Here is a 140,841-nt window from a genome sequence, read left to right as displayed (position 1 = left end):
AGCATCGAACACTTATGAGAACAAAAACTTTACTGGGCTCATGACACCTTGGACAGTGATGGGACAGCACTTAAATACTCCAGTACAACATTAAGTCAGAACTGTCAGACAACCTACTGTCAAGCAGACGTTCTATTCTGACAGGAAGTCTCGTTTACGTTTGTTAGCTTGCGTTTATGCTACCTGGCTAAATTAGCTGAGCTAACTGCGGCCAAAATCATTGGCCAGCTCGGTAAACTCGTTAGCATGCTAGCGAGCCAGTTAGCTACAGCAGCAACTCAAAAAAACATTTCTCCCATATGATAAAACAGTACGCTAACAAGCTACCATACCACGAACATATATGTGACGCCCAATAAGCCAAAAACAATCAAGCGGCAAACAGCGGCAATTTGGCAAGTTTCACGGAGTGACATAAAAAAACAAACAACTTACTTGCTTGGAGTTTGGGGCGCAGTGTTGACTAGCTGTCAGCAGAGAACTGTTGGCAGGCGCGCCACCGACACATCCTCCATCCGCAACCACAGCCTACGTTCACGTAAAGCAGGTAGTGACGTCATCTCTGTCAAATTTCTACATATCTCTTTAAACTTGGTTTTGACAGCCTTGCAAAAATATTTGTTGAGCTGTTATAGCAGGTATGGAAAATATATAGCAGCTTGCAGAAGTCGATATAGGTATAAGTGTATAAGAATGTCTGTATGTATGTAGGTTAGATACTGAAGCCTTTGATTTTGAAGAACCTTGGCTAGACTGTGAGGGAGTTTAACAGAAAATACACTGTTTAGCAGGCAATTATTTTGTGTCATGGGAGTATAAGAACCATTAGGCCTGTTTATATTATATGATCTGTGCAGTGAATTAAAAGTTTCTCACTTGGAAAACCCTACCTAAGGATTAGAGGTGTTCAGAATACTGTAATGTGTCATTTTGATGAATGAGATTTCAACAGAGAAAATATAATAAGTTCATTTTATTTTTTGCTTTGCTGTTTCAATCAATCCATCTTTTAAAATCACTCACTGTTTAAACTAGAAAGACATTACAGGAAAATATTTCTCTATAGCTGGCAAGCAATGTTTTGTTTTAATATGTGTATTACTTCAGAATTTGTAATAAAATCATTAGCAAAAAGATTTGTAATCAACAAAACAAATAAATAAATACAAGTATTTCAAGTGCATCACAAGTTTAAATAACTACCAAGGTGTAGTGCTCAGACATGACATTTTGACACACTTCAACAACAAAGAGATAAGTAAGTTCACACTGTCAATCCTTTCTCAGTTCCTCTGAGGTCCACTGTGAAATATATATTGTGGCTGGATATTGTCAGCCAATTAAGTTGACAAAGACATACATAGAAATCATTCAATGCATTTCATAGTAAATACACATCCACAGTTTTGCAATAACCTCTGCAAATATAAACACAGTTAATATATATCATTCCTGTATCAGCATTAACTCTCTCCACTTGAAAAGTATCAAATCCAAATCGAGGTGCAAGAACAAACAGGCCACTCTTGGGAAGTGAAATATCTCCCAAAATATGCTGCTGATATGACTCTCCACTTCAAAACCACACAGGCCAGTCAGACCTAGAAATGAGACTGCTCGATCTGTACAATTGCAATGATCTCTGTAAAGCTTTGTGTATGTACGATGTGCATTACTAACTCACATGGAGAAAACAAAATGCCAGACAGACAGCTGTATTGTTTTGGTTTCTCACTCTTTACCAATTCTTGTCATGAGTCAAACATCAAACTTGCATAGAGAAAGCTCTGAAAATATTATTTGAAAGTTACACTCTTACTTTTTGAAGACTAACATATAAATATTGATTGTTCCAGTTCTTTTCAATGATACTGTATGTAAAAAGATGTTTTCAATTTACCTTGTTTTACACACACGGACATTTATCTATTTAGTGGCTGTTTGAAATGAAGGATAAAAAATAAAAAACTAGTGGGTACAGGTGACACCATTTACACAGATAGCCCTCAAAACAGTTCGAATAGGAAGCCCACACCCGCCTGCCCTGTGAGGAAATGCCTAGTGTAGGCCGATAAGGCATTCCTCCTTGGGGCCGACTGCCCTCATCCAGCCAAAGTGGATGTAACCAGCGTAGGCTGACACTTCTCCTGCAGTACCCCCAAAAGTTTATCAACAACAACAACAATTGGTACAATTGGATTATGAAATGAAACACACAGAGAACAGCTTATTTGAGCTTATTTTGTTATAACTAGTAGCATTTGGATCCAGTGACAAAGAGTGTAGGTAGCACAGTGGCCACAGGCTTCTCATATACGTTCATCCCTCCAGTCGCTTGAGTCCCTGTCCTCTGTTTTCCCTGAGAGGTCAGGTTGGGGTCAGCAGAGGGATGAACGTGGACCAATCACAGGGCATGGTGAAACACTCCAGGACTGGACCACGGAATCAGACGTCGGTGCTGATCGCACGCCTGTTGGTGTAGAAGTCCGGCGCATTGCGAGAGCTCAGCGGGGCGCAATGCATCTTGGGTAGCGGCAGCGACAGCGAGGGGTTTTCAAAGTGGGTGGGCATGTAGGTGATGCGCTCCCCGCCGTTGCGTGTCTCCCCCGTGGAGCGGACGTAGAAGGGCGAGCCGTAGGGGGAGCAGGAGGGGCAGTAGCTGCTCGAGGGCACTGGTTCCGGGGACAGAGACAAAGGGGTGGCGGCACTACCATCCAGCCCGGGAGCGTTGCACTCATTGCAAGCGTGTTGTGATGGAGTGACTGAGGCAGCTTCGCCCTCGGACTCATTCTTTTTACAGCAGTAATACTACGAGGGAGGAAGAGGATGTAGCATGTAGAGGACAGAGAGGAGACGAAGCAGAAAACCAAATGAGATAAGATTAGTAGTCAGCTGAGGTGAGGAGGTGACAAGACGAAAAGGGATGATGTGGGGTTTGGGGGAAGCAGAATGATGTCAGATGAGGGGAAGAAGTTGGTGGGGTGTTTTTAATAACATGGCAAAAGACATGAACTTAATGGGTCAGTAATTAAAAGTCACATACAATTTACGTACATTTTCTTACAGTGATCTATCAGTGAAGCTTTTAATCAAGCTCAGCACTACATAGCTCTTTAAACTGGTCTGCCTTTTGTTGAACTGGCAACCAGCAGTACAACAAGCATGGAGGCACACCAGACTCCTACAAGGTTGGTCAGCATGCAAGCAACAGACAAGAAAGCATTCCTCACCTGGAGACGACAGTAACAGAGCACTGCAATGATAAACAAGAGTATCACCGTTGCGAGAATTCCTCCAGTTATGACAACAGTTCCAGCTGTCATCCGACCAGATCTCCATCAACCTTCGAAGACAAATAGAGTCATTATTAGAGTACATTGTTTAGATTATTACATAGTCCACACTGCATGGGTGTTTAAACATTTGGGGTGTCTGCACTGTAGGGTAGGTTAATTCGAAGTTAGAAGGAGCACTGTTTTCTCCACTGATTAATCCATGAAAAGACCTGAACTGGTTTATCTGTGAAAATACAGAGGGGCAGATGAACTAACACGTCAGCGCACGCCGGCATAATTTCTTTGCAACGTGCACCTAAAACATGGCATAACAAACCGCACATGGCTAAAACTGCTTTCTGCCTGCTACAGGAGCACAGAATGACAACTTTCACTCTTCTGATTTATATGCATTCGTGGGAGGGTCGTGGGAAAAGTGGGAGATTTGGGCAAAATGATGGGAGGAGGCCCTTACTGCTTTTTCGCTAACCGCCAATGGTATACGAAGGCTATATATCTGGTAGATGTAGATACATGGATGCGCCTTTACATTGGTGGTATAGGGTTGCGCATCCGCGAGTACCTGCTATAGTTAGAGTGACGCAAAATTCGTCATCAGCGGGTGTATGCGATGCTCGGTGGACGTCCGTGTACAATCCAATTTTTTGTGTCCGCGCGTCCACTACGTTACAAGGGCACCAACTGCACATGCTAAAACTGCCCGAAAAAACTACGCGTCCGTGGTGTGCGTCCGCAAGCGAGGGTAATCAGGGCGTGCAACATATCAGGACTGAAAGTCCACACTTCAGTTCACCATCCTCTGAAAAGGGACAAGGACAAACCTCAACAGGGTGCCAGTTATTCTGACAAAAAATTACGCTGTTAGAAAAGAGGGCATGCTTCTCTCATAAAATACATTCAGCCCATTAACAGATTGGAAGCCATATGGTACAGAATATAAAATTGCATACAATTAAATTAAATCGCTTCGTGTTTCAGGTGGAGCCTATACAAGCGATCCAGAGCGACACGTAGTATCCACAAGATGGTGCTATACATCAAAAGATTAATGTGAAGACAAACCCACACTAGAATTCTTGCCATAAAAACGTGTGGCAGAATACTGGTAGATTCGATTATCCCTTGACGGTTCAGTCAAATTTTTTGTTGTAAAAAAATGTCTAGTCCTAAAATAACATACATACAGGATAATAGTTGATGATTGTTCCTGTGTCATCTGTGCATGTTGAAAACTAGAGGTGTGTTATGCATTTCTTCACAGTTGGCAAGAACAAGTAAAAAAAATACATATAAAACACTTTGTGAAAAAAAATCTTCAAGTGTAACAGGGAAGCATAACATAGACACACACACAGTCTAGTAACAAAGCTCCCCCTGCTCATACAGACAGACATTTTGAGCAAACCCATAAGAAGGAATTGAGTTTGACCAGCAAAATAAATTTGATTAGCTAACCAGCCAAATGAAATGTAATCATGCTCCTGCAGGTGGATGAACTGCTGCAGGGTTTTGTGTGTATGTGTGTGTGTGTGTGTGTGTGTGTGTGTGTGTGTGTGTGTGCGTGTGTGTGTGTGTGTGTACATAATCCAGAGTACTTAATTTTTCTCATGCTGGGAAACCATTAAATCCAAATTCACATATGTCTATTCCCTATGTAAGGAGAGACCTAATTCAACTTTCAATAATTTGTTCAATTAAAAAAAAGCTTCACAAACAAGTCATGAAATACAAATACATGACATAGTGAATAACACCAGCCATTGTTCAAAACGCAGTCATAAAAAAACAAATACACTAGAAGCATTCTTCTATATATTAATGTACGTTTTCGAGATGAGTGAACAACACATGTGTGCTATATGAGTGCATAATGGATGCACCGTGTATGACTGCATCATGGTAAAAACACGGCAGCTGTAGAGAATGTCAACATATGGATACGCTGCACTGTGTGATAGCTGATGTCCCTGTGCTATTGTCGTGGCTTGGTACATCCATATAATGCGCTCTGGAAGAACTCATGGCCCCTCTGAGAGCTCTCTCACTCACACTATCTGAACAGCATGCTGGATTGGCCTCTCCATTGCCAGGACTAGATTACAGCCACAATACAGAACAGCATGCAGTTCAGTTCCAACCGTTTTGCTTTTTCTACTAAATCACAGATAAGAGACTGAACACTATAACCCAGCGTGCCTATGCAAACTGTAGATTAACTAAATGAGCTGCCCATGCTCTCTGTTACTTTTACAAATACATTATTAAGATGAATTTGTAAAAGGATACTGGCCAAGATCTGTGGGGAGCTGCAGGGAGAATAGATGTGCTGTTTCATTTGAGGGTTAATAATATTAGACTGAACGCCCATCTTCCTCTCTCGGACTGTGCGCCAGGCAGCAGGACAGACTGCCCTGAACTCATCTGAGAGATAATGCTGAGTGAATCAAAAGTGGGGCAAAGGTCACTGCCAACCCCCCAAAGATAGGGATGAATTTTTAAAAATACACAGAGAGTGGCTTTTTGGATGGTGCCCCTCTTTCGACTGAAAGCTTGCTGATGACTAAATCTCAAAAGCGCATATGTTTGTGTGTGTGTGTGTGTGTGTGAATACATGCATGTGCATGTTTGTGTGTTTGTGAAAGAGTGAGTACATCCATGTGCGTGTGTGTGTTTATGTGTTTGTGTTTATCATTATTCATAAATCATTATAAATAAAGTATCAAACTAGATTGCATTGAATCAATCAAAATATCCTTTCATGGATATTTTAGGCATTCTAATAAATGCCAGGAATTTCCAATATGTAATGGCTGGTTTATGTACTAATTAAACTATCCTGTAGAGGACCCTAACGGGAATGTAAAGAAATAAAGCAAACTTGTTCATCTGACGGTCTGTAGGTTACTAATGGTGCTCTAAACACACTCCCTCGGCCATGTGTGTTTCTGTAGCAGATATCACACACTCCCTCAGACATGTGTGTTGCTGTAGCAGATGTCACACACTCCCTTGGCCATGTGTGTTGCTGTAGCAGATATCACACACTCCCTGGGACATGTGTGTTGCTGTAGCAGATGTCACACACTCCCGCGGACATGTGTGTTGCTGTAGCAGGTGTCACACACTCCCTCGGACATGTGTGTTGCTGTAGCAGGTGTCACACACTCCCTCAGGCATGTGTGTTTCTGTAGCAGGTATCACACAGGTTACAAATGTGTCAAATTAACCCATGTCATTTAAACCATTTCTGCATCCATGAATGAAGTGGTTTGTGGTTGCTTGTGAGAGGACGTGGCCTGTGTGCACACACACGTGCTTTTGTGTTCTGTGTGACAGTCCCCACTTCATCATCTCTGCCACTTAATCTATTAGAGCTATGAGTCGGCAGATCGATAGGCTGGGTGGATCACGAGCAGATGTTTCCTCAGCCCTAACCTAGTCACAGCATTTTGGCTCTGTGTGCCCCTGTCTCAGTTTCCCCTGTCCTTTCCTCATCTCTGCTCCTCTCCAAGCCTTTACTCATCTCTGTTCCTCTCCAAGCCTTTACTCATCTCTGTTCCTCTCCAAGCCTTTACTCATCTCTGTTCCTCTCCAAGCCTTTACTCATCTCTGCTCCTCTCCAAGCCTTTACTCATCTCTGCTCCTCTCCAAGCCTTTACTCATCTCTGCTCCTCTCCAAGCCTTTACTCATCTCTGTTCCTCTCCAAGCCTTTACTCGTCTCTGTTCCTCGCCAAGCCTTTACTCATCTCTGTTCCTCTCCAAGCCTTTACTCATCTCTGTTCCTCTCCAAGCCTTTACTCATCTCTGTTCCTCTCCAAGCCTTTACTCATCTCTGTTCCTCTCCAAGCCTTTACTCATCTCTGTTCCTCTCCAAGCCTTTACTCATCTCTGTTCCTCTCCAAGCCTTTACTCATCTCTGTTCCTCTCCAAGCCTTTACTCATCTCTGTTCCTCTCCAAGCCTTTACTCATCTCTGTTCCTCTCCAAGCCTTTACTCATCTCTGTTCCTCTCCAAGCCTTTACTCATCTCTGCTCCTCTCCAAGCGTCATCTCCCTCTGTGTTGCCAGTGTACATGCTTTATCTATCTTATTCAAGTCTCCTCTGCACCCAGCTCACTCTCTCTCTGTTTGCATGGAATCCTTCTTCTTGGATCTTTCATGCCCAGTTTGCACTTCCACTGCAGCCCTTACGTGAAGAACGCGAGAGGGTCCTCGCAGTGTTCAATGGCGGTGATAAAACCACTGAAATGAAGCAACAGCAAACGGAGACGAAGAGGGACCACCACGTTGTTTGTGAACGAGAAATTCAAACGATCAAAAGGACACCCAAGGTTTCCATTGACACAGAGGGCCCTCGTTTCATTGATGGTCAACGTGGCTGGCAACATGCAATGTCTGCGGTGCATGACCTAAAGCTAATTTAATAACTTCAAAATCATTTTGCTAATTTCCTAATATGAGCAAGATTCCAAACGCAAACATGTGTGTGTCAGCGTGGGAGTTGAATACATGAGTTTCTTCAAAGCAACACCTTTTCCCTTGAAATTTTTGATGATTTCATTTCAGGCAGACCCTCAACACAAAACACCTGCTCCCTCAGGCTTTGTATTGAGTGTAGGTGGAACCATAATTATTCATTCAAATGATCCAGAACCACATTTTGAAAGCTTTGAAAGCTTTCATTGGTCTGTGTATGGCGCTTTAAACAAGGAAGCCCACCTTAATATCAAAATCTAAATTCAATCAAATATTAACTAGTTATTATAGCATAACTGATTTTTTTAAGTCATGCAATATTTGAACATCCCACATCACACATTTTACTGTTCAGACTCTGTGTCCATCAGGGTCTGTCAGAGTTTTATACTTTAAAGGGACATGATGTTCTAAACTGGGTTAATAGCCTGGCATATATGGAGATCTGCGGTGCCAAAGCCTCATGTATCTGAGTCTGGCCTGGTGAGCTGCAGCCAGTGGCTGAGGAGGAGCAGTGGAGCCACCTCTCCTGTATGCAGTTATAGATGACATCGCACAGGAAACACCACAGCACTCATCACCTAAACAGTACACGCACCAGCCCCTGGGGAGAAGGGCATCTGTGGGCTGAAATTACAATGTGCTCTGGCAAAGGGTGTCTCTTTCCCTCTCTAGTTTTGTCTTTCTTTCCTTCTTTGCTTCTCTCTCTCTCTCACACTCTCTCTCTCTGTTTTATTCATCCCTCTGTCCTTCATTTGACTGAGGCTTGATACATCATCTGTCTCCACACATATTAAACGGAACTGCCTGAGCCAGGATTGTTCTAAATTCAACAAACATTTCTATCTTCTAGGCTTGTAATGGCGTTAACTGGTTTAATATTGTGTTGGGCTGGTCATATATTTTCTATAGGGTTAACTGGCCTGTGTTACAGTATCCCCTCTCATCCTGCCGTATGCTTCTCAAAATACATTTGATTTGGTCCCATATTGGCAACGGCTACAAACATACATAAACAGTAAGTGTGGCTGAAATATTTGTGGACTATGACCAAAAGTGAAGGTATAATTTTGAGGGTAGTAAGGTATTATTAACCCTTACTGCTCAGTAAGTACAACTGATTTTAGAAAAACAAATGACCAACAAATCAAGTGATTTCTAGTATGTCAGTGAAAACAGAGGTTTTGTATCAATTCTAGGGTGTGTTGCAGGATCTCACTAGTATTGAATGACCGGAAGGTTTTAGAGGCACTACAGGAAAACTATCCAATCTACTTATTCATGTAATAGCATAACATCCTTCTAACTGCTAACAGCCAACTGCTGTGGATGCAGCTGATTTTAAGAGATGTCTGAAGCCCAACTGATGCAGCTGATCTTAAGAGATGCCTGAAGCACAACTGCTATGGATGCAGCTGATCTTAAGAGATGTCTGAAGCCCAACTGCTGTGGATGCAGCTGATCTTATATTGATGTATGAAGCACACTGCCTCCTAATCTGACAAGACAATGAGAGGCCGTGAGATCCCATTCACAATGGGATTTACAGTCACAGAACTAATGTCATTAGTGTAATGCTCTTATCATGGGTAACAGTTGGTTTTTACATTTGGAAAATGTTTTAAATGTTGTATGCATTCTTTATATGGTGCATAAGTGTTTATATGACAAACTCTATGAAGGAGACAGTTTTATACACCCAAATGAACAAGGTGTCTTCTCTCAGTATTAAATCAGTGCAAGTGCAAGTCATTGAAAACATTAAAGACTTCAAGATTAGGCCAGATAGCATAAGACAGCATACGACAATTGATTTGTAAGATACCTTGGCTTTTACAAATTTGTGTTACAAAAATGCCATCACATTTATTGTGTCAAACTGATAGCAGAGTCAGACATACTGTTAAGATGGTGAAAACGTAAAAATGTCTAACCACACTGGAGGTAAAGTTTGATTTAAGCTTTAAGCTTGATTTGCTAACAGAATATGTATCTGTCTGGCACCAGATCAGGCTATAGTATGTATGCAGCACTCCTGATTTCTAAACCACGGAACCAGCTAGCTACAGACTGCACATGACATGACCGCATTGGTGCCGCCAGTCGGTACGTCATGAGATCAGTTTTCACTTCAGAATATTATAGAACCAATAGTTTTTGTTCTAGAGTGTATTTATGTAATCAGCGATATGAGAAGCAAAGTCCTGGACCTGGCTTCAAGGCTAGCTGGGGTGACTGCTCTCTCCCTCAAGACATGAAGTGAATAGGCTAAAGTTGAGGCTATACTGATGATACAGCAAGGTGCCTCCTGGAAGAATGCTAAGCCCCCCCCCCCCCCCCCCCCCCCCCCCTTCTATATCTATATCTACCACTACTGGGGTGAACGGTTGGACACGTCTTGCTGAGATCAAACTCCTTAACATGGATTTCTTTTTTCATCTGTTGTGCTGCCAAGTCAAGCCTATGAAATGCGCACAGGAGAAACTAGTGAGAGGAAGTATTGGGTCAGTTGTTGCCTTCACACCCCACTCTGCTGACCAAAGACAGAGAAGACTTTTAGCGGGAGTGACAGGCTGTACAGTGAAAAAGGCAATAAAACACCAGCTGGGTCAACCAATCAGATAATGGCTACATCATTTCAACATCTCACACAACGTATGCTGCACCACACACAGTTAGCTCACACCAGGAGAACAGTGTAATGCCTCTATTTCTTCTAAAGGGGAGATATGAAGTGAGGAGAGAGGTCCCAATTATGCTACCTTATATGTGATCCCCATCCCCACAGGACTGATTACGCAGTTTAAAAAGGGCAGCTGGTTGTGTACACCAGACCAGACACTGCTTGGTTAGCTGCAAGATGTTACTGATGTTCTAAAAACATGAACATTTGTTTCGACCTACAGCAAAGAAGAGATATATTATTAGCGGGTGCTCATATGAATTCTAGTACATCTGTTGTCATTTTTCACACGTGTTAACTGGTCAGGAAAAAAAACACCCAAAGAGCTGTAGAGATGTAGAATCCTAATTCCATCCTAAATCCTTAATTACTTAATCCCGACCATTTCATTGTGTTTTTAAAATTACATATTATGGTAAGAAAAACTACTTCAAACTTCAAAATATGTTGCACAACACACAATTACACAGTCACTCTCAATCACACAGACAGAAATCACCGGAAGATGACTAGCTCAGGATTCTTCTCTCATCACAGCCTGAGGCCAATGGCTGCATATGCTGCATTACCAACAACCACACACCCACACACCCACACACCCACACACACACACACACACACACACACACACAGATATTTAGATACTTATTTGTGAAATTTCATAATAAAGCTTAATTTGACGTGCCTAGTGGTATGTTCAGAATTAGACACAAAAGACATATTGAGGGAGCAAATGTCACACAACGTTAGACAATCCTTTGTAGTGCTCTAGTCATCCATTTTGTACTTTTATGCACGGCAAAGAAGGGCCTGTTCCATTCCATCTAACTTTGAAGTATTTTCCTAATTTGTGGTATTTACTGTGATCTTCAGGCCAACGAGAAATGAAAAAACACAAGAGCCCTGCCCTAGTTCCTACAGCCACAGGGTTCGCTCCCAGCTCTGACGCCGTGGAACGGGAGCAAGGTAAAGGATGCTGCACTCAAAAGCCCATGGATCTGACAGGCTTCATCTGTTAGGTAATAGCATTAATCTGCTGATGGAGGAGCGGTCTCTAACTTTGCACTTCAGATCACAGTGAGGTGCCTGCAACTTTTAAACCCTGGCTTTTCAATTATTTAAATGTCATTCCTGCAAACAATATTTTTCCATCACTGGGCAATTTTAGCCAGGTATTCACACTGAGATTTTCTTTCCTACTAGCAGCCCTCTCCCTTCAGAAAGCACTCATCTCCACATGTTCTTCCTGAGGATACATGTCCTGCTGTCTCAGAGCCACACACAGCTCAGAGACATTAGCAAAAGAAAGATAAAAAAAAGAAGAGGAAGACTTTATGTAACCCTCTGGGAGGAAGCAGAACAGAATTCATCCAGGTTATGGACTATGTCTACATCCTGAACCAGGATGATCAAATTTGTACATTCAAAACCCATTTGCTCATTAGTTAAACAGATCAGCCAGTGACTCATGTATGGCGTCCTGCTGTGAAATGAACACACCCAAAGTATAAATAAGTTTACCCCTGTGTATCTACTGTGACGCATTTGGATTGAACTACTCTCTGGAAACATTCGAACATACAAAAAAACATTCTTAGTGTTTTTAAAAGTGAAATGTTTGACACACAACTTAGAGAACGACATCAGCTGGAAGGACTGAAACAGCTAAAGGGCTTTTGGGGGCTGAAATCATTTCTTCACAATTAAACGCTAATATCATCTTGGTTGCCAGGAAAGAGGTCAATGAAGAACATCAAAGGATTCTAAAAATTCTTGACATCAAGAAGACTTTAGATTGTTATCATGTACGGTACATATGCATAGCCATAGGAATATGAGTTGTAGTAACTACATGCTTTTGGGATGCACAGAAACACATGTTCTGCTGCTCAACAGCAGCCCAGTGAAACAGTTCCCTGAAGTGCAGCTGTATGTATTTTTAATACTGTAAGAGATTTCAGAACTGACTCAATATCATTAAAGATCCAAAGGACAGACAGGCTCAGTATTTCCCCAACATCAAAAGTAAGCCACATTCATCATGTCAAGTGAATCCCTTAGGGCACACTTTGCTTTTCTCCTGGGTGGTGGCTTCAAACTCCTGCATTATCTCATAGCAAGTAGCTACAGGAAGACACATGTATTTGTCATGAAGTCTCTTGAATTGTTTCTCTCGCCCTGCAGTCTAATCTTTCTGTTCAGTAGGTCAAACATTTAGCACAGTATGTTTCACTATAAAACCCTGGCACATTACCTTTGCCCAATCGGCCAAAATGCTACAGAGCCCAGTAGCCTACAGATATGAATATAAATACACACACACTCACTCACTCACATACACACACCTGTGACCAACAGCTTAGAGCAAATACAGCATTGAATTACTTAGCACCATTAATCATCACCGAGGGAGAGGGAACACAGTGAAGTAAACAGAATGCAGCATTGCCCATTACCAACCGTTTAAGGACGAAGCAACGGTCACCACAGCAGCATGCAGACCAACGGAGGTTGTGGATTTACAGTTTGAGAATGTGTAGTCTATATCCTACATACGAATCCGAGCTACTGAACAAATATGAATTTATTACGCAAGGCAAACTAAACTATACCAGGAAAACATGTGATAAATACGACGATCTCTTTTTAGACTCTTATTTACAAGCAAATAAACAGGCAACTTGTTTAACACATATTCACCGTGATATCAGAATTAGAAAAGAGATGTGCGATTAGAGGTATAGGCCGTCATTGAGTTCAAAAGCTAGTTCCGTATCATGCATATTCCGATTTTTGTATGATTGTGATTCCAATTCCCAGCATCCCAGCAGTAGGCATCATCATTCACTGTTAAAGACTCTCGTGTCCATTGCAACCTCCTCTGTCAGCAACAAACGGGAAAACAAACCAACAAGGTAATCGGCACATGCTGTTTATAACAATGGAAAACCAAATATCAGCCTATAACGTCAAATACATACCTTTGTCAAATGTCTAGGCTACTTCACGAAACAGGGCAATGTTAGAGCGCACTGAGACCAACGCTGTCAGCTAATTCAAAACGTGTACCGAGATCGCTCCGTTTCGACCGATTGTTTCCACATCACGCATGGAGAAGAAAAAAAACTTACTCGTCAGGACTATCTGAGGGGTGTTACATTTTTAATTTCTTCAACTTAAAATATTCCCTCGCGTCTCCTTCAAGTTCATTGGCTACAAAGATTAATGTCTGCCTTCCACAGAAAGACGAAGAGGGACCACTTGAGCAGATTGCGGCTCCTTACGCATCCATCGGCTCCACCAAGCATCCCCCAGGAGGACCGCAACAGTCTCAATGATGAATAGTATGTTCCGTTAAGGTCATGGTATACACCCACCGAGGCGACCCACACAGCACGCTCCGCAGCTCTTTCATCGCCGAAAGACCAAGACTATTCACCGAAATTACTTTTTTAACGGTAAATCAAAAATATAAAACTACTAGATAGCATGTGCTAATCCATATTTGATGGAACGAAACCACTAGGACTAACCACTCACTAACTGCTGCCCTAATGCAGTGATGACTGAATTAAACACACGGTGTTGACACGGTACGGTGCATGAGAGCCAGACAGATAACGTGAAGTCTATACACTGTAGCTACTCGTCTGGGGAGCCTTTCATAACATGGAAAATAAATTGCAACGCCTTTTCAGCGTATGCCGTTTAAACCAATTAGTCAATAGCTTATGCACGGTCAGAGGGCCTATTGTTAAAACCTGTGGAGGCGTCTGTCCAAAGTCTGCTACAGCGAACTAAGTAAAATCAAGAATTGACTGGCACAGTCAGACCAGATTATGACCTCGGTCTGGTCTACAACTGACTTGTGCGCAGCAACTACAACAAAAAATGTACATCTACTGTTGAAGAGAAGTGCACCGCCCCCAATAATGAAATTACGCAATAGCTACCTTCAGTAGCTACACTTCACAGCTGTAGTGATGGGTGTTGACTGCTGGAGAAACAGTGACACGAGTCTCAGTCCAGATACTCACATCTTAAACCTTTCTTTTCTCTTCAGTGATCCACCTTATTTACTCACTGGGGCCTTTTCTGAAAGAACTCGAACCTGTTAAGGTTTGACCCACTCTTACATACCCGCCTAGCCCATGCTATTCAGGTTTGGACCTCAAAAGCAAAAAATATATCCTTTCGGAAAGCACCAGATGTTTCTCAATGATTCAACTCAGTCATATAGCTGAGTTGGATGATGATGATGACGGATGGACCAGCAGACACATCTCCATTCATAACACATTAGTCTTCTTGAGTCCAGATACAGAATTGTTGTTCATTTATTATAACACAGCACTGTTTTCCCACCTTGGGGAGCTAAGACAACCTGGGATGTGGTGTGGTGAGTCAGTCTCCATGGTAACGACTTTGCATCGTGACAGTGTGGGGCTCTGCTCTGGTCGAAGGCCGGATAATGTGATTTCCTGTGCGGCGGCAGCAGTTTATGTGATCTGTATCTACCCAGCCTGTGTGGCAGAGACCTCTACCAAGGAGTTTACTCCACTCCATCTGATCCCAGTGACAGACAGCCCCATTTAGGTCAAATAAAGAGTTTTTTTTCGAAATGATCACTTTGCGAAGTGGCAGACCTGGTGGAACATTGCTCTCCTCCACCTATACATGCTGACCGTTTTAAATCTAGACAAGAGATATCTCCACTTGACAAGGCAATGAAGGATTACTTCAGGTCAGCCTTTCACTACCAATTGCAACATTACTGGGATTGACAATGCAAGCAAAGGACCAATGGAAATAAACCAAAGAATGCCATTAGATCTACCTAAAACATCAAAAGCTGTAATATAAGTCATGTTTTGTGACAAGAAGTGACCAACATAAAGCTTCTCTTTAGATCCACAACTTGTGAAAAGGTGCGCAAATTACACTATCCTTACACAGAACAAAATAGCAACAAGCTTTCAGAACGTCAGTGTATGTTCCACTACCCCCTTGCATTCAGAACAGAGTCAGTGTATGTTCCACTACCCCCTTGCATTCAGAACAGAGTCAGTGTATGTTCTTCTCCCCCCTTGCTTTCAGAACAGCATCAGTGTATGTTCTCCTTTCTTTCAGAACAGCGTCAGTGTATGTTCTTCTCCCCCCTTGCTTTCAGAACAGCATCAGTGTATGTCCTTCTCCCCCCTTGCTTTCAGAACAGCGTCTGTGTATGTTCCGCCACCCCCTTGCTTTCAGAGCGTCAGTGTATGTCCTTCTCCCCCCTTGCTTTCAGAACAGTGTCAGTGTATGTTCTCCTTGCTTTCAGAACAGCATCAGTGTATGTTCTCCTTGCTTTCAGAACAGCGTCTGTGTATGTTCCACCACCCCCTTGCTTTCAGAACAGTGTCAGTGTATGTTCTCCTTGCTTTCAGAACAGCGTCAGTGTATGTTCCACCACCCCCTTGCTTTCAGATAGGATCTTGGCTGCATAGACATCCGGTCTTAAAACCACGTCAAGCTTTCAGGGTTGGGTCAGATCTCTTTTCTGTGGATTTCTGGCTTCCATCTGGATTTTGCATGTAATGTCACCAATTTATGATGATACAAGGTGATTTTGCTTGCTGCTTACTTCCAAAATGTGAAAAACTTTTCTTCCAATGTCTTGCATGAGAAGAACTAGGGAATAAAGACAAGAATGGAAACCAAAGTATCTTTCTTCCACCCAGTACGATCTCTTTAAGTAATACTGGGAAGGACACAGAGACAAGGGCTTCCAAATACAACTTTGAGCAACTACAATAATTCAGAAACTATTATTGATGATTTTATTTAACGGTGTCTGTTGCAATACAAAGTTGTTGGAAAAACAATCCTGAATTCTGGCCAGTGTGTTGACATACGAATTGATACATAAGAATTGTGTGGCGACCACACATGTAACCCGATATTAGCCAATGAAGCAAATGTCAACATAATAGGAAGAACGAATGCATTATATTCAAGCCTCTTGTATATGTATATACTATGTGGATGGTTAGCACAAAACCTAAAGAAGAAAATGTACATTTTAACCGTCAATACATCTTTTTTTTTATAATAGGTCTACTTTATTGTATTTGCAAACATGTCAATGTATGACTAACTTCAAGAAACCAATATCATTTAATACTTGCCCTACACTTTGCTTCCACATTAGTGCCATGTCACAGTGAGTAATGAACATTCCTTCATGCAGACTTCAGCCAACTGGAGCAAAGTGCTTTATATTTAGTAGCCGGTGTTGAGTTTGGATCAATAGAATGTTCTTTTGTGTCCTTTTCTTTCTGGCATGTTCTGTGCGAACAGCAAGCCTTTGACTATCAATTACAGCACAAGGGTAAGAGCTCCGCTCCAAGATTGTCTGTGAGAAGCGAAAACATAAATGACTTCACTGTCACTCTCATTCATCACGTTAGATGGTCCAGTTCAAGCTTATGTTTGTCTGCTCCATAGAGGAACACTTAAGTCATGCCTACATGTTCTGAACACACATGCAGAAGACGGAGACAGAGCTATACCCTGCCAGCTACAGGAGAGACTACAACTCCAGTTGGGACCTGATTACGACTGGCACATATAATGATCTCAGAGTGCAGCATAATTCTGTTATATGCCCTCTCTGTTTTGGCTTACCAGGTTTCAATGGGAGCCATTTCTAGATGACTAAACATCCTCAAGGGTCAGTGCCTGTGGGCTCGTTAAGGTCTCATTATGGCTCTAATTGGCCTAACAAACCGAGCTAAGGGCAGAGACCCTGTGATGAAGAACATTGTGTTATTGCATACGGCTTATTCTTCATAATTTACTATCTTTCTTCTTCTCTATCTTATAGTCACGTGCGTCTCATAGTTAAGAGATTCAATTAGGTTCCACGTGGAACTCTGTGTTCTGGCTGATAAGGGTAGTGGAAGCTGTCTTCCTAAAGCTCCAGACTCAAGGTCAGAGTGAGACTGTTCTTCTGGTATTTGCCCTTCTCTTTGAGCAGACATTTTGTGGCAGTGGGCTCATACATATACATGTGGGGTTGGGACTAATGATTAACACCCTTCCCATCAGCCTATTAGGATACTTCAACTTCACCTGTTTCCTTGTCTAATTGGGTGAAGTATATGTGAAAGCCTCTTCTCTACCCTTGATGTGCATCATTGTAAAGAATAAAAAGCATGTTCCTGATTGAACATCATTCTCCATTTCCAAGTCTCCATTTGATTGTGGTATTAGAAGAGCACCATCATGGCTCCCCCACAGAGAGGCCTTCAGAAGAGGTGATGATTTTAGAGGGGACACCCAGGGAGTCGAAGATGAAAGAAAAGAAGACAGGGAAATGTAGGAGTGTGTGATCATATGGAAGAGATGTAGGAGTGTGTGTGTGTGTGTGTGTGATCATATGGAAGAGATGGAGGAGTGTGTGTGTGTGTGTGATCATATGGAAGAGATGTAGGAGTGTGTGTGTGTGATCATATGGAAGAGATGGAGGTGTGTGTGTGTGTGTGATCATATGGAAGGGATGGAGGAGTGTGTGTGTGTGTGATCATATGGAAGAGATGTAGGAGTGTAGGAGTGTGTGTGATCATATGGAAGAGATGGAGGAGTGTGTGTGTGTGTGATCATATGGAAGAGATGTAGGAGTGTGTGTGTGTGTGTGATCATATGGAAGAGATGTAGGAGTGTGTGTGTGTGTGTGTGTGTGATCATATGGAAGAGATGGAGGAGTGTGTGTGTGTGTGATCATATGGAAGAGATGTAGGAGTGTGTTGGGTGGTGTGTGTGTGATCATATGGAAGAGATGGAGGAGTGTGTGTGTGTGTGTGTGATCATATGGAAGAGATGTAGGAGTGTGTGTGTGTGATCATATGGAAGAGATGGAGGTGTGTGTGTGTGTGATCATATGGAAGAGATGGAGGAGTGTGTGTGTGTGTGATCATATGGAAGAGATGTAGGAGTGTGTGTGTGATCATATGGAAGAGATGGAGGAGTGTGTGTGTGTGTGTGTGATCATATGGAAGAGATGGAGGAGTGTGTGTGTGTGTGTGATCATATGGAAGAGATGTAGGAGTGTGTGTGTGATCATATGGAAGAGATGGAGGAGTGTGTGTGTGTGTGATCATATGGAAGAGATGTAGGAGTGTGAAAATGTATTAGTCTTGTCTAAGGGTACATAAGGCCATTCTCTGTGTGTGTGTGTGTGTGGGGGGGGGGTGACTAACCAGAGACCAGGTAGCCTATTGACTAGCTCCTCTCGTGCTGATCGATGCCTCCTGAAGGGATCTAACTGACCAGTGAAAAACAGCAAGAGGGTCACAGCAAGGTCAGTTACACGAAGCTGAGAGTAAACAGCTGGGTGAGAATGACCAAGTACTGACTGGAGAGGAAAACCTCATCAAAACATTGGAGTTCTTTTAACAAGATGCAAACATGAGTATGATGATAGATGATGAATCATAAAGTGTATATATACCTGGGTTGATTGCTATGACGGCTTGAGCGTCACTGATAATGCTTTCAAATGTGTCGTGCAAACTGTCACACATATACTGTTATACTGTTAGACACGAATTCATTGTAAAAAAAAAAAACTAAAAAGAATGACCCTACAACGCATGGATGTATTACAGTATTGCACTTAACTATTCAGACACATCTTACTGTACAGACTACTATGCATCACAGTGTACTATAGTTCACTACAATGCAGATGAATATATATTCTCTGAAGAAAGGACAGCACGAGGTGGCAGCAGGGAGTGAGTTAACTCCTGGAATTATGTCTAAGGCTTTAGCTACACTCGGGTTGCAGATGCGCACACGGACACCACGGAGGTTCTTAGTAAACTTTCTAGTCTGCTTAGAGTCCACTTTCTAGGGGGACAGTCTAAAAAGCTCAACATGAAAAGGGTTAACGTGGCTTAATGTTCCAAAACAGCGATCAAAGATGACCATATCATGTCTCTTGGACATGTCTTCTCAAACACTTACAGCTGTCGTCAAAAAAATCTAAACTGAAGTCCATAAAGTGATTTCCTCTCCATTAACGCACATTATAAGGAAAAGGATTGACGTGGCTTAATGCTCCAAAAATCGATGTTTTGCTTTTTTGATAGGAGATGGTGCTTAGGACATGTGAAATGTCAGACAAATCTGGATGCTATTTTGGAACATTAAAAGCCTTTTCAATAACGGGCATCAATGGCATCAAGAGCACATCCACACGGGATTTTGGTTTTCATTTTTTGACAGGTGTCAATTTATGACAAGACATGTCCCAGAGAAATGTAGTCAGCATTGATCACCGTATTAGAACATTAACCTGCGTTAAGCCTTTTCACGAATCTGACCATTTCATTTGTATCTACATGTCTCATCTCATAAAGCAATGGCAACATGCAATTATAAAAGAATGATTTATTAGAAAAGATGTCATTTTTTTCTATTACATTTTCTCCTTTTTTTTTTTTAGGCAACAGTAGTTGAAATCAATGAAAATTGTTTAGAACAAATAAGTCAAAAACATCATTGTATTTGGTCACATAACATAACACACATATATAAAAAAAATCTTGATCCAAATTTTCACACATAAAATATAAAGGAATGTGCCTTTAACTTCAAACTTTACACAATCCTAACACACAAAACCTACAACACTTTACTTGATCTCTTCCAGATCTAGTAGGTTCTGCCAGGTCACCACTTGAGGAGGTGCAGTCCGGCGGCCATTCGAGAGGCGGGTCGCAGCGCCAGCGGAGAGGCGTGGTGCAGGAACAGTTTGTCTGGAGTGATCCGCCCCCCAGAGCTGAGCAATGGGAAGGTGAATCCAGGAGCCATCGGAGAGGAAGGTTCCACACCTGAAACAGCCCAAGACACTTGGTGAGAGGCAACTAGGGGGCAAGGCTTTGGCTTGTTCATTTATTAACCTCCCTGTGGGTTCATCTAAGAAACTTCAAGAATTCTGAAATCATCTGAAATAGGGCTGAACGATTTGGGGAAATAATCTAATTGCGATTCCACCCCCCCCCCCCCCCCCCCAATATTGCGATTGCGATTTAATATGCGATTTTTTTTATTTTATCCTAATTTTTTCCCCAACAAATCGTAATGAATGATTTCAATATGACCAACACAATATTAGATACATTTAGTGTAAAATATTATTTCCCACAATTTAAATTCTTATTTAACTGCTCATTACAGAATCAAGAACAACCAATCGGTGGCTTTGCCACTGTGCATTTAAGTAATTTAAACAAAGTCATTGTAAGAATAAACACAAGGCATGCACTTTTTAAACACTGTGTGTAAAATTTACCATCTTAAGAAAAAAAAAAAATGTAGATCATATCGCGATTCAATCGCAAATGCAATTAATCGTTCAGCCCTAATCTGAAACATATCTGCTGTGCAAAGCTCAGAGCCATGTTTTTCAGTCAGTTTGTCAAGATTCTCTCTCTCTCTCTCTCTCTCTCTCTCTCTCTCTCTCTCTCTGGCAGTCACTCTAAGGGCGTTTGAAATAGTGTCAGACGCTCACTTCACAGGACGACACCCCCCCCCCCCCTTGTCAGACCTATGTGTGTGTGCTCTACCTGTGCTGCAGATTTCCCCCTGCTTCAGATCAAGGGTGCGGATGCTGTAGTGTGGGGGTGGTGTGGGGGTCCGGCGGTGAGCTCTCTGTCCTAGGTGATGACAGCTCCACAGCAGACACAGAGTCAGGCAATGACTCATGCTGAGGGTCAAGAGAGAATGTCAGATCATCGGAAGCACAAAATGTCATCACTTTAGAGAGTCTTTCATGGTTGGAACCGGTAAACAACAACATGCCGTATGCATGTACACTGCCAAACTTCAGTTTCCTTTCTTCTGGAGCTCACCAGTCATGGTAGACATTTTGACACAATAGTACTTCTAAGTCAAAACTATTATGCTGACATGTAAGGACTAACACTATGCATTTAACTTATGTTGCTTGAATATACACCAGTATCTGTGTGTGTGTGTGTGTATCTGTGTGTGTGTGTGTGTGTGTGTTTGTGTGTGTGTGTGTGAGAGTGAGTGAGAGTGAGAAGTACGTGTGTGTGGTCAGAATGAAAGCCAGTAACTTTTTCCTTTTGAAGATTTTCATTAAAATCCAAAACCCCTGGAGGCGATGAAAGAGAAGCTAAATGAGGATCTTCTGCTGGAGAAACGGTGCCATGGTAGACACAAAGCATTTTGAATGCATTTCATTTGCAATCTTCCTCCCTCCCCGAGGTGCAGGGAACACACAAGATTCACTATACGAGATGAGATTTGGATGAGATCAGAACCACATAAAGCACTTACTGTAGTGCAAGATGGAGAACTACAAGGAATGCATTGGACACCGAACACATCAACTAAAATAAAAAGGAAGGACCATGATTGTGCCATGTAAGAACACACAGACACACACACACAGACACACACTCCTGAGGGCTGCAAGAAGCAATCCCCTAGAAGAGCCAGATGCTCATCATTCTAGCATGTCCTCTCTGTGGCTTGGTCTCCCAAGAAGAAGCTGTGCAGCAGCATCACAGAGAACAGGGTCCTATGGACAACATCAGCATGAATCATTTAGCAGTCCGTCCCACTATCGGATGGATTACTCAGAAGGACAAAGAATTGGCCCAGATGAATTCCATTTCCTGGCCACTGTCACCATGTATTATTTATGTTTTAGGTGAGGGGGGGGGGTGGGGTTCATTTGGATGCAACACAAGCGTGTCTAGTGGGGGGCTGGAGCCCGTAGGAGTGAATGATTTAGCCACTCTGAATACCTGATCATGGGGGAGAGGCGAGGAGGGTTAGAGGGGGGGGGGGGGGGGGGCAGGCTGTGAGATCAGGGGCAACTAACTTAATCAACTCATTACAACAACCCAAGAGGAGAAGGCAGCCAACAGCTGAGAGCCTCCGGAAACAGAAAGAAGGAGCCAGGCAGAGTGAGGCGGTGAATGTCTGTGCCGCGTCATGGAAGATGCCATTAAAAACACCACTCTCCTGCTCATCCTGATAATGACTGAGAACATTCATTTTCAGTGCTCAATGAGGCTCATCAGGGATAGGGTTCAGTGTAGTTAAAGAGATGTACGCAGGACAATGGGTTCTCTGTGTGTGTGTGTGTGTGTGTGTATATATAAAACCAAACAAAAATGTCAATTAAACGTGCTCTTAAGGGAAGGCCATAAACTATGAGAAAAGGCAGTGCCCACTGAACCAGATACTGACGAGCTAATGGAAGCATGACCAGGAGAGTGCAGTGATCTTCTGTTTGACCGAGCGCTTGTGAAGCTCTTACCGTTTGAATAACCTCATCTTAAGACATACAGTTGAGTTTCTGTTGAAATAACTACTGGTAAGGTTCTCTACATCACCAGGAGAGTGCAGTGATCTTCTGTTTGACCGAGTGCTTGTGAAGCTCTTACCGTATCCTAAGACATACAGTTGAGTTTCTGTTGAAATAACTACTGGTAAGGTTCTCTACATCACCAGGAGAGTGCATTGATCTTCTGTTTGACCGAGTGCTTGTGAAGCTCTTACCCTTTGAATAACCTCATCTTAAGACATGCAGTTGAGTTTCTGTTGAAATAACTACTGGTAAGGTTCTCTACCTTACGAGTTGCATTTTAGCCTTGCACACGGCTTAAATCGGACCCCTTCATTTTGATTTGGTTTGATTTTGGCCTAAACTTTCATATAGCCCCAAATAGGCTAAAATGACACCATTCAGCCTACTAGCTTATAAACAGCACCTGTGTATTAACTGCAGGGCTGCAGCGGTTTTACTAAATCAATGTATAAACCGCGGTTAATAGTCTGGAAAGGTCTGGTGTTTCAAGGTGTAAAACTCCATGTGAGCTTCTTTTACCTTGGGGATGCGGTCATCGTGAGCCATCACTGGCGAGGGCTTCTCTGCACTCCTGTTTCGGTCAGGGACACATCTACTCCCTGGTCATCAGGTGTATAAAACACACACACACACACACACACACACACACACACACACACACACACACACACACACACACACACACACACACACACACACACACACACCTTTTACCTTGGGGATGCGGTCATCATGTGCCATCACTGGTGAGGGCTTCTCTGCACTCCTGTTCCGGTCAGGGTTCCAGCCTCGGTCCCAGTCACTTGAGATCAAAACGTCTTTACACAGCAGCGCCTCGAAAGGGTTGACCTTGGGTTGGACCTCATCCTGAAACACACCAGAAATGATACACACATGTAAACACGTGCCCACACACACAAACACACAAAACACTGAAATGTACACACATGTAAACACGTGCCCACACACACACAAACACAAAACACTGAAATGTACACACATGTAAACACGTGCCCACACACACAAACACAAAACACTGAAATGTACACACATGTAAACACGTGCCCACACACACAAACACAAAACACTGAAATGTGATCTACAGCTATTTTTGGTTAATACAAAAGACACAACCAGAGCTCAAGTGGGTTAGCACAAAAGGACTGAAAATCATTACCATACCGTGACCTCAGTTTGGCCCTGTTTGCAGTGCCTTGCAAAATCAATGACTTTGCACTGTGAGGGAAAGTGTGAAAGTGTGAATGTGTGAAAAGGCATTTTTGAGCAGCACAATGACCTCAGTGATGTCAGTAGAATGCGTCTCGGGGGTGTCAGTCATCACCGTGGGAACAGCAGGTAGGGCTCTAGCTTCCACCACCGGAATGTCAGGCAGAGGGGCAGATTCCAGGACGGGAACATTAGGCAGAGAGCCAGATTCCAGGATGTTGTCCTTAGTGACAGGATGAATGCACTGAAAAAAAATCACATAATTTTCAAAAACTTGAACTCAAATCGAAATTTCAGATGACCTCTGCATCACAGAAGTGAAACCCAACTAGCACTCACATGTATTCATGCACCATTCCTACACCACATTTATAGAAATGAATATCATTATATATTTATATCATTCTCATTGTGCAGAGGAGGACGTAGAGTGGTTTACATTCGGATGTAAACCACTATATATGTACGTGATCAGGGCAAATCTCTACATAAAAAACTATATGAAATAAATTCCTTTCCTGCGTCAGCAGAATAGGGTTGTTGGGACATGTTTTTCTACAGAACTATAGGTACCAGGAACGCAATTCTATTCCGGACCTGACGGGGGCAGTATATACTCCTACAAGTGTTCTAGTCTGCCGTTAAATGCCAGAGTTGGAACAATGTTTACCAGCGCGGAACACTGACAAAAACAGAAGAAGATGAGATCAGTGGTGTAGCCGGCCTGCCTCGAGTCATGTACACAAGAACCTGACTTTGCATTCAAAGCAGATCATCTGGGATTAATTATACATGCTCAAAAACTTCTCAGGTGAAAGGAAAAAAACACTTCTAACATTTATTCAAAAAATTCTAGGCGAGTGCGTTTCAATTCATGTTAACATTACATTAACAAAGTATCCGAAGTGTTACTCTTGCTATCCTTATCCAGACATACATGTTACCATTATTTTAGTTTGAGAAAGCTGTCATTGTTGTGTAGCAAATATGTAAACACATACAGTATGTTCCATAGCACATTGGTGGCTAACGCTAAAGGCGTAATTGAGCTATACATAATAACTGAAATCTCATCATTTAATTGTATAACTTCTGGTTATGAAGACAAACTAGCTACAGTTTAATCACCTCCTGTTTCTTTGAAACCTTGGTTCTCTGAGGGAAATCAGTGAGGCACAGCTCACATATAGGGAACTAGATGCATACATGGAAGTGGCTGAAACACCTACAAGGCAGGCAAGGATTGGGCAGGTGAGTAACACACACACACACACACACACACACACACACACACATCTACTCCCTGGTCATTAGGTGTATAACACACACTCACACACATCTACTCCCTGGTCATCAGGTGTATAACACACACACACACACACACACATCTACTCCCTGGTCATCAGGTGTATAACACATATCTACTCCCTGGTCATCAGGTGTATAACCCCCCCACACACACACACACACACACATCTACTCCCTGGTCATCAGGTGTATAACACACACACACACACACACACACACACACACACACACACACACACACACACACACACACACACACACACACACACACACATCTACTCCCTGGTCATCAGGTGTATAACACATATCTACTCCCTGGTCATCAGGTGTATAACCCCCCCACACACACACACACACACACACACACACACACACACACACATCTACTCCCTGGTCATCAGGTGTATAACACACACTCACACACATCTACTCCCTGGTCATCAGGTGTATAACACATATCTACTCCCTGGTCATCAGGTGTATAACCCCCCCCCCCCCCCCCCCCCCACACACACACACACACACACACACAGACACACACAGACACACACAGACACAGACACAGACACAGACACAGACACAGACACACACATCTACTCCCTGGTCATCAGGTGTATAACACACTGCCCATTGGTTTTTGAACCTTCCCAGGAGCTGGGAGGCTTGAGCTCCCAGTAAGCAGAAGAATGGTCTGTGTGCATCCAGTGGAAACCCAGTCTCTTTGGCATATTGAGGTTAACACCTGACGATGAGTTACCATTTCGAAGGTTTAATGACTTAAGTACTTGTTGAGGGCTTTTATGTCTTGCATAGGGCACACACACCCCACACACACACACCCCCACACCCTTTTGAGACAGAATGAAGAAGTGTCTGTAAAAGCCAGAGCGCGACTAGTCTGATGGCCTTCTCCTGCAGTATGTTATTTCCTCTCTCAGTACAGAGGCGGACCACCATGTCCTAACATGGGACACAGGCACAGCCCAAAATTGGGGTGGTTTTCTGTTTGTCATCTCTGCTTATAGTTTCCAATACCCAGGGTATAGTTGTACATGAATGCCCCAGGAGAAGCTAAAGCTGTTGGCCTGATTAGTTTGAAGTGTAATGGCAGTCTCTAGTGGCTGTTGGGAGGAAGGGCTGGCCACTGTGTGCGAAGTAACTGATAAGCCACCTGCATGTCAGTCACGGCTGGACCGAAGAAGCCTGTTGGGGAGATGGGCTGATCCAGACAATGCACTCTTGTCCTTGCCAGCCATGTTTAACAGGTTGAGCCACAGGTGCCTCTGTGCAACCACAGCCAAGCCCACTGTGGACCAGGCTGACTGGAGCAACGGGTGGTGAGCATAGCGTAGTCAGGCAGTCAACGGGTGGTGACCATAGCGTAGTCAGGCGGTCAACGGGTGGTGACCATAGCGTAGTCAGGCAGTCAACGGGTGGTGACCATAGCGTAGTCAGGCGGTCAACGGGTGGTGAGCATAGCGTAGTCAGGCAGTGCGGACATGCAAACACGCCTGACATGTTGTCCTCCAGCTCAGCGAGGTAGGCCAGTCACATGGACACTGTGTTGTGCTGTTTGGGCAGAGGACCTATAGGTTTGACTCCCTGGGTAAGAGGGGGGGGGGGGCAGGTCTAATGCCAGTGTTGGCCAACAGCACCAGATAGCTAGCTACGGACTGCTTGACATGGGGGCAGTCACACCAGGCAGGTTAGTTGGCCATTTCCATGTCCTGGAAGATGGAGGCCAAAAATCAGAACCTTAGCTGAGTGTGTGTGGTCTGTTCCAGGTTATAATTACATTCGAGCATGCTATAGTTAGCCAACCCTGCGTTAGCATGTTCAAGACCTAGGCAGTTTAACCACGCCGAGTGACTGTCCCTTCGATTGATTGCATACCCACCGTATGCGTTATGCGTAGAGAGATGCACGTCGCAGACGAAGAAGATAAAGAAAATAACAAAATCACGAGGGCTAGCCACGTCTCTCACCACTGCTACTAGCATGCGTGGCTAAGTTGGCGTTCCGGAGAGGAAGAGAACAACTAACGGAGTTCACCCGAAAACTGCAGGAAAAAAACATGAAATACTGAATAAACATTGCAGGACAAAAGCAGCTCTGAAGTGAGCAGACCAATGGGAACCGAACATGGTTCAGGTTAGCAGTTAGGCAGGTGAGAGTCACTACGGCGCTCTGGAGAGGAGTCTAGGGCTCCGCAATTGGGACAGTTAAGCCGCAGTAATTTGGAGTCCTGTGGTAAGTAAAGTTAAGATAAGCATTTTAGACCTGTGAGCTGTCTCACAAAGTGACCAAAGCAGAACTTCGATGTTCAAAAACGTTAGTCATCTGACTGAATTCTTGTTACATAAGAAACTGCTCTAAATGAAGCTAGTATTGTACTCTGATAATGTCAAAAAGTGATTCAGATAGTTGGTAACCAAGTGAAGTGAAGAACGGTGCACGTATAGATAATGAATGATATGAGGCTCCATAGTGTTGTGGGGCTGATGGTCAGTTGGGTCACCTGCTCTGGGCTGCTTGGGACCAATGTGGTAATTCCATGCGTCTCCTCGAGGGCCGACTCTGGGATCTTCACCGGCTGGAGCTCCCCCTCCCCCAGGTACAAAGACACTGGGTTGGACTGACAAGATGTCTAAAACACAGGGGGGAAAAATCAGAACAGAAAAAAAACTATTTCTAGATATCACATTATACATTGCTTTTGTTAACTTATGCACTATTCAGTTAGACATCTGCTTGATGCTCTGTCAAATTTGACAGAAGGACTTACGTAGCATTCTGTACTGTTTGGGAATGGCCCTTACAACAAGAATTCTCAAACAACTTTGTTGTAGCTGTAGCCTGTGACATATTACCGCTGTAATGTTCGTGGTTACAGCTTTTTGCAGTGTCTGCCATTTTAAAATACATCAGTGTTGGAATTTCATTCTGAATTGTGGTCTATTTGTAGACGGACACTGAAATGTCCACAAATAAGGCCTATTTCACAATGTCACATGAATTTTGATCATTAAGACTTGATATATGAGGTGTCTCTGTAGAGCTACATATATGTTGAGATTTTCCAGTGAAACCTCCACCCATTTGAGGGCACTAACCTCCAAGTACTCAGCTTTAGCCCAGGGTAGCGCGTGTCCCTCCGTCTGGAGGGTGCTGTGGACATAGAAATCCTCCTGGGTGTGCGTGTCACACAGATAGAGCTGCATGAAGGCGCCACGGTAACAGTCTATGGCGGCCACCAGAAGTCGATCACAGCACAGTTTCTGGAAACATCCAATGGCACTTGCTGTCCAGCAGCCCTGTGTTAAAGATCAATACTGTATATGTACATCTATCTATGCACTGGACCAGTCCTTTTCCTGATTTAAAGGTCCTTCTTATAATACTCTTCTTCATGTGTACAGGTGACTGAACACTTTCAAAAATAATGTAAATTTAAAGATTTCATTCTTTTTTAAAAGGGATACTAAGGCATGAGATACATTTACATGTTACTACAAATGGTAATAGTAATCGTGGTAGTAGTTTTGGTATTCCGTAACCTTAGCCAGTTACATTATTTTATAGTCAAATAGTAATTCAGTCATTATATCAGTATCTGGTTAAATATTATACTACATTATTATGGCAGCACTGGAGCAACACTACTGTAGTGACAGCATTCTTTTACAAGCATCTAGTCACATACCCAAGGTCTTTTATCTATCACTATCCATATCATCATATACTATCCATATCAGCTATGGTATTAACAACTTGCAACTTATAGACATTCTTACGTAGTTACTTAGGGGTGTCACGATACCAAAAATTCAGTAGTCGGTACCAATACCAGTAAAATAACACGATTCTCGATGCGAATTTCGATACCACGGTTAAAAAAAAAAAAAAAGGATTTTCCATGTACTTCAACTTGAAACATGAACTTCTTTACTAAAATATTTGATAGCAAAATGTCATAAGACATGCTCTATTGCACATGTTTTGTATATCACAACATAATAAAGTGCAATTTATGGTCATAGTGCAACAACTAGTGTCCCCAGACACATTCCAGACTTCCAGGCAGGTACTGTGCAAAAACAACAACAGTGCAAAACAAAACAGTGGATATAACAGTGCAGCCATTCAGCTAACAAGATGAACATGAGTTTGGGCAAAATTGCATAATTTTTTACACCATTTCACACCCCTAAAGACTACAGCTTCTTAAAGGACGTATTAAATACAAAATAAAATAATATTCAGTGTGGTCGCGGCGAAATTCCAGCTGTTACTCGCAAATCGTCTTTTAGGCTACATTGAGTCTATGGCATCAAAAACAATAAATAAATTGGGTAATCGTGTTTTTTCAAACCAATTGCATATTCAGTTGTAACTATATTAAACTAGGACATTCAGTGAATTTCGCTTTTGACATGATACTTGCAAGATACATGCTCTCTTTCTCTCTCCTTCTAACCAAGGTAGGCTATAGACTAACGTTAAAACTACAGCATAGCTAACCTAAACTACGTACATAACATACAATGGCTTAACACACGTGCCCACCATCTTAAACATCATGTAACGTGTATTTCAGTATGACAGATAAAAAAAAACTGAAAAAGTGCATTCTTTGGATGTTGTTAATATGAATCAAAACTCTTCTTGAATTCTTCAAACAAATCCGGAAGACGGTCTTTCAGGTGCTTTGCTAAATTGGAAGTATTACCTCCTTTGGTCTGGAACACGGTAGCATTGTTTGCAAAGTAGGGTGACCAGACGTCCTCATTTACCCGGACATAAAACAAATTTCGAGACCTAAAAAATGCATCCGGCAGGGATTCCAAAAGTGTCCGGGATTTTGCCTCGTCGGATATTTGTGTTTCTCTGGGTCTTTCACAAACTAGTTACTACGTAGTTTTGGAAAGGGTATCTCCCTTTCATTCCACCTTTTTGCGCGAGCTCTGACTATAGAGAGGACTGTCATTGGTCAACCGCCTTCCCAGTGTTGCCAGATATGATAATTATCCTCCACTGACTGAGCCTTTGATACGATACGCCATTTCCAGTCTGGCAACACTGCGCACCTGGCCGCCTCCACTAGTTGAATCGTTTACAATAGTAAATGACATCTGCATGTGAAAAACAGCTGGTATCGGCGCTCACGGTGCTTACGGTACTTCAAAAAATGGGCATCGTCGGTGTTTTGTTATTTTAGTACCGAAAGGTACCGTAAGTATCGGTTCTCGTGACATCCCTAGTAGTTACAGGCCAAACAATCCTGAAGAATGCCTAATTTCAACAGGAGACAAATATGGGATTCCACATTACCCCAACTGGCTTGACCCCTGAGAGGGATGATGGAATGGCCTGGGCGGGGAGTGTTGCGTAGCAAGCCCTGACATGGGAAACAATCTTTTCACTGTTATTTGCAGTGTAGCACATGAGGACTCTGCCATTCAGTTTCATTCGACATGTTGTAATGCCTCCTACTCTATAATTATACATTTCATAAACACCACCATCATTGTGTTGGGCCTCCCTGAACATTTACTTGAGGTTTAGCATAGACGTATCATTTTAAATCAAAACAGAGTACATCACAATATTTCAATCAAATGAAATGCATCGAGAGCCTTCAGACTATACAGCTAGTGCCACAAAAGCAAGCACATCAATGACTAGTGACCGAGTAAGAGTAAAGAGGTACCCACTTGAGGAAGCAAAGGCGGTCGCTGTCCACGGTGGTAACATCTCCGAAGTCTACGTAGTACACCTCCACCTGCTGGCCGTCCAGCACTTGGAGGATGACCACCCGATAGAACCAGATGTCCCTGGGGGCCACACAGCACACCTGCCCCGGCCGCAGGAAGCCCTGCAGCAGCCTGTAGCGCTGGCTCATCTCTGGGCATGCATAAAAGGTCCTGGAGACAGTAAAACAGGTCAGCTCATCATCTCTCATCACTGGACATGCATTAAATGTCCTGAAGACAGTAATACATGCCAGCTCATCCGTCATCACTGGACATGCATTAAAGGTCCTGAAGACAGTAATACATGCCAGCTCATCTCTCATCACAGGACATGCATTAAAGGTCCTGAAGACAGTAAAACAGGTCAGCTCATCTCTCATCACTGGACATGCATTAAAGGTCCTGAAGACAGTAATACAGGCCAGCTCATCTCTCATCACTGGGCATGCATTAAAGGTCCTGAAGACAGTAATACATGCCAGCTCATCTGTCATCTCTGCTCCTTATGAACCAAGCCAGCTGAGTTTCTTAATGTTTGCTCTTGAAGTAGTATATATAATATATGGCACAAATAAAAAAATGACAAATCGAATGCACTGAGCGGAACCTCATTTGCAGCATCATGTCCTCCAGCATGCGAGACTCCTGGCCCTCGAAGCGCACGTAGAAGTGTCCAGGTGACTCCACGTGCTCCACCAGCACGGGCAGCAGCTCCCTCTCGCCGCGCTGGTTTGGGGCCTTCAGCTTCTGGTTCTGCACCGCATCCAGGGGCACCACAGAGTCCACAGGGACCTGCTCCAAAACCTGTGTACAGACAGGCAAACACACACACACACACACACACATTTACATTTAGCAGACGCTTTTATCCAAAGCGACTTACAAGGATGTATACACATTTTTACATTTACACTGATGGCACACTGCACATCAGGAGCAATTAGGGGTTCAGTGTCTTGCTCAAGGACGCTTCGACAGGGAATCGAACTAGCAACCTTCTGATTACTAAACGACTTCTCTACCTCCTGTACCACTGTCGCGCACACACACACACACACACACACACACACACACACACACACACACACACACACACACACACACACACACACACACACACACACACACACACACACACACACACACACACACACACACACACACACACACACGTACCAAGAGAAGGTACATCTACTTCTGCACAGAAATGTAGGGCACCCAACCAGGTCTACATACAATGTACACAAAACCATACGTACACACAAACATGCCCTGCACACACACAATGGAATTTACAACAAAGTTCGTCAAACACACACAAAGGTTTAACAGCTTCACAGGCAGAGGGTTGCGCACAGATGCAGGTTGCCATACCTGTTGGAGAGTGCTGTTGACCTTCTCCTCAGCGTTGACCTGAGGGTCATCCGTCGTGTCGTCCTCTGTAGTTCTATCCCAGTGGGAGTCCTCGCAGCTGAAGTAGTGGCCCTTTTCAGAGGTGTCTGATGCTTGCATCACCATCAGGGGACCCGAGTAAGGTTTCACGCAGAGGACGTCACTCATGGCCCCCACCAGCTCCGATACGTTCACAAAGCCACTCTCAGCCAGGGGCAGGTCCTCCCCAAACATGTTCTGAGCAGAGGTCACAGGACAACACACTAAATATGAGACAGGACGACTACCTCACCACACTGGAAATTAAACCTGATTGCACACACACACACACATGTGATTTTGATTCCCTGTGCACAACACAGGAAGAATAGTTTCCACTACGGTGTAGACTAATGGGGATCCTTAATAAACATAAACAAACATAAACACAATGTGTTGTCCGTAGTTACTTTCCCTCAGATTTGGCAACAGGGCAGAGAGGTGTATGATCTTAAAAAACTAAAACCATGAAAAGCAAAAGAACTCAAAAGCCCAATTGATTACATTACACTAATAAACTTGCCCCACTGATCACGGTTTTGGTCAAGTGACATCATGAAAAGGAGATATGTCTGATATTACGGAAGTTGATATCCTTGATGTTTACCATCACTACGGTTGCAAGTATTATTGTAACTATTCATTATTCACTAACTTTAACTACCTAATCACAAATAGGGATTTCTGGTGTAATACTGGTCACTCTCATTATTAAATACAGCTGTTGAATCATGCAGATTATCTGGCTGTTAAACACTTCTACTAAAACTATACTCAATTACTCTTCAGAATCTTTGTTACAGTTACCAAGAAGATTTTCCAGAGAAAAAAAAGGAGGATTTTGGATGTACCTATCTAACTTTTGCTTTAAAAAAAAAGAACTAAACCTTTAATAAAGCAGTATCTAGAGTATCTGCCCAATGGCAACGCAGGCAAAGCCTTTCTTTCCTACCTTGTACACTAGGGGGAGCTGATGAAGGGCGATTCCATTGGTGTTTCCAGCCACGATCTGGGGACGCACGACACAGAGAAAGGTCAAAGGGCATTTCTAACTGTAGCTTAAGAGGTTGGTTTTCTTCATACCCTGACTGACCTGCTGGAGTTTGGCCTTTAACTCCGGGCTGACTGTGCCCGCATCCCCAAACTCAATGATCTGCTGCCGGAGTTGCTCCTCAAGCTGCTCGCACACAGAAACATAGCAGAAACAGCTGCTTTTAGTCACAAAAGTCATGGTTTCATTTGAACAATGGTCATTTTGGTTCCAAATGACAGGTACTTTAAATTAAAATGATTTGTGTGATGGATACATTGATAAATAGATTGAGCTCAAGACAAATGAACCTTTAAGATAGACTTCTCAAAGAACTGACGATCCACAGGCGACTCCGCATCCTGCCTGTCAGTGTTGGTAGTTGGCGCTTCTGACAAAGGTGGCTGAATTACATTGTTCTTATTTTCAGTCTGAGGCCGACTTTCCTTTGAAACTGAGGTGGATAGGTCAAAAGAGCCACATCATAAATAACATTGCAACATTTTCTACAACAATTTTACAAACATTTTTATTGTTTAAACCATTAAGCTACAGTATTGAAAGAAATGTGAACATGCTGTCAAAAGTGGCTACTGTCAAACTCAGGATAATCGCACACCAAACCAAGCTCTATAAAATCAACCAAGACATATTGTACCACTCCACTTTCACACCTAAGCTTGGAGACGGCCTGCTCGCTGAACTGGACACATGGTGCTGGGGATCTCCTGCACTGTGACGGGGTGTCACCGGCCTCAGTGGGGTATTAAAGCTCTTCAGTGGGGTAATAAAGCTCTTCAGCTTGAGTAGGGACCCACTCCGGCTCTGTTCAACGGCGATCATATCAGTCGAGGCGGCGAGCATCTCGGCAAGGGAGTAATAGCCACAGCATTCGGGCTGCAGCCGGCGTCCAAAACGGAGTGCGTAGCGCTGCTCTAACTCGGACAACCTCAGTGGACCCTGAGACAGAAGCTGACGGAGCTGGCTTCGCAGATGTGCAGGGAGCGGCGGAGGGCCAGAGACCCGCCTGGGCATGATGACCAAGTTGACCTGTGGGTAGTGTAGTCTGCTTGTGCCAAAGGACCTGACAGGAGGAGTCCGCCGGAGAGGAGGCTTATTAGCCTTGGTGGTTCTCTGCTTGGCCACCAGTTCCTGGATACCTCTCGTGGTTTCATCACAAACAGCTGAACAATAAAAGGCACTTAATTATGACATGTGTAAGTATGTTACAATGACATGAGGCAGTCTTAGAACTATATGAGGGATTTATAAGAGGATATCTATCACATGTTCAGGATTTGACTCAGATTTTAGGGAATAAGTGGAAACATTAAAATGTAGATGAGATCTAATGTTTGAATCTGGTTTTATCTCTTACCTTTTAACATCATACTGCCATCTTTTCCATAGTCCACACAGACAACGTCAGGCATCTCTTTAACCATGTCCAGAACATGTCGGAATCCAAGCACCCTCAGAGGTAGAGGGTGACCGACTAATGCCTGGTAGTCCCGCTTGAGCTGGTCTGGTGCAACGCCAAATTTGGCTGAGACCAACAAGGATCGCACATCCTTCTTCAGGGCCGAGAACAACTGATCCTGATTCACATTCATGACTGGCAAAGGGAAGCAACTTAACTTAATTAAGCCTACATTATGAATTGAGAGCGAGAGTAGCTAGTAGTAAAGCAATGTTAGCGGAAATGTAATTCTATGTGAAAGAGAGGTAACCTCATGACTTACACGACTCCTGTAGTAATATAATTACTATCGTGAACATTAGACACCTACCTTTCTTTCCAAATAGCATGCATTACGGATCGCAGCCACGAAATATTAACTAACTTGCTTGACCCAAGCTCTTTTAAACGCATTGATTTCATTTCAGATTAAAATTACACACATGCTTGTAAAATGTTAGCTAGCTGCCATAGCCAGCTGAACAACTAACATTAGCAAAAAACGAAAATGTCTGCCACTGAGTAACGTTAACTTTAACGTTTAATGCAATAGCGAGCTACTTTGCTAATGTTGTCCTTACCCGTTAGTTTGAATGTATTAAACTTACTTGCATTTTCGATACAAAACACACGGTACTGGAGAGTCTTCTTCTAACAGTATGGCAATATCATTCCATTCAATGGCAAGTACAGGTAAACTCCAAATTTGCAGCAACACTCAGCATGGCAGAGGCCACGTGCCCAGCGTGAAATCATGACTGGTGAGAAGGTCAGTGTAATTGATCAAACCTGTGACGTCCATAAACAGTTTTTATATATACACGTAGGATACGGTATATATATTATAAACATGAAACATTGAATATTTATTAGGACACGTTTTTGAATATAATAGTTTCATTGATTGGACCATTGTATAAAACTGAATGTGACAACATGTTTTTGATGAAAACTTAACATTTTCGGAACGACCGAGGAGTACTTGAACACTCACTGAAGAGTTGCACATTTAAAGGCTATTGGGAATCCGTGAGGTCATGGTGTATTTATTGCGTATTTTATGGCTGGTAAGTTATAGTTTGCACATGTATTACATTTAATTAATTTAAATTGAATTATCTGGGAGTATTTCCTCTCTAAAAAGAAAACCACGAGTCTGCACTTTCCAAGGTGATGCTTGACTCCTCTTTGTAAAAATAACAAAAGCATTGGTCATCGTCACAACATGAGCAGAGCAACCATCTCTCAAGGGAGATGTATTTAAACTGTTTCGCTTATTTGTAAAGTGGGGTGGGGGAAGTTAGTAAAGAGAGTGATTTAAATTATCTTGCATGACACACAGGCTTGATTGAAGAATGTTTTTGAAGTTGTTAAATTACCTGGTGCTTCAATGTCAGTGTGTTAAGGGTTGTATGTTGACCTTAACATATGCCCGCCCAGTCTTTTTTTCTGCCTATTGCAAGCTTCTTCCACTTGTGTAGTTCTTTCAGACCTCAGAAGTCGGTCTGAACAGACTGTTTCTGGTGCTTTGATGAAGATATAGCTACTCTCTGTCACTCTTTGAGCTGACATGCCTACTTCAGTAGACAATGGAGTGGAGAGGAGGGTGAAGCCTGAGCATATCCACCACCACACTTCAAGACCTCTGAAGGTCAAAAAGATGGACCCTTCATCTGCAGCTAAAAAGCATCATCATAAAGTCAGCAGGTCATCCAAGCCACCGCAGCCACCCAGGAGAAAAGACAACGTGAAGGATAGGGAATCACTGACTGAGGAGCAGTCTCGGGCAAGAAAACCGTCAGCTCCAGAGGGAGAAGCTAAGGTGGCAAGTACTGTGGTGAATGTGGACATGGTGAGAGAGAAGGAGGAAGAGGAAGAGGACGAGGAGCAGCACGAGGAGTTATTGGGGCTTCTGGAGAGTGGCTGCCAGGACGAGAGTAAGTGTGCTTTAAGTTCTTCCATTGTTGGTGTTAGTAGGAACTGGAAAAAACACTAAGCCCATACAGAAATGACCGTAACCACTGGTCAGTTTTGCAATGCTAAATCATAGAGCGGTGCAAAAATATCAAATACATTACGCTTGAATCTTCACTAAACTTTAGGAGAGTTGTATAATGCTCAGTTCAAACAAATAGAGCCAATAATATGACTGCCATTTCTACCTACAGGTGTGAAAGCCAGACATATGGGTGTCTGTGAGTCTCTGCTCTTGGGGTTGGCTGTCACAATAATCATCTTTGTTTTCCCTCTCTCCATCTGGTTCTGTTTCAAGGTAAAAAAAATGTACTTCTACATGTCTAAAAACAAAATATAAAATTGCTTATAGATGTGCTAGACCTGAACAGATTTTCTTTTCATTAGATAGTGAGAGAACATGAGAGAGCAATGATCTTTAGACTCGGACATCATCTTCAAAGAAAACCCAGAGGACCAGGTATAGGTCTGGTTTTGATAAGGTTGTACAACAGATGTGGCTTAAGACTCTGTAAACTCAAGCATTTTGTTTTGTTTTGGTGTTTTTGTTATCTAGGGCTAATTTTTACCCTTCCATTTTTGGATGTTTGCCATAAGATTGACGTTCGATTAAAAATGCTTAAAGTACCCACTCACACAGTAAGTCCATTTAGTGCTACAAAACAATCCATGTAAATACTCTCTCTAAATGATCATGTCAGTGATGCTTGGTTTGTGTCTAGGTGGTAACCAAAGATCTGGTCAGTACAGAGCTGAGTGCAGTGTGTTACTACCGTATTGAGAACCTGTCCTTGTGCTATGCTTCACTGGCTGTGGTCCCAGCTGTACTGGAGGGTTTGATGCAGGTCTCAAACAAAGAGATCCTTGCCCATCACACTTTCACAGAGATACTGCTGGACAGAAAAATGATTGCTCAGAAGATTCAGGTATCTTTCATCTCCATGAAATTGCTTTTCATTTTCAACCTGCTAAGCCTCCCAGTTCTAAGTTACCTTTGATGTGTTATATCAGGAACCTGTAGTTAAGAATGTCCTTTAATTTCTATTTTCTAAAAAGAAAAGTCTCATTTCTAATTTCTCTCTCAGGTTTCTATGGATTCTGCTGTCTGCATGTGGGGAATCAAAGTAGAAAGAGCAGATATGTAAGCAATGAGAGATATATGCAGTCCAGTCACTCAAAAGACTCAAACTGTTCTTGTTGTAATGTAAGCTTGTGATCGCTCTGTTTCAGTCAAGACGTTTATCTCCCCCCTGAGTTGCAACACAACTTTGCTACTGAAGCGGAAGCCAAAAGACAGGCACACGTCAAGGTCGGAACTTTAACACCAACAATTCATTAAAGGATGATCCAAGATCACAGGGTTATTAGTTGTAGCAGCTGACATCAGATGCACACTGTGACTCGTAAATGGATTAAGTTTGATTTATAAATTATGCATTTCATATGCATCATATCTACACAATAATTCTTATAGTCCAGTGAATGGACTATGGAATGTTTGTCCAAAAGGAGTGTCACGCATGGCGCTGTCTCTGTTGAATTTCAATATAAGGGTTCTGAGTTCATTTGAAAATGTTTGTAGGTCAACATATTGCTTCAACATAATTTTGACATGTCAGTGTATTTAGTCCCATGGCATTGAGTGTTATACCATAATGCCCAGCTCATTCCTACTAGGTGATTGAGTGGTATCCCCTAATGCCCAGCTCATTCCTACTAGGTGATTGAGTGGTATCCCCTAATGCCCAGCTCATTCCTCCTAGGTGATTGCAGCAGAGGGGGAGCGGGCAGCCTGTGAGGCCCTGAGGGCTTCCACCGACGCCTTCTCTGGTTCCCCTGCCACCCTTCAGCTCCGCCTGCTTCAGCTCCTGCACAGCCTGCAGACGGAGCGCTCTGCCTTGGTGCTCAACCTGTCCTCCGGTCTGCTCCCACTGCCCAGTGGCCTCTCCAGCCTGGCCAATAACACCCTGCATCCGGTCACCATGACCCATCCGAGCCCCTCAGTGGGTGACACCGATAACCAAGATTCCCCCATGATGTGAGGGGTTAGGCGTGCATATGATTCTGATTCTTCACTGATAAGCTTGGACTGTAGGCTACTACAACGGCAGAGATCGGTGCCCAGTGAGCTCTCAATGAGAGCTTGCGGGTGCACAAGCTAACGGATACACTTTAGCACCCCTAGTGTATAATGCAATTGTGGATAATCTCATGAAGTGCTCATGTAGTGCATTGATGAGTAGACTTGAAAACCATGTTTAACTACACAAGGACACAAACATAAGCTGGCAGACAGTTCTTTTTCTTTAAACATGTGTGCTAAAGACACCATTTTTATGACCTGGTTAGGTGATCACACAAATGCTTGTATAATACACAACACCTCATGAGCTGTCATTTATTCCTAAATAAATTCCCTCACACAAAGATCCACATCCATGTGTGTTTTTTTAGCGCCTTTTAGTGACATGCCTGCCACTGCTTGCAGATGCCTTCTTCCCAACGCTCCCCACGGGTGTGGCCCCACCGTTGGCTTCGGGGCCACTGCAATGCCATTAGAATACAGAGGGAGTTGGATTAGCAAACACTTGTTTTTTTCCAAACCAGAAATTTGTCATGTTATTGAATGTTATTGTGTTTCTGCAATCCATCATAAACATTTTAAGCAAGGTACACAAAGCACTTGTCACAACAGTGTCTATACAGCTAAAGGAATTGTGCATACCACATATAGATCAATATAAAAATGTGGTTCTTCTGACATAGTTAAAGAGGTCTAAGTTTGTATAAACGGGCTGGATCTTTAGGAGGCTTTTCTGGTGTGATGTGCTGCGATATGATGTGTGATGTGTGATGTGTGCTGCGATGTGATGTGATGTGTGATGTGATGTGATGGCGGCGGCTCACCCTTGGCCTCCAGGCTGGGTTTGCCCTCCAGTTTGCGCTCCAGGTCCTGGATCTTCTCCAGTGCGGTCTGCAAAGCCTCCTCTGCCTGCAGCGCTCTTGTCTCGGCTCCCTGAGCACGCGCCTCTATGTCCCTACAGCAGACAGACAAGAGCACCACCTCTAACCAGCAACCCGTATTTACACCCACATTTGTGCTGGCACGCATTATAATGTATCTGAATGAACACGTTAGCACCAATATACAATTAAAAGGCAGAATGAAAATGGATTGTTGCCCTTTCATTAATGTAACAAAATTGCCCTTGCCCTGTTTCATTGATCAGCTTTGTAACTGATGTAGTCTACTGTTATTGTTACAGTCATGAAAATGCTAATTAGTATCTGATATAGGGTGTTATTTTCATTTTTAAGGTAAGAATAGCTTTTTTTAAAGACAGGTCTTAAAAAATCCAAACATACAGTACTTCCTGCTTGAGGGAGCCCAGTGTTTCCAAGGCATCAAAGGCCCTCAGAGCATTCGGTGTTTGAGGGCGCACAACAGTAGTCTACAAACACAGCCAAGAGTAAAAAGAGTCATGAGACATGCATTCTGTGTGCCTACTGGTTTCTGAGAAGATCCCAAAGCATCCGGAACATTCCACATACCTCCTCCAGTGGCACTTTGTCCTCCCCCAGAGTTCTCTCAATGATGTTGCCATCGTGGCCAATTAGTTTCAGGATGCCTCCCTCTGTCTCGGTCAACTCCACACCCATCCCTTCCTCTTGCTGTGGGTGACCAAGGTCATTGAAATGTGGAATACACGTCATTGTTTCATTCCAACACAGGATCTTACAGTACATGTGTATATTTTGCGCAGTTACTATTTCTGTAACATTTAAATGACCTACCAGATGTTTCCTCAAAACTCACTAATGTGTCTGTTAATGTATAAATATGACAAACCTCATACTGATCATGTTCTTCCTCCTCCTCCTCCTCTGACTTTTTTCCCTTCTCCTCCTTCACCTTGTTCTCCTCTATAATTTCCTCCTCCTTCACCTTGTTCTCTTTCTCCCTCATATTCTCCTCCTTAGCCTTCTCTTCCTTCTTCTCCTCCTCTTCGTGGTCTTTTGCTTTCTCTGTTAGTGTGGGTCTGGCTGTCGTCACATCCGTCTGTTGATATATCACATACGGTATACACATTTAGAAACACAGTCTCGTACATACCATCTCATAACCATTGTAACAACAACGTATAATGTCAATAGATGTAAGATCATATGTAGTGTTCTTTAACTATTTCAAGGTAAATACTTTTATAAGCTTTTTCACATTAATGTTGATGGCACATGCTCATGTCAAAGAGAGAAAAGGTCTAAACATTGTTCACAGCAATGCTGGACTGGGAGTATTCAACTGGACAACTGAGTACATGACACTTTCAACATGTTGTGACTGGTTGGAATGATGTAATACGTGTAGTGTACTAATGATGAAGTGTGTACTCATCCTTCTCATCCTCACCAGAGACTCATAGCTGGCTGATAGGCTTGGGCTTTCATCCCTGAGCTGCAGGGCGGCCCTTCCTGTGACCTGCAGCTGCACTGGGCTCCCCTTCACATCGGACAGCAGGATGCTACAGGCATCCACCCACTCACCACACTCCCTCTGACCAGTGATCACACACGTACACACACACACACACACACACACACGCGCACACACACACACACAGCACACACACACTCACACCACACACGTACACACACGCACACGCACACACAGACACAGACACAGACACAGACACAGACACAGACACAGACACAGACACAGACACAGACACAGACACAGACACACACACACACACACACAAATACAAGCACAGACACAGACACAGACGCACACGCACACGCACACGCAGACGCACACGCACACACACACAGACACACACACACACACACACACACACACACACACACACACACACACAAGCACAAAGAGATGGAGTAATCATCTGATCATCAGGTGTGTTTTTGTCTCAATAATGAGAGAAATAATATTCTAAATTCTAGACTAGCGGTTCTCCTTGTACATTGAAGCTCATACCTGGAGCTTGTTGAGTTCATACAGTTCATTCTCTGTCTCATCCTGTGACATGTTCTTCTTGACCTCCTCCTCCACAATGGCTTGACATGAGCTGAAGGGTTTGATACACCACAGTAATACTAAAGATTACTTTCACCCAAGGGTTAAACTTCAAACAATGAGGAAATGAAATGTTTCTAACTACTGTTTCATTTAATCAAGACATTGTATCTGCTACATGAAAATGACCATGAACTGGGGTTCCATAACAAACACCAAATGAATGCACTGAATGATACATTCAAATGTAATGTACTCTAAATGAGCAAGTAGTTTGGGACATGATCTCATTAGATTACCATGTGATGTATATGGAGAAGTAGTCCACCTTCTGAGAGACATTTTTGGCATCCTCCTCCAGTTTCTTGATCCGGCCCTCATTCACATCAGTGGATGTGGGACCTGGGACTGGTGATGGGTCTTGGTCATCACAGTGATCTGGCACCATGATGAGCAAGAGGTCTACCATCCAGCGGGTCAGCATGGTATGAATAGAACTGACCTACACAGATTCAAAAAGAAACATTAGAGTGTGATAGGGTGTATTGCTACGCTCAATGAGTAGATAACACTGAGGTATTCCTACTCTGAATGTGTTTTTGTGTGTGTGTGTGTTTTTGTGTATATATATATATATATATATATATACTGTATATAGGGTGCTTTGGGTAACAGGATACAAAATGATTACTCATCACAGTATATGTAAGCTCACAACAGAAAAGCAAAGCAACTGAAATGGCTGCTGTCTTGATCATGTTCTTAAGAGAGACGTTGAGGCAAAGAGACATCACACACTGTGCAGCGTCTACCTCATCAGACAGCCTTAGATTTTCACACTCGAAGAAGTTGCTCTGAGTGGCCATGAAGTCCTGCATCGTGCTGAAGATGTCGTCGATCGCTATCCTGAAAAGAAAACAACACCGAGACACACGTTGGAGATTCACCCCTGGACCAGATGAAAGATGAGCCTATATATGCTGAGCCTAACGCTGATGCTATGCTATATAAAATGAGTAAGAACGGACACATAAAAACAAATCTACACACTAGAATAGTGTTACCCAGTTGAGACATAGTTGGGTGCACATAGTGGAACATATACGCACATGAAGTGGCTGAAATGTTAAACCAAATGGTTAAGTTGGGTGCGCACGGGTCAGCTCTACATCCTGTTTGAGTCTTGTTACCATGACGGCACGAGTGTAGAAACTGTCATGAGAGCAGCACACTCCAGGCCAGTCCTCCTCACCTGTTTTCAGGTCTGCGTTTGAGCCGGTCAGTCTCACACTGGACGCTGTCCACCAGCTGCATGACCTTGTCTGCGGTCTTGTTCCAGGCGGTCAGCCCTTTGTCCAACCTCAGCCAATCACAGTGCGGCAGCCCATCTGCCCGACCACTAAGAGCCTTCAGTCTTCTGATCCAGAACTCTAACACACCCACCAGGGACATCATCTCCTTGTGAATGCCTGCAAAATATGTGAGAGAGAAGGTTATACTTTATCACACCTACATGACAGCTTCAATCATTTGTAGTATGATAATAGAATCTATTTCTAAGAGAAATCAAATGTGTTTGCAGTTTGCAATGTGAGAAAATGTGTTTGCAATTCTGTTTCTGTGGGCCTTTTTTCATTGTATGAGTGATGTATCTGTGAAGTGGTGAAAATGGAGACTGTTTAGACTAAAAACAGCCTGTGTGTTTCCATCTCCAGACTCTCACCACTCTCTCCATTGATGCGTATGTCCATCTGCTGTTGAAGTTCAGAGACAGAAAGACCCAAGGCTTTCATGGCTGCCTGGCCCTTGGGTAGCTCCCCGTCTGAAGCAGGGTGTCTGCGGAAGATCTGGTGCCCCACGTCCACCCAGGCCTGCTGCAGCTCTACGAGTGTGTGTATGGTCTCCTGGCCTGAGAGCAGCTCCTCCCCACCGTAGCGCTCACACTGGGCAGTTAACATCTGCAGGAAAGAGATGTGGGAGAGATTGCTGAAATAATCTGCACATGCTTAATCATGTACGTATGTATGGTACACATGATCACACACACACACACACACATTTACAAAATCCTCTCACATGCATACAATCACACAATCAGGCTTGTAAAAACAACTGTGAAAAAATAAGAAAAAAACAATCATCCAAATCCTCACCATTGACCATTCAGTCAGATCAGAAACTATCATCTCCTCTGATGCCGTGTCAAATATCACATCTGGTTTCCTGCAGAAAATATGCAGTGGGATCAAATCTCCATGAGACAGGGATGACACAGATAAGGTTACAGACTTCATCGCATTCTTTCATAAATAACCTTGGCAGGGATGTTTATGATGAAAAACCAACTTTCCTGACACAGCCAAACATTAAGCAAGCGCAGCACAAGACATAGCAAGACAGCTAATTAGTTATTACTGACAAGTCCAACAGAAATAAGGCCAGCCCAGCATCTGACTGGCATCCTTTTGTCTCTTTTAGTTCATGCCAACGAGTAAAGGCCAGTCCGAGACTGACTCTTGTTCAAGCTCTTGCTCGGTTACACTCTCTTTTTCTATTCCTCCGACAACGTCTTCCTCGCTTTCTTCATCGCCTCTGCCATCAGACAGAGAATATTACGCTAGCTTCTTCTTTAATAGCTAGCAGAAGGGTCTAGTTGTTGTGTGAGGTGGTGCCATAAAGCATTACATAGTTCTCGCAAGAGGGTGCAATACCGGGCGTGCTGTGGCAGTGGCACAGACGCTGTTTTCTCCGTATTAAAAGTTAGTGTACCACCAAAATGATTTGAAGCTGTTTTTAAGGTCAAATTGTTACATAATGTTGCTTTAAATCCTTCCATAACATTTTAAAATTGAAATGGTCGTCTTTCACCTGTTGAAGCGGTCAAATCATTCAACCTTTGGTTACTTGGGGCATTTCTCAATATGCTGCTTGGGCCCCGATGCTCTAGAGAGGCCTATTTCTTTTCAGTCACTGTATAGTTACAATCCTTTACTTGTCATTCATACCTGATGTAATTGTGTTGTCTTACTTAATCACCAGTTTTCTGCTGTACATATGTTGATATGTTGATGATTTACTTGTCATTCATACCTGATGTAATTGTGTTGTCTTACTTAATCACCAGTTTTCTGCTGTACATATGTTGATGTCTCTCTGCTTTGTTTAAATTCATTATTATGATAGTGTATGTCCTGTATAAATGTTAGTACTTGTATACCTATATGTAGCATTAACTCTATATTTAGTATTGTATTCAAACATATTCTTCTCTTCAACTAATAATCATTTAATATATATTTGGAAATAAATGCCAAGTAGTTATCTAATGAAGCTCATGTTGTTGCTTATACATGTACATTTCACAAAATTCTCAAATTTATCACAAGAATATTTCTGTAATAAAGTCACATTCATCCTCATAATCACTAGATGGGTCTCAAAACCGCAGAACGTAATTCACACCCTATCGGTATATAGCCACCGCATCCAAAAACTATAGTTCCTTACTTTTTTTTTTACTTAGAGTAAGATACACAACAAACTTTTTAGTCTATTGTTGCCAGAAACAGAATTATTGAAGACAACACACTTTTCTTGGAACTGAGACTGTTAACCCGGCTTTCACCATAAATTAACTCGTGTTTTGTCCAGTTATTTCGTTTGACTGTCTATGATTACTTCCTCTTACTTGAGGTTGGTATGGATGAGGTTATGCCAGTGATTCATGCCCTCCTGCATGGCTTTGATCTTGTCACACTGGGTGGATTCGACCTCTTTTAGCTTCTGAACAAAGTCAGTCAGTTGCTCTTTCCATCGATCCAGCAACTGCATGATACTGTTCAGATCCTCAGAGTCCTGCAAAGACAGGCAAAAGACAAGACAGCACGCTTCACACATCCTGATACAGGAGGTGCAATATTATTTTATTAAACATAATGTTGGGCTGTTTAGAAGAACTTTGAGGAGTCCGATTTGTAGAAATTCAATGCAGAACACGCTGTCCTGTTAAATCAGTCAGTGTTAGACAACCCTCAAAAATCAGAGTTACAAAAAGTCTTACCTTGGATGCAAGGAAGACGGTGAAATGCTCTGCAGTCTTGGTCCAGGTTTGCTCACTCACATGAAGTCGACTGACCAGCTGCAGATTATTTAACTTTATCACCTGTGTGACAAAAGTCACAAATTAAGACACACATTAGCTCAGTGTACATAACCGACATACAGTTTATCTTATCTCACAAGTGTTGGACTATGAAGGGAACAAGACAGCAAGAGGACCAAAAGGATTTATTTACGCAACTCACACAGGGAGTGGGGATCAAAAGGACTTTGCTGGGCTGCTTTCAACAGATATATATGTCTGAATTAGCTACATGTATGTGTGATGGCCAGCTGACCTTCAGTGCTAGGCTATAGGTGACACTGCTCCAGAGATCGCGCTCATCCGTCAGCCGGAGCACCTGCACTTCCAGCCTACGCCGCTGCATCTCATACAGGTCGTGATACTCTCCCACCGTACTGCAGCCGGCAAGAGGAAGAACACACCAGTGCTATTAGTGTTAGCTGTTTTTATTCATTTACAGGATTAACACACACAGAAAGAAAATCATGTCCATGAAGGGAAAAAGTAGTAATGTTTTAGTAATGAACCAGGTGAATTTACTCCTAAGTTCTACCAGTTGGTTCCAGAACGGTAATGGCAAACAAGTGCTTACAAACATTTAGCTTGTTGCTGACTCACTCCGAGTTCCGCTGTGACTGGTCCAGTGCTTTGGACAGCTCCTTCTGTGCTCTCTCCGCCTGCTGCGACACATCCTCATCATGCTCTTTTATCTTGCTCAGCTCTCTGAAACACACACACACGCACAGTGAGATGCGCGGAATAGGAGCTTGTCTAAACTTGTACAAACAAAACTGATCTACAAATCTGAAAGCACAAACGTGGTATAGTGTACAATAATCATGAGCGTTATGTCATAATCATGACATGACAATCATGTGTCTTAATGGTCTTCTGGAAAACACAATTCTTTAAGAACTAACAACTATTAATACTAACTATTTAAAAAAAAATGTGGTCTGGTTTGCGGCCTGTCTGCCAACTTTATTCTGAATGTGCTGTCAGATGCTTCTGGCAATAGATGGCAGCACCAAAGCAGCTCCACTAAAGCCATGCTTACTGATTGAGTTGTGCAATGGACTTCTTGAAACAGACGATCTCATCAGTCAGACGGCGGTCCAGAGCACGCAGGCACATCATCTCCTTGTGCAGGCCCCGCAGTTTCCTGGGGATACGGTCGAGCAGCGCCACATATCTCTGTCTGCATGCACACAAAGGTTAAAGTTCATGTCATTCGTATGGCATTAGCGAGACCAAATTCACCGTTAAGGAGGTGAGGTTCAGACCTGAGCTTGGCCAGGATCTGGCCTCTTTCGGAACACTCCACGCTGACCTGCCGGATGACCTCATGGAACACAATGTTGTAAATGTTCTGCTCTACCTGCACCAGGTCCAGCAAGCCTTGGATCTGTCAGAGGTGGTACACAGAATGCCACCGATCATGGAATAACCCAGCGAGGAGCAAAACAGCCACAAACACCAATGTAAATATAAACATCATGACCCCAATGACCCTATCATTACTTCTCTACAATGAACTTGTTTTGCCTAAAATGTACACATTCTAAACAGCGGACACCTTGAACATCTAAAGTGGATAACTGAAAACACACTGGGCAGGTGTTGTGAGAGGTCTGTGGATCCAGGGGACTCTTACCTGTGAAATAACCGTCAGCTCAGTGCTGTCTAGATTCACTCCTGCCTTGTCCAGCATCTCATCCATGATTCTCAACAGCTGTACTGCCTCCAGTCTCCCACTGGGCTTCCTGTCAATCAGACACAGACATGGCCAGTTTCCACTGTGAATGCTTTATCTTGTCACCATACAAGAGCCCTTAAAGGATATACATTTTTTTTTGCACAACCCTTTTTCAAACAGAAAAACCGGGTCTTCACAAATAAGACAGGGATACTTTTTTTTAAATGTACCTGCTGCTTACCCTAGGATCACCTTGTCCTCTTCATAATGACTCCTCTTCAATATGGTATAAAACATGTTTATATCCTTACTTAGTATACTGTTTCTCAGCCCAAGACAACATGACTGCAAGCTCACTTACATAGATGGAAAGATCCTCAGCATCTTATCCTCATCCTCCAGAAGAACAGTGTATTTACTGAAAACAAAGAGACAAGATGGGGCTTGTGTAATAATGTTCATAATCTGCAGCAGAAACTCAATGATATGTCAGGACAGAGATAATGTTAGCTCACTCCTCGTAAAACTCAAGGCCCATCATTCCCTTGTTCTTCACAATATGGTATTCCTCAGGGATGAGTGTCTCCATTGGACCTGTGGTCTATCAGGGAAATACCAGCACATATTCTGTTTAAAACCATGAGCAAATCTCATCTTGACTGTTGATCGAGTAAAGGACATTTAAAGTGCCTTGCCACCACCTGTTTTCTCCCAGGCTTCTCCAAACGCGTTAAAGGCGCACTGTGTACGATTTAGTGGCATCTAGTGGCGAGGTTCCAGATTGCAACCAACTGAATCCCCTCCATCACCCCACCCTTTCCAAGCATGTAGGATAAACTACGGTGGCCGTCAATTGCCATACAAATTTGAAATGCCCTCTCTAGAGCCAGTGTTACAGTAAGACCGTTCTGGGCTACTGGGGAAACATGGCGGTTCAACATGGCAGACTCCGTGGAGGAGGACCCACTTCATATGTAGATATGAAGGGCTCATTCTAAGCTAATGAAAACACAACGATTCGTAATTACAGATGATTATACACTGATATAAAACAATTGGGTTCTATTGAATTATTTAGCTGTTTCTGATTGGACGAGAGACGTTCCATGAGTTGGAATATCCAATATGATATTGAAAACACAATTACTAACACTGTATTCCTTTTCTGCTAATAATTCCCCCTTAAATCCTACACACTGTGCCTTTAACCAGGTCTAACTCAGAGCCAGCCTCTCTCAGGGAATCACCTCAGAGGAGCCAATCAGACCATTAGAACATTCCTGATGGATGTTGAGAGTATAAATCAACTTTAAAGCTTGCCTTGGGTCCCCCGTGGGAAGGTAAACTGCCCCTGTCTGGCATGGGTGGAAGAGGAATATGATCCTTCTTGGAAGCCACTGCATCACAAAGAAAAGAGACGTCTCTGTTGAGAAACACAAGCACAGAAGCACTTTCATTTGTTTGAATTCAAAGATGACACACCAAACATACGATACAGAAAGACCTGGGGGGTATTCCGCGTACGTGGTTTAGTGACAAACCTGGATAAGTTAACTCAGAGTAAGTGGTAAACATCCTAATAGAAGAACCCTCTGACGTTGTTTTGCTAGGAGAATGAACCAATGGGGGTTCTTTTATTAGGAGGTTTACCACTTACTCTGAGTTAACTTATCCAGGTTTGTCACTAAACCACATACGTGGAATACCCCCCAGATTGCCTGGCATTTTATTTGCACTACAACTGAATAGCTAAATAAACAATTAAATTGCAGTTGTGCAAACAGATTAATTCTGGTCACACCTGGAAGCTCCAGTCAGTGAAACTGGCTGGTCCAGAAGATACTTGTATTTCTTACGCCCCTGAGGATGATGCCACACTGGATCTGGGCATCGCAGGCCATGGATCTAAGAGAGGCAAAATGTATCGAAAAATTTAAAAAAAAAATCTAAATACAGTAATGCAACCATTTAAACACAAAATTATTTATTAAAGCTGATGTCATGTTTCACCAGATTACTTCATCCTACACGATTTTGAAAAATTAAACAAACCTTGCAGAGTTGGGACGTCTTGCTAGCCTTTGAACATTCTGCTTTACAATATGGGTGCGCTGCAGAGGTGAGGGTGGCCAAAAGCTCCTCTGGGATCATGTCTCTACGAAGCGGGACTACCTGCATCGCTGATCTCTCTGTCTCTCCTACTTTACTTTGTAGATCAGGAAGTTTCGCTGAACATACGATGGAAGCGAGGAAAGTTAACACGATATACAATGAGCAAAGAGAGGCAAACATGAAACCATACATTAGCAACATTGAATAGCCCGCCTTCAGCTTCAACCCGTAGTATGCTGGATTTTGAGGTAAACTCAGTAAACACACACCGTCAAAGTACTGATTACTTACTTTTATCACACTGAGAAGATGCAGGGGAACGGTTTAATTTCGTTCTTTCTCCCTCCTGTTTAGCCCATACAGAAGCCTGACTTGACTTTGTCAGCGCTGACATGATAGACAGCAGATCATTAACAGCTGCAGTTCATTCGAGAAACTGTAATGAGTGGCACAATGTCAAATGTATGACATTTCTGAGTTGAGTAGTTTTGTGTATTTTCATGTCCATTTTCATGTCCAAACGAGAGCACCAAAATGTAAAAAAAAAAAACTACTTTGAGTCGCTACCATGAGTTACCAAACTGTAGCTATCTTCCGCACTCATATTTCTCAGCTGTTACTAAGGGCACCACTTGCGTATCTATGGAAAACAAAAGGTTGCACTCCACTGCTCTCTACATAGCTCTGCACTGCTCGTGAGACAAGAAGGGGTAAGAGGGCACATCCGATACATGTCCTGTACTCTACATTATGTTCTTTATGCAGGAAGGCCAGGCCTATCACTAACGCAACTTACCGTTTTCAACGACAGCGACTTTATTTCAGCTCCGGACATTTTAGACTGTACTAAATGTTAACGTTAGATTTGAGATAATTGTTACAATGTAGTCCTACGGTCAACTGAGAAATGTATTAATTATTCAGTGCGTGGATTGCAGTGTTGTCTTGGCAGCCAATAGATAGCCTTGACTACGGCATAGACAACAGCATTTATTTTCTTAAATTAACATTACTTAATTAAACATTTCTAATTACTTGCCATTCTTGCAAACATAATTTGTCACAGCCTATATGCTTGACAGAAAACTCAGCACTACAGCTACACAGACAGACCAATTATGATTGTTGTGTAGTTCTGCAAACTTTAATACATAATCTAAATATTACATTCTTACAGTAAATTGACTAAAACAGGTAGATGCCTTGAGAGAGGTCAGGATTAGAAAGTCCCTTAGATATAAAGTGAGCCAGGGTTAACCACAAAGTCGCCCATAGCCTATACTTTAGATTTACAATCTACAAAATGACCACAGCAGTGGATCATATAGTTATGATTTGGGTTTTCCCCAAATCCCACCCTTTTATGCAATACATATTTTTGCGTTGTTATCTACATAAAATATACAGTACTTCATAATGCCCTGAAGTTCCGGTACAACAACATAATACACAGGTTAGCAAAAATAAAAGGTTGAATGCTATTTAAGGAGTCATATGGAAAGACATATCAGTGATTTAAGACCACTTACAGTATATAGCCCAGCTGTTAGACTCTACCAGGCTAATACTGGTATGATTACTTTGCAATAATTCACAGCTTAGATGTTTTCATTTTCAGAAAATACTGCTGCAGCTTGTCAGTTATTCTTGCCCTCCACTGTGATTAAAGTCTGTCCAATTCCAGATACTTTCGCCATCATCATCATCAATTGCTATTTTATTATCTTGAGCATGTGTTAAAAGTAGTTCCAGTGGCTGGATCCTCTCTTCAGCAGAGTTAGACATGGGGGTAACAGTCAATATCCAACAACTGGTGAGGGAAAAACGATCGCTCTCATTTGAGAATCTTGTGATATGGGTAGAGGGTAAGAGATGCCGTGAATTTGCGGATGTCATCGACCATGGTGGCGTCTGGCAGCAGAGAAGAGGGCGGTATGAAGGTCAGTTTGGACACCTCTCCGTAGGCAGAGGTGGTGGAGGCTCTCTCTCCAATCAGATGTGCATTCAGGTCACAACTAGAATCCTCATCATCAGAAAAGTCACCCTCTGCCTCTCCAAAACCAACAACCTGAACAATAAGCAAAAGGGAAAGTTCAAATATGATAGATAGCAAAAACTAACAGCAACAAACAGTTCATAAAAGCACACCAAATGATAATGATTTCCCCATTCCAACAACATAAAATACTAATGATTTGATTTGAAAAGCCTTGAAAGTAAGCAGAGAGTGAATGGTTTCCATACACAGCACACACTCACACACACACACACACACACGTGTAGTACTCACGTGTACGCTCAGCCGCTTGCTCTCACTGTGCCTGTGTTCCATGAGCCAGGAGATGATGTCTGCTTTGGTAATGCGCTTCAGGGCTTCAATCTGTACACCAGACACAGACACGAAGGACATGATCTTCCAAAGGGAAAACTTAATGGAGAAACAATGGCCTTGTTCTACTGAAAAGTACGCTTTCGTTTTAGCTTTACTCTTCCTGAACATGAGACACTGTGCCTTTTTGAGACACTAGAACAATCTAGAAGCGATTCACAACACAGACACATCACATATCGGACTAAAGAAAAATTAAGTAAGCAACAACAAAAACAAATGTTGCTGTATTTCCAATCAGGAAAACAAAGCAAGCATGCACGGAGCAGGGAACATTGAACATGGGTAGCACAACTGCTTGTCATTTTCTATGCTTGGCAATATATTTATATATTTTCAAACCCATACTATAGTGAAATGTTTTAAAAGCTATACTTTAGAAACGTCTTAATCCATGCATGTGTTCATGAAACATGTGTTCATTTACAGATTTTGAGCAGTTACATAATTGGTGACCTGGTCCAAAATGAAAAGTTTGAAATACAGGCTGATACCAATTTTTTTTTTAACACATTCAAAGCACAGGCTCCTCCTTACCTCCTTGCTGAGTCGATCAAAGATATATTGCTGAGTAACGACTTCAAACCAGTTTCTATCCACCTCCTCACCCAGATGAGTGTCCTCACACTCCTTCAGCTTGATCAGGGCTGTCACTTGCATCTCATAAGCCTCATCGCTCATGTTCAGCAGATTCTCACCAAAACTCACAAGGAACTCCTCCACTTTGGACTCCACAAAATCAGTTCTATGACAGTGACAAAACTAATGATTTTAATGACTGTATTGTGCACTACTAACATTACACTCCTAATTTATTAAAATATTTAAAAAAAACAAAGGAAAGAAACTCACGAAAACTTTGTTGCTTGAGTCTCGACTGTAATAGAGAACCCTAGGACACCTGAGGTGTTTCGGCAGGTAGGGTACACCATATATCTGAAGGGACAGAGATGAGATTACTAGTGTGGCTAAGAGAATGATTATGATGGGTATTAGGCTTCAGAAATGACAACATTCTGCTGGCAAATAATACACCACTTCTACACTTAAATTAATTTGGGTAAATCATTGACTGACCCCAGTGTCTCCTTAGTTCTCAAGAAATCAAAGCAAGGTTCCTCCATGTGTGTCTGAAAAAAAGGGTTAGAAGAACCGTCATGGAAGTTTATATTTGGTGGGTCGACAGTGGATTATGGAACCTGGAACTCACCACAAGTAACTCCATCAGGGTGTGTTCCCATAAGTTCTTCCTGCCTGACTGGAGAGAACAAGAGAATAGACAGATGAGTTTCTGACATTTCAATACACGTGATCGTCCTGTGTACAAAAAAACCTCCAGAATATTCTTACTCCATTTGATTAGAAAAACCTTTATTAAACCAATGGACATTCAAGATGTGACTCCAACTTTAACTTCTTAGGCATAACTCTACATGATATAACTGAAAACAAACAGAAGCCCAGGGGCCTGTTTACCTGGTAGTACACCGTGACCTCAGAGTTGGCATCTCCCTTGTTGAGGGAGCGGACTTTACACAGGTGGTGTTTCTGCGGCAGCTCCACCACCCTAAACAGAACAGGAGCCTCCACTGTGAGCGGCTGGAACTGGAGTTTGCTGAAAGAAGGTCAGACAGAGATCAAAGCACTTCCAAACGGTCAGCCTGAACAGATGGGGACGAGAGGACACAGCCGTGGACTGCATGTCTTTGTTCTGCTTTTAGAAATAGAAAAATGGAATGAAAAAAAAAAAAAAAAACCCTCTACAGCCTGACAACCTGATACTGCCATGCTGTGATCTCTAATCAGACGGTCGGATATTTTCCCATTTGAACATATTTTTTATGTTCGGATATGTTCCCATTTGTTACAGATTCAATGGTAAAAGATGAACAAAATGACTTACTCGACTAAATACTGCAAGAACTCCTTGGATTCCTGGTGAATAAAGTAAATACAAATGTGAAGTAAATACAAATGTGAATTACATTTTTTGAAAATCTTTCAAACAGGTAAACAAAAAAGTTCCTTTGTTTCAATTCCATGATCAAGACAGGACACATTTGTGGAATGGAACTCACTGCACTGGTAAAGTTGCCCTGTACCAAGCCCTCCACATATAACTCCGATTTCAGACTTTTGACAAAGTTCATGAGGTCATCCACGCTCAGGCCGTCCATTATGGCCTGGTACTTTTGGACCACAGACCAGCGATAGTGCTCCAGAATCAGGAGGCGCACATCTCTGCCAGGGAGGCCAGGGAGAAAGAAGGAGAAGGGGAAAGGCAACAACAGCGAGGGAGGAATTAAGTGAGGGAGAGGAGGTGGAGGTGGAAAGGGGGGATTGACGAAAGGAGAAATAAGATACAAAGGGAAAAGGGAAGATAAAAGAATTTAGTTTGAATGAAGTGAGACTATTAAAGTGTATGTCCCTTATGTACATGTTAGTCTGGCACTCAATGAAGTGCACCTGATGTTGATTTGGGGTGTGACTTGCCACAATAGCAGGCACGTCTAAGGCAATGTCATACTCACTTGCCAAGTCTCTCAGGCTTGATGAGGATGTTGAAGTAGACCTTCTTCAGCTGCTCCACAAACATGCCAAACACATCTGGCGCTGCGCTGAAGTCAGCCAGGTAGTCCACTATCAGGTGGAGCAGCAGCTAAGAGCATACGGCAAAGATAACAGATCCACTCATTTATACACACAGCTGCATCAGTACAACTAAAGCAACTTACAGTTTGTGCTACAACATTATGTTCATTGAAAATAAATCTTCTGAGTTTCAGAACTACTCTGATTGAGTTGTTTGACTCAGTCGAAAATTCTTACTATTGTATGTAAATGTAAATGTGAATAATAATCCATGTATAAATCCAACGATCCAATCAATACATACAGGCAGTTTGTGGTTGAAGCCCTTCACACGGATGACCAAGCCATGCTCCCCTGCCACCAGCTTGTATTCTAGCTGAGCAACATCCGCATCATACGCCGGTTCGGCAAGGTTGTGCGCCAGCATGTTCACAAAGATGTCAAACAGCACCAGACTGTAAAGGGGAGGACAGGAGACAGACGTGTGGATGGATGGAATATGTTTACAATAAACATGCATGAAATGAAGATGGAATGTCAGATATAACCTAATGCCCTCCTCTGCTGAATAGTGAGTGTTTATATTAATGTCAGATATAACTTAATGCCCTCCTTGGCTGAATAGTAAGTGTTAGTATTAACTGTGCGGTCATCTCTGCCATCTACATATAAGAAACCAAATGATATGAAAGATGCCAAAGAGAAGCCATTTCAGATGTTCCAACTGGTTGTTGAACTTTCAATCAAAATGATTTTGATATGGCTGCAGTGAATATCCTGTACATTACCGCTGCAGTGTGTACATTTTTGTACACATAGAAAGTAATTCTAGATAGATTTTTAACCCATTTTCATGGGTTTTAAGAAAACATTTACATTTAGTCATTTAGCAGACGCTTTTATCCTAAGCGACTTACATATGTGCGACTTACAATGTATACACATTTTACATTTACACTGATAGCACACTGCACATCAGGAGCAATTAGGGGTTCAGTGTCTTGCTCAAGGACGCTTCGACCGGGAATCGGCCTTCTGATTACTAAACGACTTATTTACCTCCTGTACCACTGTCGCAAAACAAAGTGAAATGCGGCGTAATGACGTGTTTACTGCGTGATGGGCAATTGAAAAGTGACTACAATAGACTACTTAAGCACGATGCAATACATTTAATTTCTAATCCAATCAATGCGTTCCGAAGAAACAAGTCCATTTTCTCAAGTGATCTTTTGTCCATGACTGTATATATATTGTTTTGTGGGAGAACTAATACTCACTTTTCTGGGCTTTTCTGGATGATTGGGGAGAGCAGGTTAAAGCGCACGTATGCTGAAACAAGACAAACAGGGGCATTCAGTCATCCTCCTTTACATTTCGGAAGTGCTGTCGGTATGGCCTCTCATGAGAACACACACATACACAAGCATGAAGACACAAAGACACACTTCCAAAACCTTTCACATACACACCTTTAGGGATCTTGAACTTGTTGTCTTTCTTGAACCAGAGACACCCTTTCTTCGTGTTGAGGATTTTGACAGGGAATTCAGTGTCCGGGCAGTCTGATGCTTTCAGAGTGAAATCAGTAGCTGTGAAAAAAAAAGGTTACCTTTTAAACCGTTGATGCATATCTCTGAAATTAAGCTAAAATGCATTTAAAAGCAATTAACAGAAATCCTTATACGCCTCTTATTCAATAAAGGTCACACAGACCAATGAACTTGTTTTCAGCTGGAAGATGGAGGTCAGGGTTGAGTTCAAAGTCACTAGCCCAGCGATCCCTCCACTCCTGAGGTATATCTGCAAGGATGAAGAAAATGCAGTCTCATTAGGCAATCCACTGCAGGAAGTATATCAGGACTCCGGACACTTAGGAAATACTGTCAATAATTGTGTTCTCAGGACCGTAGCTCCAAAACATCTTTGGGTTCTAATAGCGCTTCTCTGAATTCCAGAAAGATTAGTAAAATGAAGAACAATTAACCACAAATCTTTACAGAGAGTTTATATGGAGAAGATTAAGAGATGGAGAGTTTGCATTAGATCGGAAGACACTGTATAACAACCACTTCTATTAGGCTTGCCATATGGAACACAACCACTTCTATTAGGCTTGCTATATGGAACACATTATTTTGTTTGTAATTAAACTTTTTATTTTCATAAAGCTAATTTATTTGTGATACATCCTGTTCATGGCCCACAATATTGCCTTCTTTGGTTTAACTTAAATGTGATTGAAGTTTTTGTCAAAGATTGTAGAGAACTCTGAAGAGGATTGCGATATAGCTGACCTTCCCCACTGTACTGGGCCCCAAACCACTTCTCCTTCATGTGACACTGGTTCTCATGCTCTGGAGACAGCAGGATCAGGTTGGCCTTCTCAGGGGTCATGAAGGCCAATGCAGCGTTGATGACCTAAGAGGGGAACCATAATTACTCCACACAGACCTTACTAAACTTGTAAACTAAACTATGTAACCCCTAGTAAGGCCATATTCAATAAAAAATTATCTGCAATTATTCGCTTAACACTTAACAAAAAATTATAAATGACAGTAATGTAACCTGTGAATGCTAAACATCCACACATTCAGTCATGCAATTGGTTAGGTTTGAATCTGTATAGCTGCAAACAGCCCCAGGTACAGTACTCAGCAACACAACTACCTCCTATTACAAATGAGCAGGTTTCAGGGCTATAAATGGTAGAGGTTGTTAGAGCCTCCCAGTAGCTGTGTAAGCCTCAATTGAAAGGAAGGAACCATCTTCTTGTGACTGGTGAATTGGTGTGACGTTACCTCTGGGTCATAATCAAACATCAGCTGATCTCCAGTCAGGAAGTCCTCTTTTGGAAAGAGGTGCATGTTCTCACAAATGTTCTCCACAAATTCGATTGGATCCGACTGTTCAAACAGATCACTGGTGTTAAAGAGATTAGATTAAGTCCACCTGGGTTCAGTGTTAAATGTCATCACACCTCTCTGGCTCTATCAGGTCATTATCTGAATTGTATGGATAATCTGGATGTTTATAATGTCAAATGTTACCGTCACAGCAGGAAATCTGACATACTAAAACTGAAGAAATGTTAGGCCTTTGCATGACACCTAGCCGTGAGTCAGAAACAGAGAGAAACCAGTTACCTGCTCCTGATAATGAAACTCACCATGACACCTAACTAACTGTGAGTCAGAAACAGAGAGAAACCAGATACCTGCTCCTGATAATGAAACTCATTCGCCTCCACCTTCTGAATTTCAGAATAAATCCTGAAGAGCATGAAGCAGACCTCCAATCAGAACACTGGTCAGCATTTATATATATTACAGAAACCCTGCCAATCTTTGCCTCTAATAGACACGTTCAAATGTTCTTTATGTCTATCACTTGAGCTAACCTTTCTTGTGGTCCAAGAATCTGCAGCATCTTCAGATACTGGAAGACCAAGTCAATCACCTACAGAGAATTGTACAGTATTCACATTATGATCAATGCAGGTTGGCATATATATATATATATATTAGTGCTGTCAAACGATTAAAATATTTAATCGCGATTAATCGCATTTTTGTCATAGTTAACTCAAAATTAATCGCGATTAATCGCAAATTTGTATCTATTCTAAATTGTATTTATTTATTTATTTTTCCCATCATTGTATTTTTATTTTACTGCCCTTATCAACATGGAAAAGTGGATTGGCTTGCTTTAAGCAAATGTTTTATTTTATTGAAAACCAACATTGCCAAACAGGGCGGTACAAAATAAAATGATAAAGTGCACATTTCAGGTAAACAAGGACTCAGCCTATAGTGCAGTTAAACCATGGCTTAATATTTTCTTTTTTTCAAGTTTGCTGGGAACATAGCAGTCAGGTCTCTTATTTCAGAAACAATGAACCGTAACAGTTAGGTTACCAATAAAAAGGTAAGCCTACTACTTCTTTGAATTTCAGCCAGCTGCCTGTTGACATTTTCAGACAACAGTGAAGCTCGCTTCTTTTGCACAATACAACTTTTAAAAGTAAACTTTCCATTCAGAAGCTTTTTATCATCCATTTCGCCGTATCGCGCTCACCATTCACTCAAACCGTAACGTTAGCTACTACACAGTTTGCGAGGCCAAAAAGGACGTTAATCTAAAAAAAAAAAAAAAAATAAAAAATAAAAAAAAAAAATTATAAAAAAAATAAATCGCGTTAATCTCGCGATAAAAAAATTAACGGCGTTAAATGGGTTTGCGTTAACGCCGTTTAAAACGCGTTAAACTGACAGCACCTAATATATATATTATTATATATATTATAATATATATATAATATATATAATAACACATACATACATACCATACATTACATACATACATACATACAGTACCGTCAAAAGTTTGGACACATCTTTCATTTTTTGAGAAGTGTTTTCTTTACTTTTATTATTTTCTACATTGTAGATTTATACTGAAGACATTTTAACTACAAAAGAACACATATGGAATGATGTACTAAACAAAAAAAGTTTGACCTACCATGTAGAAAATAATAAAATCAAAGAAAAATCTTCTCAAAAAATGAGAAGGTGTGTCCAAACTTTTGACTGGTACTGTGTATATATATATATATATATATAGTATATATAAACATCAACAATTATTTCACCATAACACCATACTTTCTGCATATTAATTCCACACCTCATAGACTTTCCGGAAGCCCTCATTGGTCAAGGTAATGGATATGGAGAAGATGGAGTACGTGGTGTTCTGATCGAAGCCGGTCTCACTGTTCCCTCCAAACAGAGCCAAGGCCCAACACCTACAGAGGCCATCTACATTTTAACATGACTGAGAAATCTGACATCAATTTGCACAGTTTTTAGTAAATACATGTGGGACTTACCTCTTCCTTAATTGGGAGAGGATGCCTCCAGTGCCTTCGTGGCCGATCAGCCAAGATATATAGTGCAGGGGCTTTACTCTACAGGGGGAAACACACACACAGCGTACAGGGTGATCAGGATGTCCTTCGGTAGTCATAGGAATGATTCAAAAGTCAGATTTCTTGGCCAAAGTAAGCATTGATTGTATTATATCAAATACATGTAACCGGTGTTTGCTCTCTCTCTCTCTCTGTGGACATAACTGTTGATCTCTTGTTCAAAAACCAGATGTATTTGGCCACTACGTGCATCTTGAGCAGATCTACAGTACAGTACACCTCTCTAACACGGTCACTGTATACTGAGCATGGGAAAGCACAAGTATGTAGCCTCTCAGTAAATCATTCTGTTGAGTTAAATCATGAAATACGTTGCCGAGATAAATCAGAAAAGCTGTGAGCAATGACGGATAGCATTGTGATTATTACAAAATGTAATTGGTTGCATTAGATTTCACACACTTTGTTGACACCTGCTGGAGAAACCATGAAATTAAACATGACTGACTAAGGTCTTAACACACAATTCTTCGCACTAGGAAACCATCAAACAGAACTACATCCAATTCTGAACGGAACACTCAGAAATTGTGTTGAACCTAAAGAGTAGACTTTGCATCTTCCAACAGACTCATGTGCATCAAAGTAGAGCCCATTGTGTCCACGTTTGATCTGGATGTGAATTTCATGAAATGTGTAAATCAGGTAAATCAGGCATTCAGACCTCATGTCATCATTCCATGGCCACCCCTGTTCCAAATAGTCAACCAATGAATCAGCCAACCAAACCATTGTAATCAAGGATGAAAAGGCCTTTGATAACGTACCTATAGTGAATGGCCTGGGGGGGTAACGCCCAGGTGATGCTGAGAGCGTGGACCTTCCTCACAGGCACCACTGCAACACACACACACACCACACACACACACACACACCACACACACCACACACACACACACTTAGCTTTAATGTATGCTCAGATCACACACACACACACACAATGCTGATAATCTTGTCATGTCACTGATGTCATTTGTCTCTCTTTATTTTCCTTTCACTCAAAACTAGCAGTTCTGTCCAGTGATGAAATGAGGGTTATACAGTACCTCTGTAGACCTGGTTGAAGACTGATGTGTGAAAAGGGTCTTGAAGGTGGGAGAAGTCAGGCTGAGGTTTTCCACTGCCGTGATGGAAACAACAACGACAAAAACATAGTCAGCAGTCAGCATATCAAGACCTCTAAATCTGCCTTTACCATAGCAATGCTGATGGGCACTTACTTGTTTGGGATTTGCCTGAAGATCTCCCTGACCCATTCCTCAAGCGTGTCCAGCTTCTCTGCGGAGAGAGAGGCAGCAGGAGCAGACAGGTCACGCACAACTCACACCAGGCAATACTGACTGTTTTCTACTCACTCCTTCCTGATACAAGACTTGTGATACTTAATACATTAATCAGGTTAACACAAAACACAGGGCACGACATCTTTCTTTCAAGATGCCATTAGGTGTTCATCCTTAAAAAGGTACAGTCCGTGATTCTGGAGAATAGTCGATGATATTTGACACCCCTCTCTTCCATCCTCCTAAAGCAATGTGTTGCTTTACTGAAATAGTAAGTGTATGGCTTGGTCTGAGCCACATTGTTTGATTCCCTTTTACAGAGGCAGGACTGTTTGGGACCACCAAACAAAAGTGTGCGTACAGAACGGACTGCCGGAGGACTGCGAGGAGCAATTGGCTGAATTTGGATTAGAATATAGCAGACTGACGCCTTTAAGCCATACATCCCCATTCAGGTGTTCAAAATTCAGTAGGTTTCTTCTACTGATCTTGGATTTATTACCTCTGGACTGGACAGTGAGAGTCATGTAATGGGCGGAGTAATATCTCTTCCAGAATTCCCGTAGACGCTTGTAGGTGTTAATACCACTCTTCTTAGGTTCATGTTTTAGTGTCTGAGCATTTCCTGACAAAAAAAAAAACCAAACAAACAAATAAATAAATAAATAAATAAAAAAAACAGTTACAGCATCAAGGTAACAAAGGTGCAAGCGCCCACTTCCATAGCAACTCACCCCAGCAGAATTTGCTCATCACATGGTTGGGCTTGGCCAGACTTCCAAACAGCATTTCTTTCCTATGACTATCTGACGGCCGAGCTAGCTGGTACTCTGCAAAGCAGCACAATATTCATAAAGAGCAGAGACAGCAGAGACAGCAGAGACAGCAGAGACATGCAGAGCCTGCTATCCATATGCAGAGATCATCTTAGTTTGCAGTACACACTCACCACTATCAACAGCCTCTACTTCCCTATCAACAGCATCCTCAATCATCAGAGGACAAATGAAGAACTGTGCCCACCTGTGGACAAAGACAAAAATTCAGTTCAGTGGCAATAAAAAGATACATTTCTTAGGCGTAATTCTGCTATGAGAAATAGTTTTTTTTACGATACTAAATGTAGCCATCTAAAAAATGGAACTCTGTAAAACTAAACATTTCAAAAGAGATCAGGTCATTCATCAAAAACACAAGCATCACTATCTGCTTTTTTATGGTTTTATATGTTCACAGTAAAAAAGTGTCAACAATAGCCATGTTGGCTTGAAGAAGTTGGTAAAACATCAGTGGATGTCAATACACATTACGTATGAGATATGGGCAGGCATCATTTTTCCAGAAATTGAACAAGATGAAAGTCCCTTGAACTTCAGTCAGTGCCCCACCTGTCCAAAGCCTCTCTGAAGTACTTTCTCTGGACATCGAACTGGAAGATGGTTCTCTCACAGTCAGTCGAGGCATTGTCACTTCCACCGTGTTTCTTCAGGAAGGCGTCAAAGCCATTCTCAGCCGGGTACTTTTCACTGCCCATAAACACCACTAAGAAAGAATTGTACAGTTGTATTTAGGTTATTTTTCCTTTTCTTTTTCCATTTTCTATGATTTCACAGCGGTGTATGCTAAAACAACAAATAATAAAAGGCAAATAATCATGCCACACCAACATGTATTGCAGGATATTCTCAATCATTTGAAGATATTTTGATAGAATATTTTATAGATAGGATGCTGACATAACCACACAGATCATAATGAAGACCTATATTTCAATTTGCCATGGTTGCTAAACCCACCATCTTGGTGTTGTTCATAAAAACTGTCAGTCCAGGAGAGAGATACTCACTATGTTCAAGGAAATGCGCTAGGCCAGGCAGGTCATCAGGGTCACTGAAGCTGCCGACGGCAATACACAGGGCTGCTGCCGACTGGGAGAAAGCAGATACAGCTAATTAACACACTTCACTTCAAATGCATGTGAGGGCAGGACCAACATTTTGTTACAGTGGTATGTTTATGAGGAAGATGGTAACAAAAAGGATCATGGGAAAAGACATCGGGAAATTAAATGTTTTGTTCTTAGCTTTTGGCAGTAAGCAACCCATAGCCAGGTAAATAATGGATCACTGAAAGAGCTAACCTGTTTCTCAGAGCTGCCACTCTTTGCATCACCACACTTTGGTCTCTGTTCTTCAGAAGTATCCACAGAACAACCTCCCTCTTCAGAACTCAGACCCTCTCCAGAGTCACCATCGTCATCTTCAACACTCTCTTCCTCATCCTCGTCAGTCTCCTCTGCTGGTTCACTGGTTCTGCTGAGATCTGATATGAGAAGTGCTCGCAGTCCATTAGTCAGTTCTATGTACCTGTGAACACGAACGAAGAAATAGAGGTCAGGAGAGCACTGTTTCATAGACATAAAATTGAATGGCAGGCTGACAGAGCGATGAAGAATAATTTCAGCAAATGTAAAGGTTACCTGTACTTCTTGGGGTCACTAGGGGATTTCATAATTTCAAGATCTCCCAAGTCATCCTCCACAGTCTCTGTTCCATCCTCTCTAGACTGAACCTTGAGATTGGGTGGCGGCTCCCCTCCACCTGCTTCCAGACCGGACTCTTGAATGGAAGAACTGGCAGAAGTTTTGCATTTATTCATTCTGAAAAACGTTCCGACTTTGAAAGTGCTGAATCGCAATCATGAGGGGAAAAGACTTCTTATCCTGGAAGGTACGCTGGACGGTTATATGCATAGAGCCAGTTGCAACATGAGCGATAGGCTACGATTGGCTACTTTTACAATTTATCGAGTGATATTTTCTGACCATTTCTTGAGCTAACTTGTTGAGAGACGTTAACTTCCGCGGATGACTAAATAATCTCACTGATAATATCACGTAAGAAATCACTGCAATACTAGAACGGTTACTGTAATCCTACCACAGACCAACAAATGTTACTAAATAATTATCTTAGTCAACTTTGGGCCCGCACACCCGGTAAACTCTTCTATTCATTGCAATGTCCAGCCTACTCGTTTACAATGTTCGTATGCTGCGTCAACCAAACCACTGAAGCCAATGTTGAGGATATTCGAGTAAGAGAGTCTGTGATTGGTTGCGACAGGTCGACCACAGAACAAGTCCTCGCCTGACTGGTATTTAGACTTGGATTTGTACACTCCGTTGACAAATAGCTGTACATCAACTTACCGTAAGCTTGTTAGACCCAAGCGAATGTTTTAAATAGGCGCTCTAACATAAATGCATTATGTGAAGAACCACACGTAACCCAAGGCAACCAGGGGAAACCACTCATAGCCTTCTACAAGCTCAAATGTTTTGTTTTACTTTAATAGTCTTTTTCTATAAGCCTATCTACCCGAAAGGAGTAGGCCTATTTTACCATAGCCTATAAAAACAAGGCCCAGAAGTTAAGTTGAGTAGGCCTACAATTAATTCTGTGACATGAATAAGCCTACTTACCTCGACTTAAAACACCAACATGTCAAGTACATTTTCAGTTTAAATTAAACCACGATGTAAAGTAGCCTAAACCAAAAGATGCATATAAAACATCTGTGGTTGACTGTAAGATGTTAACGCTGATCTTCGTTACATGTTCTTGACGGCTCGCTCAAATTGATCAGACAATTATGATAAATAATGGGTATTGTGACGCATTAATTGCAACAAGTTCTTGAAAAGATTTTGGAATCCTTGTTGCATCTGCCTTGAACATGAATTGTGAAGGGCTCAGATAGAGATTTGTGCTTTTTATTTTTGCAAATTGCACTTGAAATGTACATTCACACTGATTTTATAATCACTTCGTGCCCGTTTAACCCATCTATGAGTCAACAGTTACTGACGAGGTGCTACCATAGCCTACGTGTAGGCTACAGTTTATGCATTGCAACAGCATAAAAAATAAAACTCTACCTAGGTACGACCATTATAATACAATATTAAGATCCAAAATATGTCAGTTAAAAATTCACTTATAAACAATCACATCATAGCCTATCAGACACAACAACTGTTATGATTGTTAATAATATATAATTCATATATATATATAATATTATCGTTGGTTAGGCGATTTAGCTATGAACTCACATATTTAAGACAGGTGGCATAACGGGTAGTGAGAAGCAGTTCACTATTTTGCAATAATTAGAAATTGACACAGCCTACTGTCAGCACAATGTTTGATTAATATAAAATAGTTTGAATAGAGTGAACTTTACATGGCCAATTTTAATATTGTCTTAACACTCGGCTACATTCATATACATATTGTTTGACAAATACAGAGTGCTGCTCATTTCTGTAAAACACTCTTTTTTTTAAGTAGATCTAATTGATTCACATGACTGTTAAACATTACTATTACAAGACTCATTGTATACAACATTGTTTGCAGTGTTCGAAAGTCTTAAAACACTTAGTGTACCAGCAAAGTGAGAAGCACGTGCCCTTCACTGAACATTAATGGCAAATCACATCAAAACCACCCTGAACAGAATTAGTTCATAAAGCTGCAAAACACATTGTCCATTCTGCAGTTGTGCTGAGTTAATGTCAGTGTGTCTGAATAGATTAAACAACTTTTTATGTTCCAAACAGAGTGCTGTAATCATGTATTTCACATCTAAGCTTTCATTTCCTGCGTTAAGCTCAGTTGGGCAAGCAGCCATTGGTATTCTTATGAGTGCCAATTAAGCTAAAGTCATGTAACAAGGTAACTGCGCTGTAACATGTTGTGAGTAATGAATTGATGTGCAGTGGCAGTGAACACTCTCCACGGAGAGAAGCTGTATTGTGCTTCAACAGTTGACTCTGCTTTGAGCCGCATCATGTTTAGACTAGAGGTCAGATGAGAGGTTAGAAATGCACTCATGTGCAGTGTAAGAGAATGACAATGTGAATCACAACGCGGACTGAGGAGAAGGAGAGGGGGGGGGGGGGGGGAGGGGTTGGCCAGAGAGGCCGTGCTATAAGAGGTAGTAGGCTCAGCAGCAGTTCTGAGGTAGTTGTGGAGGCTTGTCGGTGAGCCGAGTGTTCTTCGCACCACCAGTGACAATAGCAGGGTCAGTGTCCACCCGTTCTGACATCTTCACACAGATAATGTCGACCAGACGTTCAAACACCTGCCGGACATTGATGTTTTCTTTGGCACTGGTCTCGTAATACTCAAAACCTGCAGACAACAGTCAAAATCACTCTCAGACAGTTGACACATTATATCTGCTAATAGTAGTACTGTAGTTACTGTTCCACGCTTACGTTAAAGTACCAATAAATGAGCCCTTCACCTTCATGGTGCTGATGCCACCAATGTTGTAAAGATGTACAATCAGTCAACAAACGTACCTAGTTGTTCAGCTAAGTGTCTGCCCTTTTCTGGGGGCACCACTCTCTCGTCATCCATGTCACACTTGTTGCCAGCGAGTATCACTTGAGCATTATCCCATGAATATGTTTTAATCTGTGTAGCCCTGAAAAAAAAAGCAGTTTAACAAGTTGTTTTAAAATACAATAAATCCTATCGGCTTCAACTGACACACTCATTAACGTGAGTTGCAAAAAGGTAGGGGTTTTGTAAACCTAAAGTGTTTTAGACAGAGCTAGCCCAGAGTTAGCCTACATTTTGCTCTTTTCAAATTCATATCAATCTGCACTAGGACCCAGACAAATAGAATGAAACCTTACAATGGTGCACAGTACTTCTGCACTCAATGGGAGCAGAGATCAAGGAAAGATCATCTTCAAATGTGATATTAGATATTTCAATGCATATACAGTTGTATCCCATATTAAGCAGACCAATCCTTGAATATATTCCAGAAAATGTCCTATGGCCATTCCATTTCAATCATAGTTAAATTAAGTTTGATTTACTTTAAAATTTGATTGTACAACATATACACCTTGGTGCTTGAACTAAACTAGAGGTATATCAAGCATCCGAGGAGAGAAGGCTACACAAGGCTATACAAGAATGAATGTCCCTTTTTTAGCTTGACATGTTTACCAGTACTATCCAGTGGAATGCAGAATGCAGATTCAGCACACTCACCAGTCTTGCACGGCATTAAAGGACTCTTCGTTAGTGATGTCGTACATGAGGATGAAGCCCATGGCTCCTCTATAGTAGGCTGTGGTGATTGTTCTGTACCTCTCCTGGCCTGCTGTGTCCTATGGCAACACAAGCACAAGTGGATTCACATTAGCATGGGATATGCAGGGTTAATCTCTAATGTCACTAATGAGCCACATAACGTCTGCTTGATGTCGGTGAAAAAAACAAAACTCTAAATATACTGTATCTTCAGTATGAGTTAATTTATCAGAGCAGTCAAATCCTCTCTCAGCCACAGAATCATAAATGTCTTTTCTTTCATAGAGAAAGAATCAAAATAGAAAAGACAACAAAAATTCATCCCAATTAAGACTGGAAACTCAACCCTCACAGACAGATGTGTGAGTTTACGCCATCATTACGCCAGAATGGTAAATAACACATGCATCCCTCCACACTCTGTCATGGTAATCATCATCAAGGTAGTGACTGAGGCTGACAGCTACACCCCCGTGTCTATAGTTGCAGCCATATGGGAGGCCAAGAGGATAAGCATGTGTGACACGGGTTCACTGCTGGTGGTGTCATTCATTTACATGCTGTGAATATCACCGATCTCACGTTCCTCCCTTTGTATCTCACTTATCTCTCTTAAGACTCTCCCAAACTGTTGGTTTCATGCCTTCATCTCATGCATTGGAAACTAAATGTCTCAAATGCAGTGCCTGTGATACTAACATGTTCTGCCTTTTCAATATCTGTGACTCTGTGTAGCCTACTTTCATTTGAAAAAGAAACGAAATATATTTTAAGATAAAATACATTTGAAAATACATGTTTGGTAACCTGACTGCTTTCGCAATGTTAAATTGTGCTCAGAGTTCATGTTTGTGTTATGATTATATGCCACACTGGATTGAATGGATACAGTGCACCAAGACTGACTGGTCTCCTTCAGTTGGCTTGGCTCTATGACACATATCCTCCTGGTCTCATCCTTTTTTCGACACCAGAGATTATGCTGCTTGATCAATCACCACTGATTTCAGCTCTGTACTGAAACAAAAATGTTTACTCCAGTGGCTTCTGTGGCACTTGTGTGCTCTAGAAATGCCCCGCCCCTTTGCCCTTCTGGGGCCACTCTAATTGGTTCAGAGCATTGCTTTGCCAGGGAGCAGCAAGAAGTGTTGCTTCCATGACAACCACTGCTGTCGATGATGCAAGCACAGAAGGAGCTCGCACCATCCCTCCTTTCCTAAGGAAAATGGCTCTGCTCAAGCACCAGACACAGCAGCATCTTTTCCGCTCTCCGTTTCACTGAAGTCTTGAGAACAGTCTGGCAACAAAAGGTCAAAAATCCTTGTTTCTCTCAGTAAATAAATCCATCAAGCAGGGGGTAATACGTGCAAGGTGTGTCTGACATCTATACATGCGAGCATGACAAACATAGAACATCAAACGCAAGTTCATCACACAGCTGATAAACTCACCCATATTTGAAGCTTGACCCTTTTGTCGTTCCTGTAAACGGTCTTCACCTTAAAATCAATACCCACAGTGCTAACGAAGGAGTTGTTGAATGTGTCATCGGCGTATCGGAACAGAAAACTTGTTTTTCCAACACTGCTATTGCCAATAATAAGCAGTTTGAACATGTAGTCAAAGTTCTGATCCGATCCATCTCTCTGCCCAAAGCGTTGGTCTGCCTTTGCCATCTGTGGGCAGATTAGGCGTTAGTCTTGGAATTTGGCTAATTGCCCCAAAAGCAATTATGAAAATAATACAGTAGGCCTATACAATGCACATAGCCTTTCTTTAGGTAATGAGTGATCGAGTTCTCTCTTTACAGATGCAGGAGTCGTGGACCTGTGCAACCAGCAGACATTTGCGTCAGAGCTCTCGAATCGATTAAACAGATTGGACTACAGGTGCGTTGTATAGAAAACGTGAGTGAACCAGTAAAATAACCTAATTATGATGTTTTACACTAATCCATTCTACGGTGGCCATACATTTGAAATTGGAGTTCTTTTTGCAAGCGATAAAGCCTTGCCTATTTACCATTCAGTGGCACAAATAATTCCGCACAAATACGGTTCTCTCTTGGTATAAAGAAAAGCCTATCAGGTGAACGGCAGGCACAATCAGATAATCAGATTTTTCATTTGTATCGCAAAAAGGTCTGTTTACATATATATCAATCCTTACCTTTTGCTGAACAGATACCCTTTTCAAAGGTGGGCGTACAACAGGCGCGACCGAACTGTAAGCTACCTGATGTTGCGTTGCCACCGGCTTCTACCGTTCGTTTCAGTTGCCTTCCGGTATCTTGTCTGTGCGCTTGGTCTGATTCAATCTTTATCAATTGCAGTCAACAGTGTTATTTTTGGAGCCAATACAGCCGGAATTTGTGAGCAGACACGGCGACTGTGTTAAAAGATTCAATCCTGTATGATGACACCTTATTCACATGAGGTGGAGCTAAGAGAGGGCAAAATGCTAAATCTTTACTATTGCCTTCATGAATTAAATCTGACTGCTTGTTGGGTTAAAACAGTGAATCATGTTCTACAACGCCTTCAGTGACGATATTAGATATTAAAAAAAGACCGTGGCCTGGTTCTGTCTCTGAATCACCAGATTAAAAAAACTACTTGCGTTTTATATTTGATATATTTACGTTTCTAAAAGGTTTCACCACATTTAAATTATACACTAAATACATCAGACATCAGAATATATCTGTGCACTTCCATATGCATTAAAATCGTGTTGCTCCACCCCTTGTTTACAAAATAACCTTAAAAACATGACAGTATTTTACCACAGAATCAGACATAGATTCTGACACTGACAGAAACATGCAACAGAACGATGAAAGGTGTGGCAACACAAATCATAACAGGTTCAGCTTCTGAGGACACCCATCAGCGTCATCGCCATCAGATAGTTTTCCTTAGGGGATCCTGGAAGCAACCTTTCTTCTAATATATATATGATACTGATTGGATTGCATATAAAACATTTGTCCTGCTAATCACCTGCTTATAACTTTTAGCTTCCAAAAAAATGTTCAACTTTTAAACAGATAAAGCTCTGGTGAATGAATTTCATTAACATTTAATGTAGGAGTGTGTGTAACTCCTCCCTGGAAGAGCCGGTCAATAGCCAGAGAAAATTATTACATTTTAATATTGCAGTACACATTATTATACCAGTTACATTACATTTGCAGTATTACCATATGCATTGGCAATTACAGCAGAACTTACAAGGGAGTAGTGATGAAAACAACCCCACAATCTTTGAACTGTTTTTTTTTGTAGCAAGTCCAGCCACGTTTTCAAACTTTTTCAGCAATACCTTCTTCAATGAGACTGAAGGTATTCCATTGTCCCCCACTAGGTCATCATTCTTTGACTCTTCATTCCCCCATAGTGATAATCATGTCACTGTCCAAGAATTGTTCGTTTCCAGTCTAGGACTTAAGGCCGATGCCACTCTGCTCCAGCTCAGCAATCACAGACATGTGCCTGAAATCAGCTGGTCTGTGATTGAAGGTCTCCACCAACTGGAAGGTCTCTTGCCGCTGGGAAGCATAAAATACCTGGATCTGATTGGCCAAGCACTGGGCTTGGTGGATGCCCTGAAAAGACAATGTAATTAATTAATTAGTTGATGTTTGAGTGGAGTCTCTTGCTTTAGAAAAAGGGTTTTGAAACATTTCTGATGATGGCACTCTAGGTGTCTAGCAACAAAGAGATACATCAAAATAAGAGTCCAGGGCAAGGAGCAATTACCCATCAATGTGGCACATAGAGATTACGTTTTAAAAGCACAGAAATGGTCATGCAAGATCTGGAGCTCAAAACAGATCTTGTAAAAATCTAACGACAACATATAGGCTTATGCGTGAACTTAAAGGGTAACTTCGGGATTTTTCAACCTAGGCCCTATTTTTTTTTAGATCTTTTTGGGCCCAAACGTTTACTAAACAGATCTTGGTATAAAGGAGGCGCTCTCCATTTATTGGTCCACCATGTAGTGCTGGAGTGGGCCATCGACTACAGGCACTGAATGGAGTGCTTTGTCTGAGACAAAGAAGAGGAAGGTAAAACACTGACTGTACAAACAGTCATTTTCTACAGTGTCTTTGCAATTATGATTGAGGTAAACAGGTGTATCTCTGTATGGATCCTTTCCGTGTTGTCAGACCCTTACACTCTGGGTCATGCTGGGTTGTTTTTGTAACCCAAACGCCGGGTCATTTCATTGGGTTATGTTAACTCATTCTGGGTTGTTTTTGCAACCCAAACGCTGGGTCATTCCATTGGGTTATGTTAACTCATTCTGGGTTGTTTTTGGAACCCAAACGCTGGGTCATTTCATTGGGTTATGTTAACTCATTCTGGGTTGTTTTCTGTAACCCAGCTGCTGGGTTAGTGGTGAAGACAGCGCCCTGACCTCTCCTCCACAAGATGTCACATAATCTAACCACCGGCTGGACCCAAAAAGATATAAAAATAGGGCCCGAATGTTTCCCTTTAAGATGACTTACAATGAATTTTGTATCCATCTCTGCGGTCATGAGTACAACCCCCTTGTCCTCCAGCAGGTCTGTGTAATGGTGGATGATCAGCTGACTTGGAGCATTCTCGCCTGCAGTCTGACATGAGTAGAGAGAAATCAAGGTTAACAATTTAAACTGTGTACATCGTCAGATATGGCCTCATCAGCTGCTGAGGGGTAGGACACTTACCTGAACATTGATGAGGGAGGTGAAATGAAGCTCGTGGCCAGCCCACTGACCCAGGAAGAACTCATAGCCTTCTTGTTGTGGCAGAGCATAGAGGAACTACAGACAAAAAAAAAAAGGTAATTTAGAAGTCAATAGATCTGTGGACATGATTATGATTAGGCCACCTTTAGAATTGTATCATAGCTGGTTGTAGATGTGCATATTAGTGGACAAAACCCTAATGATCTTAGCAAATGGATAAAATATTACAGTATAATATTACAAAACATTTTTAGAGAAACACTATATCAGAGTAAACTCTTCTACGTCTAGCACATAATATGCTCTTTTTATATGTCCACAGGACATGTGTCATGAATACATCAACACTGCCATCACATACAACACTGGTGTCCCTATTTAGAGTCCAACCTAATAGAAACTAAGACAAATAGGATAAAACATCACTTCCTCAATATCAGTGATAATATTCTCTTTTAACCAACAAGATTTCCAGGAGCCATAACACCCCGGTTACATGCCCGCGATGCGACGGAAGTGAAATGCTACTTAATTTCTGTTGGAGGCAGGCGATTGTGACGTGGACGAGCGAAATGGGGCGAAGCGAGCGAAAAAAATTGAGGAAAGTTTAATCATATGCAAATGAGGAGCGAATTACGCCAGCAGCGGCCAATCAGATTGTTTGATGTTGTCTCTTGACGGTTTGAAAATTGCAGGGCTATGGCGTAATTCGGTTGTTTCATTTGCTAAAAAGAAAAGCTTGGATTGCCTTGAAAGGGGTTGTTGTTGTTCCTGGTATGTTAGATATTTAATCCTGGGCTTACTTTAATAGAATGACAGTTTTGATATAAAGACAAGTGACTAGATAGCTTACTAGCTGGCTAGCTTGCTAACTAGCTCACTAGTGCAGTCTGTTATGCTATTTCCACACGCTACGCCACGCCCACTCAAAGCGATGGAAGCGTTTGGCGTCGCTGGCATGTATCTGTACAATGAGACTGAAAAGCGTTTGGCGTCGCTGGCATGTATCCGCACCATGAGACTGAAAAGTGGTAGTGAGAAAAAGGGCTTACACTCGGACATGATTTGGCTCTGTTGGATATCACTTCAAAGGTTGATCCCTGAAACAAATACACAGAGTACAAATACAGTGACGTCCAAGGCATCATTTAAATGGCATTAACAAGGACAGGGACATACACGGTGGCAAGACCTACTGGTATGACTGCACTGATGGTGTCCTTAGTGGAATAGTACTGCATCCAGAGCTACAAGAGACAACAAAACTCTATTCAATACACACGAAAACTAAAGAAATGAAAAGGATGACTGAGGCTAGTTAGTGGCAGGTTATATGAATGTGTTAAAACAAAGACTTCCAGATGGAGGTGGAAGTTAGGTGAGACAGAAACATTTACTTTTCCAATTTCTTCTCCAGAAATGTCCTTAACCATTTCAAGGTTGAGAATGGATCCAAGAGTCTGTGAAAAAAATTATAGCATATTCGAAAAAAAAGGTTAATGACTAATAAGGAGGTATATGGTCATTGATATGATACAAATCTAATCAGTTAAATGATAGACAACTGTACAGTAGAAAAACAGTAAACCAGATGTACTCTCACCAGATGTACTGTCAAGTTGTGTGATTACGTTTACACAATTGTGACAAACTAGCACAGGGGTGTTCAATCCATGGCCAGATGTTATACTGATGTTTTCCCTCGCTAGCATAACAGCGCAACATTTCTCAGGGATTTATTAATCAATAAGGAAACATCCAAAGAACTTTGCCGTTAGATTTTAGGAGCAATCAAATGTTTCCAGTGCTTACAGGTATCAAATTCCATGTGGCTATTCCATTTGTTATTATAAAAGTGCAGAATTTCAACCTTAGAATTGTACATGCTTTTTTTTAAATTTTAGAATTCAAATCTGTCTCGTATGATTAGTGATTTCCTTTACCTTGTCCTTGGAGAATCCCCCAGCGCTACCTTGCTGTTTGCCCTGTTGTTCCTCCTGCAAACACAAACCAGGTTTGTTTTTCAAATACGGTCTCGTCCACAATCATTATAGTATTATAGTAAGGAAGGACACATGCTCAATACTGCAACTTTTTCCCCAAGTAAATTATGCTTTTTTTTTGCTTGACCCCACCCCTAAGGCCCTGTTTACACGGAGCCTGGATTGCCTGAATCCGGAGAGAAATGTCTCCGGATCGACCTTTCGTTTACACGAACCGGGCGGATTGGGTCAGTGAATCCACAACCTTTGGAATCGGGTCTCCAAAGTGAGTAGATTCGAACCCGCCAGCGGATTGGTGTTTGTGTAAACCCCGATCCACACACTTTCTAACCTGATGATATAATTGCCCCACGTGAACGCCTCGCAACCTCAGCCTGAACCCTTATGAACCCCGCTGTGTCACTTCATAACAGCAACATAAACTAAATCGATGTTGTTAAGAAGCTGGTTAGGAAAGGGATGACATTAGCAAACCACACTTTAATCTATCACTGTTTAATCTATTTGCATCAGACCATTGTTCAAAACCGATTTTTAAAAGTGTCAGCAATAGCCTATATGAGCAAATCTGACGTGAAGAGATTTTTATTATAGACAGAAGTTTCAAAACGGTAACTAGCACAAACGAGGGTTATGGCGAAGTGCGCGATGTGGAGCGAAATGGAAAACCCCTCTGCTTAATATGCCAGTCGTCACTGTCGCATTTTAAAGCCTTAAACTTGGAGTGCCATTTCTCCACACACCATGCTAACATAGCCCGTGAGTTTCCTAAAGGCACAGAGCTACGCAAGCACAAGGTAAATACTTTGAAACGTGTGTCAGAGAAACAGACTCAGCTTTTTCGAAAAGTCACAAAGTACTCACAAATACAATTTGCGTTTTCTTGACACAGCTCTGTGTATACACGATAAAAAAAGGTACTGGATCCAAAAATGAATCCGGATTCAGGCAATGCATGCTCCGTGTAAACGTGGCCTAATACTGACCTATCTAATTCCCTGATCATTCACTCCCAGACAACAACCAATCATAACTGATTGATATATTCCTAGTCATAAGAGCTAGAGCACACACACAGTCACACAAACAGGGAAATAGACGTTCAGCAGAAGGTAGGTAGGTAGGCCTTTGCCATAAAATACCATACCTTCTCTTCCATGCGTTTTATGAACTCGGCTTGTCTTGAGTGTCCCAATGGTTCTCTCTTCATCTCTGTCCGTTTCTCCAATATAACTTTATACTCCTGGGGTTTGGCACTTTCATTAACATGAACAGATTATACATAAATTATCAAGATGCACATCCAAAGACAAAGACATCCACTTTATACAAAGACATAGATCTGTACGTTTTGTGTCAAAGCACTGTACTCACTTCACTTAGTAATAGTTTACACACATAAAGTTACAAACAAATGTAGCCAACTTGCATTTCTAGGTGTGAATTTCGCAATATATTAGGCTATATGAATCATGACATCCCACATGAACAAGTTCTTAGAACATATATTTTCAGCAGAGTTGGGAAAATTCCCTTATTTAGCTTGCTAGGTCTAATATGAATTATCTGTTAACGTTACCATTCCCAATCACCATCATACTCATGCGGACGCTGCCTTTCAGGTTGCAAATGTAGCTAGCGTTACATGATTACAGAGCCTTGGTTGCTAAAGTTAGCTCTACAGATAGGTTAACGTTAGCTACCTTCGAAGCCTCCTTATCTTTTCCTCATATTTACTAAAATAAGGATTTTCTTCCAGCTCCGGTTCCGGTTCTTTTTTCACTGAAAAGGTTCGAAACTGCTGAGACACCAGGCCAGGAATGAGCGGCCTGATACCCGTTGCCCTGACTGCCATCATTCCTCGGTACAAACATGACATTTGTACCAAGGCGGCCGCCATGTTTCCCCCCCTGTCGCACATAGATGGTGCTCCGAAATGAAACGGAGGGAATAATGACGAAGGTTCCTATACGGACAGTGACTATTTTTAGCACATTGTGAAAGTTTTAGTGATTAAAATGATTCATGTCAGTCGACTAGAAATGTTATATACGCGATTTATTTAGATATTTACTTAAAGTTACACTCACGATGAACGCACAGACGATTTTACAAGGATACATCCATTGAATGTAGCCCTATTGTAGCCTACCTTCACCATGTTACCTTTGGTGCCAGAGAAATCAATATTTAGGTAAGCTTATCATCTTATTAACTATGATTACATAGACCAGACTGGTAATATGCCACAAACAGACAGTGGCCTATCTATCAGCCATCTCAAAACACCAGAACATTTGTCCAGTCTGCATTTCAAAACCCAATATTAACGCTATTTCTAGGCAGGACATTTTCCGTAGAAAGTTGGCATATTCCACCAGACACTGTACTGCTATTCAATGTACAGTGGGGTGTGATTAGGTGATGTCAAGGAGGATGTAATATAATTTGAAATCCAGATATGGCTTCTGCCTTACATTTACATTTGAAGAGTAGGCTATACTAGGAGGGGATGTTATCCATCAATCAGTTTGACACATATTACCACAAGGTAATGTAAATGGTGAGAACATGAGTGAGTCTTACTTTGGATCTTATTTTGAATCATTGCCACACAATAACAAAATAGTTTCTACACATTCCACTGCGTTGGTTCTTGTGAATAAGACCTCATTATCATGCATTCTCATTCTCCAGCTATAGACTTAGGGGTCTTGACATTGAAAGATCTCTTTCCGTGCATCACTTACTTGTGACCATGTTGTTATGATCTTATTATTTTCCATTTTAGACCATGGCAAAGCATTTACATCCCTTTGTGGTAATTTTTTTTCAAAGAAAAAGAAAAGGATGCCACCCCTCCACCTTTACGGAAAGCTGGGTAGAAAGATGCATAGACGTTTATAGGGGGAATATTATAGCTCATCCCCAACTAGGTTCATTTAGTAGGATGCATGTGTCTGTACAGCTTTGTGCATGGGCCCAATGAGAGTACAATGGAATGATTTCAGACTACTACCTATGTATGCTCAGCCTAGTTTGAATGCAGATTCAGAATGTAATACTTCAGTCCTTTAACAATCCAATGAGTGGTAGGCATAGGCAGGTGTAGATTGAAAACAAAATGGAGATTCATTTGTTTGACTTTATTGTGTCTACCTCTGCAGCTTCTGGATTTACACACATAAACAGATGTGTATGATATATGATCTTTTCAGATTGATACAGAGTTTAGGAAATCAAACTGTTTAAGCTTGTTTTATCTCACAAACAAGATATTTCTATTAAGCTATTGACATTTGAACAATCTTCCACACTATAATGTGGCAATAAAGTCTCCTTCAGATGTTATGAGCTGCGGCTGAACAGATATATTTGTACTCGTCTCCTGTAATGCAATTTTTTTGAGTCCATTTTCTTTGGGATTCAGCCAACACACAGCTGGGGTCCGAACTGGAATCTCTGTTCATCTGAAGTTTGGAGAACAACAAAGGCTTCCCATCTGTCCAGGTCCACTGTCCCATGGCTCCGGTCAGCCCTGCACACAGAGACTCTACACTCAGTCAAGGAGCAGTGAGTATTTTCAAATATCTAAAGCATGTTCATCACTTATTCAAAGAGAAGTGCTCAAAGAGTCTTTTTTTCAAAACGTCAAGCAATGGAAATGATGTAATCAGAGGCAATAGGGAATACGTTTTTGTTGTCAAATTTCCTCAGCACAATGGTGCACTTGGTTATGTGACCCCCCCCCTGTACTTGAAAACATTGCATTAATATACTGGTATATCTTTGTTCCTAAATGTGCACTCACAAAGTTACCAAGTCACATTTGGTTTGGTATGACTGCCATCTCAGAGGCAATCAGCTGCTGTACAAATGAATTGATACATTTAATGATTTTTTTAACAATAGAGTAAAACTAGCGTATATTAGTGTATGTGGCATGTTTTCCGCAATCACCTGCGTACGACCCCCTGCGTAGCTGAGAAATCTGATATTAGCAGAACAAACGTCCACTCTACAATATAGTGAATGTTCTTTTACATTACCTGTCCAAAATGGCTGCTTTCCAGCAAACCTCCACATCCACTTCATATCAGTCATGGAGTGAATACCAGCTAACTGGCTGTGAAGTCTAATGCAGTTTAAGAATCAGAAATAGAAAGAAGGGAACAAAATATGTAAACAAATACTTACAAATACAAAACATTAAAGCAATTTTTTCCCCAATGATGATGATGATGATTATTATTATTATTATTATTAATAATAATAATAATAATCCAAAAATGCCATATTTCTAAAGTACTCCTCAAACAAATTAAGGAATTAGACAGATGATGTTTAAAAGGTGAGTTTTTAAACGCTGCACAGCACTAGGTAAATCATCCCAGTCACCACGAGGTAACATGAACGAATAGAGTCTTGACTGCCATCTCCTGCTGCTGAGCGAAGGCAAAGGCAACAGATGTGATCGAAAGGGGAAACAGCGCTGAATCATGGCATTTAAATAGATTGGTGCCGATCCAGCGGCTGTCTTATAGGTGTGAGAGAGGGATTTAAATGGAATTCTAGCAGCTACAGTGAGCCAGTGAAGGGTGACCAGCGGAGGAGTTACATATGTCCTTTTTGGCTGATCAAAGATTAAACACATCGCCGCATTCTGGATCATTCTTAGATATATAACCAGGGCTTGCACAAGAAGTTGTGTAGCATATTGTGTGAGATTGAGTGAGGCGTTATTGATTCATTATTTATTATCAATTATCAGTTTTTTTGCAGTTTTAGTTGGGGTCAATGGAGATGAACCAAGATGGATGTTAATATTTTGTGCTATAGCGGGATTGGCTGGGAATACCAGGAGCTCAAATTTGAAAGATTGAGCTGAAATATCAGGCAGGCAGAAATTCAAGCCGTTCATCTGGGTGAAAGGACAAGTACAGTTCATCTGCATAACAGTGACAGGAGAAGCCATGGGAACAGGTGCTCTCACCTAAGGAACCAATGGGAACAGGTGCTCTCGCCTAAGGAACCAATGGGAACAGGTGCTCTCACCTAAGGAACCAATGGGAACAGGGGCTCTCACCTAAGGAACCAATGGGAACAGGGGCTCTCACCTAAGGAACTGGGGTGAATAGAAAATAGGAAAGGTCCAAGTACTGATCCTTGGTACTGTGAGTCACCAAGGATTAGAAATGGACCATTACTGCTGTGCTGTGCAGACAGCAAAATGTCCAGCTCACACACAAAGCTGCCAAGTTGTCCAGGTGGACGATGAATAACCACCAGGTATAACTTCAGAGGATCGGTTTCTCATGATAGCATGATATTCACATTTACATTTAGTCATTTAGCAGACGCTTTTATCCAAAGCGACTTACATATGTGCGACTTACAATGTATACACATTTTACATTTTTTTTACATTTACACTGATGGCACACTGCACATCAGGAGCAATTAGGGGTTCAGTGTCTTGCTCAAGGACGCTTCGACAGGGACTCGAACTAGCAACCTTCTGATTACTAAACGACTTCTCTACCTCCTGTACCACTGTCGCCTCTATTCAAACGAGTCATAACTGTGTGCAGGCAGCAGCTGTGTGAATTTCCAGTCATTAGAGACAAGAAAGCTTGTTCCACCTCCTCTACCAGATAAACTAGAGGTGTGGGAAAAGGCATAATTCATTGATAGCGCTAATATATTCATGGCATAGTGTTATTTCAGTCAGTATTCCTGGGGCATAGGCAGTTCTAGGATTGATGGTGGCATCTACCCACCAAGCATGCATACGTAGATATTTGATTTGACTGGTTTCGTCAACCTCAGTAACTGGCCAACACTAGCCCTGTTAATGTCAATGGCATAAAACCAATCTACAGTACTTCTCATCGTGGACTTTAAAAAAAAACCGATGTGATGGTATATAATGTTGTAGGCTACATTACGACAGTATTAAAAATGTATTGCAATAGCAACATTCGAGACATTTGTGTTCTGACAGTAGTGTATGTGCTGTGATGATCTGTGCAGGACATACATCACAGAGCAGGCTTGCTGGGCACTGCTCCAACTGGCCACTCCAGGGCCGAGGATGTAACAACGCTTTCTGTAGTGAGTCCAGCCAGAGGGACAGTCCAGACTCACTGCCTTACTCGACTGGAACGCAGGAGAGAGAGAGAGAGAGGGGAGAGAGAGAGAGAGAGAGAGAGAGAGAGAGAGAGAGGGAGAGGGAGAGGGAGAGGGAGAGGGAGAGGGAGAGGGAGAGAGAGAGAGAGAGAGTATAAAGTCTGGTGAACAGCAGGGTGAATTGTTGACTGAAAGATTATTATCATTTTTATTTAGAAAATCTAGTGATATTAAATGAACTTTTGATAAGTTAAAAAGTTTGGAACATGTTGTCACTTTGGCTTTCTAAAAGCAGATTGTAGAATGGATTTTATCAACAAAATGGAGAAACAGATTAGTAGCGTATCTCTAAGTTGATATAACAGACATTAATCAACAGTTTTGAGTTTCAAACCTGAGGTTCTTCCAAAGGTGTTGTTCACACTTTACCTTTCGCTGGCGCTGACGTTTCCTTGTGTCAGAATGATTGGGGGCGGAGTCTCTGAGGGGGACCTCTTCAGGTTTGTGCCCACTGAGGATCTGGCCGGTCCATGACCAGATGGGGGTGATTTCCAAGTCTGGATGAGCGGGTGGTCTTTGATCAGAGCTCAAAAGTCTGTCCTCCACCAGCATTAAGGGGATCACCGAATGGATCTTATTGGCAGAGGATGAGGGACCACAGTTTAGAACCAATACGACCAGACAGAGCAGCACATTGTTTGTTTGTAAATGAATAGCAATTCCGAAAAATAGCTATTTAAAGTTGCTAAATCAGTACAGCAGCCAAGCAAACCTGTAGCTGCAGTTGAATTAACCAGCTATTGGTTCATTGTCATAATTATACCATACATTATAACAGCTGCTTCGTAGGTAATGTCATTTAAGCCCAAATATACAATAAGAATATTGACTATGTCAGTATCCACTGTACCCCACCCTTTAAAGTAGGACGAAACCTGGAGGAAAAAAACATACTCTCCTGACTTTTTCTTTAGCCCTCAGCTCAACATCTGAGTGAGACACCTAAATCACTTAAAAATATTTCTTATTTCTTCTGAAAATCAAAATAATTATTATTTAATAATGTATTGGTTTATGCTGTTGTACTAAGAATGTTTGCACAGGGCATAGGACGTATGGAAACCCAGTCAGACTCACTCTGTGGCTGTTTCTGCCCACCAGTAGCCTCTTGCCTTGTGGATGATATGGTTGGTCCTGTGCTCTCCCCTCAGAAGAGTCAAGGAAATGGCCATGAGATGGAACATCACCCCTTGGAGGGCGGCCTTCCCAGACAATCCCAGTATGGGGATCCTGGTAGTGTTCTGTCTTTGGCACAGACTGAGGTTGATGGACACTAGGGGGCGCTCTTGCAGGCAGTTGGTCTTTAGTCTCATCTATAAGATCAGCTGGGTCACACCGGCCTAAAACACGCAACAATACAGAACCCAGTTCCAGCACGAGCAACGTATCAAAATGGCAAAACCATTAGCAATCAAAATAATGATTTGTATAAAACCTAAACGTTTACCTCCTCTTGGGTCAATAATCTCTACCCTGGCTCTGTCCGTTGGACCCAGAACAGTATTCTTCTGTGCCTTTAGAACCACATCAAACTTCTCATGGTTCTCCTCCAGCCCATCATCTTTCAGGTAAATGTTCCATGTTTTTATGTTTACACCTGTGGAGGAAGAGTTTGTCTTCTTAGTAATTGTCCTACTCGGCAAGATGAAATTAAATGTAGAACAATCTACAAAGCTGAATATGACCAGATCTGGTTGGTTAAAGAAAACCAAGTAACTACTGACCAAAGTGAGCAAAGGGACTTCATTTGTTGGATTGAAATTGTTTGACATTTATTTGCATTTTTAAATAACTTTTTGTGTTTTGAAGGTTTTTTAACCTGATAGACTAACCACTCATCAACAACAAACAAATAAGGAAAAAAATAAATATTGAGCTGTGTTGGAAAGAGTTGTCTCGTGCGTCCTTTGGGGTTCATGTACCAGGCCATTTCAAGTTGGGCCAGAGTTGAACAAAAAACCTAGGAACTTGACAATACCAGAGAAAGGCTGCATGTTTAACTCTGTTGTATGTCAAATATAAATGTCACAGAACAGGCATGTTCTTTTAAAATAATGAATTGGTGATTTAAAGATTGATGAGTATTTCACCTGGATCAAACTGGATGAGTGCAGCAGTGCTGTGTGTGAAATCCTTCCCCACTTTGGCAGTATCCTCCTCAACCTGATAGAAGAAAAGAGTTTGTGAGAGCTGTTTGTGTGAGTGGCTTACTTTTCAGCATAGAAGCTGTTGCCAGGGTAACTCTACCTGTATTGTGACGTAGGCCGGGTCTCTGCTGTTTCCTCTGCGTGTCACCTGTATGGCCAGTGTCCCTGCATTCTCACACACTCGGTAGCAGGTGGCAGACAGCTCTACACGTGACCATCTCATCTCCAGCCTGGAGGGACAGACAAGAGCACAAATTACACAATGATCTGCCTGTATTAGCACAGTTCTAAGAAGAAGCTCTTTTAACCGTACCTTTCTTCACATTATCTAACTTTAAACAAAAACAATATAACTCAAATTATAGATTATTTTTATCTAATTTACAATCCCATATGAGTCAAACATTTATATTTTACAACAAACATTGCAAAGTGACAAATCATAGCATATTCACAAGCTACTGTACATGCACAATATCCTGATGATGTATTGGTCAATACATATTTGAAGATATTTTGTACGAATGTGTACAATCACCTACACTTCAGGCAGCATAGTGTTTCCTGCCGGGTCTGTTACCCGGAACTCAAAGCTGTCTGCAGTCACCTCCATGTCGGCCGGGATGATGTAACGTATGGCCTTCTGATCCAGGTCTCTCTGGGTGAAGCGGCCCTTGATGTACCCTCCTGTGAACCAGAAAACTCATCACATCTGTCCTTCACACATCTCACATCTGTCCTTCACATGTCCTGCTAGATCCCATTCCTTGCCTTCCCCTGCCAGAGCAACACCAAGTTTATTATTCCTATGGGGCTTCCAACTTCTTAGGAAATAGAAGTAGATCTGATCATATTCTCACTTTAATGTTGTATATTTGCAGGGGCTTTTATATATCACAGATACTTGTAATCAGACACACGCACCTAGTCCCACTCAGTAGTATGGAACTAACAACACTAAGGTTGTCAACACTAAGGAGGTCATGGTAAATGTACGCCATTCCTCTCCTGTGACTGTTGTTTCAGTCCTCCTACTTGTATATGGTGGAAGATAGACCAATAGGATCAATAGTATCTCATTGTTCTAGAAGGATGTGGTAGAACAGATTGCTTCATTGACATTTTTCCATCCAGTACATTTCAGGGGCACCTGCCTGTATGAGCATTTTCCAAGTGTCCAAAATGTGGGGGCCGAACGATGGTGAACTCTAGCTCTTGGACCGGGCTGTCGGGGTCAGACACCTGGAGGTCTTTGGAGGTGATGTAGATGACGTGCTGACCCTCCTGGAGAATGTCCACGGTGCTGGGGGTCCCCTTGGAAACCAGACTCGGAGGGGTCTTATCAAGCTGCTCCACCTGTGGTGGGCGACCCGTACAACCAAAATGACTTATGACATTCTGTAGGGCATGGAAAGACATGGCAAAAAAACAGTACAAATGCAAGTTCCATTTGTGTTAATAATAAGTTAAGAATTTACATTTATTTTGTATTATGTGTCTGTGTCTGTCTGTCTATCAAGTATGTGTGTCAAGTGCCTGTGTTGTTTGTAAAATATGTTGTTTGAGGTCTACCGCAAACCAAATCTACCTACGGATACAAAAGTAACCTGAACCTGAATCTAAACCTGAAATGTAAGACAGCAAAGTTCTGATCAACTAATTAGCAGCTTCAGTGGAGATGTACTGATGTTATTACGCCACAAGAGGGCGCTTTTACATCGTGTAAATGGAGACGCAATGGATGCATGTCAGCACCAAGTACAGATACTTACTCTACACGGCAAGAGTAGAATCAGTAAGGCATAATGTCATAAAATAAGACATAAACAAATAATGTGATAAAATAAGAAATTATAAAAAAAATCCTTTCCTGACTAATATATTGATATAAATGTTCATTTATCCATTCAGACACATATCCAAGTGGACAAAGTATTGAACGAATACCAAAATTGTAAGTTAGATTTTGTTCTCAAACACAACATGTGTGTTTGTTCTGCATGAACTAAATCCACGAGTAGAGTCTGTCTCATCCTCTTCCTCCACTGGTGAAACTACAGTGCAGTGTCTTTAGCCTCCTGCTGAAATATATGCCACCTCAAAAATAGTTGTTGATAGGTGATGAGCACTATTATTAGCCCCTTTGGCATGTCACATGTGAACAGGGGGCATTTAAGGTTTTATTTATGATGACACCACATGCTCTGCTCTGCTCTGCTCTGCTCTCCCGTGGCAGGGAAGGGGGCTGTGCATTCATTCAAGCATTTGCTCCACGTTCCTGGCCTGCGTTAGTGCACTGCCGTTCCAGCCAAGAGGTTTGTGTCCCAGGGGTCCTTAGAGTTTCTCCTGCCGTGTGCTGCCCTCACCTATGACTCACCTCGCTCTCTTTCTCTGTTTCTGTTTGTCTGTTTCTCTCTCTCTCTCTGTCTATCTCTCTCTCTTTCTTTCTTTCTCTCTCTCCTCTCTCTCTCTCTCTCTTTCTTCTCTCTCTCTCGCTCTCTCTCTCTCTCTCTCTTCTCTCTCTCTCTCTGTCTCTCTCTCTCTCTCGCCAATGTCAGGGCTGTTTGTATGGGCCATCTTGTTAGCTTCCGCACCGACCACTCAACAGAATAGCAGAGCAGGGGGAGGGTCACGAGAGAGTTCAAGACGGCACACTGCAACAGAGCTGCACACCTGGCCAGCAAGTGGCCTTCGCTCGCAATAACAGCAGGAGGGCTGAGAGGAAGACTGCCCCTCCCTCACTGAGAGAACATACAGTATACATGAGGCGGATTTTACACTCTCTTTGGAAAGGTGTCTCTTTATAGTTGTCTAATGGGCTACAAAACTGCCCCTCATTTTGTTTTCATAAAAAGCTATACATTCTTCTCAGGGCACAAAAACAATTCAATAATAATAAACATTATGTATGTATAATACACAATCCATTTAAAGGTTAATGTCAAGCTAAATTAAATGTGCTGAGAACCTTCAGCCTAACATAGTTTAGTCAGACTAACCTGTATGGTGAAGACCACGGGGTCTTCCTTCAGCTGGCCATACTCCAGGTAACCTCGGTTGGTTCCGTCTGAGGGAAGGAAGCTGAATTGATCTATGTGGGCTGGTCCACCCAGGTGCTTGTAGACCAGGTCCATGTTGTTGATGTTGACCTGAGTGAACCGGTTTTGGGCTAATGTTAAAGGGAGGCCCTTCAGAAGCAGGCGGCCGTACTGGGGGAGATGCGTAATGGTATAGGTCAGGTTCTCCTGGACCGTGTCAGGGTCCGTCAGCAGCAGGTTCTCAGACGAGAGGGACTGAGAACTCCCCTCTGTGAGGTGCAGGCCTGTGTGGGTGGCCAGGGTTGGGGGGATGCGGTCTCTGTGGTCTATCAAAAACATCAAGGAGCCAGTCTTAGAGGATACGCCATTGGTAATGACAAAGCTGTGGAATAGAAATGTTAAGCTAGGTCAGCGCTGATGAAAAGCTGTCAAATGTATTCAAGATATCAATTACACATTTTATTATTAAATGAGCAGCAATGTTGATTCTCTGTCATTTATAATGTTTAAAGAACCATTCTTTACTACTTATTTACAATTGGTGTCCCACAACACTGGTAGCAATACCTCAGTAAAATACAGTATATTAAATTCACCCAGTTACACATTCTGAAACTAAATGTTTATTAAGGTATTTATTATAGATATATTAAGGTTTTTTTAGTTTTAAAAGTTTAAGCGCCTTGAGACAATTTTATTGTTTTGGTGCTATATAAATACAATTTAATTTAATTGAATATATTTATAAAAAAATATATATATATCGGACACAAACATATTTCACACAAGAGATGTGTAAAAAATGTGTATTTTATCCAAAGATTAATATTGTGTAAATGTTTATTCATTCATATACTTGTACATTGTAAGCATGTATGCAGAAATAATATACAATGATTTTTTTTTTATAATTCTAATAATTATTGAATGTTGCTGAATCATAATTTAAATGGAAAATTCATACATTTGAATATATTTCAAGTAATAAAAACAAATATTTAAATATTGGCTCAAATTTGTTCTGGATATGAAATGAAAACCCAGAGATCTCCATCCAAATCTAAAGCAAATGTATTCACGCTGTGTAGTTGTACGTGTGCGTTCTGGCCTATTGGCCCTCGCCTGAGTGCATTAGCCAGGGCTGGTGAGTATTAGTGCGTGCTCAGCGCTGCCTTCTCTTGCCCAGTGTGTGACAGCGACAAGGCACTGGAGCAGAAAAAGGGAACAGGGGGATGAGTAGACCTGAGTCAAACCATTGCCAAGACAATCTGCCCTGCATTCCCCATCACACACACACACACACACACACACACACACATATGCACACACATATGCACACACACACACACACACACACGCATACACACACACACACACACACACACACATACACACACACACACACACACATATGCACACGCACACACACACACACACACACACCACACACACATATGCACACACACACCACCCTGAAGGCCTGCAGCTGGCATCCGGCAGCCATGGAAAACAGTGCGAGCACCACCACACACAACCTCTTCCAAAGCAGGTCTGCTCGTACCACTGAACTGGTGAAACATCTGGCACCGCCATTGTCCCATATTTGCTCAGTAATTGTGCTCAGGGATCCCTGTCGGAGGATGCTTCTCTGGATGCCACGCAAGAAATGCCAGGCAGTGTTATTACGGCCCTAATAATACCCATTCATCATCCGCTGTCACGGCAACACAGAAGGGTGAAAAAAGCGCCTCGTTGAAAACACCTTCTGCCTCTGTGCTGGCTAGGCCAGCGCTGTCAGGGGCAAATCTGATGCACAGGTGTTCTCTCAGGTGTCAGGCAATACCAGGGTCTGTTGCCCAAACTGTTTGTCTGCTACCCACACACACACACACACACACACACACAACACACAAACACAAACACAGGCTGTCTGTAGAGGCACACATATGGCCGAAAGTGATGTCGGAGCTCCACCCACGCCTCTGTGAGCGCTCCAAAGCGGCGCTCTAACGGGGCCAGTGTGGCCTATGCGCTTGGCTGGAGCTCGCTGATCTGTTCACCGCTTGGGGGAGATGACAGAAGGGGTGATCATGTGATCATAAGGTCTCTTTGCCCCTGCTTCTTAGAGATGGGACCCATACGCCCTGCGCCTCTGTGATGGCATGCGTTGGCAAGAGAAGAGGGGTGATCTAAAGCCCCCCCCCTCCCACCTTCTCATACCCCAGAGAGACACCCTCTGTGTGCCCCTTGTCAGGCTTGGCACTTGGCTGAAGAAGGCTGATTTCCTCCCAGATGACCCACCGTGGGTCTGAGCCGAGCTTCTGGTTGACAAACGGAAGACATGCACAAAGCCAGGCGAAGTGGACAGGTCACACCCCAGCGCCACGCTCGCTGTTGAGCCAATCTGGCACAGAGAGCACATCGACCTAGCAAACGTGATCAAATCTTTGTTTTGGGGTATTGCTCTTTATCCCCTTTTGTCCCCTCACCCTACACACTTGCCCAGGACACATGGAAGGCTTTGTGAGGATATTGTCATTTTTAAACACCCACAATAATTGGATACTATTGCAATTAAAGAAGCATTTTGTTAGGTGAAAATTCACATGCTCCTGCTTACATAAGCACATGATTCATACAAGGAAATTATTAATACAAGGCACTTGATTAATATATCCTTAAGTCATTAACAGTGTTTCGAAATTATCTCCATCACATACGTATGTTCATTTAAAAATCAAATAGCATTTTCCATCTGATATTTCCAGCAGCGTGCCTGGTATGCAGTAAATGTGGTAATCAGCAAGTTAAGTCTGAAATGCCCAGCAGCATATGTTTCGATCAGTTTTTTCCCCCCCCAATGCATTGATGGGGGCGACAGTGGTACAGTAGGTAGAGAAGTCGTTTAGTAATCAGAAGGTTGCTAGTTCGATTCCCTGTCGAAGCGTCCTTGATCAAGACACTGAACCCCTAATTGCTCCTGATGTGCAGTGTGCCATCAGTGTAAATGTAAAAAATGTGTATACATCCTTGTAAGTCGCTTTGGATAAAAGTGTCTGCTAAATGACTAAATGTAAATGTAGTTAAGTCTGAAATGCCCAGCAGCATATGTTTCCATCAGTTTCCCCCCCCCCCCCTAATGCATTGATCTAACCTGAAGTAGTCCTGGGCCTCCGTGTGGCTGTTGTCATGGGTATAGCTGACACGGTGAGCTGCCACGTCCATCTGGGTGAAGGAGGTCAGTGGCACCCCCGGGTGCTGCACTATGTGGAGGTGGCCATGCTTGGGTGGCACAGACACGGCATAGACCAGCTCCTCTGATGAGCTGCCACTGTCGGAGGCCAGGAGGTGGTCTGTGGTCAGGATGACCCTCTCACCCTCCACCAACTCCACTGGCTTAGTGACCAAAGCAATGTCACCTGTGGGAAGAGGAAACACACCGACCACACTTGGGGTGTAAATGGAGCACCACAGAAGAGATGAACACCTCATCTCAGAGATGAATATACTACTGCCTCATCGGTGTGGCCTCCCCTTTAAAAGGCAGCCATGTTTGTCTGAGCCACGCGGCCTCCCCTTTAAAAGGCAGCCATGTTTGTCTGAGCCACTGGTTTCATGTGTTTCTTTTTTCATCTAGAACACCAATACAAAATATGTCATATGTTATGTGAACATACAGTATATATAAATGCTCTCGTCTTTAAATAGACGACACGCTCACACACATCTGGCAGTGCCAAAAGCACTGGGAGAATGGGGACATGAATAAGACATTTGAAAATCTAAAGAACATGGGAGTTATTTTTTGTTTACTCTGACTGCTTGAAGAAACATGACTGTGTGTGTGAGTGTGTGTGTTTGTTGTGTGTGTGAGGCGTGGGGGGTTATGGCAGGGGACCGGTATGTGTGTGTGAGTGTGTGTGTGTTTGTTGGTGTGTGTGAGGCGTGGGGGGTTATGGCAGGGGACCGGTATGTGTGTGTGAGTGTGTGTGTGTTTGTTGGTGTGTGTGAGGCGTGGGGGGTTATGGCAGGGGACCGGTATGTGTGTGTGAGGTGTGTGTGTGTGTTTGTTGGTGTGTGTGAGGCGTGGGGGGTTATGGCAGGGGACGGGTATGTGTGCGTGAGTGTGTGTGTGTGTGTGTGTGTGTGTGTGTGTGTGTGTGTGAGGCGTGGGGGGTTATGGCAGGGGACCGGTGTGTGTGTGTGCTGCAGCCAGCTGTTCCTGCGCCTCCCCCCATTAATAATGCACTGTGTTCTGAGGTGGCCCATCCTCGGCTCCAGTGCGTTCTCACCTGTCTTCCTGCAGGACGGGCCAGCACTGGGGTGTGGTGCTGGGGGACGAGGAGCCGCTTGCTAGGGAGGCAGGGCTGTTAAGCTCAATGAACTGGCAAAAGCAGGCAGGCGTCTGGGCAGACCACGATCTGAATTATAAATGCCCAGAGCATTGGTCTGCAGTTTAAGTTTTCATCGTATTGGCCACAGCTGACCCTTGTGGCCTTAAGTTGCGCTGCTGTTTTGTTCAAATGAGGTGTGTTTTCTCTAACCGTGCAAGCGCTAAGGCCTCCATCTCCATGCATGGTCTGCCCTAAGTAACTCACCTGTAAGGATCTGATTCCAGGGGACAGTAATAGACAATTCTGTAATAGATAGTCTAATGTTTGACAATAGATAGTCTACTGTTTGACAATAGGCTGTTGGTAAATTGACAGTGCGTTGAAGCCTGCAGGCTGTCCTCTCACCTTTCTGTGGAGTGTGTATCGAGATGAAGAAACTTCCAGGGGGTGAGGGGTTGTCCACGTCGGTCAGGTAGAACACAAAGCGGTCATGACCTTTGAACCCAGTGAGGGTTGTGTGTGTGTACCACAGGAAGTTCAGCTCCACATCCTCCTGAGTGAAGTTTTGCCCTGGTGTTAGATCCATCCATCCGCTCTGTGTCTACTCAAGCAAGCACAGGCAGACCCACACGTGTGTTTACAAATATCCTCAACATCCACACAGTACAGAACAGTTCTGGCATGCAAGCATTCATTTTTGTTTTAACTACATTTTGACACTTAAAATCAAATGCTTTATTAGAAGCTATTGATGCTGAATAAAGTGCAGGTACCCGTGCTGAATGAAAATAGTTCACCACACACTGCAGAATTGCATCCACAAAAATGTCCCAGCATATGTGTAGAAATTAAATGTCAATGTTAAATATTAAATGTAAAAACTGGAATGCTCTTTCAATATTTCACCAAATATTGGCACATATTATTGACCGGTCACCTTCAGCTGCAGCAGGCCAAACTTGGGTCCAGCGTTGAGGATGTAGTAGAGTTGATCGTTTGGAGTGTCCTGGTCCACTGCTTCCAGCACCACACTGGAGATGACCCTGTGACCTTGAGCCTCCATCTCCATACCTGTGTTTCTGCACGTGGAGCGGTAGAGAACAGAGGCAGGCGAGAACAGGCTGAGAACGAGGCAACGGCACAATTCAATCTTCTCCCGCTCTTAACGAGTAAATAAATAAATAAATAATCCAGCATGCCTCCTCAGCCCCCGCTGCCTCGAAAGGAAACAAAATGCAAGAGGGACCAGCCTGTCAGACCCAGTACGCAAGGACAGTGAAACGAGGAAGCGGGTGTGTGCCAGAAAGCCAAATTATTTCTGCCGCGCTGGAGCTTACAAGAGGCAGCCGTGCCAACGCACTGAGTCAAATGATACAATTCCTGATCTAAGGAAAATGATAAGCACACACACCAACGACTGTGGATTGGTGGAGGTCCTGATTTACTCAAGGATGTAACTTCATTCCCAGTCACTCGTTCAAAGGGACACGCCAGATTCCCTCGCCACATGTGCGAGGCAGGTTGCATTGACCCCGGAATCCCTTAACCCCCAACCCCCTCTTACACACACGCACGCACACACACACACACACACACACACACTTTGTCCCAGTCCGTTCTCCACAACAGACCTCCCGCAACCCCTCTTCCCCCCCCCCCCCCTCTCTCTGTTCTGTCCGCCTTTTTGGCTGGCAATATGTCCCTGGGCATCCTTACTTTAGCAGACGTGGCTTTTCATCGTTGACTGCTAGGATGTGGACCTGCGCTGTCCCCTGCACGGCGTGCTTGCCATCTGTCAGCTGTATGGCGAAGGAGTCCTGGAGGGTTTCCGTGTCGTCGTGCATGTACACGATCTTCATCCCTGCCCACGGGGAACACACAGGGGTCAGGAAGAGGCAGGAGAGAGGGGAAAAAGGAGAGAGGAAAAACAGCGTGGAGAAATGGAAGGGACGAAAGACACAAACATGGTTTCTAGGTAGCCAAGCGAAAGCAGAGCATGAACAGGGATGCCATCTTTTCTAGCGGCCTGTTAGTGCAACACGTGTAGTCGTTGACCCCGCACCTAACAGTAATGCTATCTATTATTTTATGCACGCTTATCCAAGTCAGGGTCACACAGAATCTGGAAGCTAAACCCACCATGCAACAGCGGCAACACAGGACCAACCCCTGGACAGCGTGCCGCTCTATCACAGGGTGACCATTCAGCCATGTTGAGTTCACCTGAACACCAGATCTTTACACTGTGGGAAGAATCCGGAGTCCCCAACGAGGTGAACTGAGACATGAATATGGAAACTCCTCACCAAGCAGCGGACTTAACCTCTATGCCACTGTGCTATGTTCTCACAGCACCAGTGTCGTTTGTTGATCGACTCAGTCTGGGTGAAAAATTAGCCAAGATTCTATGACACAGCCTCTCAAATTGGCATCATGAGCTGCTAACGAGCGCTGCACTAATGAGCCTCACTAACGACTGGTTCACCTTTGACCCTGAGAGCCCCCCCCCCCCCGTGTGCTTCTGGGCAGGGGGGTGGAGGTTGTGTGCGGTGGCCGAGCCCGCTGCTGCAGAGTGACTGTGAGGTAGTCACGCAGGGAGAGAGCAGTTGGAAGGACTTCTGCAGGGAAGGCACAAGCACCACAGGGTCCCCATGACCTCTGTGTGCAACATCTGTTCGCCAGAGCCAGCACCCAGTTGGCCATGACAAACCAGTGTGTCCTGGAAGACACGGGCTGGGTATGTTTGGGGGTTGGGGAGCCAGACAACACCCCCCCCCCCCCAACTAAAAAAATCTACCCATTTTCCTACCAAAAGTTGCAAATCTCAGGAGTAGGAACAAGCGTACACAATGCACCATCTAAGACAACTGAAGGTGAGTATAGCCACATTGCAATGCCTCCATATACCATACAGAAAATACATTAAATACCCACTTTAGAAATGTACCAACACACACATATTTAATCATACATTCAAACTATATGGAACTTGTAACGGGAACGAGGCAACGTTTTCAAAGGAGCTTTAAAGAGTTGTCTGAGGCTGCTGAAAAAGTGAGCCAGTGGCCTGGTGCCTGCTTCAAAAACGGCAGCCTTGTTGATGTTGTTGTTTATACTGCTGCTCAGGTCCTATGGTTGGGCAGTCATGTTATTGAGTTTGGCATTTGTGGGCTACAGACAGAGCATGTTGTACCTTTAAGAAGGGCTTTTACAGATCCCGGGTACAACATGTGGCGAGTGTTGTGACTGTCTCCGGCCAGGTGTGCCTTGTTGTTGAATCCTGCTGCTCAGGATCTATGGTTGGGCGGTTGTTCAGTTAGGTTAGGTTCTTGGCTATGAGCACGGGAATGTGACAGTGAGAGGATTGGCCGCTGTGGGAAGTCCCCAATCAGTAGCACAAGGAATTTAACCTTATTTCCTCTTTTTAATTTAGTTTAATTTAGTCTTTTCCTGTGTATAACAAAATAAATGCAGTGATGGTGTACATAAAAATATGTGTATATACTGACCAATGTATTATTAATGTGTTTATACTGGATATATTTCCTGCTATTAGTTGCAAGATAGCAACTATTGATCACCAATACCCTCTATATTTGATTTATATTTGAGTATGGTATATCAGAGTTCAATGACCTCCCTAACATCCTCTCATTGGGATTTGTTTTTTTGGAAGGGCATGGAAGGTTGTCATATGTTCAATTCTTCACAAGAACATTAAACTGCTGTCAACAGAACCCAAAACTCACAAATGGTTAAATGCACATACAAACTGAATATTCTTAAATGAAAACGGAAAGGGGAATTATGTTGAACCCCCCCCAAAAAGAAATCCTATATCATCGAAACTTCAGTATAACAAAGATTGTCATCTTTATGCACACTAATATTACAATGTTTATTTCCCTGTGGTCTGAGTATGCACACTAATATTACAAATGTTTATTTCCCAGTGGTGTGAGTATGTAAAGAGCGTGACCTTCTCTGAGTTCTCTGAAGGTGAAGCTGTGAGCAGACAGGGTGCGCCGCAGGAGATCTTGGCCCATGTTCTTGTAGCGATTCATCTGGAGGCCGTAGATGCCATTGATTAGGGTGCCATGCGTTGGAGGGCTGGTGACAGTCAGGGTCAGGGTGTCGGGAGGGGCATCCAGATCTGCTACATCCAAGATGGCCGCAGTCAGCTCTTTCATGCCCCCTTCTGTCACCTTTGGCAGGGGGAGATAAGTTACTGGTGTGTGAAGAGATCTGTAATGGAGGCTACGCCACAGTGTGTGAAAAAAACATATCAGAATCTGCATATTACTCTATTAGCATATACACTGAATAGATTGTCAACAATGTACAGTCAAATATGTTGTGAATATCAGCTTCAATACCAACAGAGTAAACATTTGGCCTTATTACATGCTTACAATGTTTAAATCTTAACAACGGCACATACATAATAAAGACAGACTTGGATGTTATGTAATTAAATAATTCGAAATATTTTAATGGGACCGAGGATGTAGAAATACAGTATGTCATACCAATAGATGAAAAAAAAAAACTTGATTTCTATTCTCTCCTGCAAGCATTTGAGTTGCCCCTTCGGCTGCACTTCCAACTCACAGTGAAGTTGTTGAGAAGAAGCGATGGAGGCTCATCGTTGGTGGGGTTGATGATGATGTAGAACGGCACAGCCGTAGACTTGTGGACTCCGTCACTGACGCTCACCACAAAATGGTCAGCTGTGGGCTCCGTATCCCGGTGTCTCGCCTGGATGTAGTTGATGAAGCCGGAATTGAGGTGAAGAAGACTGAAAGATACTGGCCAGAGAAAGAACAGATTCCATGTAGACACACATCTGAACACTACCAAAATAACATATATATCACAGTAGATTGTTAATACAAAATACAATGAAGACAGTTTATTGAGGTATGCTATCACATACTACATGTATGTACATGGCACTCTGAGATTCTTCTGAATGAAGAGTGCATTACAAATTAAATGAATTATTATTATTATTATTACTATAACCTGACACTGTATTTACATGCATATGTTATGTATGAATGAAATGAATGAAGCAGCCCAGTGGTGAAGAGCGGTCAGGATACAGCTGATGTGAAACTGTGGATGGCATCGTAGGGTGTTCAATCACCTACCCACTTTAATTCCAGCATTGCTCTTCTCAAACCCAGGAGAAGGAAGAGTGTTCTCAAGGAAGCCATTGCGAGGAGGTGTTTCAAGATGGAAGATAAGTTCATCGGGGTTCGTGTCGGGATCCACAGCTCCAAGAACCCCATGACACAGACAGGCAGAGGAGCCCTCGTCCACTATAAACATATCACCTGCCAATCAAACACACAGTATTTTCACATGCAATGGTTGGTAACGGCATTATACACATGTAATTCTCATTTGTCTTTTCATTTGTCATGATGCGGTGTATTGTTGATCATGATTTGGGCCCAACACAGCAACACAGATAAGTTCTTGTAATTTGATTTGTTTTTCTTCCGCAGCCCTTCTATCCTTTTTTTGGCCTTTCTCTCTAATTCCAATTTCTCCATCCTTGGTTTCCTTCCTGCCTTGGTTCTCCCCTTCCGCTCTTTGGGCTGGTGGCCAGCGTGCTGCCACCTGGGCGCTGATAGAGCCGTCATGTCTGTGCTCACTGGCATCTGCTCCCATTTACTGCGCTGATAAATAATGAATGGAGGAGCGGGGCCGCTGCCGGAGTACGGGAAGGATCAGAATCCGCAGCGAGGCTCTGGGATTAGATGACCAGCAGTCTGGGATATAGGTGATAAACCAACCCCCACCCCCCCCCCCATCTGGAGCGAGCCGGAGAAAGCTGGGAAAAGCCGGATTCTTCCCGGTCTTGGCTCACTGTTAATGCTCTTACAAACAAGTCATTTTTCTTTATTCAATGCAAATTAATTACACAAGTCTCTGTTTCTCCTGCAAAACAAGCCCAGCTTTAGCAGGTTCCCGTGGCAGCGGGGAGGGAGAATGACTTATTTTTGTGTTATTGTTGTTTGTGAGGGATTATCGAATTATGAGATCATCAGGGCGATGGCACGGGAAAAGCCCATTTTGGCAGGAGCCAGGCAAAAGGAGGAGGGGCGCACACTCCCCCCTTCCCACCTAAGAAAGAGACGCTGTCTTTTGTGTCCTCATTGTCCGAGCTCATCTCCAGGGGGAGTCACATCTCCGAACCACTCTCTTTCCATCCCTAGACAGTACATGCTTTGCGCTTTCTCCGCGTGATTTCAACACAAATGTAGGGATTTCAACACAAATGTAGGGATTTCAACCCCCCCCCCCCCCCCCCCCCACACACACACATACACACGGAACTATCTTCCAGTAACCACTGTGTTTTCCATTGATAACCAGAAAAAGTTTCTTTTCACAGCAGGGGGTTGCTGTTTAATCCCTGTCTCTGACGCCATCTTCTTGCCAGGAAAGTAACCCTCCTGTCCTCTCAGAGATGGGTGTCAGACACTGATTATGGCCTCCTGTGTGTGTCTGCGCTCGGCTATCCTACTCAAAAACAAAGCGGACTGAGAAAACCACATGGGGAAAGAGATGCAAATTCTAGTAGTTCAGTCTCAGTCTGAACCATTGGTGGAACAGCAACCTTAATTCACCGTGTCTCTTTTGTTCAGCGTGCAGTCCACATGAGCCTCTGTGCTCGTCAGTCTCCAGCTCTGAGGGAAACCCACCCTTTCTCCCACACTTACCTATGGTCACTGACGGTGCCTTGTCATTCACTGGGGTCACTGTGATGTTAAGGTCTTCTTACCTATGGTCACTGATGGTGCCTTGTCATTCACTGGGGTCACTGTGATGTTAAGGTCATACACCCTTTCTCCCACACGTACCTATGGTCACTGATGGTGCCTTGTCATTCACTGGGGTCACTGTGATGTTAAGGTCATACACAGGGAGAGTGCCATGCAAAGGGACGGGCGGGGGCATGACGTCTCCTTGACAACAGATGTCCTGTCCTCCTGCTTCTCCGTCAGACACTATAAGTGTCACAGAGTCTGAGACTGAATAGGGTCCAACCTCTCCCCCTAGGGCCAGAGAAACAGGACATCATGAGACACAGCCTTTTCAGGACATCATGCTACTGAATTTACATTTGATCTTTTATATTTTTGACCATTTTTCCTCCTCCAGCCTTATAGTGTCTAGTCATAAACAGATGATTTCTCTGAGATTCATGTATGCATAACCCCTCTACAGTTTTCTCAGTTGTCCTGTAAGATGTAATAGTCTGCAATAGTCCTGTAATAGTCAGTGTTTCATCACATTGATCAGCATACACCAACCATACGCATGTCAGACTATACTGCACCAAATTAAATGTTCACTTAAACAGATCAAATGATGGTCTATAGATATTCTGACAGTGCAGTAAAATGTATATTAAAATGCATAATTTCTTTGGTCAGCAAAGAATTGACAAGTTCAAAATGATATATTTTGCATAGAAATGTGTCCTGAATTAGGAAGGAACTTGTGTGTTTTCAAAGTATTGAAGTATTAAGGTATTGTAAATGTGTCATGTTTTTGATTGTACTCTTGTCAATACCCGGATGACCAAAATAAAAATAAAATTATAATTTTTTTTAAAAAAACACATAATTTGTCATGGTGTAAGACACCCCACCTGTGTGGATATAGTAGACCGTTCCTTGCAGGAGGTCCTGTTGGGAGAACTTGTCCACGGGGCCCCCCCCTCGGTGGAGCTCTCCATGGGTGGGGGCTCTGGCCAGCATGTAGGTGAGGCGCGCATCGTCACTGTCTGCGTCTGTGGCGAACAGGTACTCCACCGTGATCTGCACACGCCCTCCCTCCGCGCACGACAGCCCAGCACGCAACCCTGGGCCCAACTGGGGAGGCTCATCATTCACAGGCATAACCTGGAGACACAATGAAAGACTAATCACTGAAGGCATCTCATCATTCACAGGCATAACTTGGAGACACAATGAAAGACTAACTGCTGAAGGCATTTTCATTCTTCTATAGTAAAAGCAATATTTTGCAGTCCAATGACTCGATTCCTTTTGAGCAAGCTTGAGAACCTGTGCAAGATCTGGACAAGCTCTCAAACCGTGTAGTAGCGTAGTGAGGTATGAATGATCCTTTACCTGCACTAAAAGTTCAGCCTGCGTAGAGCTGGTGCCGTCCGTAACTGTAAGGACTGCAGTGTCCTTCACAGTCTCAGAATCATCATGGATGTACCTGCCATCATGCCAGAAAAATGCCGGATAAACATTCAACTTAACTTTTCTTGGCTTTTTAGTTTACAACAAAGCAACCACACACCATGTCATTTTTGAACAAAGTGACGCTTCCCACGGACGCCATTGTTAAACCTCATTCTACGCCTGATTGATTATTCAACATGGCGAGGACCCACAGAGAATGGGAGTGGTTGGGTAGTGCATGTGACAGGAGAGGGATACACATTATCACAAATTCTCTGAAAATGAGTTTTTCCTGACTGCATAGACAACAATAAATCATGAAAAAAGACAACAAAAAAAGAGAAAGGTGGACACCCAAGTGCTAAGCAATGGTTTGAAGAATTGGAGCCATATGGAACCTCCAGAGAGCAGTGTGTGTGTGTGTGTGTGTGTGTGTGTGTGTGTGTGTGTGTGTGTGTGTGTGTGTGTGTGTGTGTGTGTGTGTGTGTGTGTGTGTGTACTCTCAGCATCCCGTCCCACCTGACTCGCAGGGCTCGGATGTCCAGCAGGGAGAAGCTGTGGGTCTCTTGTAGCGGGACGCCCTGCAGCTCCAGCCTCCCGTGGCGTGGAGGAGCATCCAGCCTCACGCGCAGATCTTCTGGGAGGGTGTCCACATCCCGTATCAACAGGTGCTCCTCCGTCAGGAACACACCCCCGCCCTCCTCCACGCGCAGCAGGTTGGTGAACATCTGTGGGGGAGAGACGAGGAGACGAGGTAGGGCCAACTTCTCAAAAAGGTTGGCAAAAATGGAAGTGATGTTTTCATCTTGCAAAAAAGTACAAGAAGGTTGTATGCTGTGCTTAGCTCTTAACCTTAATAATCATCCCTTAAGCACTCAGATTAACTGATATCTGAACCTTAATACTCATCCCTTGAGCACCCAAATCAGCTAATATCTGTCACTAGTCATCTTGTAGTTTTGAAATTACAATTATTTTTCTACAAAGCCAATGTTTCTCACACTGATTATATTCTATAAATCTGACATTCATTGACAAGTTATACAACAGAAATGTCTTCTGTTGTATAACTTGTCTGTTCTGTTGTATAACTTGTGCTTGATCAGCATGTCTGTCTCTCATATACCTCTGGTTTCTGGTTGTCCACAGGAATGACTGTGATGTTGAAGACGAGGCCAGTGAGCGTGCCTCCATGCTGATCACTGACAGAGAAGACAAACTGCACATAGAGAGGCTCCAGCCCGATGTCCTCGATCGGAGGCATGTAGCCTACTTTATGGTGGTTCACTGCATTCTGAGGAAGCAGTTGTATGGACAGTATGACCACTGTGGGTAATCATCAGTGCTATAAACAGTTCTATTAAGTGTAAGGCTGTTTATTGAAAATAAGTATATTCAATTCAATTCAATTCAATTCAATTCAATTCAATTCAGTTCAGTTCAATTCAATTCAATTCAATTCAATTTTATTTATATAGCGCCATAACAATACAATTGTCTCTAGGCGCTTTACAGAGCCCAGAGCCTGAACCCACTTAGTGCAAGCACAATGGCAACACGGGCAACGGGCAACACGGGCAAGTATATTTGCTTCTATTGTCTGTGTAGACTACAAACATGAAAGTTTAATTCATTTGCAGGATGAAGGCTTTACCTGAGTGAATGACTTGAGCACTGGCATCATATAATCCTTTTTCATGGAATGGCTGCTGTCTGTGAAAAACAATCTTCCTGCATCCGGCATTCTGAAATATAACAGTCAATCAAAACGTCATCAATGTCATTAATACAAATTTTAGCATTTACACAGAATTTTTTTTAGCAATATGTACTGTATATGAACTGACAACGATGAATTTAAACTGAATCTAGTAATATCGCATTTGTGATGAGATGTAGATAGTATGAAAGTAGTAGAACATTATAGTATGAAAGTCCATTTAATGAGATGAAAGAACTGAACTGCGGTTAAATATCCCACCCAGGCTTGATGGTGCTGAAGCAGGGTTGAGTGATCACGTAGGCCAGGTCCGCGTCGCTGTGTTCTGGGGCCCTAAAGTGGAGGTGGCTCTGGGTGAGGTACACCACCTCGGTCTCCCTCAGAGTGATGGAGCGCACGGCTCCGGACACTTCCACAGGGAGCTGGTCTTTGACAGGGAACACCTGGACCACCACTGTCTGTAGGGTGGGGAGGGGAGGGGAGGGGTGGGGAGGGGTGGGGAGGGGAGGGGGTTTATTGTGAGATAGATAGAGAGAAATGCAAATGAACTTAAGAATGAATGAATAACTATGAAATTATAAAATAGCTGCTATACTATGCAAAAAGCTATTTATAAACTGTTGCAACTTTACTAACTATACAAACATCAGAGGCTACTCGTAGTTTGGAGAATTTGAAAGACTATAAGGTGTTCCATCTGACCCCAAAAAATATTACATATCACCCAAAACAAAACACACACATGCAAACACTTTGGCTAAAGCTACTTGTCTAAAGTGGTCATCTGTAGTGGTGGGAGCTTGCTTAAGGACGGAGCACTAGCCTGTCGGTCTGAGAGGTTGGGCGGCTGATGGCTGTCAGAGAGGATGAAATCAAAGGAGTCCTCAAACACCTCCTCCCCTGAGTGCCGGTAGTAGATCAGCCCCTGAAACAGGTCTCGCTGCAGGAAGCTGCTCACAGGGACCCCTATGGGAGACAAAACCCATCATGGCAGTATCATGAATATATATCGTATAAAAGACTGTGACTCACAATAACATTAACAATATATTAATTATACTAACGCAGAAGATGCTCTTGTTTGATAAAGATGTTTATATTTAGTCAAGTATTAAAATGGTCTCTATATAACCACATGACAATGATTATGCAGCATTTGTTTCGATATGCAGGATGTGCCAGGTTAACATGGATGCAAAAGGTTTATGTTTTGTTCAAAGGCATATCACCATCTTGGGGCAACAACTTGCCTGCATCATACGCAGAGGTCTTTTTCACCATCTCCCCAGCATGTGGCTGTGTGAGCAGCTGGTACAGGATGTAGTCATCGCTGGAGTCCAGATCGGAGGCCATGAGCATGTACTCCTCCACCCGCACCCACCCTCCCTCCTGCACCTCGAAGGCCACGTTGTTAATGAGGAAGGGAGGCGTGTCATCTTTTGGCAGTATGTTGATGGGGAACTTGTGGCGAGTGCTATGACGGTCGTCGGTGATGCGAAAGATGATGTAGTCTCGGGTGGTGTCTGTGTCGGAGTGTTGGTACACCACCACACCCTCACGAAGATCCTTCACTTTAAACATGAAGCCTTTTCCACCTAGAGGGGGGAAGAAGAGAGCCTTTTAGACGAGTAAAACACACGAAGAGTTACCCATTCCATTCATTCATTCATGTTGCACTGGCACCAGTGATCACCTGAACTTCTGACCCAGCGTGTGTTCCTCTATATGGACATCTCTCCTCCTCCTCCTCCTCGTGTGACACACGCCCGTGGCTCATGTTTTTAAATCACTTACACATTCATTTGCCATTTGATATGTTTTGTTTTTCTTGGGAGGGAGATTTTTCATTCAACAATGATTCAATTTTTGAACATTTGAACATAACAAGTTTTTCCTTTTTAGCCCAGAGGCACGGGTGCTGGCTGAGGCTTCCTCCATTGATGGCCAAAACAAAAAGAAAAGTGGCGTCCTTCCCAGGCAGTTGCATGGCGTGGCGGCCCACAGTGAGGCTGGGACCACTCCCGGTGCCAGGGAAACAGAAGGGCAAGGTCAACAGACAGATTGAGTGAAGAATGGCTGCCCAGCAAAAACCTAATTAGCAACTTTACCAGGGGAAACAGCAGTCGCAGTGGAGTCCAATGGAGAAACAACGCAGTAATTGGGCCCAAAGGTGGCGATGGGCAACAGGCCCAAAAGAGGGGGGGGGAGCTGAGCTGTGTCCAACGGAGGCTCCAGACTCAGAGGACAGTGTGTGTGTGTGTGTGGGAGAGGGACAGGCAGCTTTCCATTTGGCTGAAGGCGTTGGACCAGCCTATCCGTTACTCTCCCCAGTGGATGAGTTGTCGAGTCGGAGGTCCAGGTGAGCAATTCCCAGAGTCCCAACCAAAGTCCTCCAGAGAAGAGGCAAGAGCGTAGCGGCGTTGCACCATGACTCGCCACCATGCTCAGTGGAGTATGCCCAACATGAAGAGAGAGAGAAGAGCACGGTCTTTGAGGATGACAGCCAAACTTATGGAGCAGCCCCCACCACACCCACCCACCCGTCTCACTGTTTCTCCCATGCAGATTACATATCAGCTCGTAAAAAAAACAAGAACGTAAACAGCAATTAAAGCTGCAGCGTGCTGTTGTGAGTGGGAACAGTTGTTGGAGCGGGGAGGCTGCTGTTGATTAGACAGTCCTGAGAGAGGAGACACAAGAGATGGGTCCAGCCCTGGTCCATGTGACTGGAGCCACTCCAGCTCTCCAGTAAGAATAATAAAGTAGCGCTAGAGAGCCTCTCCACACAGTCTGTCTCTATTTCTCACTCTGAAGGCACACACACACAGGCCTGGGCTGCCTCTCATGCTATCCTTTGGAATAAAGCCTGGGGGGTAGAACGCTTCCTTTCCCTGTGTGCTTTGTAGAAATGATGGTCACACATAAAGATGTCTTTTCATGAGGATCTTGGTAGACATGACCCCAGGCCGTGTACTAAGCACTACTGAAGTGATATTCTCTTTTTGTGTGATGCAACAGAATTTTGCCATCTTTGCTGCCCACAGATATGATATGTTAGAGTTACCTGTTCTCTCTGCGACCTCTGAGGTTACCTGGATATGATATCTTAGTGTTACCTGTTCTATCTGCGACCTCTGAGGTTACCTGGATATGATATCTTAGTGTTACCTGTTCTATCTGCGACCTCTGAGGTTACCTGGTTGTCTCCTGCCCACAGCCCTGCCCAGAGTCAGTGAGAGAAGGGTGGCTGGGTGGGTGGCTGGGTGGGTGGCTGGGGGATGGTGGAGCAGTGTATGCGTCTGCCCCCTGTGCAGTGTGGCATGAAATGGCAAAAGTCTTGACAATCTGCTTCGATCTAGCACTATGCAAACAAAAGGCCCTCGTCCCCGGGCAGCCAAGCAGAAGGACAGATGCCCGCCACTCCGGAGACATCTTTGGGAGCCGCCCCCCGCGTATCCCATGACCCACCCCCTGGCATTGTCGACGGCCCATTTTTACACTTGATTAGGAAACACATGCAGGCCACCTTGCATGGGCACCACCAGTGGTGTGCATGAGTGAAAGCAGAATGGGGATGGCATGAAGAGGACAGCGTGTGGGACAGGTCTCCCTGTGAAAGCAGAATGGGGATTGTTTGAAGAGGACTGGGTGTGGGACAGGTCTCCCTGTGAAAGCAGAATGGGGATTGTTTGAAGAGGACAGCGTGTGGGACAGGTCTCCCTGAGCTGACAATCGCTCACATCTCTCAATACTGTACATAGCACAGGTGAAATGAATCTAGGTTTTATTTGACATTGTGCTATGGATATACAACAGAAATTAAAAGGGATACTTCAATTACCCAGTGCCCTTAATATGTGACTACTACATACAAAAGCAGAAGGAAGACAGGAGGTTGATGTTGATGAATAAGCAGCTGCCTGTAAACATTACACTGCAAACAGGTTAATTCCACTCTGACTGTCAGTGATATAATATAGTCTTCCATAGAAGCGTATCCTGCACTGTTGGTTGCGTTGCTCACCTCGAACACTGAGTTTCCCATGAAGAGGCCCCCCACAGCCACCAGAGTGACTGCATTGATATTGTCATTATCCACAATCTGCAGGTTCTCCCAGGTGATAGGCCGCGATTGGCCCTCCAGCAGATCCAACCCTGCAAAATGGAAAAGTGTTTTCATTTCAGAATGATCCTTCAGTACAGACAGCAGAAGCCATTCAGCAGATTAAGGTTTCTGTATAGCACTGACCTTAAGGAACAACCTTAGTGTTTCAGCAGCAAACTTAATCACTTGAGCTACAGGCTTCTCCCTAATAGCCAGTCTAGAGCTACCACAGTAGTACACAGATTGCTCTTGGCTGTATGGTTGACATACCCATGTTCCAGGACACTCGAGGAGCATTTGTTTCTGCTGTACGGATTGAAAAATCCACCATGATTGGGGAACTGGTGTCAAAGGAATCATCAATGGCCACGAATTCGACCTATTGAAATGGGCCCAAAATAGACATTTTTGAACTAAAAGTATATAATTGTGACACATGTGTAGGCCGTAAGCCACATAAAAATCAAACCACATTGTAATGAGGAATTTTGCATAGATTGTAAAGATTTTGATTAGAACACCAAAGCAACACTTGACCTCATAGTTCCTGCGGTTAGTCACACTACTGTTGGGCGGCTGATAGGCAATCTTCATGTCGTTTAGGTCCTGCCAGGAGAAGGAGCCAACAGGCTTGGTGTGGTCATCCAGGTGGGTTATGTAGCCTTCTGAAGGGGGCTTTGTCACATTGAAGACCAGCCGAGCCTGGGGGGTCTCGTGGTCCTTGGCGTCCAGAGCGGCAGTGGTCATGGGGGTGAGGATGAACTGGTCCACCTCCAAGATGAACATGGACATGAAGGCTGCATGGGGAGGGTGGTTGGGCATCGCACCGTGGATCAAGACTGGAAGCCACACACTTTCTGCCTGTCATAAAGAAACGGCCAAAAGGCAATGGAGACTTGAAGGAACAGAGGAACATTGACTTGAGATATCAGGTAATCGTTTTAAGATTTGAAGTCAATGGAAATAATATTAGGTAAGGACTATAATAAATACGCTGTTACCTCTAACAAAGCCCGAGAGGTTTTGTCTCTCAGTTCTACCCTGATGGGGATGTAGTCGATCTCCGGAGAAGGCGGACTGAGATGTTGATACTTCAGACCTGAAGTCAGGAACTCACTGCAGGTAACCTTCAGGAAACGCACCTCCCTGTTGCTATGGAGACAGGGTCTGTTTCCGGGACAGGAGATGCTGGCTTGTCTACCTTGAGTATGTAAGAAGACGTGAAGAGAATATCATTATTGGTATTGATGGAAGCGACAGAGGCAGAGCACACAACGTTGGCTAAATCTAATTCAGATACGATCTGTTTCTAATGAGATGAATGAACCAGCAGTTGGATATCTACACTTAGCTCTGAAAAACTGATGAAGAATGCAAAGTTGAGTGCAAAATCTTATTGTGTGCAATAAAGCTATGATCAAGCAGTTAAATAAGATTCATCATATAAGTAAACAGTAATGTTGTTTTGTTGCACATACTTCATGGCAAAAAAACAACAAAATGCATCTGTGGAATTTTCTGTGGAGGCTCTGAATATCTTTGCAGATATGTATATTGCAATCACAATTTTCAGTTGTTCCTCAACTGAGACAACTGATGAAGAAGACCAAATTAACATTAACCTAATACCCAAGCTACCTAACTAACTACCGAGCTGAGCAACTTAGCTACAACTAGCTACCTAATTATGCGTGTGTAGTAATGTTGTTTAATGATGACTAAGGCCATGTTTACAAGTCCAATTTATTTCCCTTGTATCCATTTTTTGGACTGCCTACCAAAGGAACATATTTGTGTCTGATAGTCCTGCTGTCAATCAATCAAATCGCCCTTAAAACTACCTACACGCCCACCTGACTTTAAACTGTTTTAGATGACACTGTGTCGTATGCTGACTTTACCATTCCAATCTGTTTGGTCACATGATCAGATATCCAATTCATATGTGATTTAGTGCCACTTTTGGATGAGTCCCAGATTGGACTTCTGATCCCATATGTTTTTTTCTGCTTAGACTGTCATGACAAAATCAGAGTTGTGCTACTTGGGAGAAAAAAATATTGAAATTTGGGTAACTTTTGCTGTTCAGTGCAAACTCATCCAGATTGACAGTCAATCTCACTACGATCTGCTAATGAATGGCATCTTGTAGTAGCAGCGCTGCATTGAAAGATGCACCAATGAAGAGTTCCTCCTCTTGAAAAAACAACTGAAGACCTTATTTTCTTGAGATCACCTATACACTTGATACATTTTCACCCTAATCATTTTTTTGGTATGAAATTGTTTACCTTTTCTTGGAGCAGCATTTAGAACCTTCTCTTGGGCTGCTTGGACGGGATCCTCTGTGACCAGCTGCCCAAGCGTGGGAGCATTCGTCTCAGAGGTCAAGAGTCGCACTGTGCAAACAACCTCTGGGCGAGTTGGGAAGGTCAACACCCGGCTGTCTAGGGCATTGGAGAGGCCGTAGAACTCCTGAACCACAAGGGGGACACTACCAAACTCCACAAGCTTGCTGCTGTGCTCCACAATCCTCACTCGCAATAGGAAGGTCTCAATATTCGTATCCATATCCGTGAATCTAAAGACAAAAGACAACATCCATGACAGTGAAGCTAAAGCGACGATGAGAGACTCACACAGGATAAATGATGTGATGCATTTACATTTAGCAGACGCTTTTATCCAAAGCGACTTACATATGTGCGACTTACAATGTATACACATTTTACACTGATCATCAGGAGCAATTAGGGGTTCAGTGCCTTGCTCAAGGACACTTGGACAGGGAATCGAACTAGCAACCTTCTAGCAACCTTCTGATTACTAAACGACTTCTTTACCTCCTGTACCACTGTCGCCACACTAAGGATGCCTAAGGATGCCTAAGGATGCATGGTAGCATGATCATATGCTTGTAATCACAGACGATCGATACAAGAACGTGACGCTGCACATCACCTGTAAACTCTTAGCATGACGGCATCTTCCTCCAGCAAAGGGCTGCCATTGTGTGCGTACATCACCTCGTCAGGTAAGAACTGGCAATCAAACACCTGAGGAGAGTGTACACCACCTCGTCAGGTAAGAACTGTCAATCAAACACCTGAGGAGAGGAGGGGGCCGTGGGTCTCTGTCTGCTTCCTTATGTTTCAAAAGTGTCAAACTTGTCATGGGACTTTAAATATCCTATTCACAATACAAACTGTACCATTTGTAAACATTTACATTTAGTCATTTAGTCATTTAGCAGACGCTTTTGTCCAAAGCGACGTACAAGGGAGAGAACCGTCAAGCTACGAGCAATAGAGACCTAGTGTAACAATAAATACTACTTTACATAAGAAAATAGAAAAACAAAATAGAAAAGAAAAAGAAGTGCAGGAATGTAACTGCTGTAAGTGCAAGTTAAGCACTAGTAAACACAAGTATGCTAAATGAATAAAGGATCACTGAGCAAAATGAAAGTAAATGGTAGCCGCACCAGATGGGTTGGCTTGACTGTTCCTAGAAGTCTTACCTGGGGGGTGAGCTTGCCCACCCTCTGAGTGACGGGTTCATTGAGAAGCACCTCCACCTTGCAGGAGTCTGTTGCCCCCGTGGCGCCTAGCTGTAACTCTTTTTCCGTCACAAACACAGACTGTCCTCTCGTAACATCCAAGCCAAGATTCAGTCGCACCAGACTCTCAGCACAAGCAGAGTCCAAGATGACCACCAGCAGAAACAGCGACTGTTGAAGGGTGACCACCTCCATTTCTTTTGGAGTCTTTTGGACAAGTATGTAGACTTGATGTGGTTCACTATACTGTTGCACCACTCAGCTTAGGCCACAGTGGGTTTTGGCCAGTGTCCTTCCTGGTACTTTAGTCCAGTTCCCGCTTAATCATCTCAGGAGAACTCTCTCTCTATGGTCTGGTAGCCATGATCAAACGGTTCACAGAATCTGTCGATAGAAGTAAAAGAGAAAGAGAGCTTTCTTTAGTTAAACCCCATGTTCACACAACATGGTTACGCTTCTTTTGCCTCCAGTCAGAATCGACTGGCCTGACATACGTGTTAATAATGCTGCTTGTAAACATGTTTGCAAGTAGGCTAATTGTTTTTATGACAGTTGCATATTATTTTTAGTTTGGTCCAAAATGACTGGTGTGAAGACATTTATGAAGAACATGTACACCTATATTCATATCAACACCCAACTGAATGCATTAAATGAGACATCTAAACATAAAACTCTGCATTACAGTTTTGGACATTCATTTTAAAGGCCTGGTCATTTTAAAACAGAGACAACAACAAATGTAACAATTTAAAATTATTTGAAATGTATCTTGAATCCTCAGGAGTGTAAGATGAAAGAAGTGACTTTTATGAAAAAAGGAAGTTTCAAAACAACGCAAGACTCTCTACAGCTCTACAGAGGCCTACTGGGCAGACATGTTGATGTGTTTCACCCCCCATTTCACCCAGATATAAGCACAGCAGGAAACAACAGGTTGACCCAGCTGACCCCAGTTAGGTGCTATAGATGGCATCGGGGGGGAGGATCAAAGATGAGGTTGAGGTGGGGGTGATCTAAGGGGTGGCTTGAAACTTCCTATGGAGGCAGACTGTATGAGATGATACACCCCCCACCCCCCCACCCACCCCCCGCCTCCACCACCACACACACACACACCCACAGAAAGAAAGAGAAAGAGGTGAGGTTGATTTTAACATGAATGAAAAGCACCTCCAAATCTCTCAGAGCAATTCAGTTTAAATAAAAGCAGCACAAACAAAGGACCCTTAAAGTGAATGGCATATCCAAACTCACCATGGATAATAAGAAACATGATTTTGTAAGCTATATTGTTAAATGTCATTGTGTTGAGCAATACGATCTAACATGCCTTGTTTGCTGATTTCTGAGTGCATTTCTCAAACAATCACCATGAACAACATTTCTGAGAAATTTAGGATAATTGACCGGAAAAAAGAAATGTTTTACAAAACCATCAAAGTGATCTGTCAAATCGCTGCCAGAACTATTTGGCTCAGAAAAGGGTTCCAATTCTGTGCATCCAAAATGAAGTGATGCAAAGAACATGTTGTGCTCTCTGCTGAGCCTTGCATTGCTTGTGTTCCACTCAGTGGTGTAAGCTGTTACTTCTGTGCAGCACGTGCAGAAATGTATGCCTGCCTTGACTTCCCTGACAAGACAGTAAAAATGGTTTGAAGAAAAGTCATAAGCCCGTAAACATCTACTTGTCTAATTAGAAAAGAAGTCCATAAAACGTTCCATGGGGAGGAAAAGAAAGAAGGCGCTGTCTTTTTGTTGGAAAGAAAGATATGGTGAGAGGGAGTAAAATAAAGTTCAATTTAGGGATTTAAGAGTCTCCTCAGCCTCCTGCTGAGACCCTTATCGTCTGAAGCCATAGGGCTCCGGAGCGCCCTGAGTCGCTGTCACATACCTGCAGCTGTGTGAGAGTCGTCCTCTTGGCCTGCTCTCCTTTCCTGTCTGCTCGCACGCGCTCAGTGCGGGAGAATCCTGTCAGCACTCCCCCACTGTTTGCGAGGTCACAAGCTGGAATCCCCCCAAACACAAAGGCAGACAGAGACCACTGTGGCACAGAACAAAAGACACAAATAGAGAAGGAGATAAGGAGAACAAAAGAGACGAGTTGGAGTTTGTCCTCCTGCCAGACCATTAAGACAAGCTGCACAACATAGAGAGAAAAGAAGAGAAAGAGGCAGACAGAGGCAGACAGAGGACGAGAGAGAGAGTGAGGGAGAGAGAGAGAGAGAGAGAGAGAGAGAGAGTGGGGGAGAAAAGTTAAAGCTCAAAACACAGGAAATGTGCTGAGCCGTTCCAAGAGTTTGACTTCTCTATTGCGCCCCTGTTACCAACATGCCCAGATGTTCATGCTCCCCAAAGAAGCAAAGCCTCGAAACCCCATTGAGCTCGAGAGAGAGAGGAGAGGAGAGGTGGAGAGGAGAGCAGAGGAGAGGAGAGGTGGAGAGGAGAGGAGAGGAGAGGAGAGGAGAGACGAGGTGGTTAAAGGCGGGGCAGCTTTTACAAAAGAGCAGTTCAATTCAAAGAGCGAAATCACACTGAGGATTGGGTTTTTTCTCTCCAAAGTTTTTCAGTGCAAACCTGTTCATGGTTCTGCTGAAGCTTTGATGTTTTATGGCTCTGCAAGCTTCCTGGAGGGAAACGGGTGTTTCACTGAGGGGGGCCAAAGAGGGAGGATGAGAAAGCACTGGAATACAAAGAGTATTTTGGAAAACCGCATGCAGACACACACACACACACACACACACACACACAGTCCTCTTTTCTCTCTTTCTCTCTCATACAGTCACACAAATTCACTCACATACACAGAGACTTTCTCTCCCTCTCTCTCTCTTCCCCTTGCCCTGACTTGACTGACTCATGGGACAAAGACATACTTCCTCCCCTGCTGTGCCCCTATGTGCAGCTGACAGGGGGCAGATTATCTGCCCCTCTTCACCCCTGTCCACTCCCCCCCAAATCCTTCCTGTAGCAGCTCAGCCGTGGCCCGATGCTGAGGGACAGAAGCAGCGGCTCGCTCAACGCTCCGCTCCCCTCCACAGATTTCAGAGGCAGACAAGTGCAATTAAACCCTGACTGATTTACCCCTGTAATGGTCTGGCTGCTGTGGGAGAGGAGGGCATGGGCTGAATGGACCACTATCTGTACCTCTAATGAGCCACTTTGGCCACCATACTTTACTGTTTAAGACCTGTCTTTTCAACCTCTCAGAGGATTGAGAGGCCATAGAGTGACTCCTGAAATCTAACGTGATATGGAGAGTTGGCACACAAGGGTCAATACATGTAGGCGTGGGTCATGTAAGATGAGCTGGAGGTGTAATAACAGGCGGTAGCAGGGTTGGGAAGGTTACTTTTGAAATGTAATAGGTTACGGAGTACTGATTACCCTGTTAAAGAAAAAGAATAAGTAATGTACTACTTTTAAGTACTTCATCAAAGTAATGTAACTTATTATATTTCATAACTTTTTGATTGACAGATGAGAGGCGGTGCAAATTCAACAAGTGAAACGAGAACCAATCAAAAATAACTATCAAAATCTGAGGGTATACTGCCAAATGAATGAAGCTTTTTACTTGAGTTCATATATTCAGCTGTAACTCCTTTTGATTGTAATTTAATTACATATTTTTTCTCAGAAACTGCAACAGTTCTCAATAACATTTATTGAATTACATAACTCTGTTACATGTAACTAGTTACTCCCCAACCCTGGTGGTGAGACAGGAAATGTGTCCAATTATTTCTTTATTCAAAAATTCTGTCAAAATATGACATTTTTCTAGCTTGCACTTGTTCTGTGCCAAGTACTTCTACGCAGAAATATCTTGCGCAAGCCCCAGAGCTCGTAAGGTGTGTTCATGTATACACATAGACAAATACACACATGCAAATGCTCATGTAGCCAGACATTCCACACACACACACACACACACACACACACACACACACACACAGACACACACAGACACACACACACACACACACACACACACACACACACACACACACACACACACACACACACACACACACACACACACACAAAGAGAGAGAAAGAGAGAGAGAGAGAGAGAGAGAGAGACAGTGAAAGAGAGCGAGAGGCTAGTCTGGGGTCTAAATTGGTAAAACATATGTCGGAGCAGGAGGTAAAATTGTTGACCTGCCCCAGTTTTAGGATCCTGTCGTTGCTAATGACAACTCCATTCACAGCATAACCAGTATGAGCTCCCCAGAACTCTTGAAAGTGGAACTACTTCATCCACAGAAATGTGTTAGGGACTGAATGTTTTTGTGATTGACACATACATGCACTTTCATTTTATAATGTCAGTTTTCTTCTCGTCAAATCCCAAGAGCTGTACATACAGTACATATTATGTAGACTATCTTATGCAAACACACACACACACACACACACACACACAAACACACACACACACACACACAGACACACACACACACACACACAAACACACACAAAATTCATAAAAATACTGAGAGGCATGAAAACACACATTTACGACCAACTGCTCTCAACGTCCTCTCACCTACACACATTGTTGCATGGGTTTTGCACAAGGCATCTGTATAGCTCTACCATGTCTGTTCTCACCGAACATGCCCCTGGTCTTCTTTGGTCTGCAGACCAAAACACAAAACACGTCCACCTGGCATGTGTGTCCCGAGTCTAGGACACGTGGTCAGTGTGTGACAGTGGAGGTCAGTGGGAGGGTGGTTTGGGTTAGGTTGAAACATGCTATTTTTAGGAGGGAATTGCACTACTCACTCTTTTTACTCTCTATCATGTCCACCAGAGACCAGTCCTGTACAACAATCTTATTTTGACAATCTTATTTTGACATTTGACAATCTCAGGATATGTGGGTGTTTATTATACAGATGTATTACTTGAACACAATGTTTACACATTGACTTGTTCTTTAATATTGTTACTTGCCTTTCAAACTACCCCTGGTCCCAGGCATTAACATGCTTAATGCTTGTCAGAAAAAAAAATAGTTTGCCTTTCGTATAGCTCACAGCACAAGTATGGAAAGGCGTACGCTACATGTAGCTGACAGCATAAGTAAGGAAAGGCGTAGGCTACATGTAGCTCCAAGCGGTTAAAAGTTGGTCAAAGTTAGTTTGTTTTCCTCTTATCCGCCCGGTTGCATCTTTTTTTATGTGACAGTCTCAGAGTTGATCTGGTGCCAGGGTATGCTGAACGCTGTGCTTTTAATCGCTTCTGAAGTGGCCAGTCAGGACTGATGGGTTCTGACTGCTACCCTTTCGCTTCATGACTTTGTCCAATTGCAAGCGTGGCATGGCATTGGCCAGATGCCCACCTGTGCCCCGGGCCTTTGTCATACTTGAGCTTTGACTTTTACTCAGCTTTTTTCTCCCTCTGTCAAGCCCCTCGAGTGACCCTGCTGAATGAATCACAGTCTGACCATAATAGAACACCAAATATTTGTTTCAAATGTATAGATGTCAAAGCTTTGTTTTCTCAGGATAATCTATATGTCAGTGAGTGTACTTTACAACATTACTGCCCTTAACATCTTTGTCATAGGCGTTCATTTCACTGTGGTTGTGGTCAGGAAAGCAGTAGAATAAAAAGACATCCTTGTATTATTGGGAAGATAAGACATGGGCTATTACTAACAAGGCCTACTACTTGTTTTTGCCATAAGGCCTGGCCTCTTGGTCTTCATTAGAAGAGGAAAGCAAAGCATATTTATAACTACTTGGATTTTGGTTATTGAGATCTACAGTTAAAAATATAACAAAAATGCAGGAAAGGCAATGGTCCAAAAGGTGTGTTTTTGTTGATGAGATGGCAGATCATTTCAAAATCCAGAAATAAATACCCTTAGAAAATGTTTTTATTATTGGACCAGCAGTCAGTCTAAAAGCATTTCAAACAACCAGTTTGAGTTTCAGTGGTTGCCCAACACTCTTCTGACACCACTCACACCTTTCTCACATGTACAACACACGAAGTGCCCAACACTCTTCTGACACCACTCACACCACTCTCACATGTACAACACACGAAGTGCCAAACCACCAGAAGCTGCATTCCAGTGATCAGACCTGACCATCACACTCTAAATAACAATGAAGATATCAGCTCAGCATCGTAGCCTCAGATGGGATGCCATTCTTCTGTGTTCCTCCAGGAGCAGTTGAACTTGGCAGGGGGTTCGGCCCTGGAGCTCAGTGGCAGCCATTGCAAAAGCAGAGTCAAGCCAGCCATGGCGCCGGAAAGGACTGTGCATCTGAGGGTTGTATTCTCCCACTATGTGACTGAGTGTAAATAAACAGACACTGAATGAGGTGCAGGCCAAAGGGACCGAATGACAGGTCCTACTGTAAATAAACAGACACTGAATGAGGTGCAGGCCAAAGGGACCGAATGACAGGTCCTACTGTAAATAAACAGACACTGAATGAGGTACATGCCAAAGGGACCGAATGACAGGTCCTACTGTAAATAAACAGACACTGAATGAGGTGCAGGCCAAAGGGACCGAATGACAGGTCCTACTGTAAATAAACAGACACTGAATGAGGTACAGGCAAAAGGGACCGAATGACAGACACTGAATGAGGTGCAGGCAAAAGGGACCGAATGACAGGTCTTAAGTCACAAGCGGTTCTCCATTCCTGGTGTAGAATAGAGGCCTTGTTTACTGCATCACATGCAGAGATCCATCAACTCAATGATGTGGGAACAAAAAGGAAACTGAAGGGATCTTCTTTTCCAGTGACCAAACTATTGATGACTATAATGATCAGATAATGACATCGGTACTAACACTATTGATGACTATAATGATCAGATAATGACATCGGTAGTAACACTGTGTGTTTGTGTCATCAGATAATGACATCGGTACTAACACTGTGTGTATGTGTCATCAGATAATGACATCGGTACTAACACTGTGTGTATGTGTCATCAGATAATGACATCGGTACTAACACTATTGATGACTATAATGATCAGATAATGACGTCTGTACTAACACTACACTGTGTGTATGTGTCATCAGATAATGACATCGGTGCTAACACTACACTGTGTGTATGTGTCATGGTAACAGTCTCAAGACCTCTGAAGCGCCCTCTCCACACTCCTGCTACTGGATTTGAATTGTTGAATGTAATACACCATATCACGTTGAACTTTAACCACATCTAAATGTTAACCAAAACAGCATCAGTGCCCAGAGCAGGGCCTCAAGCCACTGAGGATAGCTAGCTAGCAGTCCCCCACAGGACTGTACTATCAGATGCAATGAGCCCATGGCGCTCTCTTGGCTTGATGGATGGGAGGATGGATGGAGACTGGATGGATGAGAAGATGAAGGGAAGAGGGCCACTTGCCCTTCAGGTGCGAGGTTAGGGTGTCTGTGTCTGTGCCGGGGTGTGTCTGAAGAGAGGACTGCAGTGTGTTGCGTGAGTGGGGGGGGGGGGGGGTTCAGAGGCCCTTCTGAAGAACCGTGGGAGATGATGACCTTCAGCGGCAGCACTGATTAGACCGGCGGTTATGCAAATGAGGCGGACTTTGATGCAAACTGCCATGGACTGGTCACTAATGTTCATGGCTCGTGAAAGGCCACGGCTCCCTGGAAGAAATAACCCACATTAGCTCCGAGCAGGGAAAGAGACGGAGAGAGTGAGAGAGAGAGAGAAGAAGAAGAGAGAGAGAGAGACAGAAGAAGAGAGAGAGAGAGAGGCTGGAGGCTCATGCAAAGAAACGGGTGCGGTCTTGTGCTCTAATGAGATGTTGGGGCCACTCCTCCAGCTCAATGCATTATCATATTTCCACGTAATTAGTTTGTTTTTCCACTTGAAATGAGAAGGCGGGTCGACAGTGCATCCACCGCTGCAGGGGGATTGCTGGAGGAGCCTCTCGCCATCTTAGATCCACCCTCACCCTGCATTCATCTGCTGCCATCTCCCCTTATCATGGCCTCTCACTAACACCAGCACCCCGGCCTGCCCTGCCCTGCCCTGCTACACACATGTTAATATCCCAGACAAATATATGCAAGTTGTTTGGGAAAATAAAATCTCAGTGTTAGAGATCTCATGAATAGTGCATGTGAGCTGGCAGTGTGAAGGGGGCATTTGTGAGAGGTGAGAGGTTGTGTGGCACAGAGACACAAACAGCTGACTGCTGGCACTCCGGCTCTCTGTCAGGCCCACGCTGCCTCAGGGGCCTCTGAACACTAGCTGCTTCCTTCCTAGAAAAAGGAACTTTGACAAACTTTTAAGTGTCAGTGTTCCAATATAGCAAAGGGTTAAAAACAGTTATTATACGGCTCTTTAGAATGTTCCAAAAAGTTCCGTTGATTTGAATGGGCCACCACAACGTTCGCAGGTCTGTAATTTCTTGATATTCACCGCTGCGAAAAGTTAATGACCGCTGTCATTGGCAACGGGTTTTGTGCTTCTAATTCACATCTTTCATATCATTCTGCAAGTAGTCCGGTCATTTAATGTAACGGAAAGTCATTGTAACTTGAAGTCAGCAAGTAACAGGTTTTATTTTTGGATAATGACCGCCGGACAATACATTATCCCTTACATATATACTCTGGCCTAAAGTTACTAGTCTAGACTTTATATACTTTACCCTACTGAAAAACGTTTGTTAGTGATCTAAGCCACAGATTAGGTTGCCAATACATATTTGGTTGCTTACTACTAATGTGCTTCTACTTGTTATATAACATCTGTCTTAGCTTTTGAGCAAGGCCACTCTGAACGATCCGTAGTCAATGTATATGCCTATAAATGCAGCCTCCCTGAACAATCCAGTCTATGCCTATAATTACAGTTGGTAATGTAGACTACCACACAGAGTTATACCTGAAGAACAGTCCCTAAGTAGGGTACTTCAGCCACAATGCAACTGCCAGAAATACTCCAAAATGAATGTGACAAACCGAGCCTAAATGTGGGTTTGGCCCAAAAAGCTCAGAGAGAGTGAGGGTTCAAAGTTATATTGTTTAATAACTTCTCAAAAATATCCAGGAAACCTGCTAAGCCTCTATGTGGGCAGAGGACAATAATCATCAGTTCCAATCTCTATCAAATCTAATAGAATATCTAACTTCGTGGAAGTTTGTGCAATCAGTTGTGTGTTTGTTTGTGTGCGCGTATGTGTGCAAAACCATGTGTGTTTGTGTGCGCAATAAATTATTTATTATTTTGCCATAGAAGTATGTCTATAATCTGGAGCTGGCCAATGTGGCACTGTAGCAGCATTTGATCAAACAACAAATTGCCTTATGTTGCAGTTTTATGAAATGTCTTGTCGCATTGTTTTACCAACACCAGGCTCTGTAGCCTCTGGTAATCAACTGTATCCCTATATTAAAAAGTTTTATCACTGTTAACTTTTACATTTTTATTTTAATGTTTTATTATTTTCTTATTATTATTCGACACTGATGTAGCATGATATGCAAAGACACTATAATCTATTTTGTGCTTGGGTAGGAGGAGGGATAGATAAGTTCATGCTAACCGCACAAGAATGTATGCACATTCCCTTTACACACTATTTTTGTTTTTCGTCATGTCGTGCACATACTGTATCTTCCAGTGGGCTGTTAAGGGCTGTTCTTTTTTGTGTTGGCAAGCCAGTCTGCTGTCTAGACAACAAAGCACCGTGGGACTCCTTGTGTTGTGTGACCCAAGGATGGTGCTGAGCGCCAAGCGTCAGAGAGAAGCCCTTACACAGACAGTAGGATCCAAACTCTGATGCCTCTCCGTTCCCCAACACACAGAAGAAGGCTTGGGAGCTGTGGCGTGAATCAAACTGCAGTTTGAGCCTTGTACGACTCAGTGCTCTGTCACACCAAAGCAACAGTTGGCTGTACGCTCAACCCTGCCCTCCCTCCCTCCCCCATCTTGTTTTTTGTTCCCAAAGTGATTTGCATCCAGGCAGCTCCCACGTGTTGGGGGACGTGAGGTGAGGGGATCGCTGCGTGCCACGCACTGGCCTGGTGTGACAGGAGCGCTGCACTCAACCAATTGTCCGGCGGCCACGGCAACAGCACATCTCCCCCGCTGCGCAGCCGAGCAGCAAGGGCAGTGCGCTCGAATTAGCGGTGCAGCGTCAGAGTGGACTTGGCCTGGGTCTTGGCTTCATGCATCACCACTCTCTTCAGCCTCAAGATCAAGCCTCTGTCTGTGTGTTTCTCCTCTGCATGTCCAGAGATTTGGAGATGGGCTTTCTTGAGAACAACTTTGTCATCTTTTATTCAGTGGAGGCCACATCTCAAACCCATGGTCCCCCTTGTGTGGGCTGTGAATGTGGGACCATATGGTTGGACTATATACAAGGGAAATTGAAAGGGCTTTCACCTCAAAGCTTGTGGTCCTTTACCTTTTCCAGCTTTTGTTTTGTTTTGCTTGTATTGTTTGTTTTGTTTTGTTTTGCTTCTTTTTTTCAAAATGTCAACAAAATAAGTGTTATTGATAGTGTGGTCAACAATATGCTTTCTATAAGACCTACAATCTTTTGGTCCTGAAATCATACTTCCCTATATGATGCCTGGTTATCAATTTTTTTCATTGTATATGTGTACCACAAAAATATGGCTGCGCACATAAACGGCAGAATGAGACGCAAAGAGAGGTATCTCCTCCTGGCTGGCTCGCTGGATGGCTTGCCAGGACTGGGGCTGCTGCAGTGGGCACAGTCTCACTGGGGCCTGTGAATCTTGGCTGGGTAGCACATGCAGACAGGACTGGCGTGGCGTGGGTCCAGTGCTCTGGCCAGATCCCAGTTGGTGCTTAATCACAGTCTCCGGTCAGCGCAAAGAGTGCGATTGAGGAGCCACTCGCCTTTCACAGCCAGCTGACATCAGAGAGAAGAGATGGGGGGAGTGGTGCTGGCTATCATCTCTCTCTCTCTCTCTCTTTCTCTCTCTCTCTCTCTCTCTCTCTCTCTCTCTCTCTTTCCCTCTCTCTCTCTCTCTCTCTCTCTCTCCCCTCTCTCTCTTGAGCCTCTTGCCAGACAGGTGTGTAATTTTGTGCAGGGGACAGCAGAGGGGTGGTGGCCGCAGACCATCGTGGGGGAGGGGACAGGGCTAAGGGAGAGTGGGACCTGCCAAGACCATGAGCCCAGATTGGGTGGGAGAGCCAAAAGCTTGGGCCTGCCAAAGCTGGGTGACTACTCTGTGTCTGCCTCTCTCCCTCTCTCTCTCTGTCTCCAGACACATGGTGTCGTATCTGTCATCGTGTTTTGTCTGTGTGGTTTGTGGTTAGGCTTATCTTGTGAATGTGTCTAGATGTGTGGTCAGTGTATTTGCTATGTGTGGGTACCAGGAGGGCTGGCCTGATTCATTCGGGAGCACAGCACCCCAAGAGACCAACACCAAATCCCTGTGACACTCATGACTCAGCTTAGCGCAACCATGACAGTGTCATTTGACAGCAGGTTATTACTACAGAGTGGCTAGGTCAAATATTACTCTTTGCGTCTTAGCTCTTTAATATCATTAGAGCACAAAGCACAAACCTGAACGGGCATATTCTAACTTAATATCTGAAAAAAACAACAATACAATTACCAAAACTTTAATATCTATAAATGAGTGATTTAAAAAATATATAAAATAGGAGAGCGGAGAAAAAATATTAGGGCATAGATCAATAAAGAATGAAGACTTTATATGCAATAGTACACTCATAATAATAATAATAATAAAAAATAATAATAACAATAATAATAATTATTATCAATAAAATGATTTTGCAAAGGGATACATACCACCACTGATGTGACCATTGTCGTGGTAAAAAATAATTTCTAAAACCCTTGACAACTTGAAGGGGAATTGCTAATTTTTTGGCTGCTCATGAGAATGGTGATTGACGGATGTGGAGCACCTTCCCTTGGGTTAAGAGCAGTATGCAGATGAGGATGAGAAGACTGGTGTCACCCTTCCCTCATCCCAGTCTCAGAGCTCCAGGGACAGGTAGGACACCCCCAAGAGCAGCGAGCGCCTGGCCTGGAGACATCCTCGTGCCGTCTCAGAGAAAGAGTTTCAAAGTGCCAAAATTGACTGCTAACTAAGCTTGATAATAACACAGACTATAGTTTGCTGCTTGTCTTCGGACAACCAATAATCATCCTTATTCTGGCCACTGCAAGAAAGCATAAAAACTAAAAAATATTTTGAAAATGATGTGTTCGTATGCAAATGAATTCTGAAATGTCGAATTTGCATACATTTTCACTGACCCCGGTTGCAGTCTTCCTTCCAGCGAACACTGGCATCTTCCAGTGACAGCTCGGCCATTGTCCAGACGCCCTGTTTTGCATATTTGAGTGGCCCCACGTCACCGCGGGTTACGCTGCCCGCCCATCAGGCCCCGTCACCGACGAGAGTGATGCTGATGTGCTCTGACAGCGGCATGACTGACGGACCGGCCACGAATCTACGCTCATAAGCACACGGGCACGAACCCCACGCGCCGCCATAAATCTGCTCAAGGCTTAGCTGAACTAGTAAGGAAAAATACAAACTCTGAATTATGCAAATGTGTCCATTAATTTAACCAATTAGTTGTTGAGTTTTCATCAAGGGAACGGGGCGGACCTGGAGGTCCGGTTTCGAACAGTATTTAATTTCTTTAAGTTCAACGAGCGATTGAAAGCTCTCGGCACTGAAGCACTTAAGGGTAGGTCTGCAAGATATGGCCCATAACACATCTCCGTGATCAAATTTTCATATTGTCCACATTTATAGAATTACAAGTCTAGACTATTACAATATAACCTAGACACACTGCACTATTATACTTAATAGGCACTTGTAAACCATAAGCATCGCATGCGTGTGAAACGGCTGATTGAAGTAGATGTGACTGGTGTTAAAGGAAATATTTTAGCCTGGTAGGCCAAATGACAGGTAAGCTCTGCGCCACAAAGGCTACACAAAATCACCAATTTCAACAAACTATGGAAAAGTTGTCTGTGTGTTCTTTCAGGTAGAGACGGATTTTTTAGTTTTTGTTGTGTTGAGCTTGCCGCGTCGATTTAGGGCAACCCTTTGCAGTAGCCTGTTTTGTGATAGCCTATAGGCCTACTTCTATTTCTGCGCTGCCTGGGACTTGAACTTGATTAAAAAAGAAAGCTACAGCAGTATTTGCAAGTAAGTACTTTAAAATGTATGAGAATACGTATTTTACAGCATTTGAAATTTTAATTTGATTAAGTAAATCTGCACAAATCTTTGACGCAAATTACAGAGAGATTTAACCACGGTAATATATTTATTCGATTTATTGTTTTATCCCTCCTTACATAAATTGAGTTAATATGGGTCAGGCCGCGGCCGGAGGCATTGCATTTTTAATAATCAAAAACCATAAATTATCATAAACGTTTAGGTGCTCTGATGCCACCCAATAAGACCAAGGCTCATAATAAGAAATAAACTAAACGAACCAAAGTGTGTCGACATCCCTTGATCTGCGGATTTTTAATCTAAATACCAATATAATAGATGTATATTCTAAATTACAACGAACAAGCAATTTCGACCAAAATTATAAACTAAAACGTGCCCTCGTTTTAGAATATTGTATTTATTTTTTAAAAAACGCTGAAGTTATTAGACTACGGTCATGAAGGAAAAACCTTCGTGTGGGCCTCTGTCCAACCTCGGCAGTCTCTCTCCTCTCCTCTCGGCTGCAGAAGCGTACACCGGATGAGTACGAGGCGGAGATAATCGTGTTGACACCAGTGGTTCAAACCTGAGGCCCCGGTAGCGTCTTAACATATTGAACGTTTAGAGAGCTAACGCATTTATTATACATACATGAAACCAAACGGGGAGAAAAAAGCACAGATGTTGCTGCCAACAAGGTGTGTATGTCTGTTAAACATTTAGACCCAGTGCCTTGCATTATACAAGCCCGTTAAGAAGCTGCGTTTCGCTTTTTATGTGTGCTGTTATTTATTTATCACACTCAAACGAATGTAATTCTCAAACACAGAAAAAAAGTATCTACACACTTTTGATATAAGTAGCATATCACACACATACAGTATAATGTGCACACACAATCACCTAAGGTGGGAGTGTTGGGGGGTAGTGGTGTGTGTGTGTGTGTGTGTGTGTGTGTGTAATAGAGAGAGAGGGAAAAAGAAAGCACAGCAGTCTGACCCTTTGAGGGATCCATGGGTGTCTGTGATGCAGGAGGAGTGTGCTGGATGAAGGAGTGGAGAAGATTCTGGTTCCAGAGCTATTGGCTGCAGTTGAAGACCTGGCGGCAAATAGTTGTTGTTGTCGTTGATGTGTGTGTGTGTGTGTGTGTGTGTTTGTGTGTGTAAGTGGGGTAGAGGGGGACAGATTTCACTTCTCAAACACAGTGATATCCAGCCAGGACTTGCTTGTGTGCCCACAGCCAAGACAGCCAGCCAGCCTGGCCACATGCACCGGGAAACCCATTTTGTTTGTTGTGTCACTTTGCTGTCCAAAAATGGCATGGTTGGCAGTCAGGGTGCGGGTGCGGGGTGCGGGGGAGCAGATAGCCTGGCACACATGTGCCCACATGGGACAGACAAGCCGTCACATGCTGGGCAGGTTCCCCGTCGCATGGCACATGACATTTTTCTTCTTTTGCGGTGGAAATAGCATTTGCCAATAGCAACAAAAGCAATGATGGTGCCCAGTTCTGTCTTTAAAGATGCTCTGGGTGTCATCACCGTGCGTTTTAAGATGGTTGCCATGACTCAAGATGAATCATCAGGGTTCCACCTCCCTGGGTATGTCGGTCTCAACTGCATGTAACCTGCATAATCACTTGTCAATGTCTGTCTATTTATTTGTATTTCAGGGTGATGGAGAGGATTTATTCAAATGGGCATTACTATCACTGAACTGTCTTGATTAAAAAAAAAACTGTATAAAACTAAGGAACCTTCCCAGTGATACTTCGGCCAACAAACATTAATTTCACTGTTAATGTGTTATGACAATTTGGTCAGAAATGTTGACATTTTAATTGCTGCACCATCAACAACATCTAGTTATAATGATGGTAATGAGAAAGCAGGGACTAAAGAAAATGGATCACACTGCCAAATATGAATAAATAAGTCACAACATAACATGATTGATTCAACCCATCAGAAAGACAGTGGTTACTGCACTTGATACAAGTACAACTATGTCATCACTATTGAAGCATCTCCTTGGGAAAACAGTGTGGCTTTCCTTCCCTCTGACTCAAACACTTATAGAAGAACACTTATATAATATATCGTCATTTCACCACCTTTGGATGGACTAACACAGTTGAGTTGCCATATGAATGTCTAGGAGTGACGTCTCATTTTATCAGCATGCTTTCTATTCACTATAGCATACGTGTTCTTGCTGAAGTTGTCCAAGCTTAGAAAGAGAGAGACGGAAAATGTGGAATGATTTGTTTTTCTATGATGCAGCCTAAGCAACCTGCTTGTTCATAGCCCCAAATCCAAGTTGCTGATTTACTAAAGGCATTTATATAAAAACATAAACAGATTTGATAATAATAATAATAATAATACTTACATTTTATATGGCGCTTTTCTAGGTACTCAAAGACGCTTTACATAGGGCGAAGACAAAAAAAAGAAAAGAAAAGAAAGACAGAGGAGCAAACAAAACAAACAAACAGAACATTTTAGTAAAAAAGAAAACTGGAGAAGCTGTGCGGAATGAGTCATGTAGTGGAGGGTAGGGAGCAGGGGTTAGCAGGTGAAAGCCAGTTTGAAGAGGTGGGTTTTGAGGGCTTGTTTGAATGATGATAGGGTGGGAGCCTGACGGATGTGGATGGGAAGGGCGTTCCAGAGGGAGGGTGCTGCAACTGAGAAGGCCCTGTCACCCAAAGGTCCGGCGCTTGGTCCTGATGGTCTTCAGAGTGTTTGCGCCGGCGGACCTGAGGCCTGAGGCCTGATACCACCCATAAAGCTTCTGCTATTGTAACCTGTGTGGGTTCATATTTCAGACGAGTAGAATGGCACACCGCACCTATCTGTGTGCTTTGTGCGTGTAGCTGCTTGTGTATTCAGTCATGTGAAGTTAAGTTAGTACTGGTAAACCTTTTGTAAATTAGGACAATGGAGAAGAGGGAGCCACTGGATCAGAAGATATACGGTGCATGCCTCAGAAACGTGTGCATTTAAAAAGTCTCAAACTTAAATTTAAGGAATTAGACAGTTTTACTACTCCACTTGACTGGCATGACTGCATCTATTGTGTCAAAAATAAAAATATCACTGAAATCTAAGAACCAGGATCTGGTCCAACAGCCATTTCAAGTCTGATAATGCCAAAGTAGTTCCATAGATGTCAAGAGATTCACTTGTGTAATTACTGGTCCTACTGCAAAATGAGAAATGTAGATTTCTTAATAACCTCTATATAATAGGGAAATTAATAATTTAAATGGTCTCAGGTCAGAAGATATAACCTCAGAGAACGGTGTATTAGTCCAGGCATTTCTGTATGCTCAAGCAATTAAAAATGTCTGAGATTTTCATTCATACTGGCCACTAATTCACGCTTCAGAGGCGAAACCATTTGACCCTCAATCCCTCTCCCAAGTCAAACACACATGTGTTCAGAGGGCAGAGCACTCACAGACACAGGGAAGAGGTCCCCTCCAAACACAGTTTTTCAATCACTGCTTGTGCATCTATACCATACCATAACCCTTACATACACACTCTTTTCTAATGTGTGTGTTTTCTTGTCTGATATCTTTTTTCTATGGAGATCAATCAGCCTCTGGGTTAGAGCAGGATGCAGCTGGAGCCATGAGTTTCTCTCTTCATGTGACAGACACACTGCCACAAGACTGCAGCACTATGAAGGGGAGTCATTAATCAGATGGTTAACTGGGTGTGCAGTGGGGACCTCACTTGGCTGAGCTGAAGCTGGAGCTGGAGCCGTTCTGAGTGGGGACCCTTTGGAGAGCGGTGGGCAGAGACTGCTATGTGATGGGAGACATGAGAGAGAGAGAGCTGCTGGACAGCTGTTTTCAACATCAGCTGAGCCGGACAGGCCTTTGAGCGTAGAGTCTGTTCTTCACTGTTGGCTAAAGGGAGAAGGTTTCAGGGGCAGAAAACTAATAGGGAAGTCAGGAGTACAGCTCTCTCTTCTGATGAGATATGGAGTGGAGTTGTCTAGTCAGACTTCTTTTCCTCGGACTCTAATGCAACGATTCTATATAGTTCTATCTTTTCCTTTTTATACAGGACAGGGACACTTTGTATTTGTGTCACTCTCCTATACACTTCTCTGTCTCTCTCTCCTTTCTCTCTTCCTGGACTGCATACCTCTCTCTCTCTTTCAATCTCCCTCCCTGCCTCCCATATCTCAGTCGATCCAGACGCTCTCACATTGTGAAGCAGATTGCCAGACCCCCTCTCTCAGCCACACATCAGTACCTCTCCTGCTGCCCACTCCCTGAAGGATGGACCCACACCTGCTGCCGGCAGGCGCCATCCCCCACCCCCAAATGCCCAGCGCCCCCCCCCCCCTTCCACACACACACACCCCCATCCTAGAGCCACACAGCTCAGGGGCAAGACACCAGGGTGACTGGCAAAGAAGGGGTTGTTTGGGGGAAGGGGTTTACAGCAGAACCCCCCCTTCCCCCTTATATGTCCTGTCTCAGCCAAAACAGGCTCAAAGTTCTTCCTCTTCACTGCCCCAAACCCCCAGTTGTTCCATCCATATGGTTGTCACCCCCTTCACCCCGCTTCCCCCCCCCCCCCCCCCCCAACTACACCCTCCCCCTAAACCCCCCACTACCACCTCCTCGCTTTTTTGGTTTTGTTTGTTTCGTTTGGTCATGGTGGAATTACTGGCTGTGTGACCTGACCTGCATAAATCTGGAAAGAAGAGGTGTAACCAACCAGAAAAAAAAGACTGAAGCAATAGATATGGCATGTGGCGGAGACTCAGTCATGCGCTGAAGTCAATGAGCCTGCTTGATCATTGACTAATGGATCATGTTATGGTGCAATAAGGCCCCCATTATGAGGGGGCAAAACTCAACCCAGTTCTTTTGGGCCTCAAACAATCACCCAGAGTCAAACCAAACTTGCCCGCTACTCTCACTGCCACATTGTTGATTAAAGAGTACACAGTGTATGTTTCACAGCTCACAACAGAGAAAAAAAAGTGGAGAAAAAATGTCTGTTATTTTAATGAAATAAAATGCTCTAAAAAATTGCCAGAGGGAATTCACCATGCCAGTCATTATTATTCTTTCAATAATTGATCCTTATATTACTTGTGCAGATTTAATTGTGCTATGTGAAACAGACCTCTGCTAATTTTGAGTATGAATGTCCTCAATTGTCTGAGGATATTGAATAAAGGCTTGGGGAGTGTCTTGTAGTAGAGCCAGTGTCCAGCATACAGTATGTACTATAATCAGAGGAAACGTTTTGAATCTCTGACCGACCAAAGCATGATGTCTAAGCCAACCTGTGTTTTGTATTGTGAATGACTTCAAAGTTCAAAGTTCAAAGTACTTTATTTGTCATTGTCACAAAAACAACGAGACAGTAGAGGCAGCAACAGACAGCTAAAAATGTAAGTTGCTGTGGACATTAACTGCCACAGCTAAATAATAATAAATAACAATCAATGAATAGATAAATAAATATCCCTAAATAAAAATAAATAAATAAATATACACATTGAGGTGCATCAATAGTTTCAGGGTGGAGTGTTAAGAGTGCAGTCTATGAGGGCGGGCCGGGCCGGGCTAGTTGAGAACGTGTGGCTGGTGGGTAGGCCTACGCTAATTACTCTTCCGTCTCCACTGAACTCATTTTGGGATGTTGGGAATGGAGTTGTAAATATCAGTCCCTTCAGGATTTTGTGATCTTGTGTTTTCACAAATTCACGGAAATTCAAGGATTTGCAGGGTTGCAATTCTCTCTTGTTACTGGAAACAATAATCAGTCATGGAATTTCTACATTATTTGCAATTGATTTTATTGAACTCAAAATCACTGCAATTTCAACCACAATTTTGGAGAATTCCCGCTGCAAATTCAATAACCTTTGACCACAACAATCACAACAAATCCTCACGAGAGCCAGGAGGGACTGAAAAACAGGGCATGTTACAGAGTGTAAAGACACAGACATGGACAATAGTATGGCTGTGGCAGAATGTGACTGAAAGATTAGACATTGATCTTGGTAACATCGGAGAAATTGCAGTTTAATTAAGTTAGCTCAGTTTAAATCAAAATAACAATGTCCGCCATGGGCTGGAACGTGTTATTGTGAATAACATTATGGCTGCTTCAAGTTGGCCACAGAGCAGGTGGAAGTTTCAGAACAATGTTTCAGTTTGATGTTATTCATGATCGCCATGGTAACGCCTTGTTTGGCCTGAATTCAAAACTTTCACCAAGGAAAGAAGTTTTCCCAAAAGTGTTGCAATAATGTTACCATAACGATTTCACAATATGTCATTAACATTTGTATAAACAAAGACATAAAGCACTTGTGTGTATCCATCCAGATACAAGGGCACCTCTCACAATGTCTTGCAGTCTCCTTTCATTAATCGAACATGGTTTTATGGATGGGACACTACCTGCTCTCGAGAACAAGCTGATTGTATCTTTTGAACTACCATGTAATTAACCTGTCATGGGAAGACAATCAAGAATTGGAGCGAAACAATACCATTGGAATAATGAAAGAATTTTTGTTGTTTTTTAACATCCTCTTTATTTCACATAGTTAGTGTTAGTGTATGCCATCACCCAAACAAAAGCTGCTCAGGCAGAACCTTGTTGTCATTCTATAATGACACAGATCATTTGTTCCTTTCTTCTCCAGCTCATCCCTGGCACTGAGAGGGACAGAGTGCACTGTGGTGTCATTGGTGGGAGAGATTTAGACACGTAATTGACTGTTTAGAGAGGACAAGCATGGGGCAATTACAGTAATTAGACAGAGGCAGTAATGGCCATGGCCTCCGGTGACACGGTGACGGTCCCCAGAATTATTAATTGTCATTACTCACCCATGTCTCTGCAGTTCCTGTGGTTGTACAGATCAGCTCAATGCTAAATACCACAAGCCAGGCACAAGAATGAACACAAGCAACACAAGGCAGGTTCCTCAGTCGTGAATGAGAGATCAATGAGTTCCTTTGATTATTGATTTTTTTCTGGTTTGTGTGTTCTTTTGTTTTTACTCAACATAATCATCGTCTGTAATTCCTGTTGTCTACACTAATGATCCTTGAAATACACCAGTAAACTGCTTCTGTATAGATGAGAGCTGCACAAGACTGAAGGAGCAAGGGCTACTCTTCAAAAACAACCTCCAATGGCTTCAGTCCAGCTCCTTTACAGTCATTTTTAAACACTGTGCCGGGAGCTCATGTATCACCCCTGTGCCAAGACAGCTTAACATAATAATGGTCTTGATTATTCCACGTTGAGCATACACATACTGTAGCCTACTGAATATTCATGTTCATCACAATACCATTGATATTGCAAGCCATTTTGTAAAAAAACGTTCTTTTACAGGTTTTGACTTCCAGTGATAAAAGGCAATTGGTTTAATTGCCAGACAATTCAATTGAGGAAGAACAGAAGTGTTTCAGGGTTCTCTGATAGTTGTACCCTGTTCCTGGTCAAGGGACAGAGAGGTTTGGGCCCCACAAACCAGCGCTGAAAGCCCATTGAGCACAGAAAAGGATAAAACTGATGTGCTTTTGAAATAAGATAAGGAACTCAATGAATGCAATACTGCCTCCTACTGGCGGCCTGCCCCTTCCTGCCCCTAATGTAACGCTACCATTGGCTTGGCATAGGCGCTGCCGGTATTATTCATTTTTCCACTCTTAACTTTTAACATGGCTCTGCTGATTTTATTGTGAGATGAACACCTACGGTAAGCTCCAATTGTACACATTGTGTATCATTTTCAATACAATACCACCACAAGGGTAAAACTACATTCTGGAGCATAGCTAGTCAACACAGAAACAAATGCTAAGAGGACATACCAGTACTGATCACTAACTAGCAGCCAAATCTCGGCAGACAGATGAAAGTTCTCACAGGGGGTTAGCCAGGCTTACTGTCTAAACTAATACATTTGCTAACTTCACAAGTTTGCCTCAGCCTCTGCCTACACTGAGAATAGCTAGCTAGTTCCTTGAGTAGCCAGCTGTTCTATTTATCAGTCCCCCCAGGATTTTGCGGGCCTTTTTTGAGATAGTTGCGGCCTAAAATTCCTGAATTTGCGGGAGCTTTTCCAAAAAATTGCGATTGAAAGTTGCTGTGTTTTTTTACCTGTTTGTTGCGAAGAAATTGCGGGAGTAAGTGAAAGTTGCGATAAAAAGTTGCGAATTTCCCTCTTTTTTATTATAATTGAGTAATTTGTTGAAGAATAAGTAAATAATGAACAAAGATTAATTAAGGAACAAAACCATTGAGAAATGGTCCTCTAAATAACCTTACCAACATGCCAAACAAAAGATTACCATGACTCCAAACATTTTGCAAAATAGGCTTTACTTATCCACGACGAAGTGCACCTGTTGGTATTACAAAAGGACTATCAGTAAGACTGAATAAAATTTATGAATGTTTCAGCCTTCACATATGATGAAAAAAATCGATAAATCACATTTCAACATTTAAATCGCAAAGAACCTCACAGCAAAATGAAGCACCATTTATGCTGAGAACTCCTAAACAATGCAAAAGTACTCTTTTTTTGTATCTATTAATGTCTTGAATACATAAACATAACGTAAATGCACAGTCCTTCACTGGAAACACAACACACCTTCAGTAACATATAATACACAGTATACAGAACTTAAGCCTATGTAAACACTGAATCCAAATTCAAAAGGTTTCAATACATTTATGTTTGTTTGAATGATACAAAACTGAAAATCTGAAAATGTATGGTGTAGTGATGTTATGTTTGCAAATGATCTGATTCTTTTTGACGGCTCCTTGAACAAAGGGAACCAAGATGTACTTGAGAGCCGTTCTTGGGCCGTTCTTAAGCGGCATGGGCTGGACCTTCCTATTGGCGACATAGGCGGTTGCCTATAGCGCCACCCAGAGGGGGTGAAAAACTGCTCTTAGCAACAACAACAAAAAAAATATTATTATTGTTTTTTGCAGCCCTTTCTATATCTCCAACCAATATTTTGACATTAAAAAAATAAATCTAACATAAGGGAAAAATTAGCCAAAAATCTGAAGAGGTAGGGGTACTGTCATGGCAAAAAGTGACTGGGCGCAAAAAAGAGCCCGGGTGACATAATATTGGCTTTTGAACGACTCTTGAGTGACAGTTGCTATACCAACGCTAGCATTACGTAACCCAGACACTACCTAACCCTGGCACTTATTGGCTCTCAGTAAGCCTCAGTCCAGCGTCGGAAATACACGAGGGCAAAGGACAAAACTGCCCCTAAGAAATATAATTTTGCCCCTGATATCACTAGGAGAGGGGCAAAAAATGCCCCCATAATTTCCTCTAATAATAATTTAATGAACGTGTCAAAAACATCGTAGCCTATATGACCCGGTCCAGTTGCCATAAAATGTTTTAGATTATCTCCTTCACTGATGTTGCGTGTGCGTGAAGAACCGAACGTTCTAACAAAAATTATAAATGGAGCGCTTCTTAATCAGACCTGTGACTGCGAGTGTGAGGAGAATCGAGGATCAGCAAACACAGTCTCCGTCACCATCTCAGGTTCCAAAAGATAAAAATTTTATTCGAAAAATGGAAGCTAGATTGGCTTGGGGTGGAGGATGACGCCTTGAAAAAAATTCGCGTCTTTTTCTCGTTGACAGGTCGGATTTGTGGACAACGAGTTGCCAAATCGTTGTCAATCCAGCACAGGCACACTGACTTCATCAAGGGGAGCGAAAACATAAAGAAATACATGGCCTTTTGTCACCAGGCGTCAAGCAACACGCCATCGCCTACGGTGAATGATAACTAGTAATGATATTTTTTAAATTATTTAGTTCTAGCTCTGATAGTGCGTTAGCTACAAAGGCTTGCTTGCAAGCTAGCTAACTAGTCCTATCTGTATTTCCTGTACTATGGTAGGTACATGATTAAAGGTAACAAAAAAATCAATACATATAATAAGTTATTATTATAAAAAAGAAAGACAAAACTTATAATTGTTAATAGTTGTTTAAAAAAATTAATAATAACAATAAATAACCACAAAGAAATAAGAATACAATTGAAGATGATTGTCTGATTTATGTTTTCTGTTTGTTTTTTGTTCAAAAACTCTTTGAATTTGTAGAGTACTGTTTAATAGTCTTATTATTGCCTTTTGATGACAATCCCCATATACTCTAAGCCTAAATAAGTATGTTTATTATTTTGAACATAGTTAAATGTTATTTCACAAGTTTCAAAAAGTGCCCCCAATTTTATTTTAAATGCCCCTGGATTTCAGTCAGTGGGGGCAAAAATTGCCCCCTAAAAAATATGTAAATTTCCTGCCCTGCCTCAGTCTCAAGAGTCGTTCGAAAGCCATCAGCTACTTTTTAGTCGCTTAATATTGTGCCTAAACTATGAAGTATTCCGTTTTAGCTACACCTTAATATTGTGCCTAAACTATGAAGTATTCCGTTTTAGCTACACCTGCCGGTATCCTGTAAGTAAACAAATTTCAACAGGTTTACCCGCTAGCATCTCGTTAGCGATTAGCAATTCCTCCCGTTGTGCTCTATAGTTAAAGGTGGTGCAAACAATTCCCTGTTTTGTGAAAATGTAATTGTGGGTGCCGTCGGATATGTCTATTAATCACAAAACATTAAGGACCTTCTTAAAGCAGCCAACGGAGGAATTGCTAATCGCTAACGAGATGCTAGCGGCGAAACCTGTTGAAATGTGCTTACTTTGAGACTATAACAAACTAGTGAGTCAACAACTTTCCTAACACAGTCAAACATCAAGCACATGGTTGTTTGCTTGGTTTATTGCAGGTAAAATACAGGCAAGCTGGTTTCAGGTAGCGAAGTATAATGCAAGATGCTCTGGGGTAAATCCAGAAAGAGCCTGGGTGACGTTGGTATAGCAACTGTCACTCAAGAGTGACGAAGCGAGCGTCGAGGAAATAGACTAGAAAGAACTATGAAGAGGCAAAAACCATCCGGGATGCAAAACAAAAAGAGAAGAAAGGAAGAAGAAGAGAAACGTGCCAAGGAGAAAGGTATGCAATTTTGCAGGGGGAGGGGGCGTGGCGGCGGCGGTTACAATCACCAACGCGCGTGCAGGCACATCAGTGGGCCGCAAATTACTTTCTAGTCAGAATGGTGGTCCCTGGGACAAAACCCAGAATGATTCAATGATCCAAAATGATTCAATGTTGTTGCAAAAGAGGCTGAAGTCCACAAATATGCACTCCTCATACGAGTCTCCTGATGAGCCATTGAGGGATGCCTTGCAAAATCTGGAGGTAACTTTATCGTGGTGGTGGATGCTGCTGTGTCAGCACAGAAGGAGAGGTTTACCTCTGTTGAAGATATGGAAGACAAGTTTAGCATTCTGTCAAACTTCCAAGACCTTCCACACCAAGAGCTGATGAAGCAAACGGAGGCACTGGCACACACCTTAAGCCATGGAGGCCAATCTGATTGGGATGGGAAGGAGCTGGCCCAGGAGTTGGAAAATGTACCTTACTGGCCATCAAAGAGCATGACAACTCTTGATTTGAAATACATACATGCAAAGCAGCTCACTGAAATATATCCCAACTTGTGTTTTGCTCTGCGGATCAGTGCAACGCTACCAGTAACAGGAGCTTCAGCCGGAAAAAAACAAAAACTGTTGAAAACGTACCTGAGGTCAACCATGGCCCAAGAACGCCTCAGTGGTCTGGCTGTAATCATTATTAACCATGAGGTTGGTGGTCAGATTTCATACGATGATATGATTGATGACTTTGCATTGAGGAAGGCCAGAAGGATTGCACTGTAACCCTTGAAGTGTGATGATAGGGAGTGGAATGTAAATAGTTCTTGAGACAAAGTTAATTTGTACTATTTATTTATTTATTTACTATATTATTATATTTTGATTATTTAACACGTGTAACATATTTTACAATATATCATTTTAATTGAAAGCAAATTTGCAAATATTCTTTTGTTGTGTGTTATTATTATCATTATTTTTGTTAGCTAAGTTGTTTATTTGTTTTGATCCTTTAGTGTGCACTTTGCATTTCTTTTTAGCTCTTGTTCTTGGGGGGGGGGGGGGGGGGGGGGGGTTAGGGGTGAAGCTCGCCTAGGGCCTAGGGCAAATGTGCTAGGTCGGGCCCTGAGAACCAGCCAGTCATAAGAGGTAGATGTCGTGTCCTTAAAGGCAGAATGAGTAGGATCTGTTGGTTGCTGTTTGTAAACACACCACCAAGTTGGCTCCTCCTCCTCGGCTCAACTAGCGACCGAGAGTGAATAAAAAGAAGGCGTTAGCGAGAACAAAATAGCGAATCAGAGAAATAAAATGTTATTTTATGATCGTTTCATGGTGGTTACATTCTAAAGCACAAATAAACACAGCCACTTCTCCGCACAACCCTGTAGGAAGGATTTTGTGTGAATGCAGCTAAAGTGAACGCTCCATCCTCCTGTTTGCATAAACCTAAGCTGCAGAACCAAACCACCAAATTATATTGATGGGATGTCTGAGTTTGAGTCTGATCCAAATCTCACCGTATCATTATCCTAGTGATTATTTCACAGATAAACCTAGCAGCCCCCACCCCCTAAAAAAAATACAAATAAAAAACATCACTCACATGGTGATGTCATGACGCTGTGCCGTAAAGAATAATGTAGAATAATGTATAACCTCTTTCGTACCTGTCATAATAAAACTCCATAGTACAGGTCCAAAGCTGCAGGGGCTCTTGCCAGTAGCAAACATGACTACACATGACCGTCTCAGTGAAACTGATATTTTAAAGTTGAAAGTTGTTGATTGTAATCATTTAAATTGGAATTCATGTAAACAGTCACACATTCTTTGTATGCAATTTGTGAGATCTCCATTTTCTCTATTTTCTCTACTACACAGACATGTAACTGGAACCATGGTACACTTTCTGCCTTTAGAAGTGGCGATGCTTCTCTTTGAGTATGTGATATCACAGGTCAGCATTCAAACTTGGCCGCTGGATGGGGGAATGGAAGCTGAAATGATCAGATCAGATTTCAGGACTTGGGTCCAGTCACAGAGTGAATCACAGCCCTGGCCATGGATCCACGTCCTGGCTGGCTGTAGCTCACCACCCTCCCGCCAGACCTGAGGACCCCCAGGGAGGAGGGCCTGGCTCTGGGGCTGTTTTCCAGGCTCCCTGGGGAAGGAGCCAAGGTCTCTTTCAAGCCACTGACCCTGAAATGTCCAAAAGCTGGCCAAAGACCTAAGACAACTGGCTGGATGCTTTGGGGATGCTTATTGTTTTGTGTGTGTGTGTGTGTGTGTGTGTGTGTGTGTGTGTGTGTGTGTGTGTGTGTGTGTGTGTGTGTGTGTGTGTGTGGTTGATATTCAAGTGACAATTTTGCAAATAGAATGTCAATAGAAGATACTTGCAAATCAAGGGAATTGTTCAGGACCAAATATTCCTCCTTTTTGATGAATCAGAATACTTTAAGCATAACAGAATGGCAAAAAGGAGGACCAATAAAACTATGACTTTGTTGTCATGTGTGTTTCCACGGGTGACAGCTGTTTTCTCCTAATGTTCATGGTATGATGCCACGCACCGGCTTCTTAAAAAACCTCTCCAGGGATGCAGCTACACCAGGTCTGTGAGGATGCCAGGTCGCCTCTGCCCGTCTCATAATCTGCGCTCACTGGATGGCAGAGAGAGTGAAGGGCGCTGCCAAGAGAAGGGCACGCTGCAGATGGCACACACCCCTATATTCTGTCTTCTCTCTGGCCTCCTCTTCACTCTCCATTCTACATTATCATAGATGAGCCACTAATATGATCACCGTGGCCTCTTTCCCACACTGCTGTTGACATTTCCCCCCGCATTTGAATACAAGTTGCCCTTTTCTCTTTATTTTCCTCTTCTCCGTGTGGAAAAACTGTAGGTTATTCTGTTTAAAATGCACTGACCTTTTCTAAAAGGAGGAGGGGAGGGGGGGGGGGGGGGAGAAAGTTGAGCAAATGTGCTCCGACTTTGAACAAAATGGAGACGTTAAGCCAGGGGAAAAGTGCCTGTGGCAGATGAGCACAAAGGGCTTGCTATGGTTTGCATGCTTCAACTGGGCTAATGCTGGAACCACGAGTGGGACATCTGCTGGGGTTTGGTGAACATATGTTTCTACACTGTTCGCTTTCCAGAAGGAAAAAAAAGACACTGCTGTCTGTCCAATTAGATGCACAAAAAAACAAACACTTTTTTCTTCTGCGCATGAAAGCGTTTTTTTTTTTTGTGTGGGATACGTATTTGGATATGGTGTAGAAACCCACTTTTTTTTTACCAAGAGCCCCCAGAACGGTGTCTTGAGATGAGTACATCATTTACGTTGTGGCTTTGTCTCTCCTGTGTAATATAACTGCACTTTAGATGTTAAAGATAAAAAAAAAGCTTTAATTTCTCTTAAACTCATCTTATTACTTAATATTGCCACTGTTCACTTTTTGTTAAGTTAATTGCTCCAAACAAAAAAGTAAACAAGCTGGACTAATTTAATTTGCTGCCCAGATATCAAACAAAGTGGGGGGCATGTTAGCTTCCAATTAATTCATTTGGTGGATCTACAGTCTGTGTCAGCCATGAGGCCACCGTGGCTGTAATACACTATTCATTAATACTCTGTATACAAAATAAGATTCAACTTGAACTTTAACTGAGGGTCATGTATCTTGACAAATTTCTTCTCCCATCCCACTGCAATGTCCAGTGTTTATCCTCACTACACATTCACTACTCACGAGTTGGCCAAAGCATGTCTGTCCAGTGCAGCGTGAAGTCCACAGCTGGAGCGGTTGGCACAAGGACATGATATACAGTGGCAGAAGGCAGGGAAGCACGGAGCCTTACTGCAGACTGATCAAATTAATTATGCTAAGTAGTGGTTAAGGGAGCGGGGGCACGGCCACAGTGTTTCCCTACAATCATCTCACCACCAGAGGGGATCTGTTTGAATGCAGTGGGCCTGAGACAGAACGAGCAGGAGCAGAGATGCCACAACACCAGGCCCCAGTAGGGCCCCGAGCCTTATCTCTGTCTCTGCTTCCTGTCATTCATGACATTACATTACATCATACTTATTGGTAAACTTGGCACAGTCCAAAGGTGCAGTTGGAGTTTTGTGGTCAGAAATATATAGACCAACAATATCAGGATGATCTGGATGTTCTAAAGAGATAGTAGAAATAATGTTCCGCAAGATTTCTGAGAATTCTAGGCAGGTATTGATGTTTTGTTCAGGTCTCTGCATTTTTGCACTATTTTATGGGCCTGGAAGATGTTAACATATGCAATTAGAAATGTGAAACAGAAACACTTTTCTTTAGTATCCTTTAGTCTAGACACAGTTTTACTTTTGCAACAGCAGCTACACACTGGACCTCTACCAGGGACCTCACCTTATGTATCTATGTTCAAATCGTGGACTGTATGCAGTGTCTGTGTGTGTGTGTGTGTGTGTATGTATGTGTGTATGTATGTGTGTGTGTGTTTGTGTGTGTGTGTTTGTGTGTGTGTGTGTGTGTATGTCTGTGATTGTTTGGACCAATTTGACCTCTTTAGAATTTCAATGGTGGTCCAATCAATCAGTGACAATAAACCATACAGTGGTGTGTGGACGTTATAGTTCCAATGAATTATCATTTTATTCAACTTCTTCCATTCACCAACATATTCAGTACCACCGCTCTGTAAAACTCTCTGGGCATAATTTACAGACTGTGAAATTATCTTCACTTCCTGTTTAGGTCCTTGATTAGGGAACAGCCTACAGTCCTACAGCTTCTTCAGCCACATGTATTAAACATGTAGTTTATCTCATTATGACATAATATGGATGTAGCAAAGACATACAAATATCATGAATGCATCGTATCATCTTTGGTGTCCTTGGATAGATTTTTAATATACTGTGAGGATTTTCCTCTTTATGATCACTATGAATTGCATTTTAATTTTAATAACATGTTTCAGTAAACCTTTGTATTCTCTTTTAATCTCTGAACACACTGTACCTGCATGTCATTGAAAGGGTTACACAAATATGCAGGTGCAATCAAAGTGTGTGACAGAGCATGGACCTCTGTTCCCATTCAGGGCAGCCTGTGAGCTAGAGTGAGCTGCTGGCGGGCAGCCCAGTTCACCTGAGGGAGATCACCTTCAATCCCCTCATTGTCCTTTGTGTCCCATGTTCTCCTCTCTGCCTTGTGTCTCCATCTCTCCATTTCTCCTCGCTCGCTCTCATTTTTCTTCCAGTGCCTTATCTTGTGTGTACGGCGGCCCTTAGCCAAAAGAAATGCATCATGTATTTCACCCACGCTGATGATTTTCAAGTAATGTGTTCATTCATCAACTGTTCTGCAAGACTAATTTTAGAGATGTCTATTTGAGCGAGATTTATGAGGCCTGTGATGCATCCGGTGTGCCACGGATGATTTTGAAGAGGCATATATTTTGAAAATCCCCCACTGACGTAATAAGGTTGTTTATGAACAATCGTACAAGGGAAGCCTTTCACAGTAATTGAAGCAGTGCACAAAGCTTCACTTTTAAGTGTAAAAGATACTGTCAATCGTCGAAGATCTTTTTCAAGTCCTTTTGCTTTACAGTTGTTCCAAGGCTTCTCTTGTACGCCTGGGCTCATTTCATTGAACTGTCAGGGAGACGGACGGGCTAATTTAGACTGCTAAGCAAAACCCTAAGAACACTTAATACTTCTAAATGGACAGATCAAAGACACCAGGTCCCACACACCATTGAAGAAGTCCTGAAAGAGAATTTCAAAGGTACAATGAACAAATTGTGAGGCTTCAGGAAACTGACTCTGGGGGAGAGAGATATTTACCAAGTTCAGTTCTAGTGACTAATCTGGGCTCACAACAAAGGTGCCATTATGTTAGGAATTGGAAATGGAAGATCCTCTCCAAGTGACAACCCTGGATTTGAATATTATCATTTTTTCAGTACTTGGACCTGCGTTGTGGGATAGATCTTGTTGCCAAATGATCTCCAACTTGTTTTCCCACATCTATTTATGTGACATATATTTTATTATAACTTGGTCAGATCACAGTCACACACTATATATATATATATACTGTATATATTTATAAATGGATTCATTACTTTAATTGAATGGTCGACCATACATTTTATACAAAACATACCGATATATGATGAATAAAATGACCTGACAAATATTACAACATACATTTATATCTACAGACAACCATGCGAAAATATTGGTGTTTGATGCATTTAAACTTTTTTAAACCAATGCAACACCAAGTTAGAGTTCAAAGCAGTTATGAAGATTCAAACAGAAAGTCTCAACAATCAGTTATCTTTAGTTGTTGTATTGTCATGACTCGTAGCAATGTGTTCATTTGCTTTTGTACAATGGTTCAACAAAAGTAAAACAAGAAACTCCAATATATTTTTTTAAACATGTTTTAATGTTTTGGACAGATGTCCCCTTTTTCCTTCTTCTACTGTTCAAGCAGCTATATATACCCCAATCAGTCTTATATTCGTATCAAATCTGTGTTACTGCAGAGAAAATGATGGTACCATATTACTTTTAACCATATGTTAATCTCTAATGTGATTAATTCTGCGGAACTGCAGTCCAAAGTCAACAGTTTCTATGCTTTCATCTCCGTTAGGGTGTTGAAACACCCCCAACCCACATATCTTGGCACATGAAACAGGTTTGACTAGGAAATGTGTTACTCTTCATTAACGCAAGTGGAGAAAATAAATGATGCTGAAGTAAGCCTTCAATTCCGCTGTCTGTTGGGTGTTACCCTGCTAAAATAGGCAAGTCTGGAAAGGAATTAGGAGTGTCGTTAGCTCGGATAGCTGCTTCTCCTGCAGAGCAAAATCATAAGTTCTGAGTTTTTGCCAACATGCTACAACAAACCACTCTCACCGCCAGTAGGAGATGCTACAGCATTTCCAGGTACAGCCTGCTTTGTTCAACTATCTTGTCTACAGGTCAAGTAACACAGTTTGTAAGAAATTGCACTTTTGTGAGCACGCTGTGCTATTTTCTAGGCTTTGTGCTCGCTCTGCAAGCCTCCCAAAGAATATTACTACCCTTAGAAGACCACCACACACCCAGAGCAATGCCACTAGCCATGTGCTAGCCCACTATTTTTGGTATTGGTGGCTGGTTGCCCAATGTGCCATGTTAAGTTGTTATGTGAATTGAAGCTAGTGCTGATGGCGTCATCTGCGGGGCGTATGTGCTGGGCAGTGGGGTAGGTGCAGAGAGCCCAAGGGTGAGTGGAGCCATGGCTGAAGGTCGCAGGAGCAGCATGTGGGCGGGCGGCTGACGGGACTCTGATGGCTGACATGAGGATGTCTCGGTGACAGCTTTGGCCGCTACTCATTATTACTCTTTCTGATGCATTTGGATGTGCCAAGAAAAGACATCAGCGTCTGAGGGCTAGAGCTTTGTGCCTCTATCTCTCTCACAGACATGCACGCACGCACACTCAGACACATACACACACACACACACACACACACACACACACACACACACACACACTCAGACACATACACACACACTCACTCACTCAGACACATACACATACACACACACACACATGCACACACACACACTCACTCAGACACATACACACACACACACACACACACACACACACATACACACAAAGCACTGTCCTGTTAGCTTTGAGTGGCACAATGGCGAAATTACTTGTTTGTAGGGAACATGTTATGTTTTGCCGTTCCGGCATACCTCCGTGTTGCTTGGCGGTCCTTCTGAGTGTCTGTGGGGCTTTTCTTACTCAGGAAGAAACTCAGGTCCGAGTTGTATAACTGCTCACACGGACAAGACATCCCTCAAAAAGTTGTGTGTGTGTTTTTTTTCTCTTCCCCCAGCCAAAATGGATGAATGGATCGTGATGATCCATTGAGATGTCTTCTGGGGTTGATGGATATATATATAGAGCTGAAGGACACTAAGGGATGTTTTCTGAAAAAAAAAAACACGACCAGAGGAAGGTCACAGATGCCAACCCATCACTCATCTCTTTTAAAGGGCCCATTTTCTTTCCTTCTTCAGATTCAGTTTTATTTGAATGTCCATGAAATGCATGAGACTTGATTTATGTCTTAAAGATGTTTATCACCAACATCCTTTAAGAAAATGTAAATAGGAAATGCCGAGATATTGACGCCGCGGCTGTGCTGAGAGCGAGAGAGGTAGAGCACAAGAGCAAGAGAGAGAGCACACACTGGCTTAGTTAGGAACCCGGAGGAGGCAGATGGTGTTTGTGGCCATGACTCAATCCCCGTCTCTGAACTCCCGCCTAGCCTAGCGCGGCTCTGCCAGCCTCTGGTGGCTGCTGGCAAAGGACACGCTCAGCTCAGCTCAGCGCTAGACTTGGGAGAAAAGCAGGACATACACATTTATTTGGAAAGAGAGGCAGAGAAGAAGTAAGTTCTTAAAGGTGCAGTCGTGGATTGTATTACGTTTACACTTTTTGTTGAATTCAGTGAAATTCTCTTCGCGTGCCACCAGCTGTCCATTCAAAAAAAGTCCTGGCTCTGTAAGGCTCTGTAAATGGGACACAAACAAGATGGTTCAGGTGAAGCCATACACTACGGCTAGTTCATGCTGCTTCATGAGTGATTGGCCATTTAGCTCAAATTTCAACTTACTTTTAGCCAGAATCGAGGACTGTGCCTTTAAGACAAAGGTCAGACTATTTGTTATGTAGCCCCTTAAACCCCTCTTTGGAGTTTTAGCTTCACTCTTTTGTGTCAACAGAATTTGTTTCCATGAACATAGATTAGTATCATATTGAGCCTACAAACTGGTGTACTTTTTCATAACAGGGAAGACCTCGTGTAAGAACATTTATAGGGAGGATCTTTTTGGGGGTTTGTGGGATAGTGTCAGGCAGTGGCATATATTGCATTATGTAATTTTTTCTGATAATGAAGCGTCTTCTTTTTCTAAAGTTTATTTAACATTTGCATATTGATACTGAGATACGAACTGTGCTATGTATAAAATTACCTCAGCGGTTACAGTAAAAAAGCCCCTTCTGAGAGTGCTGTGTTCAATTATTCTGGGTCTCATAGCATCTGATAGCAGGC

The 140,841-nt window shown here is 42.8% G+C and overlaps 9 protein-coding genes across 14 annotated transcripts in view; 1 reads left to right on the top strand and 8 right to left on the bottom strand.

Annotated features, from left to right (window-relative positions):
* The window catches only part of rabgap1l (RAB GTPase activating protein 1-like), a 116,594-nt gene extending 116,064 nt beyond the window's left edge, over positions 1–530 (bottom strand). Inside the window, 1 exon segment of the mRNA XM_031574948.2 lies at positions 436–530. The gene's annotated coding sequence lies outside the window, so the exon portion shown is untranslated.
* Positions 531–958: 428 nt separating this feature from the next.
* fam163ab (family with sequence similarity 163 member Ab) lies at positions 959–14,721 on the bottom strand. 2 transcript variants are annotated; one of them, XM_031575100.1, is made up of 3 exons: positions 13,437–14,721; positions 3,231–3,343; positions 959–2,808 (listed from the first exon to the last, which is right to left on the bottom strand). In XM_031575100.1, the coding sequence occupies exons 2-3, from the start codon at positions 3,321–3,323 to the stop codon at positions 2,446–2,448; spliced, it is 456 nt and encodes a 151-aa protein (XP_031430960.1). In that variant the 5' UTR covers positions 3,324–3,343; positions 13,437–14,721; the 3' UTR covers positions 959–2,445. The 2 variants fall into 2 exon arrangements, with proteins under 2 accessions (XP_031430960.1, XP_031430961.1); XM_031575101.1 differs by having other exon boundaries at positions 13,587–14,721.
* Positions 14,722–19,936: 5,215 nt separating this feature from the next.
* tdrd5 (tudor domain containing 5) lies at positions 19,937–35,814 on the bottom strand. Of its 4 annotated transcripts, none has more exons than XM_042708815.1 (16): positions 35,663–35,814; positions 34,974–35,210; positions 34,270–34,779; positions 33,907–34,049; positions 33,659–33,742; positions 33,518–33,574; positions 32,509–32,763; positions 31,742–31,938; positions 31,096–31,305; positions 30,713–30,779; positions 28,495–28,695; positions 27,900–28,028; positions 24,144–24,317; positions 23,561–23,716; positions 21,069–21,208; positions 19,937–20,333 (listed from the first exon to the last, which is right to left on the bottom strand). In XM_042708815.1, the coding sequence occupies exons 2-15, from the start codon at positions 35,206–35,208 to the stop codon at positions 21,098–21,100; spliced, it is 2,529 nt and encodes an 842-aa protein (XP_042564749.1). In that variant the 5' UTR covers positions 35,209–35,210; positions 35,663–35,814; the 3' UTR covers positions 19,937–20,333; positions 21,069–21,097. The 4 variants fall into 4 exon arrangements, with proteins under 4 accessions (XP_042564749.1, XP_042564750.1, XP_031430807.1 ...); XM_042708816.1 differs by having other exon boundaries at positions 35,667–35,814; XM_031574947.2 differs by lacking the exon at positions 35,663–35,814 and adding an exon at positions 35,386–35,566.
* A 140-nt stretch (positions 35,815–35,954) lies between these two features.
* nphs2 (NPHS2 stomatin family member, podocin) lies at positions 35,955–39,455 on the top strand. Its single transcript, XM_031574944.2, has 9 exons — positions 35,955–36,121; positions 36,536–36,991; positions 37,223–37,326; positions 37,416–37,488; positions 37,585–37,667; positions 37,751–37,954; positions 38,114–38,169; positions 38,259–38,337; positions 38,792–39,455. The coding sequence occupies exons 2-9, from the start codon at positions 36,625–36,627 to the stop codon at positions 39,068–39,070; spliced, it is 1,245 nt and encodes a 414-aa protein (XP_031430804.1). The 5' UTR covers positions 35,955–36,121; positions 36,536–36,624; the 3' UTR covers positions 39,071–39,455.
* axdnd1 (axonemal dynein light chain domain containing 1) lies at positions 39,413–50,492 on the bottom strand. Its single transcript, XM_042708817.1, has 25 exons — positions 50,283–50,492; positions 49,932–50,107; positions 49,681–49,784; positions 49,200–49,302; positions 48,395–48,480; positions 48,241–48,297; positions 47,838–47,946; positions 47,467–47,588; positions 47,241–47,381; positions 46,802–46,906; positions 46,458–46,578; positions 46,121–46,222; positions 45,749–45,915; positions 44,214–44,283; positions 43,784–44,018; positions 43,313–43,529; positions 42,873–42,966; positions 42,360–42,562; positions 42,022–42,112; positions 41,440–41,583; positions 40,879–41,088; positions 40,581–40,700; positions 40,395–40,480; positions 39,936–40,066; positions 39,413–39,572 (listed from the first exon to the last, which is right to left on the bottom strand). The coding sequence occupies exons 2-25, from the start codon at positions 50,055–50,057 to the stop codon at positions 39,433–39,435; spliced, it is 3,084 nt and encodes a 1,027-aa protein (XP_042564751.1). The 5' UTR covers positions 50,058–50,107; positions 50,283–50,492; the 3' UTR covers positions 39,413–39,432.
* A 627-nt stretch (positions 50,493–51,119) lies between these two features.
* Positions 51,120–64,339, bottom strand: nrd1b (nardilysin b (N-arginine dibasic convertase)). Its single transcript, XM_031574943.2, has 30 exons — positions 63,734–64,339; positions 63,395–63,620; positions 63,101–63,182; positions 62,643–62,796; positions 62,204–62,277; positions 61,989–62,084; positions 61,757–61,879; positions 61,192–61,249; positions 61,018–61,091; positions 60,739–60,808; positions 59,873–59,950; positions 59,668–59,788; positions 58,376–58,434; positions 58,193–58,247; positions 57,777–57,881; positions 57,270–57,393; positions 56,689–56,775; positions 56,445–56,564; positions 56,253–56,304; positions 55,277–55,427; positions 54,912–55,039; positions 54,459–54,621; positions 54,284–54,315; positions 53,857–53,995; positions 53,591–53,638; positions 53,458–53,510; positions 53,233–53,316; positions 52,918–53,125; positions 52,282–52,371; positions 51,120–52,059 (listed from the first exon to the last, which is right to left on the bottom strand). Exons 1-30 carry the CDS (start codon positions 63,910–63,912, stop codon positions 51,826–51,828), a joined length of 3,267 nt encoding a protein of 1,088 aa, XP_031430803.1. The 5' UTR covers positions 63,913–64,339; the 3' UTR covers positions 51,120–51,825.
* Positions 64,340–65,015: 676 nt separating this feature from the next.
* Positions 65,016–69,842, bottom strand: rab3b (RAB3B, member RAS oncogene family). Its single transcript, XM_012832304.3, has 5 exons — positions 69,546–69,842; positions 68,828–69,052; positions 67,335–67,453; positions 66,629–66,753; positions 65,016–66,455 (listed from the first exon to the last, which is right to left on the bottom strand). The coding sequence occupies exons 2-5, from the start codon at positions 69,050–69,052 to the stop codon at positions 66,268–66,270; spliced, it is 657 nt and encodes a 218-aa protein (XP_012687758.1). The 5' UTR covers positions 69,546–69,842; the 3' UTR covers positions 65,016–66,267.
* A 669-nt stretch (positions 69,843–70,511) lies between these two features.
* Positions 70,512–76,070, bottom strand: atpaf1 (ATP synthase mitochondrial F1 complex assembly factor 1). 2 transcript variants are annotated; one of them, XM_012832321.3, is made up of 9 exons: positions 75,824–76,070; positions 75,268–75,376; positions 74,061–74,114; positions 73,515–73,577; positions 73,314–73,364; positions 73,170–73,217; positions 72,097–72,192; positions 71,896–72,003; positions 70,512–70,983 (listed from the first exon to the last, which is right to left on the bottom strand). In XM_012832321.3, the coding sequence occupies exons 1-9, from the start codon at positions 76,039–76,041 to the stop codon at positions 70,816–70,818; spliced, it is 915 nt and encodes a 304-aa protein (XP_012687775.2). In that variant the 5' UTR covers positions 76,042–76,070; the 3' UTR covers positions 70,512–70,815. The 2 variants fall into 2 exon arrangements, with proteins under 2 accessions (XP_012687775.2, XP_031430806.1); XM_031574946.2 differs by having other exon boundaries at positions 75,700–75,833.
* Positions 76,071–77,339: 1,269 nt separating this feature from the next.
* frem1b (Fras1 related extracellular matrix 1b) lies at positions 77,340–109,648 on the bottom strand. Its single transcript, XM_031574942.1, is given in 36 exon segments — positions 77,340–77,658; positions 78,170–78,255; positions 80,161–80,279; positions 80,679–80,882; positions 81,387–81,649; positions 81,757–81,906; positions 82,400–82,472; positions 82,557–82,686; positions 82,999–83,143; positions 83,611–83,812; positions 85,456–85,876; positions 88,649–88,913; positions 90,234–90,429; positions 90,766–90,907; positions 91,545–91,689; positions 93,808–94,033; positions 94,440–94,636; positions 94,982–95,167; positions 96,704–96,898; positions 97,498–97,750; positions 97,982–98,075; positions 98,561–98,769; positions 99,168–99,335; positions 99,696–99,786; positions 100,023–100,219; positions 100,585–100,727; positions 101,012–101,356; positions 103,786–103,818; positions 103,821–103,916; positions 104,137–104,245; positions 104,404–104,727; positions 104,868–105,067; positions 106,158–106,447; positions 106,828–106,922; positions 107,387–107,809; positions 109,320–109,648. Coding segments are annotated over 35 exon segments (6,423 nt in total). The 5' UTR covers positions 107,621–107,809; positions 109,320–109,648; the 3' UTR covers positions 77,340–77,461.
* Between the last annotated feature and the right edge of the window lie 31,193 nt (positions 109,649–140,841).

The sequence above is a fragment of the Clupea harengus genome, chromosome 10 (genome assembly GCF_900700415.2).
Source record: "Clupea harengus chromosome 10, Ch_v2.0.2, whole genome shotgun sequence".
Lineage (NCBI taxonomy): Eukaryota > Metazoa > Chordata > Actinopteri > Clupeiformes > Clupeidae > Clupea > Clupea harengus.
This window is presented reverse-complemented; position numbering and strand designations above follow the sequence as displayed.

Coding starts and splice junctions, on each gene's coding strand:
- fam163ab (XM_031575100.1), bottom strand. CDS start 3,323: ATGACAGCTGGAACTGTTGTCATAACTGGAGGAATTCTCGCAACGGTG. Junction 2,809..3,230: donor TCTGTTACTGTCGTCTCCAG/GTGAGGAATGCT, acceptor CCTCCCTCGTAG/TATTACTGCTGTAAAAAGAA.
- nphs2 (XM_031574944.2), top strand. CDS start 36,625: ATGCCTACTTCAGTAGACAATGGAGTGGAGAGGAGGGTGAAGCCTGAG. Junction 36,992..37,222: donor GAGTGGCTGCCAGGACGAGA/GTAAGTGTGCTT, acceptor TTCTACCTACAG/GTGTGAAAGCCAGACATATG. Junction 37,668..37,750: donor TTAAAGTACCCACTCACACA/GTAAGTCCATTT, acceptor GTTTGTGTCTAG/GTGGTAACCAAAGATCTGGT.
- rab3b (XM_012832304.3), bottom strand. CDS start 69,052: ATGGCAAAGGCAGACCAACGCTTTGGGCAGAGAGATGGATCGGATCAG. Junction 67,454..68,827: donor GGGTCAAGCTTCAAATATGG/GTGAGTTTATCA, acceptor GTGTTGCCATAG/GACACAGCAGGCCAGGAGAG. Junction 66,456..66,628: donor ACACTTAGCTGAACAACTAG/GTACGTTTGTTG, acceptor TGTTGTCTGCAG/GTTTTGAGTATTACGAGACC.
- atpaf1 (XM_012832321.3), bottom strand. CDS start 76,041: ATGTGCGACAGGGGGGGAAACATGGCGGCCGCCTTGGTACAAATGTCA. Junction 74,115..75,267: donor TAAAACGCATGGAAGAGAAG/GTATGGTATTTT, acceptor TTGTGTTTGCAG/GAGGAACAACAGGGCAAACA. Junction 70,984..71,895: donor AGATGGATACAAAATTCATT/GTAAGTCATCTT, acceptor TTGTCTTTTCAG/GGCATCCACCAAGCCCAGTG.
- tdrd5 (XM_031574947.2), bottom strand. Junction 33,743..33,906: donor TTGAGAAGTCTATCTTAAAG/GTTCATTTGTCT, acceptor GTGTGCGAGCAG/CTTGAGGAGCAACTCCGGCA. Junction 24,318..27,899: donor TCCCAAGCAGCCCAGAGCAG/GTGACCCAACTG, acceptor ATTTTTTTTCAG/TGCATTCATCCTGTCACTAA.
- axdnd1 (XM_042708817.1), bottom strand. CDS start 50,057: ATGCAGGTAGTCCCGCTTCGTAGAGACATGATCCCAGAGGAGCTTTTG. Junction 46,579..46,801: donor CAGTCACAGCGGAACTCGGA/GTGAGTCAGCAA, acceptor TGCCGGCTGCAG/TACGGTGGGAGAGTATCACG. Junction 42,113..42,359: donor TTCTCCATATACATCACATG/GTAATCTAATGA, acceptor CAAACCCTTCAG/CTCATGTCAAGCCATTGTGG.
- nrd1b (XM_031574943.2), bottom strand. CDS start 63,912: ATGAATAAATGCAAAACTTCTGCCAGTTCTTCCATTCAAGAGTCCGGT. Junction 62,797..63,100: donor AGCGCATTTCCTTGAACATA/GTGAGTATCTCT, acceptor ATTCTTTCTTAG/TGGTGTTTATGGGCAGTGAA. Junction 60,809..61,017: donor CTTCAACCAGGTCTACAGAG/GTACTGTATAAC, acceptor TGTGTGTTGCAG/TGGTGCCTGTGAGGAAGGTC.